This window comes from Argopecten irradians, chromosome 6, assembly GCF_041381155.1.
Source record: "Argopecten irradians isolate NY chromosome 6, Ai_NY, whole genome shotgun sequence".
NCBI lineage: Eukaryota > Metazoa > Mollusca > Bivalvia > Pectinida > Pectinidae > Argopecten > Argopecten irradians.
The window spans coordinates 46,276,845-46,407,252 of NC_091139.1; the positions used below are offsets into that span (position 1 = coordinate 46,276,845).

General features: G+C 36.5%; 4 protein-coding genes across 7 annotated transcripts; 2 read left to right on the plus strand and 2 right to left on the minus strand.

Annotated features, from left to right (window-relative positions):
• Nucleotides 1–10,694: 10,694 nt before the first annotated feature.
• LOC138326074 (kelch-like ECH-associated protein 1B) lies at nucleotides 10,695–47,631 on the minus strand. Of its 3 annotated transcripts, none has more exons than XM_069272205.1 (5): nucleotides 47,516–47,631; nucleotides 19,002–20,338; nucleotides 15,369–15,574; nucleotides 14,895–15,071; nucleotides 10,695–14,627 (listed from the first exon to the last, which is right to left on the minus strand). In XM_069272205.1, the coding sequence occupies exons 2-5, from the start codon at nucleotides 20,252–20,254 to the stop codon at nucleotides 14,488–14,490; spliced, it is 1,776 nt and encodes a 591-aa protein (XP_069128306.1). In that variant the 5' UTR covers nucleotides 20,255–20,338; nucleotides 47,516–47,631; the 3' UTR covers nucleotides 10,695–14,487. The 3 variants fall into 3 exon arrangements, with proteins under 3 accessions (XP_069128306.1, XP_069128305.1, XP_069128304.1); XM_069272204.1 differs by lacking the exon at nucleotides 47,516–47,631 and adding an exon at nucleotides 31,941–32,178; XM_069272203.1 differs by lacking the exon at nucleotides 47,516–47,631 and adding an exon at nucleotides 24,200–24,954.
• A 25-nt stretch (nucleotides 47,632–47,656) lies between these two features.
• LOC138326073 (dystrophin-like) lies at nucleotides 47,657–77,034 on the plus strand. Its single transcript, XM_069272202.1, has 17 exons — nucleotides 47,657–47,815; nucleotides 49,709–49,769; nucleotides 50,262–50,323; nucleotides 50,958–51,032; nucleotides 51,482–51,689; nucleotides 52,749–52,834; nucleotides 53,200–53,279; nucleotides 56,475–56,549; nucleotides 59,015–59,126; nucleotides 59,314–59,368; nucleotides 59,602–59,713; nucleotides 64,539–64,669; nucleotides 69,481–69,637; nucleotides 69,912–69,994; nucleotides 71,978–72,131; nucleotides 72,669–73,251; nucleotides 74,390–77,034. The coding sequence occupies exons 1-17, from the start codon at nucleotides 47,794–47,796 to the stop codon at nucleotides 74,512–74,514; spliced, it is 2,181 nt and encodes a 726-aa protein (XP_069128303.1). The 5' UTR covers nucleotides 47,657–47,793; the 3' UTR covers nucleotides 74,515–77,034.
• A 13,734-nt stretch (nucleotides 77,035–90,768) lies between these two features.
• LOC138326075 (mucin-2-like) lies at nucleotides 90,769–114,286 on the minus strand. 2 transcript variants are annotated; one of them, XM_069272207.1, is made up of 9 exons: nucleotides 114,172–114,286; nucleotides 113,169–113,249; nucleotides 112,897–112,978; nucleotides 110,478–110,613; nucleotides 110,144–110,189; nucleotides 109,611–109,677; nucleotides 108,649–108,727; nucleotides 106,979–107,098; nucleotides 90,769–99,613 (listed from the first exon to the last, which is right to left on the minus strand). In XM_069272207.1, exons 1-9 carry the CDS (start codon nucleotides 114,282–114,284, stop codon nucleotides 95,262–95,264), a joined length of 5,076 nt encoding a protein of 1,691 aa, XP_069128308.1. In that variant the 5' UTR covers nucleotides 114,285–114,286; the 3' UTR covers nucleotides 90,769–95,261. The 2 variants fall into 2 exon arrangements, with proteins under 2 accessions (XP_069128308.1, XP_069128309.1); XM_069272208.1 differs by lacking the exon at nucleotides 106,979–107,098.
• A 9,941-nt stretch (nucleotides 114,287–124,227) lies between these two features.
• On the plus strand, nucleotides 124,228–129,888 carry LOC138326562 (uncharacterized). Its single transcript, XM_069272659.1, has 5 exons — nucleotides 124,228–124,338; nucleotides 128,293–128,429; nucleotides 128,865–128,965; nucleotides 129,167–129,299; nucleotides 129,780–129,888. The coding sequence occupies exons 1-5, from the start codon at nucleotides 124,228–124,230 to the stop codon at nucleotides 129,886–129,888; spliced, it is 591 nt and encodes a 196-aa protein (XP_069128760.1).
• The last annotated feature ends 520 nt before the right edge of the window (nucleotides 129,889–130,408 follow it).

Genomic DNA, 130,408 nt, shown 5'->3' on the forward strand with positions numbered 1-130,408 from the left:
ATTTATTGACTAGGATTAAAACAAAGGATTGCCTTGCTATGTAAATCATTACAGTTTGATTGGTTGAGGACTATCTAATTATTATTTATTGACTAGGATTAAAACAAAGGATTGCCTTGCTATGTAAATCATTACAGTTTGATTTGTTGAGGACTATCTAATTATTATTTATTGACTAGGATTAAAACAAAGGATTGCCTTGCTATGTAAATCATTACAGTTTGATTTGTTGAGGACTATCTAATTATTATTTATTGACTAGGATTAAAACAAAGGATTGCCTTGCTATGTAAATCATTACAGTTTGATTGGTTGAGGACTATCTAATTATTATTTATTGACTAGGATTAAAACAAAGGATTGCCTTGCTATGTAAATCATTACAGTTTGATTGGTTGAGGACTATCTAATTATTATTTATTTATTAAAACAAAGGATTGCCTTGCTATGTAAATCATTACAGTTTGATTTGTTGAGGACTATCTAATTATTATTTATTGACTAGGATTAAAACAAAGGATTGCCTTGCTATGTAAATCATTACAGTTTGATTTGTTGAGGACTATCTAATTATTATTTATTGACTAGGATTAAAACAAAGGATTGCCTTGCTATGTAAATCATTACAGTTTGATTTGTTGAGGACTATCTAATTATTATTTATTGACTAGGATTAAAACAAAGGATTGCCTTGCTATGTAAATCATTACAGTTTGATTTGTTGAGGACTATCTAATTATTATTTATTGACTAGGATTAAAACAAAGGATTGCCTTGCTATGTAAATCATTATCTTGCTCTGTTTAATGAAACAGGAAATATTATTATCTGTATTTTAGATGCTGATTTGGACAAACTGTCAGCTCGGAATGAAAAATGGTTACTGAAATCGCACCCACAGAAATATATGATTGAGAAATATATGCGGGTCGGCAAGCAATACATTGAACATAAAATAAATACAATTAAAACTGTGAAATAATGGAAAGTAAGAAAGGAAAAAGACAAAGGTAAAGCAGTCTCTAGCTTTTGATGAAAAAGTAGTATTCAAGTCCCAAAACAAAACTATTATGTTTTGTATGATACGACAAACTTGTCATTTCCTAAATGAAACTCATTTCCCGTTACTGTACAAGACACTAGTAAGTTCATTATGGTATCCATATTAGAATGACGTATTATTTGGTATTATTATGCAGCAGTTCAGCGAAGGGTAACCAAGCAAATACCCACTAGTTTTAAGGGCTTATCTGTTACCAGCACTTGCATTCCACAAAATTATAAATGAGATATTCAATTAACGAGTAATTTATTCGACAAAGAGAGAAAGAATTTCTTCGAACTATGAAGCAACAAAGTATACAGGCCAAAAAACAAGAGGTCTCTCCAAAAAAGCAATATATGCACAATATACATGTATATAACAATGTAGACATAAAGAAAGGTGTTTTTACAGAAGTTAAGGAAAAATCTGACGTTAGGGAGCCTTCCCTAAAATCCGTAATCCTTTCCTATTTAAGTTCAGGGATACATTAAAAGGAATATTCGTGAAACTGGCACCAGAGTAGATTAATAAAAAAACAGATACAGATACGGATTACTCCATAAAATGGTGTCGATGCTTATTTTAATGTTTACTTTTATTTCAGTTTACAGATATACTAAATGCATCGATCTGGAATTCAATTGGAAATAGGAACAAGTGTGCCAGACACTTTTATAAACCTATCACCAAGTACTATATAGCACATAAAAAACTGGTAAAAACTAGTTACGTCATTGATTTCCATAGTAGCATAGTATTGTACCTATAATTTATTTACTTTACATCGATTGCGAAACAAGTTAACAGTTATACATATCACGATCGATGGCCCGGCTTTAAGCGTACGAAAGGTCTTACAGTGGGAGGAAACCTGAGTGCCTTGAGAGAACTCAGATGATCGGGTCCATGATACAAAAGTTTGAAAGGAAAATCAATGCTCGAAAAGTAACATCAATTTTATGACAATCATTTCAAACTGTTCTTGAAAATGAAAATGCCTTATGAACTAAATCGATTCCATTGATTAAAAATGGACTATTTTAATAATTCAATCACTGCCGTGCCGTCATTATTATTTATGTTACATTTTAATGTAAAAAGAACATTTGATCAATCAGAAAGCTACATTTCGAGTACATACAATGGTAAATTAGTTTGAAATACAGGGTAGACTTAATTTCTTGCAAGTCCTTCAGAATGACAAAACTTTCTCAATAAATGTAGATCTATAGATATGTACAGGTTGTTTACAAAATCTGATTGCTATTTTGTATTGGTCAGCGACCGATGTTGGTGAGTGGGCCGTACAAATATATAAAAGCTGGATTATTTCAGCATGAGTGACAGGCTATTAGAGATCAAGCATCAGTCAGTGATAGCTGCTGTCACTAAATTACTTGATACATTCCTTATTAACTTGGTTCACTAAATTACTTGATACACTCCTTATCGACTTGGTTCACTAAATTACTTGATACACTCCTTATTAACTTGGTTCACTAAATTACTTGATACACTCCTTATTAACTTGGTTCACTAAATTACTTGATACACTCCTTGTTAACTTGGTTAACTAAATTACTTGATACACTCCTTGTTAACTTGGTTCACTAAATTACTTGATACACTCCTTATTGACTTGGTTCACTAAATTACTTGATACACTCCTTATTAACTTGGTACACTAAATTACTTGATACACTCCTTATTAACTTGGTTCACTAAATTACTTGATACACTTCTTGTTAACTTGGTTCACTAAATTACTTGATACACTCCTTGTTAACTTGGTTCACTAAATTACTTGATACACTCCTTATTGACTTGGTACACTAAATTACTTGATACACTCCTTATTGACTTGGTTCACTAAATTACTTGATACACTCCTTATTAACTTGGTTCACTAAATTACTTGATACACTCCTTATTAACTTGGTTCACTAAATTACTTGATACACTCCTTATTAACTTGGTTCACTAAATTACTTGATACACTCCTTATTGACTTGGTTCACTAAATTACTTGATACACTCCTTATTAACTTGGTTCACTAAATTACTTGATACACTCCTTATTGACTTGGTTCACTAAATTACTTGATACACTCCTTGTTAACTTGGTTCACTAAATTACTTGATACACTCCTTATTGACTTGGTTCACTAAATTACTTGATACACTCCTTATTGACTTGGTACACTAAATTACTTGATACACTCCTTATTGACTTGGTACACTAAATTACTTGATACACTCCTTATTAACTTGGTTCACTAAATTACTTGATACACTCCTTATTAACTTGGTTCACTAAATTACTTGATACACTCCTTATTGACTTGGTACACTAAATTACTTGATACACTCCTTATTAACTTGGTTCACTAAATTACTTGATACACTCCTTGTTAACTTGGTTCACTAAATTACTTGATACACTCCTTATTGACTTGGTACACTAAATTACTTGATACACTCCTTGTTGACTTGGTTCACTAAATTACTTGATACACTTCTTGTTAACTTGGTTCACTAAATTACTTGATACACTCCTTGTTAACTTGGTTCACTAAATTACTTGATACACTCCTTGTTAACTTGGTTCACTAAATTACTTGATACACTCCTTATTGACTTGGTTCACTAAATTACTTGATACACTCCTTATTAACTTGGTTCACTAAATTACTTGATACACTCCTTATTAACTTGGTTCACTAAATTACTTGATACACTCCTTATTGACTTGGTACACTAAATTACTTGATACACTCCTTATTGACTTGGTACACTAAATTACTTGATACACTCCTTATTGACTTGGTTCACTAAATTACATGGTTCACTTAATTACTTAATACACTCCTTATTGACTTGGTTCACTAAATTACTTGATACACTCCTTGTTAACTTGGTTCACTAAATTACTTGATACACTCCTTATTAACTTGGTACACTAAATTACTTGATACACTCCTTGTTAACTTGGTTCACTAAATAACTTGATACACTCCTTATTAACTTGGTTCACTAAATTACTTGATACACTCCTTATTAACTTGGTTCACTAAATTACTTGATACACTCCTTATTAACTTGGTTCACTAAATTACTTGATACACTCCTTATTACTTGGTTCACTAAATTACTTGATACACTCCTTATTAACTTGGTTCACTAAATTACTTGATACACTCCTTATTAACTTGGTTCACTAAATTACTTGATACACTCCTTATTGACTTGGTTCACTAAATTACTTGATACACTCCTTATTAACTTGGTTCACTAAATTACTTGATACACTCCTTTTAACTTGGTTCACTAAATTACTTGATACACTCCTTATTGACTTGGTTCACTAAATTACTTGATACACTCCTTATTAACTTGGTTCACTAAATTACTTGATACACTCCTTATTGACTTGGTACACTAAATTACTTGATACACTCCTTGTTGACTTGGTTCACTAAATTACTTGATACACTCCTTGTTAACTTGGTTCACTAAATTACTTGATACACTCCTTGTTAACTTGGTTCACTAAATTACTTGATACACTCCTTATTAACTTGGTTCACTAAATTACTTGATACACTCCTTATTAACTTGGTTCACTAAATTACTTGATACACTCCTTATTAACTTGGTTCACTAAATTACTTGATACACTCCTTATTAACTTGGTTCACTAAATTACTTGATACACTCCTTATTACTTGGTACACTAAATTACTTGATACACTCCTTATTGACTTGGTACACTAAATTACTTGATACACTCCTTATTGACTTGGTTCACTAAATTACTTGATACACTCCTTATTGACTTGGTCACTAAATTACTTGATACACTCCTTATTGACTTGGTACACTAAATTACTTGATACACTCCTTATTGACTTGGTTCACTAAATTACTTGATACACTCCTTATTGACTTGGTACACTAAATTACTTGATACACTCCTTATTAACTTGGTTTAATTTGACTTGGTTCACTAAATTACTTGATACACTCCTTATTAACTTGGTTCACTAAATTACTTGATACACTCCTTATTGACTTGGTTCACTAAATTACTTGATACACTCCTTGTTAACTTGGTTCACTAAATTACTTGATACACTCCTTATTAACTTGGTTCACTAAATTACTTGATACACTCCTTATTAACTTGGTTCACTAAATTACTTGATACACTCCTTATTAACTTGGTTCACTAAATTACTTGATACACTCCTTATTAACTTGGTTCACTAAATTACTTGATACACTCCTTATTGACTTGGTTCACTAAATTACTTGATACACTCCTATTAACTTGGTTCACTAAATTACTTGATACACTCCTTATTAACTTGGTTCACTAAATTACTTGATACACTCCTTATTAACTTGGTTCACTAAATTACTTGATACACTCCTTGTTAACTTGGTTCACTAAATTACTTGATACACTCCTATTAACTTGGTTCACTAAATTACTTGATACACTCCTTATTAACTTGGTTCACTAAAATTACACTTAATACACTCCTTACATCCTTATTGACTTGGTTCACTAAATTACTTGATACACTCCTTGTTAACTTGGTTCACTAAATTACTTGATACACTCCTTGTTAACTTGGTTCACTAAATTACTTGATACACTCCTTGTTAACTTGGTTCACTAAATTACTTGATACACTCCTTGTTAACTTGGTTCACTAAATTACTTGATACACTCCTTGTTAACTAAATTAACTTGGTTCACTAAATTACTTGATACACTTCTTGTTAACTTGGTTCACTAAATTACTTGATACACTCCTTATTAACTTGGTTCACTAAATTACTTGATACACTCCTTATTAACTTGGTTCACTAAATTACTTGATACACTCCTTATTAACTTGGTTCACTAAATTACTTGATACACTCCTTATTAACTTGGTTCACTAAATTACTTGATACACTCCTTATTAACTTGGTTCACTAAATTACTTGATACACTCCTTGTTAACTTGGTTCACTAAATTACTTGATACACTCCTTGTTAACTTGGTTCACTAAATTACTTGATACACTCCTTGTTAACTTGGTTCACTAAATTACTTGATACACTTCTTGTTAACTTGGTTCACTAAATTACTTGATACATTCCTTGTTAACTTGGTTCACTAAATTACTTGATACACTCCTTATAAACTTGGTTCACTAAATTACTTGATACACTCCTATTAACTTGGTTCACTAAATTACTTGATACACTCCTTATTAACTTGGTTCACTAAATTACTTGATACACTCCTTATTAACTTGGTTCACTAAATTACTTGATACACACTCCTTTTTAACTTGGTTCACTAAATTACTTGATACATTCCTTATTAACTTGGTTCACTAAATTACTTGATACACTCCTATTAACTTGGTTCACTAAATTACTTGATACACTCCTTGTTTACTTGGTACACTAAATTACTTGATACACTCCTTATTGACTTGGTTCACTAAATTACTTGATACACTCCTTATTGACTTGGTACACTAAATTACTTGATACACTCCTTATTGACTTGGTACACTAAATTACTTGATACACTTCTTGTTAACTTGGTTCACTAAATTACTTGATACACTCCTTGTTAACTTGGTTCACTAAATTACTTGATACACTCCTCATTGACTTGGTTCACTAAATTACTTGATACACTTCTTGTTAACTTGGTTCACTAAATTACTTGATACACTCCTTATTGACTTGGTACACTAAATTACTTGATACACTCCTTATTGACTTGGTACACTAAATTACTTGATACACTCCTTGTTAACTTGGTTCACTAAATTACTTGATACACTCCATATTTACTTGGAAACCTCCTCTCAATGGGATGTATGAATGTCATGGCTGGACAGATGGAAACTCTAGTTGTTTTTGTTTATTCATTTTTTCCAAAATAATCACATCATCATTATCACATATAAAGTCATGTTGTAATGTATAATGTTTATATCAACCAGTATGGTATAGATATTTACCATGTTTTGGGGTGATCACATTTTACAGTGATATTAGTAATTACAACATGATTTCATTTGATAATACATAAAAAATTGTGTTGATGCAAATGCTTATAAAGCATCATATATGTCCATGCCTTTTAAATGAGTTTCACAGCTTAATTCACCAAAGGTATGGTTTTCAAAAACTTACTGAAGAAAAAACAATATGTGAACATTTTCGTCAAGATACGACACATATAACTCGAACATAAGTGCCACAGAGGAAATCGCGAGATTGTCTCCTTATAAATGGTTTATCGAGAGAGAGAGCAATCAACTGTTTAGTTTTGGATGACGTTGAACTATTGGTATACTGTTATTACTAGTATTAAAGTATTTATCGAGAGAGAAGAATCTATTGTTTAGTATGCTTGCTATACTGCTACAACTAGTATAATGCAATAATTATAGTATTTCACTTTTCAGTAATGTGGAATGTAGACCAACTTCTTTCAGCGCGGACTGAATGGAATATTGCGATATAGAATCATAACTGTATGAAACATTTCACAGGGGATTAATATTCGCGATTACTTGTCTCTCGTGAAATATGTAAAAACATTATCACGCGTGAAATATGTAAAAACATTATCAAGCGTGAAATATGTAAAAACATTATCACGCGTGATATGTACGTAAAAAACATTATCACGCGTGGAATATGTATGTAAAAACATTATCACCTGTGAAATATAAAAAAACAGCATTATCACGCGTGATATATATGTAAAAACATTATCACCCGTGAAATATATATGTAAAAAATATTATCACGAGTGGAATATGTAAAAACATTATCACCCGTAAAATATATATATATATATAATATTATCACGCGTGGAATATGTAAAAACATTATCAACCGTGAAATAAGTAAAAATATTATCACGCGTAAAATATGTCGTAAAATATGTAAAAAAAACTTTCACGCGTGAAATATGTAAAAACATCACGCGCAACAAATCAAGTTACAAATGTAGTTAAATGCAGTATGCAATCATCTTAAATATTACTACGTGTAATATATTTACTGAAACAATAATTGGATTACACCCTCGTCACAGCTATAAATTACAACAGTTACTCACGTGAATATGTCCCTTTGATGTCCTGAACAGGTTCATAGCAACTGTGTTTATTGATACAAACCTTTCTTCATTATAACGTTCCTACAGCAATAAAACGAAAATATATTTCGGAAAGTAACGTCTCGTTAAAAAACAGCAACAAAAACCCCAACAAACAAATGACTTTTAAAACTGCTAAACAACTCCTTTTAAACTTAAACAGCCTTACAAATGACATGGAAAAGTGTCACAGCGCGTGTAAAAAGAATCGAGTTTCTGTTCAAATTACAAAAATGCTTTTGGTCTTCATCGGTAACAAAGAATATGTTCCAATCCTAACTTATATTCCACGTCTACATAACATACTCCGACCAGTTGTAATTTCAATTTCAAGAATAAAACCATTATGATTCAAAAGATTATAATGATATTATGTTAGATGAAATTGCGACCATCAGGTCGTTTTTTAATTTATTAACCGCGGTCGCCATAGTGGAGTAGAAAGTCGTTTTACGAATTGTCATCTAAGTACCTACGTCCCACTATCTTGTGAGGTATAACCGCTAGTCTGAGTGTAATATCAATTTCATGCATGGGTAAAGTTGCATATAATTAGCACTTTTTTTGCAAAATTGCATAAAACTGTAGTCCTTCAGGGAATCTTATTCCATTTTGAACAATTCATGTTAATTCTTGCATCTGTTTTTTAACCTTTCCTATCTATCAAGTGACTTACCGTTCAGTCTTCTGCAGCTGGTCTATTGAGAAGGTATATTGTAACTTCTACACTGCATCCTAAGCATGCTAAACAAATGAAGTTTATATTTTATACAAATATCACTCTCGGTACTAGTTGTCTAATTTATGTAAGGCATTGTGTTTCTTGTCCCTGTTATAACATTAAATGTTGTTTATAAAGTACAACGAATGTTGTCTTCATTAGAACTGATATACAACACCACGGCGACGAGCGAGTGCGAGATGGTTTTGATAAAGTCATGACATACTGACAAATTTAAGCCGCCAAAGTAATTTTTCATAATTCATCTTGAGAGATATGGAAGTGGTCAATTCGTCTGTAGAGTGTTTAATATCTGATCATTAGGAAAGCTGTTTTCCTTGGCGTCAACACGTTCTTAGACCTTTAGCCTCTTTAGGCTCAATTATAACTTGTTCTAAATGGTACCGGTAGAGAACTTACACCTACCTTGTCTGTTGTTCGATCTCTGTTTAGTTGTATAGAAATATTGCGTTTCAGTGCCTTATTTGCCTTCTGAGATGTCGTGTTGTATGGCAAGCCAAGCTACTTTTTATTCCAATTTCCGATATCGGGAATTCTAATTTCCGATATCAGAAATTCAATTTCCGATATCAGAAACTCTAATTTCCGATATCGGGAATTCGATTTCCGATATCGAAAAATCAATTTCCGATATCGGGAATTCATATTAATTTTTGATATCGGAAATTCTAATTCCGATATCGGAAATTCTAATTCCGATATCGGAAATTCTAATTTCGATATCGGAAATTCTAATTCCCATATCGGAAATAAGAAAACAAATTCTGATATGGGTAATTCTATTTCCGATATCGGTATTTCAATTTCCGATATCGAGAATTCAATTTCCGATATCGGAAATGAAGTATAATCTGCAATGCAAATAATGAGTAGAGAGAATTTCCGATATCGGAAATTGAATTTCCCATATCGGAAATTGTTTTCTAATTCCCGATATCGGAATTAGAATTTTCGATATCGGAATTAGAATTTCCGATATCGGAATTAGAATTTCTGATATCAAGAATTTTTGTTCTAATTCCGATATCAGAATTAGAATTTCCGATATCGGAATTAGAATTTCCGATATCGGAATTGAATTTCTGATATCAAGAATTCTAATTCCGATATCGGAAATTCAATTCAGATATCGGAAATTCAATTGCCATAGTGTTGATGGTCTAGCCTTGGTAAGGTCAGTAGACATCAAATATACACGGTCAATGGCACAAAATATGGCCGGGCCGGGTATATTAATATCATCATTTCCGCTTGTCTTTGAAGACGATGATCATATGTAATGGGTTTTCGTTTCAAAATAAATTGACTTGAATTTGAACTCTATAAAGAAGATGCCATTGTGGATAAAATGTATTTTCTCTCTCATTAAAAATGGAATAAAATCACATCATGTTGATGGCTTTTGAATTTCGCTCCTATTTTTGCCGCCTCTAGCTTTGCCTGACTGAATCATCAGCTAGTTCTGTCAGATTTTTCCTTGTTCTAACACTAGCAGTTCCAGACTTATGTAGTGCAATAGTGGTTTGCCCCAAACTCCAGCGCATTCCAAAATATTGCATATCCTCAAATGATCGTAGCTTTTACTATGACCTAAAAACGACAATTCAATTGTATAAAGTTCTTTGTCCAGTAAAGTGTTTGTGGACTTCTTTAAATGTTCAAGGTAAATGAAGCAAAGTCAGCTTCTACGGATGATTTTAAATAGAAAACAAAGATGAAATTTCTTTTGATTATTTTAATTTTACATTAAATTGTACAATGTAAAAATCATAACACTTGTACCATAATGTCAATACTGAGTGGGACTTGTGGGTCCCCAATTTGTTCCGACGATAATCACCGGGACCAAGCGAGGAATCGTAAGCACCTGATTAACACCTGTACTGGGCACAGGTGAGACATACACAACCTTAACACACAGATCACCTGTACAGGTAATTATAACACACAGACCACCTGTACAGGTAATTATAACACACAGATCACCTGTACATGTAATTATAACACACAGATCACCTGTACAGGTAATTATAACACACAGATCACCTGTACATGTAATTATAACACACAGGTCACCTGTACATGTAATTATAACACACAGGTCACCTGTACATGTAATTATAACACACAGATCACCTGTACAGGTAATTATAACACACAGATCACCTGTACATGTAATTATAACACACAGATCACCTGTACATGTAATTATAACACACAGGTCACCTGTACATGTAATTATAACACACAGGTCACCTGTACAGGTAATTATAACACACAGATCACCTGTACATGTAATTATAGCACACAGGTCACCTGTACATGTAATTATAACACACAGATCACCTGTACATGTAATTATAACACACAGATCACCTGTACATGTAATTATAACACACAGATCACCTGTACAGGTAATTATAACACACAGATCACCTGTACATGTAATTATAACACACAGATCACCTGTACATGTAATTATAACACACAGATCACCTGTACATGTAATTATAACACACAGATCACCTGTACAGGTAATTATAACACACAGATCACCTGTATAGGTAATTATAACACACAGATCACCTGTACAGGTAATTATAACACACAGGTCACCTGTACATGTAATTATAACACACAGATCACCTGTACATGTAATTATAACACACAGATCACCTGTACATGTAATTATAACACACAGATCACCTGTACAGGTAATTATAACACACAGGTCACCTGTACATGTAATTATAACACACAGATCACCTGTACATGTAATTATAACACACAGGTCACCTGTACATGTAATTATAACACACAGATCACCTTTACATGTAATTATAACACACAGGTCACCTGTACATGTAATTATAACACACAGATCACCTGTACAGGTAATTATAACACACAGATCACCTGTACATGTAATTATAACACACAGGTCACCTGTACATGTAATTATAACGCACAGATCACCTGTACATGTAATTATAACACACAGATCACCTGTACAGGTAATTATAACACACAGATCACCTGTACAGGTAATTATAACACACAGATCACCTGTACATGTAATTATAACACACAGATCACCTGTACAGGTAATTATAACACACAGATCATCATTGCATGTGATTATAACACAGTAATTACACATAAGTTAGACTTAGTCTGACGAAAGACCTTACACAGTGTTTCAAAATTATTCAATGTAAACATATATAGCTTAGCATTCATTTAATTCTAGCAATAGCGAATTGTATGTACATATTTTAGCAATTATTCTATTTAGCAATTTTTAATTGTACATATTTTAGCAGCTATATCCATGTATCTGATTTTATTTTTAAATGTACACATTTTAGTTCTTATATTATATATGTTAGCTATCTTTTTAATTGTACACACATTTTAGCACTTATATTATGTAACATTGTTAGCTATCTTTTGAATTATATGCATTATAGCAGCTATCTATTTTCAACGCTGAATATGCCAAAATTATTTATTTAAATCTATTAATAATTTCAGTATAGTATATGGGTCCTTAATTAGTTATTACTTGATAATGTTCTCTAAGTCAAACTATATATGTTTACAGTGTGTTAACAACACTTTCTCTGGTGTCTCTGTTTGCCTTACTTACATACAAGAATATTTTGTGACGGCAGGCAAATTGTTTTTCCATTTTTTACTTTTTATTTCTTATATGTTACAGAAAAAAATCACTTTCATTCTTGATTAAATTTGTGCTTTAAACTAGAAAGGTGAATCAGGTACATTTAATATCTTTTACACAATTTGTTCTTCTTGTATATTAACCTTTGCTGCAGGAAAATGTTTGCCGAATGATTTGTGTAGGATTAGCCGTTACAAACAGGAGTTTACAAATCTATACAACTGGCCAGGAGTATTCACAATATTTCATCATAATTTCCCTGTAGTTTTATAATGAACACTTCCAGGAGAAGAGCTCTAATGTGTTTATAGGGGCAAATAACTTTACAATGATTCGTTTTTGGATTTCTTTATCCTTTAAAATGGTTCCATATGGAATCTATTTCAATAAGTTGTTTTTTGTAAAGTTTGAAATTATTTTTTGAAAAAATTAAGAATTCAACAATACTTTTTTCCAGAAGCCAAGATGAATAATATGAATTGAAGTAATATGCATCATACACAACATTTATGATTACTGTGGGATTCATGGGAATAATTCACAACATTCAACATGACAATAGCCACTAATAGGTTACCATGGCAACAGTCACCATGACAAGTCACCATGACAAGTCACCATGACAACTATTACTATGAAAACTGTCGCCACGCCAACAGTCATCAAAACAACTGTCAACACGACAATGGCCACAAAACAACACAATAAATAATAGAGGTATTGATTAATGGCATATTTACACTGAAACTGAAAGACTTATGTAATCAAACATTAATAATCAAATTGAACAGTTCTCAAAATCAAATTTGAGATGAGCAAAGTAATCGATGCAATAATTTTTTCACAACAAGTATTTTATATCTATATAAATTGTCAATGAGCTATATCTGGCCTTCTTCAGTTTACTTGGCTTACTGAATTGCTTAGCATTTGAGCAAAAGAAAAATAAATAGAATATCACAAGTAACATAAAAATGATCATCTTGGAGTCATTTGGCTTTGGGGTAAACACTAAAATTTATATGTAGGTTATCAGGGTTTGAAAATAATACAGAAAATCAAAATGGCAAAGATTGGTGTTATTTGTACATCATGGAAAGATAGAAATATCAAAGGAAAACCAAATGGTATACTTTTGGGGTAATTTTTCTTCATAGATTATATATCAATTTGAAAATGACCCAAGCAGATATCTTATCTGATCTACCAGATGATTATACCTTTAATATAAAAAATAAAGTTAAAGGATTACCCCAGAACAGGAAAACTCACTGACACAGGGCCTTGACAATCTACATATTACTATCAGTATTAGATATCAGAATACTTTACAAACTACAGTTTATAGCTATAAGGTTTTCGGTTTGTTTCTGTACTAGGCAAGAAATGGATAATATCTGACAAGCTAAATATGATAATATTTTAATTGGTGTATTTTAATCTGATATAGGTTGATTTAGATTTAATTTAGATTTGAATTTAACAAAGCTAATTACAGCATTTTAAGGATCTCTAAATTTCTATACTTGTTTCGTTTATAGGGTAAAGTTCATTGTGTCAGATGAACAGTATCTTGTAGGAGGTTCTCACATCGTGTCTCAACAGTTTGATTGTAGAATTGTATGTAATCCATATGGGGTTTGATTGTAAATTCCATGGGAACTAGAGAATATTGATGATGAAGTTCCTGATGTCAGAACCAATGCTCAGTCACAACTTTAAGTTATCACAGTAGACCATTCGCGCGATCGGAGATCCAAATCCTTCGAATGTTTGACAGCTCTCCATCTGTATTTAAATTGTCCAATCAGATGAGAGAATGTTAGTGATGTCAGCTGCGACAAGGCTCGGCACCGACCGCCACACCATGACCACTTCGGCCACAAGTCATGTTAGTTACTTCAGTCCATTCATTTTTATCTGGATCATAGCATTCTACTGATGATAAGAAATCATTCCCATCGTATCCACCTACAAAGAGAAAACAATGTAAAATTTAGAAAACAGGACTAAGTTGTTCATTAGGTAAATCTGCAGAAGGGAGTAGATAGAGTATGATGTCATTTCTATAAAGAGATCTTAGCACAAACCATTTTCTAAATGTTCAACATGTCACTAAATAGATTTTTTAACAGCTGGGCTACTGATGTTCTGTTAACAAAGTGTTACAATTCTAAGCAAATAAAGCATGTATATAGGATAAATTCTTTAACTAATTTTGTTTGTAAGCCACCTTACCTAAAGCATAAAGTTTTCCACCTAGAACGGCTACACTGAGAGCACTACGTGGACTTCTCATGTTGGCTACAAACTCCCACTTGTTGGACATAGTACAGTACCGCTCCACCGTCTTGAGTTGGCAGTTGCTGTCATACCCTCCAACAGCATACACATGGCAGTCCATTCCGATTATACCTGCAGAAATCAACAAACTTTTCTAAGGGAACTGTAATTTACATACATTATATCAGTGGCAATATCAATGTACTTAGCATATATATATTGTGATTTAGATATACATGTATTTAAACACATTTGAGGCATATTCAAACCTAAGAATAGACTCATGTCCAACTGCTAGCTATATATATATAGTGGTAGAATGCAAAACACTTGTACCATTGGCCCATACCAGCTCCAATGTTATATCTAATCAAAAACTCAATTCTTTTTTTGCCATGTTTTTACCATTAAATGATTAACTGAACTTACCAGCACCACTTCGTGTTGTATTCATAGAAGCCACAGACTTCCATTCGTCTTTTTCGGGGTCATAACATTCCATGCTGCGCAGCCGATTTGAACCATCATATCCTCCAACAGCATACATGAGTCTGTTAACGACGGCAACCCCAACACCTATTCGTTTAGATCCCATAGATGCCACCATGGTCCACCGATCGTGATCGGGATCATATCTGTAATATAAGAAACATATGTCTGGGTTAATTTGAGTTTGAATCTTTTGTCTGTGGGAAATCTACCATTACACAGCGTTGGTTCAACTTTGTCTAAGTTTAAGTTTTATTAGTGGATGAAAATTGAGTTCCCAGATGAAAACCATAGAAATACATTCAATAAATAGATACATTGGTTTAAAACTTACAATGCACGTGAAAGGATAAGAACTCGTGGGTTAATATTAAACACCTTGACCACTTTGTAGATACCATCGTTACAATTTTGCATGATTTGGTGCTTATTATTGCTAAATTGTGTAAAATTTAATCAATACTCGAGGATGCTTCAACCTACAAACAATTAGCAATGCTGCTGAACAATGGATATTCAATTAAAGATCATCAAGACCGATACAATAAATAATGACTGTGTTGGGTATAAATTAATTATAAATGAAGCTAAAACTGCCGATGTCATGGTGGGTATATCTACTTGTGTTATCTGACTCGGACTATTCTCTGTCGTTGTATACAGCCTTTTGTCCAGGTGGACAGGCCCAGATACAGGTATGTAATAAAACAATAGCCTGTACAGGTAAATTGTCAGAATACCTCGATAATATCTACCTAGTGTATATTCAGTCCTTTTTATGACTAATGTCTGGTAGGGACTATCAGCTATCGTTAATTCATATTAGACATGGAGATTAAGCCTTTTCAGAAGTCCAGTATGACGGTGCAGATTTTTCTACCCCTCCCTAAGTACAGGTAATATACAGGTACGTTGATCAGCGCCACCCTTGCCATTGTGATACCCTGTACTATACCTGTCATATAGGTCGATTATTTGTCATATAGACAAAAGTATTGTTTAAACATTAATGTCTACTATTTTGAATAACTTGAATGGATTTCGTCAATACAATATAGTGCATGTTATGAGTTGAGCCTCTGATTGTGAGTTTTCCAAAGCTTTAATCTTCGTTATGATTTTTATACTGTATGTCAATAATGCTTACATGGGTAGAAGTCACAAAAAAAAAAAAATGAAAAAAAAAAATGAAGTAAACTTTCGTTCCTTCAAAGTAATTCGATATGCAATGTCTGAAAATGGGTAATATTTCAGGTCATTCTTATAAAATTACCATTTCATTCATCATATATGGCCGGACTTTTCAAATTACATCAAATTTACCCCATTTGGTTGTCAAATCTACCATGGGACTCTCCACGAAGTGCTGATTTATATTCATGACCGAGATCTAGTGTGCTGTATATCCTACACCAGACTACATTGGATTAAGATTTATGGCAAGGTATAATGGTTTCTACACTAGATGTCACCAGATCCCGAATTCTGCCCGAACAGACGAATCCTTTACTCTTATTTTTTTACATTATTTATTGAAGTCATTATTTTCCCTAACATTTCTACTCCCGAAACCTTTTTAATGCCATCACTGTAACACTACCTATAGTTGAATCATTGCCCCGAAATCAAACGGGAATTGGGCAAACACCTTCAATATATTGAACATTTGTAATAAATGATTTCTGTTTGATTCTGTTCTGTCTAGATCTTTGTATGGCCATACTATTACCAGTATATTATTAGTGTATTAGGTAAGAAATCTTTGGTAGTACCTGCTAGTGCATGTTTATAAAGAGTGGAGCAGTGCCTTTGAAGTTCTTCATCCTTGATAGGAAGTTTAACTCTATCACACGTTTTCACTTAATATTTCATGTATACACTCCACACGGTCAATGTGTTAGTAATCATAAGGTTTAAAACACTTAAGAGCTCGCTATTTCTATAAGAATCGGTTTCATTTGATCGATTTAGGTCAGTCTGATTCACCTGAATGATTTTCACCTGTATTGATATGTAGCTGGTCATATCACAAAGGTACAGATTACACTTAGTAAAGGTGTTTAAGTTTGGTGTGTTTACCGACAAAGGTGTAATATCTTTCACATCTATTAATAAGAAGTGAAAAATAGAGAAAATCAGAAAAGGAAAATATGCAGAGGATACCTTGCAAGTACAAATATTTAGTGTTTATTACATACTGTATCTTTTAGTGTATTTTCAAATTCATATTAATTAATACAGTAATAAGCTGAACCAAAATAACTGATTTAGATAATGAAAATCCTTAATTATTGGGATCATGCTTTCAATGATTTCATTATCAAAAACCTTCAGATATTAACATTACACTATATATTGAACAAATTTTATATCCCTACTATCTACATTGTATGTCATACCTTACTAATTTCCATATTAAATTCATTTTAAAAAAGACATTATTTTAAAACAATCTTTTCATGATAGAAAATTTTAAAAGTGATGTCATCGGAGAATTACATCTAAAAATAACACCAATTAAATGGGGTTTTAAAATAATAACACCAATTAAACTTTCCATTTTTTGCCAGCAACTTGCTTCCTGGTGTTACAGCTTCGGTAGCCGATACAACAATGAGAGGTAGGATAACGAAAGTGAAATCAATCTTTAAAGTCTGCTACCACTAAGATTACTGGGTTTCGGTTTGAGTACTCGAGTTTCTCCTTGCTATACCCAATGTCCTTTGACAAGGACAAGCTGGATCTCATACAAGGGTATACACTCCTCACCAAATTATCAGCTCTCTCATTTAACAGGTCAAGGTTTGAATCACCAGACAGCTCAAACATTTAAACCAAACTTATTGGCTAAATGTATTTGACAAGTTACATAAGTTTTAGAAAACAACGCAGGATTGTAGTTCCTCCCTGTTTCTTTGACATTCCTGTTATACAACATCGTAACCCTATACGGCTTTCTATCCTATTCATCAAAGATAACAAACTGTTATTAATAAGTTTTTCCTAAATCTAGAATAAAATGGTATGCACTTCCATGGATACTTCCGTGTTTATGATAAAAAATTCCTGTTTAAGCTGCCTTTGAAGATAACTATAAAATATTTAACAACTTTTTTCTCAAAATAATGAAGTATTTGATTTGGAATAATCCAAGCCAGTCAATTCCACAATGATTCAAGCAATGCTTTATTAACTTATTTTGTCTGTAGATGATTCGTTCCTCAAACCCAATTACAACTTAAGATACTCTGAGTCACTTGTGGTATTAGTCAATCCAAGTTTTTTGTGGTAATATTGAAAAATGTTGCCCCCTACCCTATTCCTAGTTGTCCCACCAATACACATCTTTCCACAGTCAATGTTGCCCCCTACCCTATTCCTAGTTGTCCCACCAATACACATCTTTCCACAGTCAATGTTGCCCCGTACCCTATTCCTAGTTGTCCTATCAAGAATCACCTTTCCACAGTCAATGTTGCCCCCTACCCTATTCCTAGTTGTCCTATCAAGACCCACCTTTCCACAGTCAATGTTGCCCCCTACCCTATACCTAGTTGTCCCACGAATACCCACCTTTCCACAGTGCTGTGATGTTGTTGCCCTTGTGATCCACCGACAGCATAAATCATATTGTCAATAACACCGACACCCACACGGTTCCGAGGGACTGCCATCGGACACTTGGAAAACCACATGTTCCTTATTGGATCAAACACATCCATTGAATTGGAGTCCATGTTTCCATCTGGAGAATTGTTCCTACCTCCAACAGCGTAGAAAGAGCCCTTAACAAGACAAGCACACAAGCCACTGCGAGGTGTGGGCAGGTCTGGTAATCTCGTCCATTGTTTTGTACAAGGGTTATAACATTCAAAATTACTAAGAGACTGTCTGAGGTAGCCCCCGGCAGTGAAAACGACTAATGGAGAACATGGTTTCCGAGGTTTCTCCGGACAACTCTGATGAAGTTTCAAACCCTGGAAGATCTTTGACAAATATTCCTGACACTGTGGTATTTTCTTTAAAATGTTACAAGATGTTAATTGTTTTTCAAGAAAGTGTGGGGACAGAAAATGGCATCTCACTGCATATAAAAGCCCCTCCAATTTACACAGTCTTTTCTCTGCGTCATGTTGCACCCATCGAATCACAGCGTTAAAAATTTCTGACTCACAATTAATGTTCAGCTCATCATGTTTGATGAGGTTGATAAGCTGACATGGATTTAACATGAGAAATTCATCACATTTTATCACTTCTGAGAAATTTCTGTAAATGAATTCCCTAGCTTTAGTTTCCAGCTCGAGACAGCCATGTTCGCTGGCAAAGTCTGAGATCCCTATACAGTTACTACAGTCTAACTGGTGTTCAAGGAATACACTACAGGCTTCCACTATGTGATTCATTTGGAACATTGTCGCCGCTGGCAGTAAATAACACACATTCATTTCATTCACCCGAACCTCGGCCGTGTACGCGAAGTCGATAAGAACACTGAGAGTGCATGGTGAGATTCCATGTAACGGTATAGTGGACATCTCCTCTTCTCGCATACCTCCTGTGAACATTGCACGGAAATACGGACTTGCTGCTGCTAGTACAATTTTATGTGCGAGGAACTTTTCCTCGCCAACAAGTAACGTCACATCGCACAATTTTGTTAATCGACGTAATGTACACATGACATCCAATGCTTCCTTTGGATGTTTCATGATTGTAAAGTGCATGCTGCCATCGGTCGGCTTTTCGGTGGTGACCGGCCGCGGTCGATAACACGAAGTCATCCCCTTGTCCACCTTTTTCTCAAACACTTCCTGGGCAGACATGTTGGCTGTTAGGCGTGGCACAGGTAAAGTCTTTACCTAGGAGCGTGGCTTCTGATGTTTGAAAAGACATGTGTACTGTTGTACCTGAAAATAAAGATAAGAATTGTGTCATATATATCGATCACGACAAAAAACCTAGAATTATCATATACTTATATACTAAATACAACAGAGATAGGTAAACAACAACCTCAACACAACAACGGAACTCGCTGTCAAGAAAGGGCTCCCGGACTCGTCTAAAATTGTTGTACCAATCTGATGATCTCCCACACAGAATATTCTGATAAAGGTTTTTGCTATGATTTACAAATTAAAAAAAAAAATTCAAAGATAAATAAAAACTTAATAATAAACATGACCACATACAGAAATATTTATTACAGTAACAGTATTTTACTACAAACTTTCCCCTGAAGTTTGTATCTATGTGGTTCTAAACAAGAAATAAATTTTGAATGTTAAATTTCAAGATTTTTTTCTTTCTTTAAAATATTATATTCAGTCTTGGTAATAATCTATCAATGATGCTAACACATGATGTATATATCTACATATACTAAAGAAGATATTAAGTAAATTAATTAATCAAATTTAGTAGATGTATATTAAATACATATTATGTTAAAATTTAAACTTAAAAAAAAAAAATGTAGATTTTTTTTTTTTTTAAAGATTATCAATACTAACCCTAATGTATCAGTATTGTAATTAGAGGCTGTTCATGTAATAACCTAAATTTGTATTTATATGTATGAGTGTAGTATAATTTTCTGGTAAATCATGATCATAAACCTAGATATGTTATGGTATAAAATGCGTACAATGTTAAAATGTCAATCATGATCAATTTACAGAGAAAAGACTAACTAAAACTTTACAATTTACATCAGTAGGATATATACTGCATTTTCATTTGTAAATATTAATACAATACATGAAAAATTATAAATGTAGTTTCTTTTTTTACTAAATACAACAAATGCATTGCATTCATGTTATATCAAAATAATAATAATATTAAAATGTAATAAAAACGAGAAAAAATAAGTAAATAGATTTATGTTTTGTCCGTCCACCAGATTAAAGCAGTAAGCTAATTATATAAGATTTCATTTAGTTGTTACAGCTCCTAACCATAGTCAATTTCTTAATTCTAAATATAAATGAAAAGAGTAAAAAAAATAATTTTCACCTAACGTTTACTTGAGTATGTAATTATAAATAACATATTTAATATCTAAAATATTCAGATTTAGTTTTTTTCCTTAGCGTAGTCATTTGTAAGTTCTATTGGTTCTTATCCGATTCAACTTCACATTTAAGACATCTAAAATTTCATTTGTAAACATGCCATTTCTAGCTAGCTTGGTAGATATTCATGGTTGATGATTATAACCCAATATTTTGTAGTATTAATTCCATGATTTTCCAAGGTATGGTAAAAAGTTTTGATCATGTAAGCGCCTTTATTAGTTTAGACTTTTCATACAACAAAGACTTTAAACCTGCCCTCCTATTTTGAATAATAAGGCAACCATTTTATTATCATACACACTGTACAATGAGCTTGCAGATTTGGTTAAATTTGAAAAACAAAAATATAATGATTCAATATAAAGACTTATATGTGTATAAAATGCTTTGTTTTGATCTATCTGTAATAAACTGTGTAATATCTTCTGACAAATCAACGGTGACACTGAGGGTGCCAAATTGTTCTAACAATATTGTTGTACTAGGACCTGAATTTGAGCTTGTATCTCTCCGAGCTAATAATGACTTACTTCAGAGTTCAGTAATCTTTTTATTAGAGGAGTAACCCAGTGGTGTGATTCTGTCATAATATTGTCAAAATATCAATCTAAACAGTTCTAATCTGTACACTAACAATCGATCCCAAATTACTTTAAACGCTGCATGATTTGCTTCATCATGCTTGCCTTTATGGCGTAATTCCCAGCTTCCATATTACCGATAAAGGTCAGCGATGTGATGATATCTAATGCGTCATCTTCTGTTATAAAATCTGTTGTCGGGTATGTATCAACGTGTTATCAGTAATATCAGGCACATTGATTTATATTCATTAGAAACATTTCACAGAAAGCAAAGAACATGGCGCTCGGAATTTTGTGTTATTAAAATATGATTTTACTGTATGTTGTTATAGTCAGCAATTTTAATACATGTACAAATTCGTCATTGCACTGACCTTTCTATATTAGATTTGTGGATTTGTGTTAAAATTTGATTGCGGCGACACGTTTATAGAAAAGGCAAGAGTTTCCAGATGTCAGTAAAATGGTTATAGTATAAGAGTTTTTAGAACATGTCATTAAAATGTTCATAGTATAATATAAGGCAAGATTTTTCAGAAAACGTCAGTAAAATGTTTATAGTATAAGAGTTTTCAGATGTAAGTAAAATGTTTATAGTATAAGAGTTTTCAGATGTAAGTAAAATGTTTATAGTACAAGAGTTTTCAGATGTAAGTAAAATGTTTATAGTATAAGAGTTTTTAGATGTAAGTAAAATGTTTATAGTATAAGAGTTTTTAGATGTAAGTAAAATGTTTATAGTACAAGAGTTTTTAGATGTAAGTAAAATGTTTATAGTACAAGAGTTTTCAGATGTAAGTAAAATGTTTATAGTACAAGAGTTTTTAGATGTAAGTAAAATGTTTATAGTATAAGAGTTTTTAGATGTAAGTAAAATGTTTATAGTACAAGAGTTTTCAGATGTAAGTAAAATGTTTATAGTATAAGAGTTTTTAGATGTCAGTAAAATGTTTATAGTACAAGAGTTTTCAGATGTAAGTAAAATGTTTATAGTACAAGAGTTTTCAGAAAACGTCAGTAAAATGTTTATAGTATAAGAATTTTCAGATGTAAGTAAAATGTTTATAGTATAAGAGTTTTCAGATGTAAGTAAAATGTTTATAGTACAAGAGTTTTTAGATGTAAGTAAAATGTTTATAGTATAAGAGTTTTTAGATGTCAGTAAAATGTTTATAGTATAAGAGTTTTCAGATGTCAGTAAAATGTTTATAGTATAAGAGTTTTCAGATGTAAGTAAAATGTTTATAGTACAAGAGTTTTCAGATGTAAGTAAAATGTTTATAGTATAAGAGTTTTTAGATGTAAGTAAAATGTTTATAGTATAAGAGTTTTTAGATGTAAGTAAAATGTTTATAGTACAGGTTTTAGATGTAAGTAAAATGTTTATAGTACAAGAGTTTTCAGATGTAAGTAAAATGTTTATAGTACAAGAGTTTTTAGATGTAAGTAAAATGTTTATAGTATAAGAGTTTTTAGATGTAAGTAAAATGTTTATAGTACAAGAGTTTTCAGATGTAAGTAAAATGTTTATAGTACAAGAGTTTTCAGATGTAAGTAAAATGTTTATAGTACAAGAGTTTTCAGATGTAAGTAAAATGTTTATAGTACAAGAGTTTTCAGAAAACGTCAGTAAAATGTTTATAGTATAAGAGTTTTCAGATGTACGGTAAGTAAAATGTTTATAGTATAAGAGCTTTTAGATAATGTCAGTAAAAATTGGGGAAGTCAGTGAAAATGATTTTACTATAAATGTCTTGAGTGTATCATAATATGAAATCAGATGTCATTATATCTCATCCACATTTTGACAGGTAATAAGTTATTGATTGTACTGACCATTAAATAGACATTACTTACTGTTAGGAGTTACATTCAAACTTATCCAATCTTCCTTGTATTGTAACTGATGTGCGCTAATTAAGTTTTCACAGTAATTATTTGAATTGATAAAAATATCAAAACATTAACCCTTTTCTGACAACACATCTTACAAAAATGTATTGTCCATGATTCCCACAGACAGTGTTACACACACCAAATTATTCACCCCACCCTACATCACCCCACCGTAACAAACATTCCATCCACGCCGTATTATACTTACCGAGTACATTATCATCCAGTCGGTCATACAACCAGTTTCTACACGTGAAGTCATCTTGTTTTATGAAAGAATTAAATGTGGGCTCAGGATTCAAAACACAAAAAAATGATTTTTTAATAAACTGTTTTTTTTTTTTAGATTTCAGTCGCGTAGTTCCCTGAATCAATGGAGCTACTAATGCTTACAGATAACCTCGTGTGACATTCACCAACACAGATATGCTCATAAAACACCAGAAAAATCAATAACCAGTTGATCTTCTTCAATATGATTTCTCCGATTTAAGAATAAGCACAAGTTGGTAAAAAACGTATAATCCATAAATCTGCTGTTAACTGTGGCAAGTACGTCAATGTGACATAGACCTAACACAGTAATTATGTCAAACAACACATTACAAGTGATCCATTTTAACTTGACGACATTAAACACAGTGTCACTATTCCAGTCGTATGGACCTATTTCTCCTTGTACAATAGGTTTTAGTTCAACACTAATCTTGGTACCATTTTCTAAACGCTATGAAGAACCATCATAGGTACTGAGCGAACTGCCATGTTATGGTGTGTGCTGCTGTATAGCTCGGAGAGAGTGGGCTGGATATGTTACAATATACCTACGTCATGTACCTATGTGTATACACAAACCACTCAGGTAGAGAATGCTGAGTCACAGTGTATTACAGGTGTATATAATATACACCTGTTCATCAGCAGAGCTGCGACCTGCATCATCATCTAGCTGACAAGGAGCGGAACTACTATCTTTTTACAGTCTGGCATTCTTTTTTTGCATCTCCAACTGGAGGGTGGGATTCTGTTCCTTTGTGGGAGATCCTCAAATCTTGTTGTGTTATGATAAAATCCCTTTAACTATTGCTAACGATTTGCACCTATCTACAGGTACACTAAATCTATCCCACTAGGTAGAGGAAGGGGAAAAAATACCACATTCAGCCTAATAAAATGCCTGTCTTCAGATGCCCCTCCCCCTTCTTTCTTCTGCATCTTGATTCTATATTATAGGTTTCATTAAGATGAAAACATAAAAGCTTTAGAAGAATTCACTGACATTAATGTGTATGCTAGCAAGAGTTGGTTTTTGAATTGTATTGTGGCCCCTTGTAATACTACTTCCTGTATTGTGGCCACCTGTAATTCTAATTCCTATATTGTGGCCACCTGTAATACTACTTCCTGTATTGTGGCCACCTGTATTTCTACTTCATGTATTGTGGCCACCTGTAATACTACTTCCTGTATTGTGGCCACCTGTAATACTACATCCTGTATTCGGCCACCTGTTACATTAATTCCTGTATTGTGGCCACCTGTAATACTACTTCCTGTATTGTGACCACCTGTAATACTACTTCCCGTATTGTGGCCACCTGTAATACTACTTCCTGTATTGTGGCCACCTGTAATACTACTTCGCGCATTGTAGCCACCTGTAATACTACTTCCTGTATTGTGGCCACCTGTATTTCTACTTCATGTATTGTGGCCACCTGTAATACTACTTCCTGTATTCGGCCACCTGTTACATTAATTCCTGTATTGTGGCCACCTGTAATACTACTTCCTGTATTGTGACCACCTGTAATACTACTTCCCGTATTGTGGCCACCTGTAATACTACTTCCTGTATTGTGGCCACCTGTAATTCTACTTCCTGTATTGTGGCCACGTGTAATACTACTTCGCGCATTGTAGCCACCTGTAATACTACTTCCTGTATTGTGTCCATCTGTAAAACTACTTTGTGTTAACTTTTAATTTTACTTCCTGTAATGTGGTAAGATACAACCAGTCAACAAGTCACTAGCCTACAAGAAAAAATCCTGATAAATGTGCCTCAAATAGTCTGTTTATAGCACCCAATGTTATTTATAAGCTGTGATTATTATAAGTCTGGATAAAACTTATGGTGGGGGCACATATATAACTTTGAGTGATTTTAAGAAATAATGAAGAAAAGAAACCTTGAATATCACTTAGAATAAAAAAAAAATCCTGAATAGTTTATTTTCAAACAGTACTGAAAGTTTGCTGTTTGTAAGACTTAGTTATGTTCATTTTTTAGCTATTTTTTAACGTTTCTTCCTGTAGTGATTCTTGCTGTGTCATAAGGTGGCTGACATTTCCTGCTGAAATCAATAAACTGTGTAGGTGTTCAATAAAATTGTCTGATATAATCCAAAGTGTGCGCCTGCTTTTGTGGGCAGTTGAAAACAGTACAACCACCAGCTGCCATTCTTACTCTGAAGTCTAAACATCCTTTGTATTTGGTAAATACTGAATCTGGAATAATGAACTAAAAGTAATAAAATATTTCATTATGATTTATTTCAGATATGGTTGGAAGCACTTACATCCCCTCGTGTCAGCAGAAAGTTGTACTTTGTAATGGATTGTAATTATAAATTGTAGGGAAAAATAATAGGCCAAATATTAATCCATTTATCTGGCACTGGGTGTTTACAGTGACCCCACTGGACGTCAATGTCCACAAGTTAATCACCGATCTATATATACACACATTGGTGTGGGGAGTGACTCGGCATTTCTCACAGGTATATTGGGCCCTTCTATTTAGTCAGGCTGAGACATGCAAACTTAAGGATGAGGGATATAAACCTACTATAGATTGTCTGACACAACAATAACCAGGATATGAGGTCTGCAAAGTGATCAGGCCGGGTGGATATACCCGATACACCTTGATACTGACAAAACACTGTGACAGGGGAACTCATCTTATAACAGCATGGTCTCTATTCATGAAACATACAATGTTCTTTATGTTTAAATTCTTAATGACAGATCACCAATAAAACATTCTTATCAATGGTGCCATGGCAACCAGTTGGAACATCCAGATAATTTGATTTTATAGATCATAACGGGAATTGTTGTACAGAAGACAACTGTATTATATTTGACTGAAGGCAAGGCCTTAAAGGGCGCTGCAATATGTTTCAGTAACCATTAATTATGCAATGTTAAAAAGTTAAGAACCTGTCAGTATGTAGGAATTCGAATTAAGATTTTGAAGATTGGGTGTTTTCTTATATTTTCGTGTATGTGTTACCTTAGAAGTGCTTCGCTTCGGGCATGAAGGGCTGCGCCATTATAAGGCTTAAAATAAGATATTGTTTGTTTCCCCTTTTCAATCTACCCACCAAAAAACCCCTACCCAAAATACTTTATTGGGATTTTCCATACCAAAAATATTTTATCATTTCTAATGATTTTTTTGTTTACTTTCAAAAAACTTTGAATTGTCGATCATCTTATATTTATAATAGTATTCTCTGTTTTTAACTGTTACCTGTTACCTCTTCTTAGACACCGTAGTTAGCTGGTTCCAGCTAGTTGTGGCGCGTTTTGTTCATTTACTAAATAGTTGTCCGGTTGTGCCATATAAAAACTGGGGTAAAACTTGCATGGTACTGAATTTGTTTCTGTTCTTATAATACATATTATAACTAGTTCTAGGAAAGAATAATTTTGTGTGTTTGTTGTCTAACCAAATCTTTTTTTCCCTACCTACCTACCCTACACTGTCTGGGGAAACAAACAATTCATTAGGGCTGGCCTAAAGAATTTAGAAAGAATGATTGAATAAAACAAGAGAGTATTTTAGGAAGTAAACTAATTTAAATGTACAACTTGGAGATGTTATGAGTATGCTAATATATGAGCCTCCAGGATACACAATATTTCCATTATTTTATTCAATGAGGAAATGTCCACTGGTGTATGTATAAACAATCCTGATGTCATGAGGAATGTAACTCAGTTTATACCTCATATGTCTTGTTAATACCTAACTCATGGATAGAAATGTCCTCATTTATCAGGTATCATCAACTATCTCCAGGGTGACTTAAGTCCAAATGCTTAATTCTATCATGTAAGCAATTAATAATTTATTTTAATGAATTCTTTTTAAGGGTAAAAGGAGTGAACACGAGTCCCAATGCAAACGTGAGCAAAGGTAGGTGAACGTGAATTTGAATTAACGGTTGAGAGAATTGGGTTAAACTCACTGACTAATCACTTTTATATTAGACTGAATCCGTCTCTACATGATACAGCAGAACGGTGAGCAGTAAAGTTGTCAGTACGCCAGGGAGAACAATAGACCAAGGCACAGAGTAGTGACCTCACACAGTACACACACCAACTTTGTAAACTCCACTTACAATTAGTAAGCAGATTTTTCTGGGCATGCCCAGTGAAAGGGAAACGTGAGGCAGTGTCTACGCATGAGTAAGCACAGCCTTCATACACCTGAGAGGATTTTGATCAATGGGACTAGGTTACCTGCACACACTATAATACATACAGTACAACCAGCACAATGTCAGTATCGTAAATCAAGCATGGATGGCTACAACAACAAATTACTTTTTCTTATTTTTAATTCAGGGCAAAGAGGTGTTTTCTTTATGTGAATTATTAGCTCGGTATGTCAGACTATGATATAATTACACCTCATCAAAAGGTACACATTCCTCAGGCCTCCCTGATCACGTTCGCATTTCCCCGATCAGGCAGTAGCAGTGCCCAGGTAAATCTCAGGTAACAAGATGTCGGTAGTATATGTAAATCATACAGGTAATGACAGTTTTAGATATCGCGTAAGATACTTATTTTCAAAGCGTTTAAACTACCGAGGTCATTTTGTACTCAAATGAAATGAAACCCAATTTAGTGCCCAGACAGACCACAAACACACTAAGTAAATGTTCCAGTGTATTCATCAGTCAATGAATGTATATGAAAGTCGATGACAGCTTGAGCACTAGATTATACACCTTGATAGCTCCCATAAACGATACTAAATCTGTATGCATAATCACATTGAAAATATCCACATTCCAATGAGCGCTGAACTCACGTTCGCACAAATCATGACTTCACGCATCTTTGGTGAGGATGATAAAGGGAAATATCAAAACATGAATGAATGATTGTCCATTTGTAAGAATCAGGCAAGTGTGGATAAAAGTCACGTTCACACTTCTAGATACACGTACCAACAGTGAGGTGGACAGTGGTCAGCCAGGTGTGGACAAGGGTCACTTTCACAATTCTACACCTTACTAGTGAAGATTATTTTTAGACAGCCAGTTGATCATTTTCCTCTATCATATTATGATTTATACTACCATGATCATATATAATAATTATTAGAATTATAGCAAGACAGTCTAAATATTTGCTATTTATGAGGGTACATATATATGTATCTTCGTAAAATAAGCAATGCTCTGGTCTGTACTTTCATGACTATTTTTATACTGTTTACCTGTTTTTACTTTGAATGGCATGTGTTAATTGGGCTTCATGCAAGTCATTCAATAAAGTAGGCACCAAAAGATTGATAAGTAATACTACAATTATTTTATTTATATGTTAAATACCTAAATTTATACTGTATAGATTTAGGTATTATACATATGAATAAAATAAATGTAAACAGCTGATGATAAATGAATGTAACATCATACTGTTCAGTGTATTTTAGATATAGAGAGATTTCTAGTGATAATTTCTGCCAAATCGTGATGGGATGCAGTTTGTACGTGGACAGCCTGCCAAAGTCTCCTGACACCGAGAGAGACACATGATGGTGAAGTTGTACAATGGGGAGGTGTAGAGCTAGCTCCAACCAGTGATTACTTATAGGACAGCAAGACTCATATTTAATTTGACATGCCATTTTATATTTTTAAACATCTGGGTTTTTTTTGTGTTGTCAGATAGCTAGACATGATCAAATATCAAATAAGTTTTTATTTTGTTTAATACATAAATGTTTAATTCTTTTCTATCTCAGTGGGTTTTCTGCAAATGCATTACCGGTAAACAATCCACAATTTATGCAGAAAATATATTTACTGGGCTATGTGGTATATATGTGCCACTGTTCTCTTCTAAATTCATTGCAGAGGAAAACTGCCTTCATCATGTCTCAAATACTGTTAATATTCTCATTTCAGGGTTCTTACATTTTAGAGTACAGGTATATTAAAAAAGCTAGCAGTGAATAATAAATCAGTATTCCCAATATAACTGTTACTAAGTATATACATTTGTAATGTAAAGTGGAACCCATGAAATGATATTTCAGCAAGTTTTTATTGATGCCAAAAGATCACAATCCTTTAATATTTTTTTCCTGAAATTTCTCCATAAATATGATAGGCAGAAGCCCCAACATAACAGTATTACATAATGGCATAAGATGTGACAACTACAAATATCATACCATTTTATCTCCTACTTGTCAACAGACCATCTTTATTTGCACACCAATATCCCCAGTAACTGGTGTGACGTAACTCACCATTTTATGAAAGTCACTGTGATTCTGTATATAGAATTAGTGCTATTTCTGTAGGTATCAATGTAGACGACAGACGTCAGCTTATTGATCCAGTATAGGTAATAAACAAGTTATAGACCTATTGGGCAGCTAAATACCTCACAACTTCATTCTACTGCGGTGTCTCGGCCAAACATGTAACAAGAGTTTCATTGTCACATTCAACAAATGTTTCATTAAATCAAATTCTTAAATTTAATTTTTCAAGCAATATAATCCATTTATACAAGGGGTACATAACAAATATTAGAGACCAAGTATTATCAAAAGAATTCCTTTAAGGAAATTTGAGATAGATGTTGTAGTTGGCATCAGAATCACTGAGGCATATTTAGAAATCTGTTCAATACAGATTGCAAACAAATAGCGTTTGATATTCAAGCTACAAAAAATCAATAGGCCTACATGTAATTCAATACAAGAGAGTAGAATATTTTGAACAAAATAAACTAGGTAATATTTTGAACAAAATAAAAGCAAATTGATTATCAATTAAACATAAAAAAATATGAAATACATAGAATAAGCTATGCCAAAGCTTTCATTTTCCATACAGGATATTAAGCCCTGTGCTGTATGATATGACAGCTCTTTCACCGAGTGATTCAGCAGAATTGTATTAAAATCAATATTACTTGAGCATAAACATAGACTACAACTTCAATGTCATACAGTTTAAAGTCAAACACTTAGGCCTAATAATGTAAGTTAGGAATCCATTAAAAACATTTCTAGTAAAGCTTGTCAAATAAATTAATATCATTTGTGTCACACCAATATGAAGTTTTAGGAATTCGAACTATTTTGATATTTTGATATACGGGGGGTAGTTGATAATAGAACCATCTTCATGATAATGATATTCATCCAAACGACAAGTTTGACAGTTACCAATACAAACAACTACATGTGATTCAAATCTCTAAAGTGAAAGTAGGCTATTTAAAGATGTCCGTCAATGTCTCAGGATTTTAAGGTGATATATGAGTAAATAAAGAAGTTTTATTTATTTAAAATTACTTTTCCAAATCTGGTTTCACCATTTTAATAGTTTATTACAAATTTGAACGTATGCTTTTTCTTTTGAAGACTAGATTACTACTGTGTGTTTATAAAAATCTTCATTATGACTTATGTGTATACAGGAAATCATTTCAATGTTTAGATCTATAAAACTGTGTCTGCACATGTATATCTGGCAAAGTTCATAAATAAATAAAGCATTGATAATTTGTTCCAACAAGAAAATTTCAAATAAATATGATAAAAGAACCTAATGAGACATTAGAGCGAAAGCGTGTATAAGTGTATGTGTTAAAGCGGTCTATACTGGTATATTTACCTTGACTAGTGTGCTTGACCTCCTTTACCTACAGTTGTCTTGTCTGCAGTAGCTATAACCAAGTCTTGGAGACAGAATAGGGTTGATGCCCCAATGTAGCTGGTTATTGACTAAAACATGTTAGATGTGGCACCACCATATCACTAGGTAGCCAGATTTGGTCTGTATGCAAATATCCATTGATCTTATGAAGCACTCTAGTCAGGCTGTGTGAATGACACAGCAGTTTAGTTCCTCTATCACGTTCACATTGCCGGCTCACTACCTATGGTCTCAGGAGCCCAAAATAGAAATAACAGCCCCTATCACCTATACCTCTAACTAATTACCTTTAAGTTAAATTGTTAATGAGTCAAATTAATAAAACTTTGTTTTTGATAACAGAATTCATATAATTTATTATAGGCTATATATGGTCTTATATGGATGGCATTGTTGTAGGGTGGGGGAGGCTGAATGTGACCTAGCACTGAACGACGGCCGGAAGATTTCTGTCGGGAACCGGGAACCGGTGTGGAGGCAGGGTATGATTATTCGTTCTAGGGTGTATGTAGGTCAGTGACTGACCAGATGACCGTTTAGAGTTGGTAGACAGACATCAGAATGTTTCGACACATCTATCACACTGTCTCCATGACCTGTAGTACCATGATTTTGGCAGAAATAAAATAACATGACAGATAAGATTTGGTAAAATTGATACTGAGTTTTATTGAAAATATTTCCAGGTGAATGGACCATCACGACATATCACACGCTGGCTAGTTAAAGTGCTCTCGTTTGTTACTGTCTGACAACAGTGGATGGTGTGATGTCTACATATCTTTATCTGATAACAGTAATCACTACCACAGCGCCAGATTAACGTTACTATGACGATACACCTGGCCATGACGAAGCATATTTCTACAAAACAATGACTGCTAATGACGTTTCTATCTACAAAATAAATTATGCATAATGATGCAATCTACATACTTCCCTCATTAGTTGCCAGGAATACACAGTAAGCATGACAAACCTATACTAATCACTGTAATCTACAACTATTATTCAGCTCAGGATAATTCTACAACTATTATTCGTAATGGCCAGTAATTTGGGAAATAATTCGATAATTATTTGTAGTTTTGGCATGTTCAATAACAAAATCATACAAATATATGTCATGCCACTATTTTTAACATTTGAAATTATTTTACATAAAATTGTTAACAAGTTAAAGACTGTGCTGGTCCTAATTTGACATTTCTGAAGTTTTGGTACATTACAGAATTCTAAGGCAGAAGCAAATCGATAAATGGAAGAGTTGAGCGTAAAATTTTTCATTCCTCACTAAAAACCAATTGATTACTGTCATCTGATTCAAGTGAAAGATTATGGATTTTTAAAGGTAATAATAAATTATTATAGGAAAGATAACAAATGTACAGGACATATTTGATACGGATGCCAAACAGTTTATCAAACAAAAACTTCATCATACCATTAGGCCATATATCCCTTTGATTTTCTGAAAACTTAAGAGCCAGCAAAATGAAAACAAAGATAATAAAGAATTCAAATATTTAAGGAATCAAGTTTTGTATTGGGACATGACATCGGTACGACAGACAACTACCTGTATCAGGACATGACATCAGTTCGACAGACAGCTGTATCAGGATATGACATCAGTACGACAGACACCTGTATCAGGACATGACATCAGTTCGACAGACACCTGTATCAGGACATGACATCAGTTCGACAGACACCTGTATCAGGACATGACATCAGTTCGACAGACACCTGTATCAGGATATGACATCAGTACGACAGACACCTGTATCAGGACATGACATCAGTTCGACAGACACCTGTATCAGGATATGACATCAGTACGACAGACACCTGTATCAGGACATGACATCAGTACGACAGACACCTGTATCAGGACATGACATCAGTACGACAGACACCTGTATCAGGACATGACATCAGTACGACAGACACCTGTATCAGGACATGACATCAGTACGACAGACACCTGTATCAGGACATGACATCAGTATGACAGACAACTACTGTATCAGGACATGACATCAGTATGACAGACACCTGTATCAGGACATGACATCAGTATGACAGACACCTGTATCAGGATATGACATCAGTACGACAGACACCTGTATCAGGACATGACATCAGTACGACAGACACCTGTATCAGGACATGACATCAGTACGACAGACACCTGTATCAGGACATGACATCAGTATGACAGACACCTGTATCAGGACATGACATCAGTTCGACAGACACCTGTATCAGGATATGACATCAGTACGACAGACACCTGTATCAGGACATGACATCAGTTCGACAGACACCTGTATCAGGATATGACATCAGTTCGACAGACACCTGTATCAGGACATGACATCAGTACGACAGACACCTGTATCAGGACATGACATCAGTTCGACAGACACCTGTATCAGGACATGACATCAGTACGACAGACACCTGTATCAGGACATGACATCAGTATGACAGACACCTGTATCAGGACATGACATCAGTATGACAGACACCTGTATCAGGACATGACATCAGTATGACAGACACCTGTATCAGGACATGACATCAGTACGACAGACACCTGTATCAGGACATGACATCAATTCGACAGACACCTGTATCAGGACATGACATCAGTACGACAGACACCTGTATCAGGACATGACATCAGTACGACAGACACCTGTATCAGGACATGACATCAGTATGACAGACACCTGTATCAGGACATGACATCAGTACGACAGACACCTGTATCAGGACATGACATCAGTACGACAGACACCTGTATCAGGACATGACATCAGTATGACAGACACCTGTATCAGGACATGACATCAGTATGACAGACAACTGTATCAGGATATGACATCAGTATGACAGACAACTGTATCAGGACATGACATCAGTTTGACAGACACCTGTATCAGGACATGACATCAGTATGACAGACACCTGTATCAGGACATGACATCAGTACGACAGACACCTGTATCAGGACATGACATCAGTACGACAGACACCTGTATCAGGACATGACATCAGTTCGACAGACACCTGTATCAGGACATGACATCAGTACGACAGACACCTGTATCAGGACATGACATCAGTTCGACAGACACCTGTATCAGGACATGACATCAGTTCGACAGACACCTGTATCAGGACATGACATCAGTTCGACAGACACCTGTATCAGGACATGACATCAGTACGACAGACACCTGTATCAGGATATGACATCAGTACGACAGACACCTGTATCAGGACATGACATCAGTTCGACAGACACCTGTATCAGGACATGACATCAGTTCGACAGACACCTGTATCAGGACATGACATCAGTACGACAGACAACTGTATCAGGACATGACATCAGTATGACAGACACCTGTATCAGGACATGACATCAGTATGACAGACACCTGTATCAGGACATGACATCAGTTCGACAGACACCTGTATCAGGACATGACATCAGTTCGACAGACACCTGTATCAGGACATGACATCAGTACGACAGACACCTGTATCAGGACATGACATCAGTACGACAGACACCTGTATCAGGACATGACATCAGTATGACAGACAACTGTATCAGGACATGACATCAGTACGACAGACACCTGTATCAGGACATGACATCAGTATGACAGACACCTGTATCAGGACATGACATCAGTATGACAGACACCTGTATCAGGACATGACATCAGTTCGACAGACACCTGTATCAGGACATGACATCAGTACGACAGACACCTGTATCAGGACATGACATCAGTTCGACAGACACCTGTATCAGGACATGACATCAGTACGACAGACACCTGTATCAGGACATGACATCAGTTCGACAGACACCTGTATCAGGACATGACATCAGTATGACAGACACCTGTATCAGGACATGACATCAGTTCGACAGACACCTGTATCAGGACATGACATCAGTATGACAGACACCTGTATCAGGACATGACATCAGTATGACAGACACCTGTATCAGGACATGACATCAGTACGACAGACACCTGTATCAGGACATGACATCAGTTTGACAGACACCTGTATCAGGACATGACATCAGTATGACAGACACCTGTATCAGGACATGACATCAGTATGACAGACACCTGTATCAGGACATGACATCAGTTTGACAGACACCTGTATCAGGACATGACATCAGTATGACAGACACCTGTATCAGGACATGACATCAGTATGACAGACACCTGTATCAGGACATGACATCAGTATGACAGACACCTGTATCAGGACATGACATCAGTTCGACAGACAACTGTATCAGGACATGACATCAGTATGACAGACACCTGTATCAGGACATGACATCAGTACGACAGACACCTGTATCAGGACATGACATCAGTATGACAGACACCTGTATCAGGACATGACATCAGTTCGACAGACACCTGTATCAGGACATGACATCAGTATGACAGACACCTGTATCAGGACATGACATCAGTACGACAGACACCTGTATCAGGACATGACATCAGTACGACAGACACCTGTATCAGGACATGACATCAGTACGACAGACACCTGTATCAGGACATGACATCAGTATGACAGACACCTGTATCAGGACATGACATCAGTATGACAGACACCTGTATCAGGACATGACATCAGTATGACAGACACCTGTATCAGGACATGACATCAGTATGACAGACACCTGTATCAGGACATGACATCAGTTTGACAGACACCTGTATCAGGACATGACATCAGTATGACAGACAACTGTATCAGGACGACACACACCTGTACCTAAGTATAATCATTAACAGCTAAAGCAGATTATTTGACATGAAAATAAACCTGTTGAAGGATGAATTTTACATGATTTTAAAGAAATATTCCTCATAGACATAGACACATATATTTTTAAATATTTGTGGACTGCATCATTCTACTCTTAACTAAAATAAGTGTATGCAACCCATGCCTTCATACTATATATCTGCTCTAACAGGATATTTATAGATTTCTTGAAATACAATGTACTCAAAGCTTATGCTATGGAAATAAAGATACTTGTACCTTGTAGATAATACTTAATGCCTGTGTCCCCCATTTCTCGGGGACAAAACAACAAGTCCTGGTAAACTTTGAAGAGGTTGATACTTAAAGCTTTAAACGAATATGTAGCGATGGTATACCTATCTCAGAGATAAAAAATACAGATAATCAATACAATAAACATAAAAATACTCATTAGATAAATTACTTCTATCTAGGACAAATTTTATATTTAGTTACAGAATGTTAACCCTACCGATTCTGGCAGAAGTCTACCGCTTCTGAGACTGATATTCCGCCTACCGATTTGATATCCAAATATTCCGATTTCTGCAAAACATCGTCTTAATTTTTTTCTTCCGATTTCTGAATTTTTCCAGTCGGTTTGGGCTGCTATGACAGCTTCAAAATGCATACCAGACTGAGCAGGGGGGCTGACTTCATAATTAAGTAAACAAGGACATAGTCATTCAGATCCCCCGCCAATGAAGATATCAAAGCTGAAGTAAGTTTGATTGTGGAGACTTATGTGTATGAAAAAAAACAGGAGAAAGGAAGTTGAGCTTAAGAAAGATGGAGTATAATTCAAGTAGAGCGGGGCTGCAATTGTTAAATCAGGTATACAGACTTGACATTTATATTAGACTATATACACAAAGATGGGTGGAGTTTTGCAAAATAACGTTTACCATTTACCATGATATTTTCAGCAATGTTTCCATGGTAACGGAAAAAGTGCAAAAAATGAAAACCTAAAAATAGCAAAAGGTACTACTAGACCATAAAAAGAATGTGTCTATGAAGTTTCGTGGAAATATCTGCTGGTTTTAGAGTTATGCTCCGGAAATGAACCTGCTACAAAAATATGATATTTTCAGCAATGTTTCTATGGTTACAGAAAAAAGCACAAAAAGTGAAAACCTAAAAATAGCAAAAGGCACTACTAGACCATAAGACCAATGTGTGTATGAAGTTTCATGGAAATATCTCTGCTGGTTTTAGAGTTATGCTCCGGAAACGATTCTTACACAAAAATCTGCCATTTTCAGCAATGTTTCCATGGTTACAGAAAAAAGTACAAAAAGTGAAAACCTTAAAATAGCAAAAGGCACTACTAGACCATAAGACCAATGTGTGTATGAAATTTCGTGGAAATATCTCTACTGGTTTTAGAGTTATGCTCCAGAAACCATTCGTACGGACGGACGGACAGACGGACGGCCCATTTGTATATCCCCCGCCAACTTCGTTGGGCGGGGGATAACAAAGGAGGTGTGAACACTCCCTGACCAACACCCACTGGTGCTAATTAGCAGCCTGGGGCTAGTTCCACCTTGGCTTGGCGGTGTCACTTATTGTGTCTGAGTGTGACGATGTGTATTACGTAGGCCTACCGTAAGGAAACAATCTTCTGGCCTTTCAATAAATCTTGTGCTTAAAACTAGTTAGCATCATTTCAAAAACAAACACTACTTATAACTGAAATGATTTACTCACGTTTTTAAAGTAAAATAGGCGTATAGTGTCTGCTAAAAGTCATAAACTTTGCAATTGTAATGGCCGCCATTTTGGAATGGGGTGATTCTAATAAAGGAGCCGGATTTTGGTATATATGGTTCCATTTACAGATAGAACAGATATCTGTAGTAGAATGTCATATTCGAGACATTACTTTTTATATTTCTTATTTAGAACACCATCATGTAACAATAAAGCCAAAATTTATACAAACTCTGTTCCCCTTCCCCAGAGGATGTTTCTGGCCAAATTTGGTTACAATCCGTGCAATCCATTATGGCTATCAATACTGAGTTTTAATCAGAATGATGTCCCTGGTGAGGGTAATTACTCTCACTAATGGCATACCAGATAATTCTGGATAGATATTTCCACATCGCCCAATAATTTGTATACAGTATAAGTGATGCATAATTGTATAAACCATGAAAAGAAAATTGTTTTTAAACAACAGAATATGTAGATATTGATCATATATACACACTTTTTAAAACTCTTTTCACAGTGTGTTTGGTTAGCCTTAACTTATGATCAACAACTGATTATGAATAACTTAAGAATTTGACCCCTTTTGGCCTTGCCCCTCTGCACCTGGGGGTCGGCCAGGACCATTATGGATAAGATGTTAAAAATGCTAGCTCTGGCTAATAATTCTAATCAAGTTTGACTTGGTTCCTATGAAAATTGAACAAATAATGGCTCATAAATGTGTTTTTCCTATGTAAACAGGTAAACTTGACTCCCTCCCCAGGGGAAAATGGGAGCCCCTAGGGTCATATAAATCACATTTGTAATAAAACATCTAAAGACCTTTCAATCTATGAGGAGTATTTGGTTCTACCATTTCCAGAATTTCAGAAGAAGATTTTTGAAGTTTTAGTCTGTTTGACCCCTTTTGGCCCCGCCCCTCCACCCCCAAGGGGTCGGCCAAGACCAATATGGATATGATGTAAAATTGCTATCCCAGGCTAATAATTGTTAACAACTTTGACTCATTTCTTATGAAAATTGAGAAATAGTTCATAAATAAATGTGTTTTTCCTATATAAACTATAGGAAACTTGACCTCGTCTCCAGGGGAAACGGGAGACCCCAGGGTCATATAATTCACATTTTTTGTAAAGGCATGGTTCGTACAGAAATTAAAAAAAATTATTCAAGGACTTTTTAAGGACTTTTCTGGGCATTTTTTTGTCATTTTTAAGGCCTCATTGAAATCAAATATAGATTCTATCAATACAAAATCAAATGGTTGGTCAGTTACAACTTCTGGAAAAATTGCTGAATTGATCATTTACATGTACCATGAAGCAATAGTTCATTAAATGAAGTTCTAGGATGTATCTAAATCAGAATGTGAACAGGGTCCAGAGAACTAAATTAACAAGAGGCCCTGAGGGCCTGTATCGCTCACCTGGTTTGTAATGCCAAGTAATGTTCTGAATACAGGTTCATTGTTTCTTTTCTGAAGGAATTTTAATATTAACTTCTAAGTCCCCTATTGGGCCCCATCCTCCTGCCTCCAAGGGGGCAGAGCAAAAGTTCTGTTCTCCTTCCCCCAAGAATGTTTATGGCCAAATTTGGTCACAATCCAAGCAAAACTCTAGGACAAGTAGCGATATATAGGATTTACCTCTATTTCCCCTATTGGGCCCCCCCTCCTGTCCCCGGAGGGTCAGAGCCAAAATATATACAAGTTCTGTTCTCCTACCCACAAGGATGCTTATGGCCAAGTTTGGTTACAATCCATGCAGAACTCTAGGACAAGTACCGATTTATAGGATTTACCTATAATTCCCATATTGGGCCCCGCCCCTCCAGCCCCGGGGGGCCAGAGCCAAAATTTATACAAGTTCTGTTCCCCTTCCCCCAAGGATGTTTGTGGCCAAATTTGGTTACAATCCATGTAGAACTCTATGACTAGTAGCGATTTAAAGGATTTACCTCTATTTCCCCTATTGGGCCCCGCCCCTCCTGCCCCCGGGGGGTCAGAGCCAAAATTTATACAAGTTCTGTTCCGCTTCCAAAAAGGATGTTTGTGACCAAATTTGGTTACAATTCATGAAGAACTCTATGAAAAGTAGCAATTTAAAGGATTTACCTCTATTTCCCCTATTGGGCCCCGCCCCTCCTGCCCCCATGCTATGGGACCAGAGCCAAAATTTATACAAGTTCTGTTCCCCTTCCCCCAAGGATGTTTGTGGCTAATTTTGGTTACAATCCATGCAGAACTCTAGGACAAGTAACGATTTAAAGAATTTACCTCTATTTCCCCTATTGGGCCCCGCCCCTCCTGCCCCAGGGGGTCAGAGCCAAAATTTATACAAGTTCTGTTCCCCCTCCCACAAGGATGTTTGTGGCTAATTTTGGTTACAATCCATGCAGAACTCTAGGACAAGTAGCAATTTAAAGGATTTACCTCTTTTTCCCCTATTGGGCCCCGCCCCTCCTGCCCCCGGGGGATCAGAGCCAAAATTTATACATGTTCTGTTCCCCCTCCCCCAAGGATGTTTGTGGCTAATTTTGGTTACAATCCATGCAGAGCTCTATGACTAGTAGCGATTTAAAGAATTTACCTCTATTTCCCCTTTTGGGCCCCGCATCTCCTGCCCCCGGGGGATCAGAGCCAAAATTTATACAAGTTCTGTTCCCCCTCACCCAAGGATATTTGTGGCCAAATTTTGTTACAATCCATGCAGAACTCTAGGACAAGTAACGATTTAAAGAATTTACCTCTATTTCCCCTATTGGGCCCCGCCCCTCCTGCCCCCGGGGGATCAGAGCCAAAACTTATACATGTTCTGTTCCCCCTCCCCCAAGGATGTTTGTGGCTAATTTTGGTTACAATCCATGCAGAACTCTAGGACAAGTAGCGATTTAAAGAATTTACCTCTATTTCCCCTTTTGGGCCCCGCCTCTCCTGCCCCCGGGGGATCAGAGCCAAAATTTATACAAGTTCTGTTCCCCCTCCCCCAAGGATATTTGTGGCCAAATTTGGTTACATTCCATGCAGAACTCTAGAACAAGTAGCGATTTAAAGGATTTACCTCTATTTCCCCTATTGGGCCCGCCCTCCTGCCCCCGGGGGGTCAGAGCCAAAATTTATACAAGTTCTGTTCCCCCTCCCCCAAGAATGCTTTTGGCCAAATTTGGTTACAATTCATGCAGAACTCTATGACTAGTAGCGATTTAAAGGAAATGTTGACGAACGGACGGACGACGGACGGACGACGGACGCCGCGCCATGACATAAGCTCATTGGCCCTTCGGGCCATGTGAGCTAAAAATCTGGATTTTAGGTCGATTCTCCCACAACACTTCTGCGGCAAGTTTGTTCAAAGTTATGTTCATTTTACATATAATACAAGTTTTGAATTAGAAATCAAATCATTTTAGAACAAATGTATTTTTCAATGACTTTTCAAGGCTAATTCGTTAATTCAAGGACTTTTCAAGGCCAAACTCTTGATTTAAGGACTTTCAAGGCCAACACTTAAATTCAAGTACTTTTCAAGGCCTGTACCCACCATGAAAGGACCTTAAGACCTTTCCATCTATGAAAAGTATTTGATTCTACCATTTCCAGAATTTCAAAAGAAGATTTTTGAAGTTACAGCCTATTTGGCTCCTTTTGGCCCCACCCCTAAGACCCCTGGGGTCAGACATGGAAAGTTTGATAATATGATTCAATGGCCATCTCATACTGATAATTCTGACAACATATGACTCATTTCCTATTACAAATGATTAAATAATGTTCAAAAATGTGTTTTCCATATGTAAATAAATAATGTTCAAAAATGTGTTTTCCTTATGTAAACTATAGTAAACGTAACCCCCTCCCCAGGAGGAACATGAGACCCCAGGATCATATAATTCATAATTTTTTTGTAAAGGAATTTAAGACCTTTCTATCTATGAAGAGTATTTGATTCTACCACGTCTGTGAGTGGTGAAGAAGATTTTTGAAATTTTAGTCAATTTTGCCCCTTTTGGCCCCTTCCCCAGCCTTCTGGGGGGCTGGGACCATATAATTCACAATTTTTGTTGACCTTTGGCCATGGAAGGTTTGTGAAAAATTTCAACGAATTTGATTCAGTGGTTCTGGTGAGGAAATCAACAAGAGGCCCATGGGCCTTAACGGTCATCTGACTAATAGTACAATACAACATAGTCGTTTAAAGATTTTAGCCTATTTGACCCCTATGACCTTGAATGAAGATCAAGGTCATTCATTTGAACAAAATTGGTAGCCCTTCATCCCAGCATGCGACAGGCCTAATATCAGGTCTCTAGGCCTCTTAGTTATTCACAAGAACTTGTTTAAAGGATTTTAGCCTATTTGACCCCTGTGACCTTGAATGAAGGTCATAGGTCATTTATTTGAACAGACTTGGTAGCCCTTCATCCATGCATCCTGCAGGCCCAATATCAGTACCCTAGGCCTTCTGGTTCTTGAGAAGAAATCGTTTAAAGATTTTAGCCTATTTGACCCCTATGACCTTGAAAGAAGGTCAAGGTCATTTATTTGAACAAACTTGGTAGCCCTTCATCCCAGCATTCTACAGGCCTAATATCAGGTCTCTAGGCCTCTTAGTTATTCACAAGAAGTTGTTTAAAGGATTTTAGCCTATTTGACCCCTTTGACCTTGAATGAAGGTCAAGGTCATTCATTTGAACAAACTTGGTAGCCCTTCATCCCAGCATGTCACAGGCCCAATATCAGTACCCTGGGCCTTCTGGTTCTCGAGAAGAAGTCGTTTAAAGATTTTAGCCTATTTGACCCCTTTGACCTTGAATGAAGGTCAAGGTCATTCATTTGAACAAACTTGGTAGCCCTTCATCCCAGCATGCCACAGGCCTAATATCAGGTCTCTAGGCCTCTTAGTTATTCACAAGAAGTTGTTTAAAGGATTTTAGCCTATTTGACCCCTGTGACCTTGAATGAAGGTCAAGGTCATTTATTTGAACAAACTTGGTAGCCCTTCATCCCAGCATCCTACAGGCCCAATATCAGTACCCTAGGCCTTCTGGTTCTTGAGAAGAAATCGTTTAAAGATTTTAGCCTATTTGACCCCTATGACCTTGAAAGAAGGTCAAGGTCATTTATTTGAACAAACTTGGTAGCCCTTCATCCCAGCATTCTACAGGCCTAATATCAGGTCTCTAGGCCTCTTAGTTATTCACAAGAAGTTGTTTAAAGGATTTTAGCCTATTTGACCCCTTTGACCTTGAATGAAGGTCAAGGTCATTCATTTGAACAAACTTGGTAGCCCTTCATCCCAGCATGTCACAGGCCCAATATCAGTACCCTGGGCCTTCTGGTTCTTGAGAAGAAGTCGTTTAAAGATTTTAGCCTTTTTGACCCCTTTGACCTTGAATGAAGGTCAAGGTCATTTATTTGAACAAACTTGGTAGCCCTTCATCCATGCATCCTACAGGCCCAATATCAGTACCCTGGGCCTTCTGGTTCTTGAGAAGAAGTCGTTTAAAGATTTTAGCCTTTTTGACCCCTTTGACCTTGAATGAAGGTCAAGGTCATCCATTTGAACAAACTTGGTAGCCCTTCATCCCAGCATGTCACAGGCCCAATATCAGTACCCTGGGCCTTCTGGTTCTCGAGAAGAAGTCGTTTAAAGATTTTAGCCTATTTGACCCCTTTGACCTTGAATGAAGGTCAAGGTCATTCATTTGAACAAACTTGGTAGCCCTTCATCCCAGCATACCACAGGCCTAATATCAGGTCTCTAGGCCTCTTAGTTATTCACAAGAAGTTGTTTAAAGGATTTTAGCCTATTTGACCCCTGTGACCTTGAATGAAGGTCAAGGTCATTTATTTGAACAAACTTGGTAGCCCTTCATCCCAGCATCCTACAGGCCCAATATCAGTACCCTGGGCCTTCTGGTTCTTGAGAAGAAGTCGTTTAAAGATTTTAGCCTTTTTGACCCCTTTGACCTTGAATGAAGGTCAAGGTCATTCATTTGAACAAACTTGGTAGCCCTTCATCCCAGCATGTCACAGGCCCAATATCAGTACCCTGGGCCTTCTGGTTCTCGAGAAGAAGTCGTTTAAAGATTTTAGCCTATTTGACCCCTTTGACCTTGAATGAAGGTCAAGGTCATTCATTTGAACAAACTTGGTAGCCCTTCATCCCAGCATGCCACAGGCCTAATATCAGGTCTCTAGGCCTCTTAGTTATTCACAAGAAGTTGTTTAAAGGATTTTAGCCTATTTGACCCCTTTGACCTTGAATGAAGGTCAAGGTCATTCATTTGAACAAACTTGGTAGCCCTTCATCCCAGCATGTCACAGGCCCAATATCAGTACCCTGGGCCTTCTGGTTCTCGAGAAGAAGTCGTTTACAGATTTTAGCCTTTTTGACCCCTTTGACCTTGAATGAAGGTCAAGGTCATTCATTTGAACAAACTTGGTAGCCCTTCATCCCAGCATGCCACAGGCCTAATATCAGGTCTCTAGGCCTCTTAGTTATTCACAAGAAGTTGTTTAAAGGATTTTAGCCTATTTGACCCCTGTGACCTTTAATGAAGGTCAAGGTCATTTATTTGAACAAACTTGGTAGCCCTTCATCCCAGCATCCTACAGGCCCAAAATCAGTACCCTAGGCCTTCTGGTTCTTGAGAAGAAGTTGTTTAAAGGATTTTAGCCTATTTGACCCTGTGACCTTAAATGAAGGTCAAGGTCATTTATTTGAACAAACTTGGTAGCCCTTCATCCCAGCATCCTACAGGCCGAATATCAGTACCCTGGGCCTTCTGGTTTTTGAGAAGAAGTCATTTAAAGATTTTAGCCTATTTGACCCCTGTGACCTTGAATGAAGGTCAAGGTCATTCATTTGAACAAACTTGGTAGCCCTTCGTCCCAGCAACCTACAGGCCAAATAAGAGTACCCTGGGCCTTCCGGTTATTGAGAAGTCGTTTGAATGAAAAGTTTACGGACGGCGGACGGCGCACGACGACGGACGGTGCATGATGACAATAGGTCATCCTGTGGTTCTGGTGAGGAAATCAAAAATGTAAATTTTTATTGTCGTAAGATGGCGACGACGTACAAAGGTAGGTAGAATAGGTCACTTGACGACTTACAAAAGGTGGGTAGAACAGGGCTGGGGAAAAGTACTCGTCCGCTCGTCTAGACGAGTGGATTTGGCCATCGGACGAGTGAATGTTGACATCACGCTTGTCCGTCGGACGAGTGAAAAATTCTGACAATGACTATATGACCTACACCTTATTAATTATATCGTTTCTCGATAAATTTATATAGGGTCTGACATTCGTAACGGTTTCTTAAATACGACGAAGCAATGATAAGCTTTCGCTTTCTGCATCATTCTAGGAATTCCCGACTTTCGTTTTCAATGCGCATGCGCATGTACAGCATTGTAACATGAATAAATCCGAGGTCTATTGATATCGTAATCAAGAGTCTAGAGGTGTATCGAAAAACAAGATGTCACAGCGAAATTTGCTTCAGTTTTTAGCGACATTCGCCTAACAAAAATCTTACCAGAAGCTAGTGGAGTTAAAAATAATATATACCTACTACATTGGAAAGTAAGTTAAAATATCGACCCTTTAAAAAGATATCTTTTTTAACACTTCCATACAAAATTGTTTGGAAATTAAATGTTTTGTCGGTCTTCTTGTAAAACTGTCTGTTAGTCACGTTATCCCGAATCGGCATCAATACAGTTCTAACAATCAAATGGATATATCTAAAACCGCTGTAGGCTAATATATACAGTCACATCTACTTATTTATCTGACAAATATTACGGACAAGTAAAAATGTCATTCGGACGAGTAGATTGTGATGAAGCACTTGTCCGACGGACGAGTACATTTCAAAGTTTTTCCGCAGCCCTGTAGAATAGGTCACTTGAGACATCATGCAGCATTTAATATGTCTTTAGACAATCCCTTTAAATCAAAGGCATTTTCAAAAAGGACATCATAATCACCAGAAGACGGGACTAATCAACAGTTCATTGTATTTATTCTGCTTTTGGTGCATCTGTACTTCTGTAGCATGATTGGATAGGGTCAATCATCTGTGACCAAGTAGCTCAGCAGTAGAGCATTCGGCTAGTGGTTGGATGTTCCGGATTCGAATACCGGTCTGGCCAATACATTTTCTCCTCTCCTGTTACAAAATAGGCGGCTAACTAAAATACCCACTTTGGTGGAATAAGGGTCTCTTATGTCTTTGAGCGCGAAGACTGTGGAAGAGGAGGGAGCTTGAGGAGGGTAGCGGGATTTGACTGGGTCTATCATCAATGAGTGGGTAGCTCAGCTGTAGAGCATTTAGCTATGTTCAGAGGTCGAATCCCAATCTTGTCGCTACATTTCTCCTCTCTTACGCTTTATTCCATATTGGAAATTAAGGATAGTGCCATGGATTTTTTCGGGACGCAATTAAATAATTTTAGTAATTTAGTAATATATCATTGACAGGGTTGAACTATCTTAACTTCCTTGTGAATTCCTTCAATGGAACAGTTATTCAGGGAATAGTATAACAAAGTTGATGATTGTCCAATCTGAGCACAGGGCCATGTATAGTTTCTATATGAAAACTATACATGGCCCTGTGATCCGAGAGAAAATCATATTTTGTCACATAAAACGGGGATGTTTGAATACAAACTGATGGTATCAATAGAGTTCAAAGACTAATGGTATAAACAATGTATAATGAGACCACACGATGACATGGCGAAATGATAAGCAATATTTGGTCATGGTAGTCGGTGCCGTTTCAGATGACCGGACACAGTAGAGTAATTTGACATAAGCGGTTACTGACATTCTCGGTTAAATTTATCTTCTTTGAATGTGCACATTTTCAAACATTACAGGATAACATCACTACCCTGTTGGAATCATTTGTATATTAACTTACTGTTTTCTTATCCATATCGATTCTTTTCTTCCTAGATCCATCGCGAACAGTAGAAATGTTATCGTCAGTATACACGATCTGGTCCAGTACAATACCGGAAGTAATTAGTTTGCGCACAATCAGTTACACGCACGACTCTCACAGAAGCTTGATGACAACCACCAAAGACACTATTCACTCAAACGTGTCAACCACCCTCAAAACACAAAGCGGAAGCGGCAATGTTTAAAAAGGAATGAGTAAGACTGGAAAGTCAACCTTCCCCAACATTGCAGGCCATGGATATCACCGAAACTTATGGTATACGTAGACAGCATGCTTTCTCTAATTTATTTGATCACGAAACATTGATTGTACATTTGCGACATTTAGTTTAAGACACCGATTATGATCAAAGGACTCCGGTAGGCCATTCGCCCCCACCCAATAAAAAGCCCAAACATGTTTAGATGGTTTGATAAATCGGGATCAGCTGGTAGACAGCTACAGAAATACAGAAAAGCTGTGTTTTTCTATGTTTGCATAATTCAGAATATTTTTACCTTCAGCAACTCCATTTCAGAATCTTTTGGCGTAATTGTCTGTTTTGATATGGAGTACACAAATAAATAATAAGAAAATGGTTGCTAGATCTACTTAAAATTTAAAGTTTATGTGCAGACATGACATGATAAAACATGACAAAACGATTGTATGCAAGAAATAATGAAATAACAGCTTTTCGCTATTCACAGATGTAAAATTCCAAATTAAAAGGCCTGAACCTTGTTTTAAGATCTTCTAGTACAAAGGTAAGCTGATGCCATACCATAGTGCCCGGTATGTGTCTGTACACCTACAGTTAACTTCTTCATAACCACCAGTCTGGTAGCATTCCTATATATATATATATTTAGCTATGAGTGGGGGCTAAAAATTTGTAAAAGGAGTGGGTCGATGTGGTTTGTAAAAGTGTTAAATAGGGTCTCTGTCACTCAGCTTACAGAGCATGCTTCTCTGGCTCAGTCGGTAGAACCGTAGATTTCCACGTCGGAAACCGGGTTCGATTCCTGGTTGGGACACTCGACAGGAATGTGTATTTTTTTTCTGTTCTTCTATGTTGGCGCCCAACTATATAACCCATGGAAGGTGGTTAAAGAGTCTCGGTTTGAGATTTAGGAAATATCAAGAAAAACGGGGAGTAGTGTTAAAGGAGGGGGTCGGTGTGGATTATACATAGTGTTAAATACGGTCTCTGTCACTTAGCTGACGGAGCATGCTTCTTTGGCTCAGTCGGTAGAGCCGTAGATTTCCATGCCGGAGACCCGGGTTCGACTCCTGGTCAGGGCAGGAATGTGTATTTTCTCTGTTCTTCTACAAATTGTAAAAGATCAGGCTAACCCCCAGAGGGTGGGACCAGTTGGCATCAAGTTGGCTATTTCCATATAAACAACGTTAACTACCTGCAATTTTTCGAAAGAAACATAAGCATAGGATACTAAGGATAGCACTCCTATTGTATCTGTAGCATCTCTATTGGTGAGGATTTAAATTGTACAAATGGTAATTATAATGTCTCTTTAAACTAAACAATGGATACAAAAGTTACTTATTTACACCATTTCCACCATTGAAAAGTTTGAGCTTCTCATTTGACTTCAAGATGAAAATACCAAAAATAATTTTTTGCATCCCGAAAAAATCCAGTGGCACTATATCCTATATTGAATGAAGTACTGATTGCGCATGCACCAAAAGCAAAATAAATCATTTCATATTATTTTTTGTGTTAATTAGACATTCATTTACAGGATTAAACACCAATTATTGTTCAAATGATGAGTATCGTTTATGGTCTGTCGGCGGTTGAGCATCTTTAATGTCTCTATAAACTAAACAATGGATATCACTCCTAACTATTGTATCTGAAGCATCTCTATTGGTGAGGATTTAAATTGTACAAATGGTAATTAACGTCTCTATAAACTAAACAATGGATATCACTCATATTTCACTAGTATCCAAATATGCTTATAAGGGGTAGATAATTTGAATTATAAGTTGGGATTTTGATACTCAATTAACCAGGTGAGTGATACATGCCCTTTTGGTCTCTTGTTTAAATCTAGAGAATAGGCCATGGCATATAGCAGTAATGTATGATATATATATATATATACATGTTCTGTTCTAATATTTCACTTTATCTTTCAGACAGGATTGTTGATGGCTGGGAGAGGACGGAGACCAACAATGGAGTTCCATACTATATATGGTAAAATTGAAATTAGTGTGCCTGCTAACATGGCTGCCAGTGGTTTTTACGACCTAGGTTACACTTAGTAAAAGGTTACAGAATGGACAAGTGCCAGTCCTGGTGAATGAAGTTAGATAGAACTTTTTATAGCTATCCAGGGGAAAATGTCTTTGCCTTTCACTTTTACAGCACTATATATACATTATATGAACAAGGTCCTATGAAGGATCTATGGTGCATATAAATAGGACAAGAAGTGTCTTAATAAGTCTGTAGTTTTTTTAAGCCTCCATTCAAGGAATTATATATCATTAGAGTATATTGCACATTTATGCTTCAATGAAATTACTGGTTACATTTGTAAACTCATGGACTTACAAATGCAGCTTTCACCAAACTCATATTCATAAGTTCAAAAGTACCTGGTACCACGTTTAGTTTTGTTGTTGTACAGTAGGCATCCAAGATTTTAGATCATGGGAATGATTATTTATTTGTTTTATGTTTTAGTCACACCCTACAAAGGACAACCTGGGACCATCCATACCTGCTAAAAATCATGGAAGAACTAGGTAAACACAGCACCAGATTATCAAGTATTTTTGTATCAGACATTTCCTAGTCATAATTTAAAATTTCAGTCATATTACAGGGTTTTTTTCACTAGGAAATGAGGCCGGTGGCTTTGAATTTGGAAAAATGTGCAATACAACCAAGATTTGGGAAAAATAATGAGACATGTTTATTTCCAGTATAGTATATGTATTTTTCTGAACAAATACACAAATGACTTTACTTTAACCAACTCAGTACCTCCAAAAATTTTGAATGTTTTTTAATTAACTTTAATTTGGGGGAAATTTAAGATTTGCATTGGAGAAAAAATTAAAGGTTTTGCCATTGAGAATGGGGCTGAATTTTAGGCTGAAGTCAAGCTTTGTAAAGAAAATGATACCGTGGCCAATGTGACATAATTGACAACATTCTTTTCTCTAACATGCAACAAGGGGAGGTAATTATGTAAAATGTACATTACTATTACTTGGCAGTTTTCTTATATATTGTATAAAGTTGGTTCGTTGTTGTAAATCGTGTTTTGATTTTATTTGTGCTTGTTAATTATTATTGAGAAAATACCAAGAATGAAGATTTAGATTATGTAGATTTGATTTTGACCTAAATAATATTGATCTTTTCTTATAACAGGGGAATACAGTGCCATTAAATATGCAGCTTACCGAACAGCCTTCAAGATCCGACATCTTCAGAAGAGACTTAGATGTCAGTATTTCATGTTATATAGCACTTAGATGTCAGTATCTTATGTTATATAGCACATTTTGTGGGTTCTCTGGTACAGACATTGGAATAAATGTAGTATTCTTAAATATTTTTGTCCTGTAAATTTGTATCACTGATTTGAATACCAGTACTTATTTAAAAACATGCAGTGATATACATAGTGAGGTTGATCAGGTGATTATGAAGGTCTTTCAGATTTGTTATGTAAAAGTAAATTTGATAAAATATTGATATGTACGTATATTCTTTTCTATTATCTGTATATTTCGAAATTGTCAGAAGAATTTTTTCATAAAAATTATTAAAAATGTCATCATTTCCCTAAACAGATATGAAAAAAAGAGATTAGCCTGAATGGTATTGTGCTGTGAAAGAAATATCTTCATCCAAGTTTCCTTTACATGCAGTTGATTTGGTTTTCTTTTCAGTGCACCAAATTAGCATATCGACAGTGAAGGATGTGTTTGAGCAGTATGGGTATGCCGAGGGGTGTATGAATGTGATTGGCTGTCACGAAGTTCATGACCTTTTCACCGAGCTCTACAGCCGAGCTGACCATGGTGCTGTTATTGAAGTGGAGGATGCTGAGATCCACGCTGAACTGCTGCAGAATCTCATGCTGAATCTGTTTGATGTGTAAGTCTGAATCTGTTTTTAGGGCTGTTAAGAGTACCTGAGTACCCAATTTTGGTACGGGTTTGGGATGTACCTGGGTCCAAAAATGTGTACCAAGGTACCCGTCAAAATTGGAAAAAATATTCTGACATATGTCTGTGTGTACATAAAATTCAGTTTAAAGTAGTACAAAATCTCACTCATTTGTTCTGTTTTTTCACAAAGGATGACACTTCATCTGCTTACGAATTGTTCACAAGAAACATTGTTGCAATTTTTATTTCCCATGACTGTTATTCTTTCGGAGAACTGATCATGAATGGTGCACTTTTACTTTCACTATCGGTAAGCTGTATATAGGATAACACCAGAGGCAGTCCAAATGAAGACTATGTCACTCTTTTGTACTTCCTGTTGTGCATGTGTGGGAAAACAACATCTGCCACGGACATGCTGGGCTGTCAGCTTGTTACATTAGGATTGGCAAATGTTAGTTACCAAATTACAAATCAATATTAAAAAATGAATACAACAATATCGTTTATGACATTGAAGAATACTTCTTTAGAATACTTCTCTATCATATCTTATAATTACATTGGGTTTTGCTCCATCTGAAGATTGCCCCAAACAACATTGGTAAATGTACCACAAACTCATGGAGTTGATACGTTCATATATGAATAGGCCTATTTGTCGAGTACCCGGGTATGGGTCGGGTACTAAAATTTGGGTACCCAGGGACACAAGTATCATCTGAATCTGTTTGATGTGAAAGTATCGTCGTCCCTTTGTGGTATTTTTATTCTTTGATACAGTGTAAGTAAATTGTATAATAATACAGAAAAATATGTGGTCGTGGCTTTAAAATTTTGGAGACAGTGATAGTATTTCTCATTAAAAATATAGTTATATATAATCAAATAATATGTGAGCTAAGGGATGCCAACAATGTTACAAATCTAATCATCTTTTAAACAACGTTTGATTCAGCATTAGATCAATGTCAAATACAGTAAAATGTATGTGGTAGGTGTATTCTGACTTTGGTGGTTGTTGGATAAAATATTTATTTTACAGAAACAGGAAAGGTCGAGTGAAGGTGTCATCCCTGAAATTGATGCTTGTCACTCTGTGTGCTGCCAAGTTAGCAGAAAAATATAAAGGTAAACATGCCCCTCTTTGTCAATTTTTTTGCTCCTGATGATAAAATATATATTCATTCTTTGCAAATTACAGTGTTAGCTCCCTTGTTTGTAGGTATCCATTTTGACGTCATTTTTTGTGGGCGCAATTCACATTGTTTTCTCTGTTCCGCTCACAAACACATAAAGTCACAATCAATACCTACCCGCAAGGGCAGCAACTCTGTAATATACAAATATAGAATAAGTGATCTTTGTTACATTATTTTGTTTTCTGTTACAGCCTTCTATCATGATCTCCACGACCCTAGCACCTACATCAGCTGTACGATGATATTATATATATATAAGTGATCTTTGTTTCATTATTTTGTTTTCTGTGACAGCCTACTATCATGAGCTCCATGACCCTAGCACCTACATCAGCAGTAAGAGTTTCACAAGTTTTCTGGAGGATATGATCCAGGTAAAATTAATGGTCAGACAAAAAAAAAAGGATTAATAAATGTAATTTTTGGATTCTAATTTTGCAATTTTAATTTTTAGCCCACCATCATCAGACAGTGGGCTATTCAAATTGCCTTTCATCCATTATTCATGGCCTGTCCATCCTTCGGTTCGTTAACAATTCTTGTTACCACTATTTCTCAGAAAGTACTGCAGAGATCTGTCTCAAATTTCATATGTAGATTCCCCTAGAGCCCTACTTGTGCAGATTGCATTTTGGGACCAAAAGGCCGCCACCTTGGTTTTTGATAATTAAAGTTTGTTACCACTATTTCTCAGAAAGTGCTGAAGGGATCTGTTTCAAAAGTCATATGCAGGTTCCATTAGGGGTCCAGTTGTGCATTTTGCATTTTGAAACTGATCAGTCAACAAAATGGCTGACAGTCTGTAATCTTGAATTTTGATGACTGAAATTTGTTACTGCTATTTCTCAGAAAGTGCTAAAAGGATATGTTTCAAATTTCATATGTAGATTCCCCAAGGGCTCTAGTTGTGCATATTGCATTTTCGGACAGATCGGTCAGCAAGATGACTGACAAGATGCCATCTTGGATTTTCATAGTTGAAGATTGTTACTGCTATTTTCAGAAAGTAATGAATGGATCTTTCTCAAATTTCATAAGTAGTGTGTAGTCAAAGTTTGAAAAGCAAAGGAAGTGGGTACCAAGCTCCCTCTGGGATCTCTTGTTTATATAAAATGTAGCATCCTGTGTATAAAGAGTATATTAAACATTTGACAATACTGATATGTCAGTTTTAAGATAGTAAAATGATGATTGAGAACAATTTGTCTTCCGGTGATTGTAACATCTTATTTTGATTTACTTTTTGTAACATCAAAATCATCAGAAGTTTGGACGTATCGATGGTAATCAAACTTTACCTGTCTTTTTAATCGATGGTAATCAAACTTTACCTGTCTCTTTAATTGATGGTAATCAAACTTTACCTGTCTCTTTAATCGATGGTAATCAAACTTTACCTGTCTCTTTAATTGATGGTAATCAAACTTTACCTGTCTCTTTAATCGATGGTAATCAAACTTTACCTGTCTCTTTAATTGATGGTAATCAAACTTTACCTGTCTCTTTAATCGATGGTAATCAAACTTTACCTGTCTCTTTAATTGATGGTAATCAAACTTTACCTGTCTCTTTAATTGATGGTAATCAAACTTTACCTGTCTCTTTAATTGATGGTAATCAAACTTTACCTGTCTCTTTAATTGATGGTAATCAAACTTTACCTGTCTCTTTTATTGATGGTAATCAAACTTTACCTGTCTCTTTAATCGATGGTAATCAAACTTTACTGTCTCTTTAATGATGGTAATCAAACTTTACCTGTCTCTTTAATCGATGGTAATCAAACTTTACCTGTCTCTTTAATGATGGTAATCAATTATGTCCTTAAACTTTACTGTCTCTTTAATGATGGTAATCAAACTTTACCTGTCTCTTTAATTGATGGTAATCAAACTTTACTGTCTCTTTAATCGATGGTAATCAAACTTTATCTGTCTCTTTAATCGATGGTAATCAAACTTTATCTGTCTCTTTAATTGATGGTAATCAAACTTTACCTGTCTCTTTAATTGATGGTAATCAAACTTTACCTGTCTCTGGTAATAACTTTATCTGTCTCTTTAATCGATGGTAATCAAACTTTACTGTCTCTTTAATCGATGGTAATCAAACTTTACCTGTCTCTTTAATTGATGGTAATCAAACTTTACCTGTCTCTTTAATCGATGGTAATCATACTTTACCTGTCTCTTTAATCATGGTAATCAAACTTTATCTGTCTCTTTAATTGATGGTAATCAAACTTTACCTGTCTCTTTAATTGACTTTACTGTCTCTTTAATCGATGGTAATCAAACTTTACCTGTCTCTTTAATCGATGGTAATCAAACTTTACCTGTCTCTTTAATCGATGGTAATCAAACTTTACCTGTCTCTTTAATTGATGGTAATCAAACTTTACCTGTCTCTCTTTAATCGATGGTAATCAAACTTTACCTGTCTCTTTAATCGATGGTAATCAACTTTACTGTCTCTTTAATCGATGGTAATCAAACTTTACCTGTCTCTTTAATTGATGGTAATCAAACTTTACCTGTCTCTTTAATTGATGGTAATCAAACTTTACCTGTCTCTTTAATCGATGGTAATCAAACTTTACCTGTCTCTTTAATTGATGGTAATCAAACTTTACCTGTCTCTTTAATCGATGGTAATCAAACTTTACCTGTCTCTTTAATCGATGGTAATCAAACTTTACTTTAATTGATGGTAATCAAACTTTACCTGTCCTTAATGATGTAATCAACTTTATCTGTCTCTTTAATCGATGGTAATCAAACTTTACCTGTCTCTTTAATCGATGGTAATCAAACTTTACCTGTCTCTTTAATCGATGGTAATCAAACTTTACCTGTCTCTTTAATTGATGGTAATCAAACTTTACCTGTCTCTTTAATTGATGGTAATCAAACTTTACCTGTCTCTTTAATCGATGGTAATCAAACTTTACCTGTCTCTTTAATTGATGGTAATCAAACTTTACCTGTCTCTTTAATCGATGGTAATCAAACTTTACCTGTCTCTTTAATTGATGGTAATCAAACTTTACCTGTCTCTTTAATTGATGGTAATCAAACTTTACCTGTCTCTTTAATCGATGGTAATCAAACTTTACCTGTCTCTTTAATTGATGGTAATCAAACTTTACCTGTCTCTTTAATTGATGGTAATCAAACTTTACCTGTCTCTTTAATTGATGGTAATCAAACTTTACCTGTCTCTTTAATTGATGGTAATCAAACTTTACCTGTCTCTTTAATTGATGGTAATCAAACTTTTTAACGATGGTAATCAAACTTTACCTGTCTCTTTAATTGATGGTAATCAAACTTTACCTGTCTCTTTAATCGATGGTAATCAAACTTTACCTGTCTCTTTAATTGATGGTAATCAAACTTTACCTGTCTCTTTAATTGATGGTAATCAAACTTTACCTGTTCTCTATAATCTATCCCCCCATCCATTACTATAAGGTGGGAATTATCATTCTCAAACCACACCATTTCATTGATTTGACAACCCATGTTGACAGTAATATATTTTATATAATTATGTGGAGGTTCCTTTAGTTGCCAGATCTTCTCCAGGAGAGTGGATTGTTTGGGCAGGACGTGGCACCAGCAGTGGCCAGCTGTATGCAGATGGTGAGGAGTTTCTTACTTGTATCATCAAAAAATCATAATAATTTACAGGAAATTAACTGAATTTTGCAACATAAGATTAATGTTTTTTCAGTGTATATCAGAGATTGGTATAGAAATTAATCACTCAGGGCAATCGGCAATAATCTCCTACTGGAAGGAAAGGTATTACATTGCCGGGCTGATTATAAGGTGGCGCTCATTATAAGGAGGGGCTCATTATAAGGAGGGACTCATTATAATGTGTGGCCTGTTATAAGGAGGAACTCATTATAATATGTGGCCCGTTATAAGGAGGGACTCATTATAATGTGTGGCCCGTTATAAGGAGGGACTCATTATAATGTGTGGCCCGTTATAAGGAGGGACTCATTATAATGTGTGGCCCGTTATAAGGAGGGACTCATTATAATGTGTGGCCCGTTATAAGGAGGGACTCATTATAATGTGTGGCCTGTTATAAGGAGGGGCTCATTATAATGTGTGGCCTGCTATAAGGAGGGACTCATTATAATGTTTGGCCTGTTATAAGGAGGGACTCATTATAATGTATGGCCTGTTATAAGGAGGGACTCATTATAATGTGTGGCCTGTTATAAGGAGGGACTCATTATGATGTGTGGCCTGTTATAAGGAGGGACTCATTATAATGCTGGGCATGTTAACAGGAGGGGCTTGTTATAATGTGTGATGCATTAAATTGAAGGGCTGATTATAAGGAGGGACTTGTTATAATGCAGGGGACTTGATAAGGAAGACATTGTTATAAGTAGGGACTTGTTATAATGCAGGGGACTTGATAAGGAAGAATTTGTTATAAGGAGGGACTTGTTATAATGCAGGGGACTTGAAAAGGAAGGATTTGTTATATGGAGGGACTTGTTATAATAAAGGGGACTTGATAAGGAAGACATTGTTATAAGGAGGGACTTGTTATAATGCAGGGGACTTGATAAGGAAGACATTGTTATAAGGAGGGACTTGTTATAATGCAGGGGACTTGATAAGGAAGAATCTGTTATAAGGAGGGACTTGTTATAACGCAGGGGAAGTCTATAAGGAAGGATTTGTTATAAGGAGGGACTTGTTATAATAAAGGGGACGTCATAAGGAAGAATTTGTTATAAGGAGGGACTTGTTATAATAAAGGGGACGTCATAAGGAAGAATTTGTTATAAGGAGGGACTTGTTATAATAAAGGGGATGTCATAAGGAAGGATTTGTTATAAGGAGGGGCTTGTTATAATAAGGGGGACATCATAAGGAAGGATTTGTTATAAGGAGGGGCTTGTTATAATAAAGGGGACGTCATAAGGAAGGATTTGTTATAAGGAGGGGCTTGTTATAATAAAGGGGACGTCATAAGGAAGAATTTGTTATAAGGAGGGACTTGTTATAATAAAGGGGACGTCATAAGGAAGGATTTGTTATAAGGAGGGACTTGTTATAATAAAGGGGACGTCATAAGGAAGAATTTGTTATAAGGAGGGGCTTGTTATAATAAAGGGGACGTCATAAGGAAGGAATTTGTTATAAGGGAGGGACTTGTTATAAGGAGGACTTGTTAAATAAAGGGGACGTCATAAGGAAGGATTTGTTATAAGGAGGGCTTGTTATAATAAAGGGGACGTCATAAGGAAGAATTTGTTATAAGGAGGGACTTGTTATAATAAAGGGGACGTCATAAGGAAGGATTTGTTATAAGGAGGGACTTGTTATAATAAAGGGGACGTCATAAGGAAGAATTTGTTATAGGGGCGTATATATTGAAGGAGGGGGGCTTGTATAAGAGGGACTTGTTATAATAAAGGGGACGTCATAAGGAAGAATTTGTTATAAGGAGGGACTTGTTATAAATAAAGGGGACGTCATAAGGAAGAATTTGTTATAAGGAGGGACTTGTTATAATAAAGGGGGACGTCATAAGGAAGAATTTGTTATAAGGAGGGACTTGTTATAATAAAGGGGACGTCATAAGGAAGAATTTGTTATAAGGAGGGGACTTGTTATAATAAAGGGGACGTCATAAGGAAGAATTTGTTATAAGGAGGGACTTGTTATAATAAAGGGGACGTCATAAGGAAGAATTTGTTATAAGGAGGGACTTGTTATAATAAAGGGGACGTCATAAGGAAGAATTTGTTATAAGGAGGGACTTGTTATAATAAAGGGGACGTCATAAGGAAGGATTTGTTATAAGGAGGGACTTGTTTTAATAAAGGGGACGTCATAAGGAAGGATTTGTTATAAGGACCCTTATAATGAGGGACTTGTTATGAGGAGCGGCTCATTATATTATGGGGCTTGTTATAATGCTGGGCTCTTAAAAGGCAGGGCTCGTTATAAGCAAGGGCTAGTTTTAATAAGGGTCTCTATTTTTCATGCATTACATTATTCTCTAGGAGTACTAAATAAGTGGGGAAAAGAATATAGATCTGATTAATGATGTGTATTTTGTTACTGTACAGAACAGTGGAGGAGTGGGAATATCAGACGATATGTTCTACAGCTGGCTACTTCGTGAACCACAGACGTTGGTTTGGCTTCCAACATTTCACAGGACAGCAGCATCAGAATCTGGTAAAAACTCGGTCACAACGCTGATTTATCTTAACTTATCAATTCTGTTTCTTAATAATTTAAAAGTAAAGTCTGAAGATGGAAATGTGTAAAAAGGATAATTCAAAATCCAGTAATAATGCATGAAAATATTTAACTAAAGTAGTTTGACCTAAAATTGACAATGATTTATTTTTTTGTTTTTCAGTGAAACATGAATCAAAGTGCAATATTTGTAAAAGTTGTCCAATAGTAGGCTTCAGGTAAGTTGTACAGGGATTATAAATCTATGTATTATTCCTCTGGACTCAGAAAGATTTGGCTTACCCTACAGTTATTGCCAAATTGGTGAATTTTGGTTCATTAAAATTTGATATCCTTCTTTCAGGCAAATTTGTGATTTGTTTAGGTACCCTTGATGTTAACTGCCTATATCAAAAGGTTCTAATAATGGAATTGATGGTCAATATTTTGATTTGGCTTTGTTCCCATCCAGATACAAGTGTCTGCTGTGTTTTAACTTTGACATGTGTCAGAACTGCTTCTTCACCGGGAGGACAAGGAAGAACCACAAACTGAAACACCCAATACAGGAATATTGTATCAAGGTAAGAAAAACTAACCCAATACAGGAATATTGTATCAAGGTAAGACAAACTAACCCAATACAGGAATATTGTATCAAGGTAAGTCAAACTAACCCAATACAGGAATATTGTATCAAGGTAAGAAAAACTAACCCAATACAGGAATATTGTATCAAGGTAAGACAAACTAACCCAATACAGGAATATTGTATCAAGGTAAGAAAAACTAACCCAATACAGGAATATTGTATCAAGGTAAGTCAAACTAACCCAATACAGGAATATTGTATCAAGGTAAGTCAAACTAACCCAATACAGGAATATTGTATCAAGGTAAGACAAACTAACCCAATACAGGAATATTGTATCAAGGTAAGAAAAACAAACTAACCCAATACAGGAATATTGTATCAAGGTAAGTCAAACTAACCCAATACAGGAATATTGTATCAAGGTAAGAAAAACTAACCCAATACAGGAATATTGTATCAAGGTAAGAAAAACTAACCCAATACAGGAATATTGTATCAAGGTAAGACAAACTAACCCAATACAGGAATATTGTATCAAGGTAAGTCAAACTAACCCAATACAGGAATATTGTATCAAGGTAAGAAAAACTAACCCAATACAGGAATATTGTATCAAGGTAAGTCAATAACCCAATACAGGAATATTGTATCAAGGTAAGTCACACTAACCCAATACAGGAATATTGTATAAAGGTAAGAAAAACTAACCCAATACAGGAATATTGTATCAAGGTAAGTCAATAACCCAATACAGGAATATTGAATCAAGGTAAGACAAACTAACCCAATACAGGAATATTGTATCAAGGTAAGTCAAACTAACCCAATACAGGAATATTGTATCAAGGTAAGTCAAACTAACCCAATACAGGAATATTGTATCAAGGCAAGTCAATAACCCAATACAGGAATATTGTATAAAGGTAAGAAAAACTAACCCAATACAGGAATATTGTATCAAGGTAAGTCAAACTAACCCAATACAGGAATATTGTATCAAGGTAAGTCAAACTAACCCAATACAGGAATATTGTATCAAGGTAAGTCACACTAACCCAATACAGGAATATTGTATAAAGGTAAGTCAATAACCCAATACAGGAATATTGTATCAAGGTAAGTCAAACTAACCCAATACAGGAATATTGTATCAAGGTAAGACAAACTAACCCAATACAGGAATATTGTATCAAGGTAAGTCACACTAACCCAATACAGGAATATTGTATCAAGGTAAGTCACAACCCAATACAGGAATATTGTATCAAGGTAAGTCACACTAACCCAATACAGGAATATTGTATAAAGGTAAGAAAAACTAACCCAATACAGGAATATTGTATCAAGGTAAGTCAATAACCCAATACAGGAATATTGAATCAAGGTAAGACAAACTAACCCAATACAGGAATATTGTATCAAGGTAAGTCAAACTAACCCAATACAGGAATATTGTATCAAGGTAAGTCAAACTAACCCAATACAGGAATATTGTATCCAGGTAAGTCAAACTAACCCAATACACGAATATTGTATCAAGGTAAGTCAAACTAACCCAATACAGGAATATTGTATCACGGTAAGAAAAACTAACCCAATACAGGAAATTGTATCGAGGTAAGTATAACCCAATACAGGAATATTGTATCAAGAAGAAAAACTAACCCAATACAGGAATATTGTATCAAGGTAAGTCACACTAACCCAATAAGGAATATTGTATCAAAAGTCACACTAACCCAATACAGGAATATTGTATCAAGGTAAGAAAAAACTAACCCAATACAGGAATATTGTATCAAGGTAAGTCACACTAACCCAATACAGGAATATTGTATCAAGGTAAGACAAACTAACCCAATACAGGAATATTGTATCAAGGTAAGTCAAACTAACCAATACAGGAATATTGTATCAAGGTGTCAATACCAATACAGGAATATTGTAAGGTAAGCAACTAACCCAATACAGGAATATTGAATCAAGGTAAGACAAACTAACCCAATACAGGAATATTGAATCAAGGTAAGACAAACTAACCCAATACAGGAATATTGTATCAAGGTAAGTCAAACTAACCCAATACAGGAATATTGTATCAAGGTAAGTCAATAACCCAATACAGGAATATTGTATGGAGGTAAGACAAACTAACCCAATACAGGAATATTGTATCGAGGTAAGACAAACTAACCCAATACAGGAATATTGTATCAAGGTAAGTCAAACACTTTGTTCATTATTTGCGTTTTCACTGTAATTCCACTATAATATTATGTAATCTCACCAGATGGAAAATTTTATTAGCTCACCTGGCCCGAAGGGCCGGCGAGCTTATGTCATGGTGCGGCGTCCGTCGTCTGTCGTCCGTCCGTCCGTCAACATTTCCTTTAAATCGCTACTAGTCATAGAGTTCTGCATGGATTGTAACCAAATTTGGCCACAAACATCCTTGGGGGAAGGGGGAAAGAACTTGTATAAATTTTGGCTCTGACCCCCCGGGGGCAGGAGGGGCGCGGCCCAATAGGGAAAATAAAGGTAAATTCTATAAAACGCTTCTTGTCCTAGAGTTCTGCATGGATTGTAACCAAATTTGGCCAGAAACATCCTTGAGGGAAGGGGAACAGAACTTGTATAAATTTTGGCTCTGACCCCCCGGGGGCAGGAGGGGCGGGGCCCAATAGGGGAAATAAAGGTAAATTCTATAAAACGCTACTTGTCCTAGAGTTCTGCATGGATTGTAACCAAATTTGGCCACAAACAGCCTTGAGGGAAGGGGAACAGAACTTGTATAAATTTTGGCTCTGACCCCCGGGGGCAGGAGGGGCGGGGCCCAATAGGGGAAATAGAGGTAAATCCTAAAAAACGCTACTTGTCCCAGAGTTCTGCATGGATTGTAACCAAATTTGGCCACAAACATCCTTGGGGGAAGGGGGAACAGAACTTGTATAAATTTTGGCTCTGACCCCCTGGGGGCAGGAGGGGCGGGGCCCAATAGGGGAAATAGAGGTAAATCCTATAAAACGCTACTTGTCCTAGAGTTCTGCATGGATTGTAACCAAATTTGGCCACAAACATCCTTGGGGGAAGGGGGAAAGAACTTGTATAAATTTTGGCTCTGACCCCCTGGGGGCAGGAGGGGCGGGGCCCAATAGGGGAAATAGAGGTAAATCCTATAAAACGCTACTTGTCCTAGAGTTCTGCATGGATTGTAACCAAATTTGGCCACAAACATCCTTGGGGGAAGGGGGAAAGAACTTGTATAAATTTTGGCTCTGACCCCCCGGGGGCAGGAGGGGTGCGGCCCAATAGGGAAAATAAAGATAAATTCTATAAAACGCTACTTGTCCTAGAGTTCTGCATGGATTGTAACCAAATTTGGCCACAAACAGCCTTGAGGGAAGGGGAACAGAACTTGTATAAATTTTGGCTCTGACCCCCCGGGGGCAGGAGAGGCGGGGCCCAATAGGGGAAATAGAGGTAAATCCTATAAATCGCTACTTGTCCTAGAGTTCTGCATGGATTGTAACCAAATTTGGCCACAAACATCCTTTGGGGAAGGGGGAAAGAACTTGTATAAATTTTGGCTCTGACCCCCCGGGGGCAGGAGGGTGGGGCCCAATAGTGGAAATAGAGGTAAATCCTATAAATCGCTACTTGTCCTAGAGTTCTGCATGGATTGTAACCAAATTTGGCCACAAACATCCTTGGGGGAAGGGGGAAAGAACTTGTATAAATTTTGGCTCTGACCCCCGGGGGGCAGGAGGGGCGGGGCCCAATAGTGGAAATAGAGGTAAATCCTATAAATCGCTACTTGTCCTAGAGTTCTGCATGGATTGTAACCAAATTTGGCCACAAACATCCTTGGGGGAAGGGGGAACAGAACTTGTATAAATTTTGGCTCTGACCCCCTGGGGGCAGGAGGGGCGGGGCCCAATAGGGGAAATAGAGGTAAATCCTATAAATCGCTACTTGTCCTAGAGTTCTGCATGGATTGTAACCAAATTTGGCCACAAACATCCTTGGGGGAAGAGGGAAAGAACTTGTATAAATTTTGGCTCTGACTCTTGGGGCAGGAGGGGCGGGGCCCAATTAGGGGAAATAGAGGTAAATCCTATAAATCGCTACTTGTCCTAGAGTTCTGCATGGATTGTAACCAAATTTGGCCACAAACATCCTTGGGGGAAGAGGGAAAGAACTTGTATAAATTTTGGCTCTGACTCTTGGGGCAGGAGGGGCGGGGCCCAATAGGGGAAATAGAGGTAAATCCTATAAATCGCTACTTGTCCTAGAGTTCTGCATGGATTGTAACCAAATTTGGCCACAAATATCCTTGGGGGAAGGGGAACAGAACTTGTATAAATTTTGGCTCTGACCCCCCCGGGGGCAGGAGGGGTGGGGCCCAATAGGGAAATAAGAGGTAAATATTCAAATTCCTTCAGAAAAGAAACAATGAACCTGTATTCAGAACATGACTTGACATTACAAACCAGGTGAGCGATACAGGCCCTCTGGGCCTCTTGTATTTTATTTAGACAGGAATGGTCAAATTCAGAAGTAATTCAGTTGTATTTGGCTTGCACTTTCAAAAGTCTAATGCAACTTATGGTCTGATGCCAGATCTCAGATTTAACCGAGATTGTTAAAAAGTTGGTGTTTTGCTCTGTAGAAAATACATGTGGTTGTACTGTTTGGAACATTATGTGTTAATTTAAAGACACTATACTGGAGATAACAATAGGTCTACCTTGTTTGTGTATTAACATCTTCAATTGATATTTAAGTCGAAATTTCTCTGCCCATTGTTTTGACAGACATCCTCCAAGGAAGACACAAAGGCTTTCTTTAAGACGATGAGAAACAAAGTTAGTAAGAAGCACAGACAGAAGGCTAAACAAAAGTACCTACCACTGATGTCAGAGAACCAGTACTGTCAGAATAACTGGTGAGTGTCCTGATAACTATACAAAGTAGGATAGAGTCCCGACAGTCTACCACTGATGTCAGAGAACCAGTACTGTCAGAATAACTGGTGAGTGTCCTGCTAACGATAAAAAGTAGTGTAGAGTCCCAACAGTCTACCACTGATGTCAGAGAACCAGTACTGTCAGAATAACTGGTGAGTGTCCTGATAACTATACAAAGTAGGATAGAGTCCCGACAGTCTACCACTGATGTCAGAGAACGAGTACTGTCAGAATAACTGGTGAGTGTCCTGATAACTATACAAAGTATTGTAGAGTCCCGACAGTCTACCAATGATGTCAGAGAACCAGTACTGTCAGAATAACTGGTGAGTGTCCTGATAACTATACAAAGTAGGATAGAGTCCCGACAGTCTACCACTGATGTCAGAGAACCAGTACTGTCAGAATAACTGGTGAGTGTCCTGATAACTATACAAAGTAGTGTAGAGTCCCGACAGTCTACCACTGATGTCAGAGAACCAGTACTGTCAGAATAACTGGTGAGTGTCCTGATAACTATACAAAGTAGGATAGAGTCCCGACAGTCTACCACTGATGTCAGAGAACCAGTACTGTCAGAATAACTGGTGAATGTCCTGATAACTATACAAAGTAGGATAGAGTCCCGCAGTCTACCACTGATGTCAGAGAACCAGTACTGTCAGAATAACTGGTGAGTGTCCTGATAACTATACAAAGTAGTGTAGAGTCCCGACAGTCTACCACTGATGTCAGAGAACCAGTACTGTCAGAATAACTGGTGAGTGTCCTGATAACTATACAAAGTAGGATAGAGTCCCGACAGTCTACCACTGATGTCAGAGAACCAGTACTGTCAGAATAACTGGTGAGTGTCCTGATAACTATACAAAGTAGGATAGAGTCCCGACAGTCTACCACTGATGTCAGAGAACCAGTACTGTCAGAATAACTGGTGAGTGTCCTGATAACTATACAAAGTAGGATAGAGTCCCGACAGTCTACCACTGATGTCAGAGAACCAGTACTGTCAGAATAACTGGTGAGTGTCCTGATAACTATACAAAGTAGGATAGAGTCCCGACAGTCTACCACTGATGTCAGAGAACCAGTACTGTCAGAATAACTGGTGAGTGTCCTGATAACTATACAAAGTAGGATAGAGTCCCGACAGTCTACCACTGATGTCAGAGAACCAGTACTGTCAGAATAACTGGTGAGTGTCCTGATAACTATACAAAGTAGGATAGAGTCCCGACAGTCTACCACTGATGTCAGAGAACCAGTACTGTCAGAATAACTGGTGAGTGTCCTGATAACTATACAAAGTAGGATAGAGTCCCGACAGTCTACCACTGATGTCAGAGAACCAGTACTGTCAGAATAACTGGTGAGTGTCCTGATAACTATTACAAAGTAGGATAGAGAGTCCCGACAGTCTACCACTGATGTCAGAGAACCAGTACTGTCAGAATAACTGGTGAGTGTCCTGATAACTATACAAAGTAGGATAGAGTCCCGACAGTCTACCACTGATGTCAGAGAACCAGTACTGTCAGAATAACTGGTGAGTGTCCTGATAACTATACAAAGTAGGATAGAGTCCCGACAGTCTACCACTGATGTCAGAGAACCAGTACTGTCAGAATAACTGGTGAGTGTCCTGATAACGATAAAAAGTAGGTAGAGTCCCGACAGTCTACCACTGATGTCAGAGAACCAGTACTGTCAGTAATAACTGGTGAGTGTCCTGATAACTATAAAAAGTAGTATAGAGTCCCGACAGTCTACCACTGATGTCAGAGAACCAGTACTGTCAGAATAACTGGTGAGTGTCCTGATAACTATACAAAGTAGGATAGAGTCCCGACAGTCTACCACTGATGTCAGAGAACCAGTACTGTCAGAATAACTGGTGAGTGTCCTGATAACTATACAAAGTAGATAGAGTCCCGACAGTCTACCACTGATGTCAGAGAACCAGTACTGTCAGAATAACTGGTGAGTGTCCTGATAACTATACAAAGTAGGATAGAGTCCCGACAGTCTACCACTGATGTCAGAGAACCAGTACTGTCAGAATAACTGGTGAGTGTCCTGATAACTATACAAAGTAGGATAGAGTCCCGACAGTCTACCACTGATGTCAGAGAACCAGTACTGTCAGAATAAGTGGTGAGTGTCTTGATAACTATACAAAGTAGGATAGAGTCCCGACAGTCTACCACTGATGTCAGAGAACCAGTACTGTCAGAATAACTGGTGAGTGTCTTGATAACTATATCAAAGTAGGATAGAGTCCCGACAGTCTACCACTGATGTCAGAGAACCAGTACTGTCAGAATAACTGGTGAGTGTCCTGATAACTATACAAAGTAGGATAGAGTCCCGACAGTCTACCAATGATGTCAGAGAACCAGTACTGTCAGAATAACTGGTGAGTGTCCTGATAACTATACAAAGTAGGATAGAGTCCCGACAGTCTACCACTGATGTCAGAGAACCAGTACTGTCAGAATAACTGGTGAGTGTCCTGATAACTATACAAAGTAGGATAGAGTCCCGACAGTCTACCAATGATGTCAGAGAACCAGTACTGTCAGAATAACTGGTGAGTGTCCTGATAACTATACAAAGTAGGATAGAGTCCCGACAGTCTACCACTGATGTCAGAGAACCAGTACTGTCAGAATAACTGGTGAGTGTCCTGATAACTATACAAAGTAGGATAGAGTCCCGACAGTCTACCACTGATGTCAGAGAACCAGTACTGTCAGAATAACTGGTGAGTGTCCTGATAACTATACAAAGTAGGATAGAGTCCCGACAGTCTACCACTGATGTCAGAGAACCAGTACTGTCAGAATAACTGGTGAGTGTCCTGATAACTATACAAAGTAGGATAGAGTCCCGACAGTCTACCACTGATGTCAGAGAACCAGTACTGTCAGAATAACTGGTGAGTGTCTTGATAACTATACAAAGTAGGATAGAGTCCCGACAGTCTACCAATGATGTCAGAGAACCAGTACTGTCAGAATAACTGGTGAGTGTCCTGATAACTATACAAAGTAGGATAGAGTCCCGACAGTCTACCACTGATGTCAGAGAACCAGTACTGTCAGAATAACTGGTGAGTGTCCTGATAACTATACAAAGTAGGATAGAGTCCCGACAGTCTACCACTGATGTCAGAGAACCAGTACTGTCAGAATAACTGGTGAGTGTCCTGATAACTATACAAAGTAGGATAGAGTCCCGACAGTCTACCACTGATGTCAGAGAACCAGTACTGTCAGAATAACTGGTGAGTGTCCTGATAACTATACAAAGTAGGATAGAGTCCCGACAGTCTACCACTGATGTCAGAGAACCAGTACTGTCAGAATAACTGGTGAGTGTCCTGATAACTATACAAAGTAGGATAGAGTCCCGACAGTCTACCACTGATGTCAGAGAACCAGTACTGTCAGAATAACTGGTGAGTGTCCTGATAACTATACAAAGTAGGATAGAGTCCCGACAGTCTACCACTGATGTCAGAGAACCAGTACTGTCAGAATAACTGGTGAGTGTCCTGATAACTATACAAAGTAGGATAGAGTCCCGACAGTCTACCACTGATGTCAGAGAACCAGTACTGTCAGAATAACTGGGTGAGTGTCCTGATAACTATACAAAGTAGGATAGAGTCCCGACAGTCTACCACTGATGTCAGAGAACCAGTACTGTCAGAATAACTGGTGAGTGTCCTGATAACTATACAAAGTAGGATAGAGTCCCGACAGTCTACCACTGATGTCAGAGAACCAGTACTGTCAGAATAACTGGTGAGTGTCCTGATAACTATACAAAGTAGGATAGAGTCCCGACAGTCTACCACTGATGTCAGAGAACCAAGTACTGTCAGAATAACTGGTGAGTGTCCTGATAACTATACAAAGTAGGATAGAGTCCCGACAGTCTACCACTGATGTCAGAGAACCAGTACTGTCAGAATAACTGGTGAGTGTCCTGATAACTATACAAAGTAGGATAGAGTCCCGACAGTCTACCACTGATGTCAGAGAACCAGTACTGTCAGAATAACTGGTGAGTGTCCTGATAACTATACAAAGTAGGATAGAGTCCCGACAGTCTACCACTGATGTCAGAGAACCAGTACTGTCAGAATAACTGGTGAGTGTCCTGATAACTATACAAAGTAGGATAGAGTCCCGACAGTCTACCACTGATGTCAGAGAACCAGTACTGTCAGAATAACTGGTGAGTGTCCTGATAACTATACAAAGTAGGATAGATCACAGTCAGAATAACTGGTGAGTGTCCTGATAACTATACAAAGTAGGATAGAGTCCCGACAGTCTACCACTGATGTCAGAGAACCAGTACTGTCAGAATAACTGGTGAGTGTCCTGATAACTATACAAAGTAGGATAGAGTCCCGACAGTCTACCACTGATGTCATAGAACCAGTACTGTCAGAATAACTGGTGAGTGTCCTGATAACTATACAAAGTAGTGTAGAGTGAGTGTCCTCACAAAGTTTAGTCCCTACTAATCCTCTATCTTTTAATAGCATATTCATGGAACAGTTAACAGATTTTAGGTTGATGATTTTTGTTCAAGTACTTAGGACTACCTAAACTTTTATAACCTAGCACACCATGATTTTTTTTCTCATAGGATGTAATGTAAAGTTTATAGACTTTAACGCTATAAAGAAATAATTGATTTATTCCTTGGTTAGATAGCACATAAATATTAAGTAACCTACAGCGTATAAAGTTGATTAATTTGGTTTATAAAGGAGTGTCCGAGCTGAGCCACCGATTCCAGACGTACACAGAAATCTGACAGAAAATGCACAGCGACTGGCAGACCTAGAAATACGAAACTCGGACCAGTCTCGGTCTCCGATGGGAACAGTTCCACAAATTAACATCAGTAACTCATCTGACAACAAGGTAGGGGCCAGCATAGAGCCTTAATATCACCTTTATAAGGACCATCCCTTTTCTGTCAAGTTAGAGGTTACTGTTTGTTTGATGTCCATACATGTTAGGGTCGCTGCTGAAATTAGAAATTTGTTCGACAAGTTAGAGACTTATTGTCATATATGTATGTAAGGGCTTTCACAAATATCAGTAAAGTATGTAAATATCACACGAACATATGACTTAATTCATACATGAAGTACAGTGAATGCAAATTATTTAAATTAATTTTTTTTCATTTCAGGAAAACGTGGTTGAGGTGGATGAATTGAAAAGACAAAGAGATGAATTGGAGCGAGTGATAAAAGAATTGGAGGAAGAAAACAGGTATGTAAAATAGATTAAAAGGTTTTGCTCATGTTTTAATAGAGGTATAAGGACAGGTACATTGGAAATTATAGGTATTGTTTCATGTTTGAAAAAACTAAAGGCATAGTCTTTTAGAAACTAAGGACATAGTCTATTAGAAAAAACCTTAAGGTATAGTTTATTAGAAAAAAATAACAGCATAGTCTATAAGAAAAACCAAGGGCATAGTCTTTTAGAAAAAACTAAGGGCATAGTCTATTAGAAAAAATAAGGGCATGGTCTATTAGAAAAACTAAGGGTATAGTCTATTAGAAAAACTAAGGACATAGTCTATTAGAAAACTAAGGACGTAGTCTATTAGAAAAAAAAAAAACGTGTATTAGGCATAGTAAAAACTAAAAGTCTATTAGAAAAAACTAAGGGCATAGTCTATTAGTAAAAACTAAGGGCATAGTCTATTAGAAAAAACCAAGGGCATAGTCTATTAGAAAAACTAAGCATAAAAAAACTAAGGGCATAGTCTATTAGAAAAAACCAAGGGCATGGTCTTATTAGAAAAAACTAAGGGCAATAGTAAAACCTAAAAGGCATAGTCTATTAGAAAAACCAAGGGCATGGTCTTATTAGAAAAAACTAAGGGCATAGTAAAAACTAAGGGCATAGTCTATTAGAAAAACAAGGGCATGGTCTTATTAGAAAAAACTAAGGGCATAGTCTATTAAAAACTAAGGGCATAGTCTATTAGAAAAACTAAGGGCATAAAAAACTAAGGGCATAGTCTATTAGAAAAACTAAGGGCATAGTCTATTAGAAAAACCAAGGGCATGGTCTTATTAGAAAAAACTAAGGGCATAGTTAAAACTAAAGGCATAGTAAAAACTAAGGGCATAGTCTATTAGAAAAAACTAAGGGCATAGTCTATTAGAAAAAAAACTAAGGGCATAGTCTATTAGAAAAAACTAAGGGCATGTTTTTTAAAAAAAATAAGGGCATCTTATTAGAAAAAAAACTAAGGGCATAGTCTATTAGAAAAACTAAAGGCATAGTCTATTAGAAAAACTAAGGGCATAGTCTATTAGAAAAACTAAGGGCTCATAGTCTATTAGAAAAAACTAAAGGGCATAGTCTATTAGAAAAACCAAGGGCATGGTCTTTTTAGAAAAAACTAAGGGCATAGTCTATTAGAAAAACTAAGGGCATAGTCTATTAGAAAAACTAAGGGCATAGTCTATTAGAAAAAAAACTAAGGGCATAGTCTATTAGAAAAAACTAAGGGCATAGTCTTTTTAGAAAAAACTAAGGGCATTGTCTTATTAGAAAAAACTAAGGGCATAGTCTATTAGAAAAACTAAGGGCATAGTCTATTAGAAAAAACTAAGGGCATAGTCTATTAGAAAAAACTAAGGGCATAGTCTATTAGAAAAAAACTAAGGGCATAGTCTATTAGAAAAAACTAAGGGCATAGTCTATTAGAAAAAACTAAGGGCATAGTCTATTAGAAATAAACTAAGGGCATAGTCTATTAGAAAAACCAAGGGCATAGTCTTATTAGAAAAAACTAAGGGCATAGTCTTAAAAAAACTAAGGGCATAGTCTATTAGAAAAAACTAAGGGCATAGTCTATTAGAAAAAAATGAGGACAAAGTCAATTAGATAAAACAATAAGGGCAAAGTCTATTAGAAAAAAACTAAGGGCAAAGTCTATTAGAAAAAAACTCTAAGGGCAAAGTCTATTAGAAAAAAACTAAGGGCATAGTCTGTTAGAAAAAACTAAGGGCATACTCTATTAGAAAAAACTTAAGGCATGAACTAAGGGCATAGTCTATTAGAAAAAATTAAGGGCAAAGTCTATTAGAAAAAAATTAAGGGCATGGTCTATTAGAAAAAAACTAAGGGCATAGTCTAGTAGAAAAAAACTAAGGGCATAGTCTATAAGAAAAACTAAGGGCGTAGTCTATTAGAAAAAGATGTTTTAGGAATTGTATACATTATCTTTTGTAGACAACTTCATCGTGAATTAAAAGATGTCCGTGAATCGTCAGACACAGAGAGTAACATGTCAGGGGGAGAGAACCCAGCTAAGAAGATAAAGTTCAAGGTTAAATCTGCACAAGACAAGAACCGCAGACACAGTAGCGGTCTTACTATTGTCAAGGTAGGTCTGCATGTGTGGTGTGTGAGATTGGTTTGTAAAATATGTCCTTCAACCTCATACCGTATATAAATTGATCATAGATTGATCTATTCAGCCATGTGATACAAGTATGTTATAGACATTGTATGGTACATGGGTAATGACACAGTTATGACATCATAATCCAATGTGTGAATATGTACCATTGTCTCAGTTCCGGAACTAAAGGAAAACTGTGGTTAAGTTACTTATAATTGGTTTTTAAGGAACTCATTGGGCAGGTCTAGACTAGAGGATGTAGCCTTAACTCAACTACTGCCTAGTAATCCAAAGGTTTAGGAAAGTTTAGGTTTTAGAAAGTTATGATATAATGTGAACTGTAAAAGTACTTGAGTGTAACCCACAGGACATTTTTTATCTGCAACATCAGTTATGTTTCTAAATTTGTAACCATGAAATAAAACTTACTTGACAACAAATGAGAGGTTGCACCAGAAAATTCATCTTTCCCCATTGTAACTGTGATTGTTAAGCTGTATTCCTTTGATTTATTTACAGGAAAAGCCACTGTCGTCCCTTGAGAATACTTATGGGCTGCAGACAACTAACGTACCAAGCCCTAGCTATGATACCAGCAGGATTTCTCGTCCCCTTGCAGACAGTCGTAACATGACGCGCGAGGACGTCAGCCGCAACATGACACGTGAGGAAGTAAGCGTTCTGTATTCGTCCCATCGTTACAGCTCGCCACCTGAGAGTAACATGTATGAGCCTTCCCCTCACAGTCACAGCTATAACTCCCACAGTAATAGTTTGCCCTCCAGACATGACAGCACATCTCCCTCACTCAGCCCCCAGATCACAAGTGTTACCTCCCCTTACACTTATGAATATTCGTCACGTTTCCGTCAGGACCTGTCTCCTGGTGAGAGTCATTTTACACCACGAGCATCTGAGGGAGCCCCCAGCTATATTGACAGGCGAGAGAGGACCGACTTTGACAGTCTGGATAACTTGGATGTCAGTCCCTCTCACTTCACTCTTCCCTCCTTCGCCAACAGCAGAGCGTATCTAGAGGATGAGGATGCCGATCAAATGCAGATGGTGGACAAAATATTCCCGAGCAACCTGTCTTATTCAGGTTAGTAGTTATCTCCCAGGTTTCATACAAGATCAGTATGTTTTGACACATTCTTATTTATATCACTTGTAGTATTGTGTTGTTTAAAAAATATATAGGTAGACATAGTAACTCAAAATTGTACGCCTTGAACAGTTAGACATAGTAACTCAAAATTGTACGCCTTGAACAGTTAGACATCGTAACTCAAAATTGTACGCCTTGAACAGTTAGACATAGTAACTCAAAATTGTACGCCTTGAACAGTTAGACATAGTAACTCAAAATTGTACGCCTTGAACAGTTAGACATTGTAACTTGAAATTGTACACCTTGAACAGTTAGACATAGTAACTCAAAATTGTACGCCTTGAACAGTTAGACATAGTAACTCAAAATTGTACGCCTTGAACAGTTAGACATCATTACTCAAAATTGTACGCCTTGAACAGTTAGACATCGTAACTCAAAATTGTACACCTTGAACAGTTAGACATCGTAACTTGAAATTGTATACCTTGAACAGTTAGACATCGTAACTTGAAATTGTACGCCTTGAACAGTTAGACATCATTACTCAAAATTATACGCCTTGAACAGTTAGACATCGTAACTCAAAATTGTACGCCTTGAACAGTTAGACATCGTAACTCAAAATTGTACGCCTTGAACAGTTAGACATCGTAACTTGAAATTGTATACCTTGAACAGTTAGACATCGTAACTTGAAATTGTACGCCTTGAACAGTTAGACATCGTAACTTGAAATTGTACGCCTTGAACAGTTAGACATTATAACTTGAAATTGTATACTTTGAACAGTTAGACATCATAACTTGAAATTTTATACTTTGAACAGTTAGACATCGTAACTTGAAATTGTACGCCTTGAACAGTTAGACATCGTAACTTGAAATTTTATACTTTGAACAGTTAGACATCATAACTTGAAATTTTATACTTTGAACAGTTAGACATCGTATGATATGTCAACTTTTCACTATATACAAACAGTTTTTGATTTAGTATCTGGACTGCAGCACTTGACTTTGCGTTAAGAAGGTTTGACTGTAGATATGTTTTTATAGAAGTTACTACATATATTCTATACAATCAAGTGGTAGGATATTTTAATACGGTTTGTATCATTGTTTTGTAGCCTACTCCATGTCAAATGCTGGGACAATGAACGACCATGAAGAAATGCTGCAAGCAGCCTCAACAATGGGCACTGCCACGTCTGACCTGTTCAGTGAGGCCATCATCCCATTCTATCAGTACTAGTTCCCCATCACCAGGCTATCATCCCATTCTATCAGTACTAGTTCCCCATCACCAGGCCATCATCCCATTCTATAAGTACTAATTATCAATAGATAAACCCAGAGTCCAAATGCTTTTTCTGGTTGTCTGGCATTTTTCTCAGAAATCATACAAGGTGGCGCTACATGTACTGAATAGAATATATATATAATATATAAGTCTAGAGAGGTTTCAAATGTTCAGTGATTTTCTTCAAAAATGAAATGTCATAAGAACTATAACAGCTATTTAAACTGTGAACAGATTAATTTGTCAAGCTTTCCTATCATTGCTTCCTAGTAAATAATTCTGTATGGTAGCCGCCTTAGTTTTTTGGGAAGCTAATACTTGTGATAATAATGTATTATGATCATGTGCCATATTTACATCAATCAAAAACTTCAGATTGCTGACCTGGAAATACTTTAATATACTTCCCTAAGAACCCCAAATACCCAGTCAATGTGAATATGTATTTGCTATGTTAACCATTAATACACTTTTTGAAGTCATTCACACTTAACGCTTTTGTATATACCGGTATATGTGCAAGTAATTTTTTTTCAAAGTCCCTTTGAGAGAGATATGATGATTCAGTGTGCTGCTAGTCTGTTACAAGGTCCCAAAAACTATAGGGCCATCAGCTCAAATGGTGCAATGTCTTTGCAGTAATTTGTATGATACTTTTGAAATCAATTTTGGCCATATTATTGTGAATCATTTTTTCAGGTTGAGAGTGTTTCAACAGTATTAGATTTGTATATGATATACATTTGTATATTTTGATGAGTACTAATTTTGAGTTTTGAAAGGACACATTGCAAAACTAGGATTTGGGTCTGTTCTAGAGTCTCTTATGTGTGTTAACAGTTTGTTGATACTGTAGATGTAGATATTGAAATGTGCAATTTACAAATTAAGAGGATACATACTAAAACCTAACTTGTGCAAAATGTCCTTTTACTTGGTAAACTTTGTAGTATTTTGGTATAAATACAGGAATATGTTTGTATCTTAGTTATGTAAAAACCAATAATGTGTTCAATTGTGTCAGTGCCCTGATGCAATTACTGCCATATGCAATTTAGCAGAAACTTGTATATGTATGTTATATAATTATCCAATATATACATCTTTGTATACTTATTTTATGAAAAAATATATACATATTTAGTTCAGAATTGAAAGCAGTATAATTTTGGATTACTGATTCTTTTTTACATTATCTTTAATACATATTCCTTGAATAGTATTGCTGTGAGCTTGTAAGTTGCAAGAATGTAATTCTACTACTAGATTTGTGTTGAAAAGAAATCACCATAATCATGTACTTTATTCTTGTCACATGAAACGATAAATGCATTCATTGAATATGATGTTGGGCCAAAAGCAAATTTTATTTTTGACTTTTTTTTTATGATAAACAGCGATATTGATATAGACAAAGTCAGATTTTCTAAGTGCCTATTCATCAAGGATATCATATTTAAACTGATTTTTACTATTTTTCGGGAGGAACTGTTCTTGTTATAATACTGAAATAGAATATAATTGTTGATATACTATTATATATTACAAAGTGATTGTATAGAAATGATCTAAATTATTTTATATGGATTGTATAAATATATGTAATATCTGTACTCTCAGGCTGGGTCTTTTCCAGGTATCAATGTACAAGGAATAGAGAAAATAACCTTGTATTAAAGTATTCAAAGGTTTTGTGTATATCACACGATGTAAGGTGTGTTTAGGTGTAGAGTCTGAACTACATACATTTTGATCTGGTGCTGAACAAAAGCTATTTGTATTTAAGATATTGGTTTTTTTTCACAATATCTCACCTTTGTTGTTGTATAGTATAAAATTCTAGTGTTTCAATTAGCAGTGGTGCAAAACATTTTCATCTCAGTATAGTTTCCAGATATAACACTCAAACAGGGATTATTCTTAAAAATGATCTCATTGAAGTCAGGTCTCTAGGGTTGTGCAAGGCTTCAAGGTTAACTGATCAATAAAATTTTGGGATATACAGTTTAATGAAGTCATAAGTTTGAAATTCAAATTAGTGATTCATAACATGTGTCTCTTGCCATTTTCACATTGTTTTACAAATATGTTTACTATAGAGCAGACAGACATGGGTTTACACCCTGGACCTACAGGCAGTAGTTGTAGTTATTGATGACTAGGTATTGTATTGGGCGCTCTATTGTTTGGCTGCTTCGTACTTGAAGGATAAAATTCAGTCTTGCCTTTGCTTTATACAAGAAATGAAATAATTTTGTCTGGTGCATGTTTATAGATGTATAGTGTCCAGCCTGATCAGAGATTTTGGTTTCTGTTTTTGTTGTGGTCTCTGTAAATTCTGTTGTTGTTTATTGTCAATGTTGTGGCTGATCTAATTATACATACAGAAATCATTTAGTAATCGTCAATCTATAATTTTGCTGTTTTTTTCTTTTTTGGACCATTAAAATTTTGGTGCAATAAGTTATTGTTTTTTTTGTTTTGTTTTTAATTATTTCCTTTGTCATTTTTAATCACAAATGCATTGTGACGTATTTAACATCACTTAAATACAAGACCTAGCTGGACACATTATTCTCCAATACTATACAAGGAGATCCTGTGTAAGCTGGTCGACTGACCCATGTCATGTCTAAGGTCAGGGAGATCCTGTGTAAGCTGGTTGACTGACCCATGTTCATGTCTAAAGGTCAGGTGATCCTGTATAAGCTGGTTGACTGACCCATGTCATGACTAGGTCAAGATCTGTTAAGTTGGTGATGCCCATGTCATGACTAAGGTCAGGGAGATCCTGTGTAAGCTGGTTGACTGACCCATGTCATGTCTAAGGTCAGGGTGATCCTGTGTAAGCTAGTTGACTGCCCCATGTCATGACTAAGGTCAGGGAGATCCTGTGTAAGGTGGTTAGGTTGACTGCCCCATGTCATGACTAAGGTCAGGGTGATCCTGTATAAGCTGGTTGACTGACCCATGTCATGACTAAAGTCAGGTGATCCATGTCATGACTAAGGTCAGGGAGATCCTGTGTAAGCTGGTTGACTGACCCATGTCATGTCTAAGGTCAGGGTGATCCTGTGTAAGCTGGTTGACTGACCCATGTTATGTGCCCTATTCAGGGTCAGGGAGATCCTGTGTAAGCTAGTTGACTGCCCCATGTCATGACTAAGGTCAGGGAGATCCTGTGTAAGCTGGTTGACTTCCCCATGTCATGTCTAAGGTCAGGGAGATCCTGTATAAGCTGGTTGACTGCCCCATATCATGTCTAAGGTCAGGGTGATCCTGTGTAAGCTGGTTGACTGCCCCATGTCATGTCTAAGGTCAGGGAGATCCTGTATAAGCTGGTTGACTGACCCATGTCATGTCTAAGGTCAGGGTGATCCTGTGTAAGCTGGTTGACTGACCCATGTCATGTCTAAGGTCAGGGTGATCCTGTATAAGCTGGTTGACTGACCCATGTTATGTCTAAGGTCAGGGAGATCCTGTATAAGCTGGTTGACTGCCCCATGTCATGACTAAGGTCAGGGAGATCCTGTATAAGCTGGTTGACTGCCCCATGTCATGTCTAAGGTCAGGGAGATCCTGTATAAGCTGGTTGACTGACCCATGTTATGTCTAAGGTCAGGGAGATCCTGTATAAGCTGGTTGACTGACCCATGTCATGACTAAGGTCAGGGAGATCCTGTATAAGCTGGTTGACTGACCCATGTCACGACTAAAGTCAGGGTGATCCTGTGTAAGCTGGTTGACTGACCCATGTCATGACTAAGGTCAGGGAGATCCTGTGTAAGCTGGTTGCCTGACCCATGTCAACCCATGTTATAATTAAGGTCAGGGTGATAGAAAAAGTTGAGCCCAAACTGTAAAGAAACTGTCAAGGTATTTGATTATGAAATGTTTGACAGTAAAGTATTCGTCACAAGCAAAACAAAACAAGGGCCCAATGGGCCCCAATCGCTCACCTGCAATCTGGTAATCATGCAAGGTTCATACTTAACAAATAGAGTAAATAAGAATTTATATCATCCCTAAGCATATTAGAGGCCCCTTTGCCTCTTGGTTATTAAAAAGAGGTCGTTTAAAGATATTAATCTATTTGACCCCTGTGACATTGAATGAAGGTCAAGGTCATTCATTTGAACAAACTTGGTAGCCCTCTATCCCAGTATGTCACAGACCCATTATCAGGTCTCTAGGCTTTTTGGGTATTAAGAAGAAGTCTTTTAACAATTTTAGCCTATTTGACCCCTGTGACCTTGAATGATGGTCAAGGTCATTCATTTGAACAAGCTTTGTAGCCCTTCATTCCATCATGTTACAGGCCCAATATCAGGTCTCTAGGCCTCTTGGTTATCAAGAAGAAGTCGTTTAAAGATTTAAGCCTATTTGACCTCTGTGACCTTGAGTCAAGGTCAAGGTCATTCATTTGAACAAAGTTGGTAGCACTTTGTCCCAGCATGTCACATGCCATATATCAAGTCTCTAGGCTTCTTGGTTATATAGAAGAAGTCTGTTAAAGATTTTCACCTATTTGACCCCTGTGACCTTGAATGAAGGTGAAGGTCATTTATTTGAACAAACTTGGTAGCCCTTCATCCCAGCATGCTATAAGTCAAATTTCAGGACTCTAGGTCTCCAAGTTTTGGAGAAGAAGTTGTTAAAATGGAAAAGTTGACGCCGGACAGACGGACGGACGACGGATGCTGCACCATAGCACAAGCTCACTTGCCCTTCGGGCAGGTGAGCTAATGAAGGATCCGCACAATGGTTTGTAACTGCACTGTCCAAGTCATGTGTGCTACCATGCAGTGGAATGTATGTGGTAGTGTGTCATACCACAGGCTTTTGACGTTTTAGGTATATGTATATAGACACGTTTATATGTATTACACATACATATTTGAACATAGAGATGTCCATATATCTATAGAGCCAAAAGCCTGTGGTCATACCTTTACTGACTATCAACAACAACAAAGTAGTTTATCATAAAATGTATTTATAAATGAGTGTTAGATGGTTAAACACCTACATTGTAACAATGGATGACTGGTTCTATACAGTGACTGATTAACCAGCTACTTAACTGGTTCTATACAGTGACTGAGTCACCAGCTACTTAACTGGTTCTATACAGTGACTGACTAACCAGCTACTTAACTGGTTCTATACAGTGACTGAGTCACCAGCTACTTAACTGGTTCTATACAGTGACTGACTAACCAGCTACTTAACTGGTTCTATACAGTGACTGATTCACCAGCTACTTAACTGGTTCTATACAGTGACTGATTCACCAGCTACTTAACTGGTTCTATACAGTGACTGATTAACCAGCTACTTAACTGGTTCTATACAGTGACTGATTAACCAGCTACTTAACTGGTTCTATACAGTGACTGATAACCAGCTACTTAACTGGTTCTATACAGTGACTGATTCACCAGCTACTTAACTGGTTCTATACAGTGACTGATTACCAGCTACTTAACTGGTTCTATACAGTGACTGATTACCAGCTACTTAACTGGTTCTATACAGTGACTGATTAACCAGCTACTTAACTGGTTCTATACAGTGACTGATTAACCAGCTACTTAACTGGTTCTATACAGTGACTGATTAACCAGCTACTTAACTGGTTCTATACAGTGACTGACTAACCAGCTACTTAACTGGTTCTATACAGTGACTGATTAACCAGCTACTTAACTGGTTCTATACAGTGACTGATTAACCAGCTACTTAACTGGTTCTATACAGTGACTGACTAACCAGCTACTTAACTGGTTCTATACAGTGACTGATTAACCAGCTACTTAACTGGTTCTATACAGTGACTGACTAACCAGCTACTTAACTGGTTCTATACAGTGACTGATTAACCAGCTACTTAACTGGTTCTATACAGTGACTGACTAACCAGCTACTTAACTGGTTCTATACAGTGACTGATTAACCAGCTACTTAACTGGTTCTATACAGTGACTGATTAACCAGCTACTTAACTGGTTCTATACAGTGACTGATTAACCAGCTACTTAACTGGTTCTATACAGTGACTGATTAACCAGCTACTTAACTGGTTCTATACAGTGACTGATTAACCAGCTACTTAACTGGTTCTATACAGTGACTGACTAACCAGCTACTTAACTGGTTCTATACAGTGACTGACTAACCAGCTACTTAACTGGTTCTATACAGTGACTGACTAACCAGCTACTTAACTGGTTCTATACAGTGACTGATTAACCAGCTACTTAACTGGTTCTATACAGTGACTGATTAACCAGCTACTTAACTGGTTCTATACAGTGACTGATTAACCAGCTACTTAACTGGTTCTATACAGTGACTGATTAACCAGCTACTTAACTGGTCTATCTATACAGTGACTGACTAACCAGCTACTTAACTGGTTCTATACAGTGACTGATTAACCAGCTACTTAACTGGTTCTATACAGTGACTGATTCACCAGCTACTTAACTGGTTCTATACAGTGACTGATTAACCAGCTACTTAACTGGTTCTATACAGTGACTGATTAACCAGCTACTTAACTGGTTCTATACAGTGACTGATTCACCAGCTACTTAACTGGTTCTATAAGTTACAGTGACTGATTACACCAGCTACTTAACTGGTTCTATACAGTGACTGATTAACCAGCTACTTAACTGGTTCTATACAGTGACTGACTATAACCAGCTACTTAACTGGTTCTATACAGTGACTGATTAACCAGCTACTTAACTGGTTCTATACAGTGACTGATTAACCAGCTACTTAACTGGTTCTATACAGTGACTGACTAACCAGCTACTTAACTGGTTCTATACAGTGACTGACTAACCAGCTACTTAACTGGTTCTATACAGTGACTGATTAACCAGCTACTTAACTGGTTCTATACAGTGACTGATTAACCAGCTACTTAACTGGTTCTATACAGTGACTGATTAACCAGCTACTTAACTGGTTCTATACAGTGACTGATTAACCTTACTCAGAGCTGTCATGTCTAAGGTCAGGGTGATCCTGTGTAAGCTGGTTGACTGACCCATGTCATGACTAAAGTCAGGGTGATCCTGTATAAGCTGGTTGACTGACCCATGTCATGACTAAAGTCAGGTGATCCATGTCATGACTAAGGTCAGGGTGATCCTGTATAAGCTGGTTGACTGACCCATGTCATGTCTAAGGTCAGGGTGATCCTGTGTAAGCTGGTTGACTGCCCCATGTCATGACTAAGGTCAGGGAGATCCTGTGTAAGTTGGTTGACTGCCCCATGTCATGACTAAGGTCAGGGTGATCCTGTATAAGCTGGTTGACTGACCCATGTCATGACTAAAGTCAGGTGATCCATGTCATGACTAAGGTCAGGGAGATCCTGTGTAAGCTGGTTGACTGACCCATGTCATGTCTAAGGTCAGGGTGATCCTGTGTAAGCTGGTTGACTGACCCATGTTATGTCTAAGGTCAGGGAGATCCTGTATAAGCTGGTTGACTGCCCCATGTCATGACTAAGGTCAGGGAGATCCTGTGTAAGTTGGTTGACTGCCCAATGTCATGTCTAAGGTCAGGGAGATCCTGTATAAGCTGGTTGACTGCCCCATATCATGTCTAAGGTCAGGGTGATCCTGTGTAAGCTGGTTGACTGCCCCATGTCATGTCTAAGGTCAGGGAGATCCTGTATAAGCTGGTTGACTGACCCATGTTATGTCTAAGGTCAGGGTGATCCTGTGTAAGCTGGTCGACTGCCCCATGTCATGTCTAAGGTCAGGTCAGGGATATCCTGTATAAGCTGGTTGACTGACCCATGTTATGTCTAAGGTCAGGGAGATCCTGTATAAGCTGGTTGACTGCCCCATGTCATGACTAAGGTCAGGGAGATCCTGTATAAGCTGGTTGACTGCCCCATGTCATGTCTAAGGTCAGGGAGATCCTGTATAAGCTGGTTGACTGACCCATGTTATGTCTAAGGTCAGGGAGATCCTGTATAAGCTGGTTGACTGACCCATGTCATGACTAAGGTCAGGGAGATCCTGTATAAGCTGGTTGACTGACCCATGTCACGACTAAAGTCAGGGTGATCCTGTGTAAGCTGGTTGACTGACCCATGTCATGACTAAGGTCAGGGAGATCCTGTGTAAGCTGGTTGCCTGACCCATGTCAACCCATGTTATAATTAAGGTCAGGGTGATAGAAAAAGTTGAGCCCAAACTGTAAAGAAACTGTCAAGGTATTTGATTATGAAATGTTTGACAGTAAAGTATTCGTCACAAGCAAAACAAAACAAGGGCCCAATGGGCCCCAATCGCTCACCTGCAATCTGGTAATCATGCAAGGTTCATACTTAACAAATAGAGTAAATAAGAATTTATATCATCCCTAAGCATATTAGAGGCCCCTTTGCCTCTTGGTTATTAAAAAGAGGTCGTTTAAAGATATTAATCTATTTGACCCCTGTGACATTGAATGAAGGTCAAGGTCATTCATTTGAACAAACTTGGTAGCCCTCTATCCCAGTATGTCACAGACCCATTATCAGGTCTCTAGGCTTTTTGGGTATTAAGAAGAAGTCTTTTAACAATTTTAGCCTATTTGACCCCTGTGACCTTGAATGAAGGTCAAGGTCATTCATTTGAACAAGCTTTGTAGCCCTTCATTCCATCATGTTACAGGCCCAATATCAGGTCTCTAGGCCTCTTGGTTATCAAGAAGAAGTCGTTTAAAGATTTAAGCCTATTTGACCCCTGTGACCTTGAGTCAAGGTCAAGGTCATTCATTTGAACAAAGTTGGTAGCACTTTGTCCCAGCATGTCACATGCCATATATCAAGTCTCTAGGCCTCTTGGTTATATAGAAGAAGTCTGTTAAAGATTTTCACCTATTTGACCCCTGTGACCTTGAATGAAGGTGAAGGTCATTTATTTGAACAAACTTGGTAGCCCTTCATCCCAGCATGCTATAAGTCAAATTTCAGGACTCTAGGTCTCCAAGTTTTGGAGAAGAAGTTGTTTAAATGGAAAAGTTGACGCCGGACGGCCGGACAGACGGACGGCCGGACGACGGATGCTGCACCATAGCACAAGCTCACTTGCCCTTCGGGCAGGTGAGCTAATGAAGGATCCGCACAATGGTTTGTAACTGCACTGTCCAAGTCATGTGTGCTACCATGCAGTGGAATGTATGTGGTAGTGTGTCATACCACAGGCTTTTGACGTTTTAGGTATATGTATATAGACACGTTTATATGTATTACACATACATATTTGAACATAGAGATGTCCATATATCTATAGAGCCAAAAGCCTGTGGTCATACCTTTACTGACTATCAACAACAACAAAGTAGTTTATCATAAAATGTATTTATAAATGAGTGTTAGATGGTTAAACACCTACATTGTAACAATGGATGACTGGTTCTATACAGTGACTGATTCACCAGCTACTTAACTGGTTCTATACAGTGACTGACTAACCAGCTACTTAACTGGTTCTATACAGTGACTGATTAACCAGCTACTTAACTGGTTCTATACAGTGACTGATTCACCAGCTACTTAACTGGTTCTATACAGTGACTGATAACAGCTACTTAACTGGTTCTATACAGTGACTGATCACCAGCTACTTAACTGGTTCTATACAGTGACTGATTCACCAGCTACTTAACTGGTTCTATACAGTGACTGATTCACCAGCTACTTAACTGGTTCTATACAGTGACTGATTACCAGCTACTTAACTGGTTCTATACAGTGACTGATTAACCAGCTACTTAACTGGTTCTATACAGTGACTGACTAACCAGCTACTTAACTGGTTCTATACAGTGACTGATTAACCAGCTACTTAACTGGTTCTATACAGTGACTGATTCACCAGCTACTTAACTGGTTCTATACAGTGACTGATAACCAGCTACTTAACTGGTTCTATACAGTGACTGATTAACCAGCTACTTAACTGGTTCTATACAGTGACTGATTACCAGCTACTTAACTGGTTCTATACAGTGACTGATTCACCAGCTACTTAACTGGTTCTATACAGTGACTGATTCACCAGCTACTTAACTGGTTCTATACAGTGACTGACTAACCAGCTACTTAACTGGTTCTATACAGTGACTGATTCACCAGCTACTTAACTGGTTCTATACAGTGACTGATTCACCAGCTACTTAACTGGTTCTATACAGTGACTGACTAACCAGCTACTTAACTGGTTCTATACAGTGACTGACTAACCAGCTACTTAACTGGTTCTATACAGTGACTGATTCACCAGCTACTTAACTGGTTCTATACAGTGACTGATAACCAGCTACTTAACTGGTTCTATACAGTGACTGATTCACCAGCTACTTAACTGGTTCTATACAGTGACTGATTAACCAGCTACTTAACTGGTTCTATACAGTGACTGACTAACCAGCTACTTAACTGGTTCTATACAGTGACTGACTAACCAGCTACTTAACTGGTTCTATACAGTGACTGATTAACCAGCTACTTAACTGGTTCTATACAGTGACTGATTAACCAGCTACTTAACTGGTTCTATACAGTGACTGATTAACCAGCTACTTAACTGGTTCTATACAGTGACTGATTAACCAGCTACTTAACTGGTTCTATACAGTGACTGACTAACCAGCTACTTAACTGGTTCTATACAGTGACTGATTCACCAGCTACTTAACTGGTTCTATACAGTGACTGATTAACCAGCTACTTAACTGGTTCTATACAGTGACTGATTCACCAGCTACTTAACTGGTTCTATACAGTGACTGATTCACCAGCTACTTAACTGGTTCTATACAGTGACTGACTAACCAGCTACTTAACTGGTTCTATACAGTGACTGATTAACCAGCTACTTAACTGGTTCTATACAGTGACTGATTCACCAGCTACTTAACTGGTTCTATACAGTGACTGATTAACCAGCTACTTAACTGGTTCTATACAGTGACTGATTAACCAGCTACTTAACTGGTTCTATACAGTGACTGATTCACCAGCTACTTAACTGGTTCTATACAGTGACTGATTAACCAGCTACTTAACTGGTTCTATACAGTGACTGATTAACCAGCTACTTAACTGGTTCTATACAGTGACTGATTAACCAGCTACTTAACTGGTTCTATACAGTGACTGATTAACCAGCTACTTAACTGGTTCTATACAGTGACTGATTAACCAGCTACTTAACTGGTTCTATACAGTGACTGATTCACCAGCTACTTAACTGGTTCTATACAGTGACTGATTAACCAGCTACTTAACTGGTTCTATACAGTGACTGACTAACCAGCTACTTAACTGGTTCTATACAGTGACTGATTCACCAGCTACTTAACTGGTTCTATACAGTGACTGACTAACCAGCTACTTAACTGGTTCTATACAGTGACTGATTAACCAGCTACTTAACTGGTTCTATACAGTGACTGATTAACCTTACTCAGAGCTGTCATGTCTAAGGTCAGGGTGATCCTGTGTAAGCTGGTTGACTGACCCATGTCATGACTAAAGTCAGGTGATCCTGTATAAGCTGGTTGACTGACCCATGTCATGACTAAAGTCAGGTGATCCATGTCATGACTAAGGTCAGGGTGATCCTGTATAAGCTGGTTGACTGACCCATGTCATGTCTAAGGTCAGGGTGATCCTGTGTAAGCTGGTTGACTGCCCCATGTCATGACTAAGGTCAGGGAGATCCTGTGTAAGTTGGTTGACTGCCCCATGTCATGACTAAGGTCAGGGTGATCCTGTATAAGCTGGTTGACTGACCCATGTCATGACTAAAGTCAGGTGATCCATGTCATGACTAAGGTCAGGGAGATCCTGTGTAAGCTGGTTGACTGACCCATGTCATGTCTAAGGTCAGGGTGATCCTGTGTAAGCTGGTTGACTGACCCATGTTATGTCTAAGGTCAGGGAGATCCTGTATAAGCTGGTTGACTGCCCCATGTCATGACTAAGGTCAGGGAGATCCTGTGTAAGTTGGTTGACTGCCCAATGTCATGTCTAAGGTCAGGGAGATCCTGTATAAGCTGGTTGACTGCCCCATATCATGTCTAAGGTCAGGGTGATCCTGTGTAAGCTGGTTGACTGCCCCATGTCATGTCTAAGGTCAGGGAGATCCTGTATAAGCTGGTTGACTGACCCATGTTATGTCTAAGGTCAGGGTGATCCTGTGTAAGCTGGTCGACTGCCCCATGTCATGTCTAAGGTCAGGGATATCCTGTATAAGCTGGTTGACTGACCCATGTTATGTCTAAGGTCAGGGAGATCCTGTATAAGCTGGTTGACTGCCCCATGTCATGACTAAGGTCAGGGAGATCCTGTATAAGCTGGTTGACTGCCCCATGTCATGTCTAAGGTCAGGGAGATCCTGTATAAGCTGGTTGACTGACCCATGTTATGTCTAAGGTCAGGGAGATCCTGTATAAGCTGGTTGACTGACCCATGTCATGACTAAGGTCAGGGAGATCCTGTATAAGCTGGTTGACTGACCCATGTCACGACTAAAGTCAGGGTGATCCTGTGTAAGCTGGTTGACTGACCCATGTCATGACTAAGGTCAGGGAGATCCTGTGTAAGCTGGTTGCCTGACCCATGTCAACCCATGTTATAATTAAGGTCAGGGTGATAGAAAAAGTTGAGCCCAAACTGTAAAGAAACTGTCAAGGTATTTGATTATGAAATGTTTGACAGTAAAGTATTCGTCACAAGCAAAACAAAACAAGGGCCCAATGGGCCCCAATCGCTCACCTGCAATCTGGTAATCATGCAAGGTTCATACTTAACAAATAGAGTAAATAAGAATTTATATCATCCCTAAGCATATTAGAGGCCCCTTTGCCTCTTGGTTATTAAAAAGAGGTCGTTTAAAGATATTAATCTATTTGACCCCTGTGACATTGAATGAAGGTCAAGGTCATTCATTTGAACAAACTTGGTAGCCCTCTATCCCAGTATGTCACAGACCCATTATCAGGTCTCTAGGCTTTTTGGGTATTAAGAAGAAGTCTTTTAACAATTTTAGCCTATTTGACCCCTGTGACCTTGAATGATGGTCAAGGTCATTCATTTGAACAAGCTTTGTAGCCCTTCATTCCATCATGTTACAGGCCCAATATCAGGTCTCTAGGCCTCTTGGTTATCAAGAAGAAGTCGTTTAAAGATTTAAGCCTATTTGACCTCTGTGACCTTGAGTCAAGGTCAAGGTCATTCATTTGAACAAAGTTGGTAGCACTTTGTCCCAGCATGTCACATGCCATATATCAAGTCTCTAGGCTTCTTGGTTATATAGAAGAAGTCTGTTAAAGATTTTCACCTATTTGACCCCTGTGACCTTGAATGAAGGTGAAGGTCATTTATTTGAACAAACTTGGTAGCCCTTCATCCCAGCATGCTATAAGTCAAATTTCAGGACTCTAGGTCTCCAAGTTTTGGAGAAGAAGTTGTTAAAATGGAAAAGTTGACGCCGGACAGACGGACGGAGACGGACGGACGACGGATGCTGCACCATAGCACAAGCTCACTTGCCCTTCGGGCAGGTGAGCTAATGAAGGATCCGCACAATGGTTTGTAACTGCACTGTCCAAGTCATGTGTGCTACCATGCAGTGGAATGTATGTGGTAGTGTGTCATACCACAGGCTTTTGACGTTTTAGGTATATGTATATAGACACGTTTATATGTATTACACATACATATTTGAACATAGAGATGTCCATATATCTATAGAGCCAAAAGCCTGTGGTCATACCTTTACTGACTATCAACAACAACAAAGTAGTTTATCATAAAATGTATTTATAAATGAGTGTTAGATGGTTAAACACCTACATTGTAACAATGGATGACTGGTTCTATACAGTGACTGATTAACCAGCTACTTAACTGGTTCTATACAGTGACTGATTCACCAGCTACTTAACTGGTTCTATACAGTGACTGATTAACCAGCTACTTAACTGGTTCTATACAGTGACTGATTAACCAGCTACTTAACTGGTTCTATACAGTGACTGACTAACCAGCTACTTAACTGGTTCTATACAGTGACTGATTAACCAGCTACTTAACTGGTTCTATACAGTGACTGATTCACCAGCTACTTAACTGGTTCTATACAGTGACTGATTCACCAGCTACTTAACTGGTTCTATACAGTGACTGATTCACCAGCTACTTAACTGGTTCTATACAGTGACTGATTAACCAGCTACTTAACTGGTTCTATACAGTGACTGATTCACCAGCTACTTAACTGGTTCTATACAGTGACTGATTCACCAGCTACTTAACTGGTTCTATACAGTGACTGATTAACCAGCTACTTAACTGGTTCTATACAGTGACTGACTAACCAGCTACTTAACTGGTTCTATACAGTGACTGATTCACCAGCTACTTAACTGGTTCTATACAGTGACTGATTCACCAGCTACTTAACTGGTTCTATACAGTGACTGATTAACCAGCTACTTAACTGGTTCTATACAGTGACTGACTAACCAGCTACTTAACTGGTTCTATACAGTGACTGATTCACCAGCTACTTAACTGGTTCTATACAGTGACTGACTAACCAGCTACTTAACTGGTTCTATACAGTGACTGAGTCACCAGCTACTTAACTGGTTCTATACAGTGACTGATTCACCAGCTACTTAACTGGTTCTATACAGTGGCTGATTAACCAGCTACTTAACTGGTTCTATACAGTGACTGACTAACCAGCTACTTAACTGGTTCTATACAGTGACTGATTAACCAGCTACTTAACTGGTTCTATACAGTGACTGATTAACCAGCTACTTAACTGGTTCTATACAGTGACTGATTCACCAGCTACTTAACTGGTTCTATACAGTGACTGACTAACCAGCTACTTAACTGGTTCTATACAGTGACTGACTAACCAGCTACTTAACTGGTTCTATACAGTGACTGATTAACCAGCTACTTAACTGGTTCTATACAGTGACTGATTACCAGCTACTTAACTGTAGTCTGATACAGTGACTGATTACCAGCTACTTAACTGGTTCTATACAGTGACTGATAACCAGCTACTTAACTGGTTCTATACAGTGACTGATTCACCAGCTACTTAACTGGTTCTATACAGTGACTGATTAACCAGCTACTTAACTGGTTCTATACAGTGACTGATTCACCAGCTACTTAACTGGTTCTATACAGTGACTGATTAACCAGCTACTTAACTGGTTCTATACAGTGACTGATTCACCAGCTACTTAACTGGTTCTATACAGTGACTGATTAACCAGCTACTTAACTGGTTCTATACAGTGACTGATTAACCAGCTACTTAACTGGTTCTATACAGTGACTGACTAACCAGCTACTTAACTGGTTCTATACAGTGACTGATTAACCAGCTACTTAACTGGTTCTATACAGTGACTGATTAACCAGCTACTTAACTGGTTCTATACAGTGACTGATTAACCAGCTACTTAACTGGTTCTATACAGTGACTGATTAACCAGCTACTTAACTGGTTCTATACAGTGACTGATTAACCAGCTACTTAACTGGTTCTATACAGTGACTGACTAACCAGCTACTTAACTGGTTCTATACAGTGACTGATTAACCAGCTACTTAACTGGTTCTATACAGTGACTGATTAACCAGCTACTTAACTGGTTCTATACAGTGACTGATTAACCTTACTCAGAGCTACAAACATGGCGATTCAATCCCCAAAATATCTACACCTACTGACGATAAATGTGACTATGGTATATCTGACACGTACATACATGATAGTTTACACAAACATTTCCAACGCTTAATTAACAAGTCTGACATTGATTGGTAATACTAATTAAGTCAGACTGGTCTTATTTACCTGACATGCATCTAACATTTTAAATGTAAATCTGATAAAATACCTGGGACAGCAGTTCACTGAACTTAAATCATCAAAAGGTTCAATGGACCTGTGTCATGCCTTACCATTATGATATACCAGTCATGCAGTTCTTAACAAACTTGTACTGTACAGACTTGGAGAATCAACTATTGTATAGCATACAAAGAAAAATTAACCAATTCAAACTTATAGAGAATCATGATGGTGATTCCAGCTTCATCATCTTGGTCCAAGAATTAGCTAATAAGGGAGATACTGGCCAGTATTCAAAATCAACAAAAAGTGATTTTATTACATGTAAGCAGTTATAAATTATTATTATATTCAAGCAGTTGATTTCTTTTCTATTGTATTTTCCTCAGAATTGTTGAAGTAAACATCAAGTGAAATTTCTCCTTTTTACTTTGCATTCATCTCCACAGGTGAATAAGGATGAAGTATAAATATAATATGTTAACGAGAGAAAAATAGTTTTAACACCATTTTACGTTTATTTATAACCTGATAAAACAATTACTGTATATTTCAGGGAGTGTCAGATTTCGTGATTTGTGGGGGTTTATTTTCGTGAATCACCCTGTAGCCTTTGAAAGTGTTATTTTCAAAAATTACGTGAAATTAAACCTCAGAATATTAGTAATTAAAAGTACCTTCTGATAAAGCAGATAAGGTTGAAATACAAAGACAATTTTTCAATAGTTTATCCTTTACATAGAGAAGCTTATCTTTAGACAGGAAAATCACACATCTATTTCCTGTAACTACGAAAGAGTGTGTGTACCCACAGGGACTTGGCAAGAGTTTCCTTCCAAAGGTCCATAGGTAATACACCTAGAATTGATCATTGCATGCCAAGCCCCTGTGTGAACCAAGACGCTGTCTGATCAGATATGATCCAATAAAACCTACCAATAGATATCACAGCATTAACCCTAGCAGAGTGTACAAACAGTAAGGGAGGTAACTCAAACATATCGTTAATGGTTCAAATTACAACAAAATTATTGTAAACATACTTAGGCACAATCCAGTGTGTCCGTACAACCCAATTATCAGTATCGAAATAAAAGTGAAATGATACAATCACATGGCTTCCAGTGTGAACAGCACTAGAATAACCACTAAATAAGTATATACAATTTTTCAGTCACTAATAGTACCATTTCTGTGTACTAGGGTGTTAAAAGTATATAGCACTAAAACAGAGCTGGTTATCACAAAGATCAATTTCCTGTGTCCTAGCTTCTAATATCCATACTTATACATGTGAGAAAGGCAAAGCAAGGCCTCACATGGTAAATTTTAGAATGAAAAATTAAAATATCTGTAATCGGTCAAGAATTTCTAAAGTACAAGAACAAAACAGACACATAAAATGGATTACATAGATTAACTGACCAGGATATGACTAGAAAGATTAGATTTTTACTTTGTAACTGACACAAAGCAAAGTCACTAGAGAGATTTTGATTGGCTGATTATTTTTATGCTATCTAATTTTTTTACATTGACACTGGATTTTTTCCCCCATTTCATTTCTGCTACTTTACCAATCATATACACAGACAAATCTGTCCCTCCATACAAAGTTGTCATCAGTAGCAGGTACCCATCTTAATATCTAATTTACAGGTGAGTAGTTACCTTAGGAAAGTCAGACTGTCTGAGCAGAGCCAATCAAATACTTCAAATTTAACAAGATAAATCAAGTTGGAGATTATTTAGGTTAACTCCATTGTATTATGCAAACTTGATGTTTTTCTAAGAATTAGAAAAATATGTTTGTATCATTGAAAATTTCTAAATCAAAACAATAATTTCACACCAAACTTTTTGAGCAGTTTAAATTGAGCATAAAATAATGACAGTTATTTAGTAAAAATTTTAATACAAAATTAAGTTCATTTTCTAGAAGATACAAGATTTTCTAGAAGATACATGATTTTAAATCCATGTGATAAAAATACATTTTAGCCAATATCAAAAGTTTTTCATATTAGCTGTTTCTATCATAAATAAATGCAGCCAAATATGAAAGCAAAGAGAATTTTACCCAAATGAGCAAAAATACTCATTCAAATTCAAACAATACGTAGTTGAAATTTCAAGGACTCTAATCATTACTTGAACTTTCAACATTTTGAAAATAAAAAAATAGCATTTCTATTATCTCCAATTCTTCTGATAAACCAAAACTATGTCAAATCTTTATCAATGTAACATTCAGAAAATATTTCCGTATAAAGATAAAATATAGTTTAGTTTTTGAAGAAATCAATAAGTCCAGGGCAGATAATCAAATTGAAATGGTTGAGTTAAGATAAGCAGTACAACCAAACATTATTGTTCTGTTGATTAAGGTAAGAGAATATGTCGCTGGTCATGTTTACAAAATGCAAGATATAAATATTTTACACGGAAAGACGATAAATAAAATCATTCAAACACCATTCAGACTTGATAAAAAGATTGAAATTAAAAAATAATGATGATAAAACAGTATAATAACTTACAAAATCAGATCCTACTTTATAGATCTAGCTATCAGATAAATACACTTTATACACAGATATATAACAGTGATAAATCTATAATATTGCACCCATGGCATTGCGACACACTTGATATAAATAATATCCCAGGCGTAGCTACCATATTCTCAATAGCATACATTATGGCATAATGACATCAACTATATACTTTGTTATGACAAGTTTGCATTGACTTCAGTACATAATGTCTACAAACTCTAGTGTTCAGACTCACTACAAATATCTAACTACAATCAAATCGATAAAGGATACTTATGGCAAGAGTTACTTTTACACAGTAACAATATACATGGATGTAGCTGATGATAGATATATACACAAATGCATTATTCCTAGTTGCCATCAAACTTTGAAGTTTGACTATATGTGCACAAACCCAGTTCTGTCCCTGAAACCTAAGGACGCGAGTATGTCTGTCAGGTTAAAGTTTCAAACATTGGACCAAAATCTGCTACAAATAATGCTAACAGCAGTCCATAGTGGCCTAGCAGCAATATCATTGTCAGAAATATACGGTATAGCAAATATCTTAACACTAAATTTGTACTAAAATAACATGATATATATTGTATAACGTTAACAATCGACATTAAAATCACCACGATCATTATAACATTCTCTTCATTACAGTCAGCAGCACATTCACTCTCTCACACATACTCAGATTGTTATTCAAAGGCACACTTAGGAGAGGATTAGCCTTTACTCCTATGACAGGATGACCTTTCTGACCTTTACTCCTATGACAGAATGACCTTCTGACTTTTACTCCTATGACAGCAGGACCTTCTCACATTTACTCCTATTATAGGAGGACCTTCTGACCTTTACTCCTATGACAGGATGACCTTCTGACCTTTACTTCTATTACAGGACCTTCTGACCTTTACTCCTATGACAGGATGACCTTCTGACCCTTACTTCTATTACAGGAGGACCTTCTGACCTTTACTCCTATGACAGCAGGACCTTCTGACCTTTACTCCTATTACAGGAGGACCTTCTGACCTTTACTCCTATGACAGCAGGACCTTCTGACCTTTACTCCTATTACAGGAGGACCTTCTGAACTTTACTTCTATAACAGCATGACCTTCTGACCTTTAATCCTGTAGCAGGATGACCTTCTGACCTTTAATCCTGTGGCACCTTCTGACCTTTACTACCCCTTTGGAAGTACAACCTTCCTTACATTCACAGGTAAATGATCAGACTACAAACTATTGTCAGTAACCAGGCACTCAATACTTTCTCACATCTGATGATAGTCTAGTACAAGAATCCCGTAGATCAGCCCCAGTTTCACACCCCTTTGTCAGTACATGACTGTAGATACAACTTACACACCCTCTACTATAAGGCACTTACTGACTGATCTCTGTAGTGACATCTGCTATGGTATGTAAATTAACACTTGATTATAACAAAATATTGCTCAATTATCTTTAAATGCCAGTTAAAAGTACTTTAAAATGTTTAAAAAAACGAACTAATAAAAGGTCACTAAAAACCAAAGATCTCATCAGTAAAAACAACAACCAATCAGAGCCATCACAAAATTAAACCTTGAGTGGTAAGTTAAAAGCAGAGCACATTTTACCAAAACCTTTTCATCCATTCGTGTACATTAATGTTTAAATTCCTAAATCTGATTTTTTAAAAATGGAATGAATGGAAAACGTCTGTTGCAGATAAGATTTTATATCTAAGACATAAAAAAAGCTTTACTTCTAAGCATCTGTATGGAGAGAGCCAGTATTATGCACAACATGCCCAAAGCAACACATGAAATTATGCACCAGTGACCTACATATTGACAAGAAATGAGGTCGATGATATAGGTCAATATTCACCTTCACTTGGGCTTGATCTTTCACATTTTAATGTCAAAATAAAAAGAAAATGAAGAAAAGAAGAAGAAAAAACAAAAAACAACCAAGAATACGGAATGAAATATAGTAATATATACTCACACTAGATTAAAAAAAAAAAGAAAAAAATCATAAAAAAATCAACAGTTGTAACAAAAACAGCAGTGATCTTGTGTCCTGTACACAACATAATACAATGGAAGTGGCAGTAACAGGCTAGTTTTCCTTCATTCATCCCTGAAAACACGTATGAATCCTCCCAGTTCTAAGTCTGGAACAGTTCATTATGAAATATCAGGGGTGAATGAGACAGCTTGATGATAAATATACACGTATCACACAACATGCGGCATTCTTTCTTTTTTTGTACTAGACACTGTGGTTTTCCCCACCACCTTATGCCCTGTACTTTTACCCTCCTTTTTCGACCCCTCCCTTGGTTCTGGCGATTTACATGTTGGGGGGGATCCCTGTGTGGCCGGTTGACCTATAGATATAAGCCCACTAGTGCCAGTAGAGGCTCGTCTGTAGGCCGTCAGGGTCACTGGCTGAGAGGCATCAGACACTGACTTTGCTGTGGAATTCTTCCTCCTACCACAGGTAGAGCAGGACACCTTTTCTGATTTTGTACCACTGGCAGCTGTACTAGTAGTGACAGGGGTCTTGCGTCCTGAGCTTGAGCCAGAAGATGTTGACCCTGTGGGTGTCTTCCTACCAGACGTTGCCACAACACTAGTCGGGGTTTTCCTTCCTGTCACACCAGGTGACAGAGGTTTCTTGTCAGTTGTAGCCGCTGTAGGTGTCCTCCTGCCGGAGACTTGTGGTGTGGGACTAACACACCCCGACTCTCCAGCCTTTACTGGGTGTTTAGCTGTGGGCGGTACTGGGGAACGCTTCCCGTTAGTTGTACCAGGCACTCCCCCGGACCCACCACCAGCTGATATGGACCTGTGCATAGCGCCCCTGCCTCCTGGCATGATGGCTGCCTTGCCCATTACAATACCACTTGGACCCTTGACAACTTTGGCAGGCTCCCTGGAGGCTGACTTGGAAGTCTTTACTGTGGTTCTAGCAGTCCTTACCTTAACGTCCTTGACTGCTGGAACCAGGGGAAGACTAGGCACACTGGCAGCTGGAGGGGTGTCGGGCAGTACCGCTTTGGTGGGAGGGGCAGCGGGGAGCGTCTGAGGAGGTCTGGGGGGCGGCGTTTGTGTGACACCCACAGACTGGTCAGGCTTAAGGGATTTCTCAGAAACTAGATCTGGTGAACTACCTGAATCTTTATTAGAAGGATATGTTTTCGGAGAAACAGGTGGGGGAGTTCTAGAAAACGGAATAGCCTTTGGAGATGTAGGAGTTTTCAAAGATGGAGGTGACTTTTGCATAGAAGGGCTCTTACAGGGTGGAGGTGTCTTTGGGGGTGGGGGTGTTTTTGGGAGTGGTGTCTTTGAGGGTGGGGGTGTTTTTGGGGGTGGTGTCTTTGAGGGTGGGGGTGTTTTTGGGGGTGGTGTCTTTGAGGGTGGGGGTGTTTTTGAGGGTGGTGTCTTTGAGGGTGGGGGTGTTTTTGGAGGTGGGGGAGTCGGAGTAATTCTACCAGGGGTTGGTGGGGTTTTAGGTACTGGTATTCGTGGTGATGGGGGAGTTTTAGGAGGTGTTTTTGGCGTAGGGATATGAGACAATTTAGGAGAAGACCTATCAGTATCTACTGCCTGACACGGTTCAGTATCAATAACCAGGGACTGTTTTCCTTCAGGCTCTTGGCTGCAGTTAGAAGATGAAGAACACTTAGGTGAAGACTGATCTTCACCTCTTGATCCTGAAAGTTTCTGTGCCACAGCGGGGGAATTAGGAGGTGCAGGTGTTGGTGAAACTAAAGGTGGCGAGTCAGGAGATGAAGAGTCAGATGGAGACATTGGTGATGTAGAAAGAACTTTGGCTTTCACTGGTGAGGAAAGAAGAGAAGGCATGGAGCATACCTTCATGGCAGTGCTTGCTTGTATCACAGTTATATCAGCAGGAGGAAGCAGTCCCTCCTTTCGCGGAGGCATTGCCTTGGCCTGCAAGGCTGGGGTGTCAGACAGCACACCATGACTAGGAGATGTACAGGGAAGAGGTGAGGACTGACATGAGGATGTATCCAGATTGTCTGGTGTATTCAAAGCTCTTGGCCCAGGTGGCATTACTGACGGCCCTGTGTGTGTCGGCCGTGTAGCTTGATTTAGCTGTGGATTGGAAACACCAGATGAAAGCCCAGGCTCTGTTTCTTTACTGGAGGCACATAAAGAATCAGTGATAGACTGGAACTCAAATGACTTCGATTTTCTTGGAACAGAGTTATACCTAGTATCAGCCTGGGTAGTATTGCCAGGACAGGTTCCCCTTGGATTGTTCAGCATTGCTGACAGATTCCCACTCAGAGGATAGGCAGCACTAGGTATACTGGGCGTGGAGTCAGCCTTCTTGATGTTATAGTCTTTCTGACGAGGAAGAATCGGGGAGAAATCGGGAAATCCTGTTCCAGACATCAAATGGACTCGCTGAGGTCTGGGAAGTGATATTAGTTTCTTCCTAAATTCTGGTGACATGTCTGAATTAGCAGCAGAAGAGATATCGGAATCAGACGCCGAGGAGTGGCTGGAGAAAGATAAAGAAGACTGGTCACTTTTGGAGGACTCCATAGACCTGTTGGAAACCTCTGGTTTCTCCATAGAAACATTTCCACTGGTATTGTCTGCTTCAAAGGAAAGGGTTGTCTGACAGTTTTCATAATCACAAGGTGTATTGGATATATACTCCTCAGACAGCAACGCTCTCCCAAGACTAGGATCTGACACAGCTCGTTTATCAGGGCTTAGGTTCATCCTAGATTTCTGATCACACTCTTTGAAGCTATTCCCCTGTGACACAGAACCCACACAATGGTTGTTAGGTTCTGGTTTCTCCTTGATGGTGAGATTCTTTAAGTGATCAGATCGACTACTGAACAGTTTGTCACCAACAATAGCAGTGTCCCTAAGACTTTGAAAGGAAGCTAGTGGAGGGGTGATGGCTGTCTGTCGTAACAGCAGTGGAGAAGACAGTGGACGTGGCGATATTCTACCGGTCTTACCGGTTGTGTGATCAGATAGGGAGAGAGACTTTCTGGATAAAGTTGGGGAAGGACTGGTCTTACGTAGTCCATAGGAGGTGGGCAGGGAAGACTGAACTGACATAGAGTGTCGCAGTAAAGCTGGAGAGAAACGAGGTGGGGTGGGAGATACGGGAAGTTTGAGGTCACCTTCATCTGCCTGTATGGCCTGTTGTCTGGACAATGTGGGCGAAACACGAGACCTTAACGCTGGGCCAGACACTGATAAAGTTTCGGCCTCTGTTTGTCTGGGATCTGAGGGTCTATCAGAACTGTGCGACCGATCAGACAGACTGCCCTTTGGCTGGGAAGACTCGGATGTCCAAGTCCGAGCAGACCAGGAGGAAGACAAAGATGACGCAGGTTTATTTCCTGCAGATTGTTTGGATAAACTTGAGGATCCTGGTTTGATAGCTGATTCAGACACAGCATGGCGAGGCAAGGTGGGGGAGGGCATAGACCTCATTGAGGCTACACCTCGGGCTAAAGAAGGTGAGGCTGGCATCAGTTTTTCTGATATCATATTTCTTGCAATGGTAGGAGATGGAGGAGTTTGTTTGGCAGGTGATTCAGATTTGTTAGAGAGAGTTGGGGATGGCGGTGTTTGTTTTGTAGATGATGATTTGTTGGTCAGTTTAGGGGAAGACGGTGTCTGACTTGTAGATGAAGATTTGTTAGTGAGGGTCGGGGATGGAGGGGTTTGTTTCATTGATGGTGATTTGTTTGACAGTTTAGGGGAAGGCGGTGTTTGTTTTGTAGATGATTTGTTAGCGAGGGTTGGGGATGGAGGAGTAGGTGGTTTTGATGATGTTGTGCTGGGAATAGATGTTGTGTGCCGAGAAAAGATAGGTGATGGAGGTGTGGGCTTTGTTACTGGTGCTGTTGTGCGCCTGATAAAAACTGGTGGAGAGGGAGGGGTCTTTTCCTGTGGTCTGGAGAAGGTTGATGAAGGGGGTGGGGGCTTATTTGTGGGTGGGGACAAGGGCTGACTAACAACAGGGGAGGGTGGTAAGGGTGAGGACTTTTCAGATCGAGGCAGAGGTGGTGACTGGGGCGCAGGACTCATTGAAGACGATGAGTTCTGTCTCGATATATTTGGAGAGCTAGAAGGGGAACTTGAGCTTTGTCTAGACAAAGCCCCAGAGGAGTCACCGGGCCTGGAATCTTGACTAGAACTATCTGTTTTACTAGACTTACTGCCACTTCCATTACTACCAAAACTCTTAGCTGTAGCTAACATGAACGACTGTATGGAGGACTGGATAGAAGGACCCACAGACTTCAGCAAACTTTGAGCATTAGTACTTGAACTCTTTGGTTGTAGTGTTCCGGATTTTTTAGCCTTGTCTGAATCTGCTGGGAATTTGGATTGAATGTTGATTTCACCGACAGGGCTGCTGTCGATGATGTTAATGGTGGGGACAGCCATCTTCCTTGAGCTACCAGGAGAGAGTAGCTGGGATGCCAACTTCAGCAGCTGAGGAGGGGAAGGTTTCCCGCTCTTTGTAGATGGTCGGGATGCACCTAGCTCTGCTGAACCGCCTGATGCTTTTCCTTTATCTGGAAATGAATGACAACTACTTTAGTACCGCTTCCTTAATAATTTCAGTTTTGTTAAACAGAATTCCATTGATATCATTAAAAATTAGGTCTGCATGATTCTAATCACTTAACTGTTTGGAAATGATAAAGAAACACATTATTTTCAAATTAAGCATAAAAAGTCAAGAAAAAATGCAGAATGCAGATAAATAGTTGAATGAAACAGAGAAGTTTAAACAAAAGTATGTATCAGCAAAAAAAAAAAAAATCTTTTTAAGTACAATAAGAACACAAAGGGAAACTGAAGCTTCCTGACGTTTGTTATTTGAACGTTGGGATAGTGCCATTGTACTAGGAGGTGCATGGTCAACCAGACAAAGCAGCACACAGGTCACAAAAAGTTCAAGGTCACAAACAATTCACTCACACGCCCTAAAATATCATCTTACAGCAGCAACGAGAGGTACACACACACGTATCCCCAAGAGTTCTGCTCTTACAGCAACAATATCAATCTTATCCTGTTACTAACACCTCTCTGTTTGATGACTTGTGATTAGTAACATCTATATTGACAATATCAATATTATAGCCAATCAATACATGTAATTATAACATCTTTGTCTGGCATTACACATGGTGTTGTACGTACGTACTGTGATTCACAGTTATATAGAGTTTATATGTATCGGATATGATAAAATCCTAGAATTTTCATTTTTTCCGAGTCTTGTTAAGGCTACATGGTGATTTCAGTCCCCCTTCATAAGGTGGAGTAGATAAGAGACAAAAGTTTTTTTCTTTGAGGTAGGACAAAGGTTAAAATATAGGTCTCAATGACCTTTTATTGGTGAATGACCCATCACCTTGGTTAACCTACGAACCATGTAGGAAGTGAGTAGTGAAGGAAATATTCTGGACAAGATCATGTTCTAAACGACTCATGGACAAGTCAACTAGAGTTTGTATTAAGTGTACTTTAAAATTTTACATAGACCAATGAAATACTTGAATCAAAATATGCCTTTATGGTTTTTGTGTTTACACGGTTTTAATATATCAATAGCTCCTATCTTCCTGGGTACAGGTGTCTAAACACCTAGTTAAAGCTACCATGAATAGTGAAGTGACAACAAGTAGTAGAAATTAAAGCAATGTTAACAGACATTAGATGGCATGCCATCTAGTTAAGCAAACATAAATTACTTCATAAATCAATCAATTCATTTCACTCAAGACTTTATCTACCTTCATTTGTAATAAGCTCTTGACAGGATTAGTTCAGTAATTTACCAAGTTTTTTATTGAAGGCGATGGTATTCCAACTATCATATTTTTTTTGTATGGATATTAATATTTCACAAAATAGCACAAAAATATCTTTAACCGCCTGTTGTTTTAATCTTGTCTATTGTAGGAAATGTAGTACAATTCTGGCCGTACAATGTAGTACAATTCTGGCCGTACAATGAAGTACAATTCTGGCCGTATAATGTAAGTACAATTCTGGCCGTATAATGTAGTACGATTCTGGCCATATAATGTAGTACAATTCTTGCCATCTAATGTAGTACAAATCTGGCTGTATTTAACAATTAAAGGATTGTTAGATTGCATTTATTGGAAATATAAATGCAATCTGGGTGGCAGATAAATAGAATAGCGCCCGGTAGGGCGCTATGAATATTTATCTGCCAACCAGATTGCATTTATATCTCAAATAAATGCAATCTAACAATCCGTTAATTGTTATATTTACATTTTACTTTCTAGTTCAAAGTAAAACTTAATTGAGATGCGAGTTAACATCTGAATTTCCCGCTTCAGCCATTTAACCACAACAGCTAAGTTCAATGTGATAAAAAATAGTCCCTATAAAAAATTGAAAAGATTACAAAATTTCAATGTTTTCAATAGCTTTTCAGTTTACTTTCAATTATCAAGACATTTAAAAGATTTTTTCATAAGTTTCATAACCAAAATGGTTCATTCAACTATAATGTCAATTTTCCCGCGCGGACTAACATGGTGTCAGTAAACAAGACTCGCATTCATTTATGTAGATATTACTACACCAAGTCTAGGCTGCATTTATTGTCTCATAATGCAGATCACGGTTATCATTAGAGTAATGGGAGTCACAGTGGCAAAATGTAAATATAATGTAGTACAATTCTGGCCGTATAATGTAGTACCATTCTGGCCATATAATGTAGTACAATTCTGGCCATATAATGTAGTACACTTCTGGCCGTATAATGTAGTACAATTATCTAGCTGGCATGCAGGACAGCTCACAAAATCAGTCATTCCACATGCTGGCCAGCAGTTATGGTCAGTCAGCGGTCAATGTGGCTTACCAGAACTGGTCTAAGATGACCGATGGATAATGGTGTGCACTTTTTTACCTACAACGACCATGTGGATACACAACGTTACATTGCTGACACATTCTCTATCCATGATACATACATCTATTTAATCAAGAGGTGACTGTATACAGCTAATATTTGTCATTCTTATATAAAGCATTCTAGTAGATTCATTCACTAGAATCAAGACAGAATTTTATATAAAAGTGATTTTGACAGGCATGAAATGAACAGGCTTACAGTAATTGTTGCAAGCAACACACGTCCCCTGCCGTTAATTACATTTTTTTTAATCGATGGCAGAAATCTGTTGATTTTTTCTCAAGTCTGGAAACGAAATCCAGACAGACAGACGGGAACAAACACTGGCAGGGGACTAATAAATGACATGTGATATGATGATGTGCATTGTACATATATTTTATATCATGAGAAATATAAATGCTGATGCAGAGTCCACAGAGTACATTGACACAGTGTATACTGATAAAACTAGTATAACATTTATGTTGATGTTAGAAGTTGACATGGTAGTAGCACATCACCAGACTACTGATACATGCCCACACCATATATCCCAGTATTATGTCGTTGTTCTGTGAACAAAATATTCATGAATACAACTATATCACAAAGTATATATACATAATACTACATACAAACAATTGGTATAGGAACAGTTACAGTTAAACATGCATGATGTGTTTGAGAGTTATACAGGGACTACAGTACATATAGTAAACTCCACTTACATCGAAGATCTTACACGAGTAGCTATGTAATATGAAATTTATTTAACAAGTTTACCTAAAATCATTTCATATGACATGAGCCTTTAGCAAGTGACAGATCAAATTATATAACAAGTTTAATAAATTTCATATTACACAACTAAGAGATAGATTCTATTCATCAAATAACAAATGTTTATGGAAACAGAGACAAAACTTTCAATTTTGATTCTATATAAGAGTGGTGAAATCAGATTTAACATTTCCGTCTACCAAGACAATCATGCGATGTCATAGTTTGATGATGATGTCGTTCTCACAGTATTCATGACATAGCCGAACAGGCCAGTGACAAAACAAGATGGTGTCTCCTATAAGATGCCTGTTAAACAAACCTACAACTTTTGATATGTAAGGTCCATCATTTCAAAGAACAATCAACTGGGACTTGAAAAAGTTAATAATGCATGCAATATCATTATATATGTGGAGTTCACGCTACATAAACCTCTTCTTTAAATCAGTATACACATGGTACAAATGTATATTAATTGTGCAATAATATATATTTCTCTCATATCTGCCTAGGTACTAAAAATAATACATGCTTATTGCTCAAGATTAAGCGCCTAGGTAAGAAAGTCTAATTATGATGTCACAATGGTCTCCTACATCCTTCATTTGCTGGAGTCGCTATCAGGTAAATCAGCAGGCTGCTCAAGGTTTACCCAATAACCCTTGATACAAATATTTCTATCCATCCTCATGTAAAAGAGTCTTATAACAGTTATTTATACCTAAACATAATCCAAGTATGGACCTTTATGACATTCCTGCTACAACAGGGAAATTGTGTTATTGTGATCCCGATTCTAACAGTTCTTAATAGCACTTGGTAACATAACTGTTGTTGATTATTATGATAATATTTTGCCAAGAAACTTTGTAATTATCTAGTAATAATTTTGCTGATTACAAATGATGGAAATTGAAGTTATTTTGCTATCCTATATAAAGATAATTGTACGCCCGTCACCTGCCAGTGTTAGTATACCCCACAAAACTAAAACACACACATGTTGTATTTACAAATATCAGCTTTTTTAGAGCCACCGTTTACATATAAAAGATTAGAGATATACTTTAAGGTACATATATTATTTGATACATAAATCTTACCAGCATGCATTTGGTCAGGAGGACAAACCATTCTAATACAACCAATTATATGTCCAATCTGATGGAAATACAGATCCTTATAACCACTCCATTCAGGATAGGATATGACAATATCTCATATGGGGTCACGTTCGGATGACCTTTTACCATGTGTATTCCAGATCATATACATGTTCTATACATTTCTACGACAATTGTTAAAGCTATTTCGTCCAAGTAAGCATACACATTGAGCATTGTTGTGCACTTAGGGCGAGATGATTATGTACACAAAAATAATTCAGACAGCCTTTTCAAACTAGTTCGTCCCCAGTCAAGATTCTGGCAGTGCCAATTTGATTGGCCATTTCCAAAGGTCATCCTGACGTGACCCCTAATGGGATGTTGTCAGATCCTCATATCAAACGTAGTGATAATAAGGATCTGTATTTTATTCAGATTGTTATATGTCCATCTACAACCATCATCAATAAATCTATCAGACGAGTGTTGTAATGGTTTGTCCTGTTTGATTGACATCAGTGGGGATTAGGATTGGGAAGTAATGTGTTATATACAATAACTTACTCTCTACTACAAGAGACCATAGCACTCAAACTGGACTGAAAATAAAACACGACATGCTCATTAATACATTACAACAATCAATCAGTGCGTGGGTATATCAATATCAAATATAGGATCACTACAGGAAGCTCCAAACGGACCGTGTGAAATGTTGACTCTGTGAAATGTTAACAGACAAGGCTAAACAAGTATTCATGTCATACAGGTCACATGATCAGTAGAATAATACACATGCAGGTCACATGATCAGTAGAATAATACACATACAGGTCACATGATCGATGGAATAATATAGTTACATGTCACATGATCTGTGGAATACATATAATGGTCATGTGATCAATGGAATACATAATTATGCTGATCACGTGATCAGTGGAATACACATATGATCACAACAAAATATGTAGAACTATATTCACATCAAGGTACAAACTATTTACAGACAACACAGAGGTAAAACAAACTTTGTTGTCATGATTATTGACAAACACTGCTAGCTAATACAGTGAAACCTGACTTTACTGACCACTGGCTTTACTGACCACTGGCTTTAGTGACCACTGGCTTTACTGACCACTGGCTTTACTAACCACAGACTTTAACAACAGATATATATACACTTTATTTATTTTACATCATTTGCGAAACAAGTTATACAACTTATGCAAATCTCTTTCGATGTAAGCGTGCGAAGGGTCTTAGTGTTGGAGAAAACCGGAGTGCCCGGAGAAAATCCACATGACCGGGCAGGTGATCCCTAATCTTTTCACATCCATGCCGGGGATTGAACCCTGCCAGCTAGGTGAAAGGCGAGCGGCTTAACCACTACACCACCCAATCACAACAGATCATATACTGATTTGCCAGAATAGCACATTACCACCACTGACATATTAACCACATAGCTCACACATTTCCATTAAGTGTCAGTAGACTCAGGTTTCACTGTATGTAGATATAACTTGCAGCAGACAAATATAACATATAAATATATATAATAATAGTCAAGCATAACAGGTGTTATTTTTCATTAAGTGGGAATACATGTGGAATCAAAAACAACAATTTTACATCTCACCATTATCCATACCATGTATTTTAAATTGGAGAAAAAAGGCAAGTATATTAAATGTTTTAAGACTTCACAATATGATGGAACCAGGATGCCAAACTATGCAAATAACATATGAAATGTCTTGTTGGTCTAAACAGCTTAATTGATATAAAAACTCTTATGTTACACAATCATAATTCTCTATTATTACAACACCATCGCTAATTTTTTAGTGCTAAGTTTTGTAAGATTTAACTGCTGAAAGAAGACTTTAAAATATAAAAAAAAAGCTAGTTTGTTGCTAAAATGGGCCATATTTTGATACTTTTCATACATTTTTTAACAACAATATGACATATTACATAATACAATGGTAAAGAAAATGCAGAGTAATGACCAACATAAAGCTTGTGAAATTGTATAGCACAGATACAGTGATATACAGGAAATCCTGTAGTGTAAATATACAGTGATACCACCACCTCGTTTAAATATGCCATCACCTCGTTTAGATATTGACATGATTATACAGACATACCACCACCTCACTAGTATACAAATGGACAACGTGTTATGCCAGAACCTGTTTATTCAAACCTACAGACTTCCAAAAATTCAAATTTACAGAAAAACCAAAATAATGCTGTGAATTATTGATACAAAGCAGACTAACAGTGGAAAGATTGATGAAGATGAAGAGTTAGAAATGAGAAATTGTCCCCAAATCGTGAAACAGAAATCCACACAAGTCCAAACCAGCATCAGTCACAACCATAGTAAGTATACCTGGTACAAACTGTAACCATGGTGATTAGGAGTAACGGTGCAGTGCTTACAGCTAGCAACTAAAGGTGAACATGTTACATCACAAAACACAGGTGAAAACCACAAGTCTCAACCACACGGGTTACCCTAGCAACACTAGAGTGGTTATTAATAGCCTCGCAGCAAACAGGTGAAGGTAATTTGAAAGGTGAAGGTCAAACTGTACACAATGATGGTTGACTACCTTTTCTATATACTGGAGATTATTGTACAAACAATGGGAGCATGCGCGTCCAGGTCCTCAGCTACGACAGGTTCACCTACAGAACAGGCCAAAACAAGAGTATAATATCACACACACACACACACACACACACACAGGGACGGCTGACTGCCACCATGCATTGGGTACCCTAGCTGATCAACACAAGGTGGATTTATTGTACGAGAAGATTTTTTTTTTATATATAACAAATTGTCAATGAAGTAAATATGTGAATTCTGATCTACATTATTTTAATTTCATATTCGCTGGACAGTTTATAAGTGATAAAAGGTCAGAACTATATTGTATACTGAGAGGATTTTTGTCCATAAGTTTATATAATTCTGTTACATCCCACACCCAGACTATAGATACACAGACCCGGACCCAGACATATACAGGATATATACACACTAACATGCCCTACCCCTCGTCCGCCGACCCTACCTTGCTGACAGGACACTGTGGGTATGGCCTGTTTTGTATTTGGGGGATGGGAATCATCAGGTAGCAGTGTGTCGGGTAATTCATCATCAGTTTGTATATCTACATCTCCTTCATCGTCGTCTGAAATGTGGGCCACATCCGTACAACAAGTTACTAACAAGCATCATGCATTCCTATCTCACAGTGGTGTCAATAACAATGCCCTCAAATATTTATCATATTAACTTCATAACCCACAGACATTTCATTCAATATTATCATCACTATTTAGGTACGTGTGTAAGAGTAATGTGCTGCCACACGGGCTCAAACCCGCAACCCCGGACTTCCTGACTGAGCTAAAGGAAAAGTCCCTCTCGGGCATGCTAGAAGGCGGCCATATCATTATGTATCTACAATTAAAAACTGCTACAAAGGTATAACAGCTGATGATTTTTACGATCAGAAATGCCTTGACTAAGTGGTTAACAAGCCATTCTGAGTCAAAAGTTTGAGACACATACAGCTGTCCAGTACTAACTGCAGGTTGGTGGATTTTCTCAAGGTACTCTGACTTTCATTCATTATCAAAGGTCTGACAGATCCTTAAATGACCTTTAATAGCTTCTAACAGGGTGTTTACCCAAACAAACAAACAAAACATAAAATAACACAGTGACCCTACCATTTGACTTGACTGCAGGGGTATTTCCATCACATCCCCCCCCCCCCCCCCCCAAAAAAAAAAAAAAAAAAAATAAAAAACAAAGACAAAAATGTTGGTTTTCACTGAGCAGAAAGTTAGCATTATCATGACACCACTGACAACAGGATGTACTATATATCAGATTTACTAGTATGATATCAGCCAGTTATAAGTTGCCACAATGCAGTTAACACCTCACAAGGTGCTTCATTACATAATTAAATCTACTAGAGATAAAACATATCAAGTTAAATATTAGCATTAAGTTACAAAATCACATACATGACATGTCGTTATTGGTCGACCAAGCAGTACCCTAATACAATCATTTAAAATATTTTCTAAAGCAGTGAAATTGATGTTTTTTATGAGAGCATTAGGGTACAGTTCGATGAACACACTGATAATATTGTGATTTACACATGGGTCTCTATTCATGCAGCTTTTTTTCATCCTTTATTTTTCCATCAAATATATGTTAGTCTTTTTATAAAATTTATCAATTAAATAGAAATGAGATTTAACCAAAAACAGTGTTAGCCATAAGGTATTAGTTTTATATAATTATCAAATTCAATCTTTGTTCAGGTTTAATGGTTAAAAAAATATGAATGCACACTATTATAAGGATATTGTAATGATTATGTAAATTATTCATATCTAGAAGGAGTTTTTTTTTTTCAAATCTTCTAAAATAAAATTACTCAGTAATAAGTATTGCACATGGTTTAGTTAATATATAAAGTTTTAATTTTCTTGTTTCTTGGTTGATAAGTTTGAAGTTACATTAATTTGACACTTATTATGCAAGTATTAAATTTCAATATTGAAATATTCTTAATGTTATGTCTGTTAGCATCAATTTCATTCCAAATACACTAGGAGTCTACACGATCCGAAATGTGCATGAATGTGACAAGATTCCACGCCTATAATATCACACTGGGGTTGTATACTTAGTGTGGACAGGCAAAGGATGTATTACCGTCAGATATAGTGACAGAAGGAGAAGCCTTTTTGTCACAGTGGGCAGTCCCTGGCAGTACAAAGTCTGCATCTGAACTCTGAAACAGAGAAACTAGGTCATACAGTCCATGTGGGGCCCAGTAACCATAGCAACACACAATACTCAACTCTGAAACGGAGAAACGTTGTTCATGGATCCCAATTACCTTGGCAACACAGTATATCAAAGTCTAAAATGGGGAAACTATTACCATGGCAACACAGCATATCAATTTCTAAAATGGGGAAACTGAGTCAACAGTTCACAGATCCCAATTATTATGGCAACACAACATAATGAATTCTAAAATGGAGAAACTGGGTTAACAGTTTATGGGTCCTTGTTTCTATGGTAACACATTCAACCTTCATCTAATTCCAATCTAGCTAATGAGGCATCAGATGTGGAAAATCCAAAACTTTACTAAAATGTTATTACATACGTTGATATGGTTCATGGATAGTTGCTGTTTAGCATGTTAAAATTATACAGCCCTAACACATGTTCATCACACGACAAGTTAGTTACCAGTTTGTATACAGCTCTACTATTAATTAACATGTAACACTAATTTACAAATTTAAGTTTCACATGTTTTATTATTTATTACCTAAGCATTACTGTCCAACACCCCTTTAACATGTAAGGCATCATTGTTTTAATTACACATAATCAATGTTACAGATGCAGAATCTCTAGGGTTTTATGTTACAATAATGTACAGAACTCGGTACAACAGTCCAGACAGGAATGTCGGTTAGATGTCGTCTGTAAACTCATGCTTAACAATCACAACAGTATTACAATAAACACTAATTCACCTGGAATCAAAGTGGGATGGGTTCGCCTAATATACTGTAAGCAGTTGTGAAGTGGCATTGAAATGAATGATGAAGAATGATAAAGAGAAATGACTGACAAGACAAAGATATATATACAACCTTATTGTCTGGTTCGCCATCTTCAGGTAGGGCTTGGATCAGATGTTCCACAGGCTTCTCAGGGATGCTGAATAACACACAAATGGTCAAAACTAGACAAGTATAATGACTATCACTCATTCTAAACTAGCATGAAAGTTGTTATTTCATAATTATTTCTAGAACAATCAGAACAAGGGCAGATAAAAGTTTCTGATGACATGAATTCCTCCATTTTCTCAAGTATTCTGTATGGAGTCTTAATATGAACTTTTATCATAGACTGTAAACAGATGGACATGGTATCACATTGCAATGTAATTCTAAAGACATGGTGTTGATATGTATGGGACAAGGCAGAACATAATTATCACTATATACTAGTTTGGTTTTATTAGTTTAACAGCCAGGCCATTTAATAAACAAACTTATTTTCATGTGTGATCAAATTTTGTGTACAATAAAATTTTGTGTACAATAACATTTTGTATACAATAAATTTACCACTTTTCTGATTTAGACTTAGTGCATATCTTATAAAAACTAACACCAACCTTTCTGATTTGACCTGCTGCTTCTCTGTGCCTTTATCTTTCTTTTCTGAAAGGATTAGAAAATATATTCAGTGTTGTATCATAATTGGATATCAACAATTTTTTCTACATAGTTTGAGATTTTTTTTTCATTTCCTTTAATCATATTAATTTACCGCTAAAATCCATGAGTCGTGTAGGCAATAAACCAGTCACTAAGCAACCCCTAAAATCTACTTATTTACCAGTAAAACCTCGTTAACTTACCTGTAGAATCTCGGTAACTTACCTTTAGAATCTTGTTGACTTACCTGTAGAATCTCTTTAACTTACCAATAGATTCCCGTTAACTTACCTGTAGAATCTGTCTGAGTTGACGGCATACTCTGAGGACTAGGGGCTGACTTCTTTGGAGATTTCCCATCACCTATCTTTTCTACAGGCGTCTCCCCAGGTATTAACTCGTATTCAGTTTCTGGTCCAAATATCTCCTACACACAAACAGGTAAATCACAGCAATGTTAAACATTTACTCAAAGTTAATCAGTGTTAACAGTTTCTATACATTTACTCAAAGTTAATCAGTGTTAACAGTTTCTATACATTTACTCAAAGTTAATCAATGTTAACAGTTTCTATACATTTACTCAAAGTTAATCAGTGTTAACAGTTTCTATACATTTACTCAAAGTTAATCAGTGTTTACAGTTTCTATACATTTACTCAAAGTTAATCAGTGTTAACAGTTTCTATACATTTACTCAAAGTTAATCAGTGTTAACAGTTTCTATACATTTACTCAAAGTTAATCAGTGTTAACAGTTTCTATACATTTACTCAAAGTTAATCAGTGTTAACAGTTTCTATACATTTACTCAAAGTTAATCAGTGTTAACAGTTTCTATACATTTACTCAAAGTTAATCAGTGTTAACAGTTTCTATACATTTACTCAAAGTTAATCAGTGTTAACAGTTTCTATACATTTACTCAAAGTTAATTAGTGTTTACAGTTTCTATACATTTACTCAAAGTTAATTAGTGTTAACAGTTTCTATACATTTACTCAAAGTTAATCAGTGTTAACAGTTTCTATACATTTACTCAAAGTTAATCAGTGTTAACAGTTTCTATACATTTACTCAAAGTTAATCAGTGTTTATAGTTTCTATACATTTACTCAAAGTTAATCAGTGTTAACAGTTTCTATACATTTACTCAAAGTTAATCAGTGTTAACAGTTTCTATACATTTACTCAAAGTTAATCAGTGTTTATAGTTTCTATACATTTACTCAAAGTTAATCAATGTTAACAGTTTCTATACATTTACTCAAAGTTAATCAGTGTTAACAGTTTCTATACATTTACTCAAAGTTAATCAGTGTTAACAGTTTCTATACATTTACTCAAAGTTAATTAGTGTTAACAGTTTCTATACATTTACTCAAAGTTAATTAGTGTTTACAGTTTCTATACATTTACTCAAAGTTAATCAGTGTAAACAGTTTCTATACATTTACTCAAAGTTAATCAGTGTTAACAGTTTCTATACATTTACTCAAAGTTAATTAGTGTTAACAGTTTCTATACATTTACTCAAAGTTAATTAGTGTTTACAGTTTCTATACATTTACTCAAAGTTAATCAGTGTTAACAGTTTCTATACATTTACTCAAAGTTAATCAGTGTTAACAGTTTCTATACATTTACTCAAAGTTAATTAGTGTTTACAGTTTCTATACATTTACTCAAAGTTAATCATGTTTACAGTTTCTATACATTTACTCAAAGTTAATCATTGTTTACAGTTTCTATACATTTACTCAAAGTTAATTAGTGTTTACAGTTTCTATACATTTACTCAAAGTTAATCAGTGTTAACAGTTTCTATACATTTACTCAAAGTTAATCAGTGTTAACAGTTTCTATACATTTACTCACAGTTAATCAGTGTTTAGAGTTTCTATACATTTACTCAAAGTTAATCAGTGTTTACAGTTTCTATACATTTACTCAAAGTTAATCAGTGTTAACAGTTTCTATACATTTACTCAAAGTTAATTAGTGTTAACAGTTTCTATACATTTACTCAAAGTTAATCAGTGTTAACAGTTTCTATACATTTACTCAAAGTTAATCGATGTTAACAGTTTCTATACATTTACTCAAAGTTAATCAGTGTTAACAGTTTCTATACATTTACTCAAAGTTAATCAGTGTTAACAGTTTCTATACATTTACTCAAAGTTAATCAGTGTTAACAGTTTCTATCCATTTACTCAAAGTTAATCAGTGTTAACAGTTTCTATACATTTACTCAAAGTTAATTAGTGTTAACAGTTTCTATACATTTACTCAAAGTTAATCAGTGTTTACAGTTTCTGTACTTTTACTCAAAGTTAATCAGTGTTTACAGTTTCTATACATTTACTCAAAGTTAATCAATGTTAACAGTTTCTATACATTTACTCAAAGTTAATCAGTGTTAACAGTTTCTCTATCATATATTTTTCAAACATTTTTGCTTTCCTCTAGTCAATGTGTAGGTTTATTACGCTAGATAATGTCAATTTCATCTCAAAATTATATTTGTTTCCAAACAATATAACCAAATTTTAGAAGTTTCAATATATGGGAATCCACACTGTACTTGATTTTGGAATTTCTATTTGCTTTTTTCTTTTGTTAGTTTTACATTTCATTACTCTATGTTGATACCTTAACAGCTCATGTTTTAATTGTCTTATCTATTGTGATTTCTGTGGTTACTGACCTTGACATTAGCGATGAGAAGTTCCACAGCCCTGGTCTGATGAGGCATGTCAACAAGGTAGGCTAGGGAGGACGCTCCTTCTCTGTAACAGATACAGGTCAATTAACAGTTCTCTGTCAGGTTATACAAACTCTGTAACAGATACAGGTCGGAGAATTGGGCCACAAAGTTTGTGTGACAACTTACAGAGGTCGGAGAAATGGGTCACAAAGTTTGTGTGACAACTTACAGAGGTCGGAGAAATGGGTCACAAAGTTTGTGTGACAACTTACAGAGGTCGGAGAAGAGTTGGACCAAACACAATGCCCAGGTTACTTGCTGTCATTTGGTTACTACTGTAGTTATCGGCAATTCTGAAAATAAAGAGCAGCACAAAATTAGGACTGTTCTATTAAGATATCTACTCACCCCTAGGACTGTTCTATTAAGATATCTACCCACCCCTTGGACTGTTCTATTAAGATATCTACCCACCTCTGGAACTCAAAATTAGGACGGTTCTATTAAGATATCTACCCACCTCTAGGACTGTTCTATTAACATATCTACCCACCCCTAGGACTGTTCTATTAAGATATCTACCCACCCCTAAAACTCAAAATTAGGACTGTTCTATTACGATATCTACCCACCTCTAGAACTCAAAATTAGGACTGTTCTATTAAGATATCTAAGCACCTCTAGAACTCAAAATTAGGACTGTTCTATTAAGATGTCTACCCACCTCTAGAACTCAAAATTAGGACTGTTCTATTAAGATATCTACCCACCCTTAGGACTGTTCTATTAAGATATCTACCCACCCCTAGGACTGTTCTATTAAGATATCTACCCACCCCTAGAACTCAAAAATAAATCCCTCCTATGCATATCTCAACGTGCTTTGTAATTTTTTCAATAAATTCTATGGGAGATAGTCATACAAAATCCTCAAACAGAAGAGTGAATTAATGTTTTACGGTCTTTGGTATGAATATTTCATCTGATACAAGTGGTTGTTTTCTCAATGAACATCACACCTATAATTTTCATATAAGAAACACTACTCAGATAAACAAAATCAAATTTCCTGCCAAGTGTAAGATTATTTTTCAACACAAACACAAATAAAAGCTCACATACACATAAACTCCTCAACCTTTGACCTTCTGAGAGCAATAAATCTAAATGTAACTGACGATTATGAAATGGGTTGGTGTGAGGTATTCATATCATTTACTTTGATATTGGTGAAAACAAAGCAACTGATCTGTATCTGTATTTATTCTTACTTACCTGTGTAAATGGTGCATAATAATTGCTGAAGTTTTGAAATTTGAGTATGGCAATTTAGATACGACGTCTGCGAGCTGATTAACGGTCTCCTCCAGGTCAAATAACCCGGCCATGTGATCCTGGAACAAAATCACAATAAGTCAGATCATACTAAGCTGAAGAATATCCAACAATTACCCTATATTGCCTTATTAGGGCAACAATTACCCTATATTACCTTATTAGGGCACCAATTACCCTACATTACCTTACTAGGGCAACAATTACCCTATATTACCTTACTAGGGCCTCTATCCAAATAAATGGCATGATTTTGCTATGATAGCTGAACTTTTGACAAAAAAGTCAAATCCTCATCAACACAGTATTATCGTGACATCATGGTATTATTGTCGTGACGTCATATAATTGTTCTGTGCGTGCAGGTTGTTTTATCCACCAGAAGTGTTGATATCTCTCCAGATGTAATGATTCGTATAAATGCTATGTTGGGGCTATTGCTTTTTTTCGGTAATTTTTCATTTAAACTGGCTGACAAATTGTTCATTGCAGAACACAGTAAGCATCTATACCATTTTTAGGTCATTGATGATACAATATTCTACAATCTATGCATGTGTAAACTTGGAGGAGTTGACAGGACAGCTTTTCCTTACTGCTCTTAAATACTTTGTGGATAACAAAACAACATGAGAACAATTTCAGCAGACAAACGGTAAACATTAGTGTAACAAGTCAAAGATCTGAGAAAACCTATGGAGACTTCCTTAAATCAATCAACTTACCTTTGCGATTTTCCTAAATCAATCAACTTAACTTTGCGATTTTCCTAAATCAATCAACTTACGTTTGCGATTTTCCTAAATCAATCAACTTACCTTTGCGATTTTCCTAAATCAATCAACTTACCTTTGCGATTTTCCCAAATCAATCATCTTACCTTTGCGATTTTCCTAAATCAATCAACTTACCTTTGCGATTTTCCTAAATCCAATCAACTTACCTTTGCGATTTTCTAAAAGTATAATTCTTTACTATTAACACATGAGTAATTCAATGTTTATATCACATACTGTGAACACATGTAAGCATGCTTAACATGTATGAGACAGCCTAAATTCAATGTTTTTATTCACATACGAGGTTCACATGTAAGCAATGACTAATCATATGTTAGACACAGCCCTAATTCAATGTTTTTATCTCATACTAGGAACATCAGGTAAGCATGGCTAACTTGTTAGTGACAGACTAATTCATGTTTATATCACATACAGGAACACATGTATGCATTGGCTAACATGTAAGAGACAGCCATATGTTCAAGTTTATATCACATACTGGACCACATGTTAAGCTATGACTAACATGTTAGAGACAGCCCTATTTCAATGTTTATCTCACATACAGGATACCATGTAAGAATGACTAAACTAAGTTAGAACAGCCTAATTCAAATGTTTATATCACATACAGGAACACAATGTAAGAATGGACAACTTAAGTAAGACACAGGCCTAATTCAATTGTTTATAATCACATAACAGGAAACACATGTAAGCATGACTAACATGTTAGACACAAGCCTAATTCAATGTGTTTATATCACATACAGGAACACATGTAAGCATAGACTAACATGTTAGAGACAGCCTAAAATCTCAATGTTTATATCACATACAGGAACACATGTAAGCATGACAAACATGTTAAGAGACAGCATAATTTCACAATTTTTATACACAATACAGGAACACATGTAAGCATGACTAACATGTTAGACGTCACAGCCTAATTCAAATGTTTATATCACATACAGGAACACATGTAAGTCATGACTCACAATGTAAGAGACAGCCTAATTCAATTGTTTATATCACATACAGGAACACATGTAAGCATGACTAACAATGTTATAGACACAGCCTAATTCAATGTTTATAATCACATACAGGAACACATGTAAGCATGACTAAACATGTTAAGCAGACAGCCTAATTCAATGTTTATATCACATACAGGAACACATGTAAGCATGACTAACATGGTAAGAGAACAGCCTAATTCAATGTTTATATCACATACAGGAACACATGTAAGCATGACTAACATGTTAGACACAGCCTAATTCAATGGTTTATATCACATACAGGAACACATGTTAAGCATGACTAACATGTAAGAGACAGCCTAATTCAATGTTTATATCACATACAGGAAAACACATGTAAAGCATGGCTAACATGTTAGACACAGCCTAATTCAATGTTTATATCACATACAGGAACACATGTAAGCATTGCTAACAAGAGACAGCCTAATTCAATGTTTATATCACATACAGGAACACATGTAAGCATGACTAACATGTAAGAGACAGACTAATTCAATGTTTATATCACATACAGGAACACATGTAAGCATGACTAACATGTTAGAGACAGCCTAATTCAATGTTTATATCACATACAGGAACACATGTAAGCATGACTAACATGTTAGAGACTAACATGTTAGAGACAGCCTAATTCAATGTTTATATCACATACAGGAACACATGTAAGCATGACTAACATGTTAGAGACAGCCTAATTCAATGTTTATATCACATACAGGAACACATGTAAGCATGACTAACATGTTAGAGACAGCCTAATTCAATGTTTATATCACATACAGGAACACATGTAAGCATGACTAACATGTAAGAGACAGACTAATTCAATGTTTATATCACATACAGGAACACATGTAAGCATGACTAACATGTTAGACACAGCCTAATTCACAGGACATGTTTGTTATTTCACATGTAGGGGGTTTTGGAATTACAATGTATCACATACTGAACACATGTCAGCATGACAACATGTAAGAAGACAATAATTCAATGTTTATAACACATACAGTGAACACATAGGCTTGACTACAATGTAAGTGCCTAATTCAATGTTAATATCACATACAGGACACATGTAAGCAGAGACAGACCTAATTCAATGTTTATATCACATGTACGAGACAACACATGTAAGCATGCACTAACATTGTTTAAAGGACAGCCATAATTCAATGTTAAAATAATCACATGTATGTGACTAACATGTTAGCCTAAATCAATGGCACACGGTACATGTAAGGATGACTAAACAAGTAAGAGACAGAACAATTCAATGTTTAATCACATACAGGAACACATGTAAAGCATGGCTAACAAGTAAGAGGACAGACTAATTCAATGTTTCAGCATATAGGAACACATGTAAATGGACTAACATACATGTATAAATCAATACAGAAACACATGTAACATGTAAACATGATAGACAGCCTAATTGTGTTATATCACATACAGGATCACATGTTAGCATGACTAACATGTAAGAGACGAGACTAATTCAATGATTTATATCAATACATGTAAGATACAGCCTAATTCCATGTTTATAACACAAACGGGAACACATGTAAAACATGAACACCTGTAAGAGACAGACTAATTCCAATGTTTTTATATCAAATACATGGAACACATGTAAGCATGACTAACATTTAAGAGAACAGCCTATAATGTTTATATCCCACATACAGAAAGAACACATGTAAGCATGGCTTAACATGTCACATAGAGACAGCCATGTAATTCAATGTTTATATCACATAGCAGGAACACATGTAAGCATGACTAACATGTTAAGACAGCATAATTCAATGTTTTATATCACATACAGGAACACATGTAAGCATGTACTAACATGTAAGAGACAGAACTAATTCATGTTTAATAATCAACATACAGGAACACATGTTAGCATGGACTAACATGTAAGAGACAACAGACTAATTCAATGTTTATATCACATACACTTTGTAAGGGAACACATGTAAGCATGACTAACATTTGTTAGATACAGCCTAATCTCATTGTTTAAATCACATACAGGAACACATGTAAGCTTGCATGACTAACATGTTTTTATAACATTAGACAGATGGCCTAATTCAATGTTTATACTATATTCACCGCATGCATACAGGAACACATGTATAGGCATGCATGGCTAACATGTTAGACACATGCCTAATTCAATGTTTAATATCACATACAGGAACCCATGTCAGCCAAGACGTACACATGTAAGAGACAGCCAAATATCAATGTTTATATCACATACAGGGAACACATGTAAACACATGTAAGCATAATTCATGTTTATAACGCCACATTATTTAAGATGACAGCAGTCTAATTCAATGTTTAATATGTCACATACAGGAACACATGGTACAGCACGTGAGGCTCAAGTTAGAGACTAACAAGCACATAATAAGAATGGACAATGTTTATATCACATACAGGAACACATGTAAAGCATGATTCAGATGTTAACATACCGGAACAAATGTAAGACACTTGTAAAGAGCCTAATACAATGTTTATATCACATGGATACAGAGAACACATGTTTATATCAATTACAAGGAAACACAAAGCATGACTAACATGTTAGAGACAGCTAATTCCTAATTCAATGTTTAAATCACATACAGGAACACATGTAAGCATGACTAACATGTAAGAGACAGCCTAATTCAATGTTTATATCACATACAGGAACACAAGTAAGCATGACTAAAATGTTAGAAGACCTAGCCTAATTCAATGTTTATATCACATACAGGAACACATGTAAGCATGGACTAACATGTTTAGATGACAGCCTATAATTCAATGTGTTTATATCACATACAGGAACACATGTAAGCATGACTAACATGTTAAGAGACAGACTAATTCAATGTTTATATCACATACAGGAACACATGTAAGCATGACTAACATGTAAGAGACAGCCTAATTCAATGTTTATATCACATACAGGAACACATGTAAGCATGACTAACATGTAAGAGACAGACTAATTCAATGTTTATATCACATACAGGAACACATGTAAGCATGACTAACATGTAAGAGACAGCCTAATTCAATGTTTATATCACATACAGGAACACATGTAAGCATGGCTAACATGTTAGAGGGACAGGGCCTAATTCAATGTTATATCACATACAGGAACACATTTAAGCATGGCAAACATGATTCACAGCCTAAATCAATTGTTTTTATATTCAGGCACACATTGTAATACATGGAACAGCCAATTCAATGTTTATATCAACATAGCAGGAACACATGAAGATCAGCTAACATGTTGACGAGTCAGCCTAATTTCAATGTTTATATCACATACAGGAAACACTCATGTTAATGCATGACTAACATGTAGAGACAGCACCTATTTCAATGTTTATGATCACATACAGGAACACATGTAAGTGGCTAACACGTTTAGACCACAGCCTATATCAATGTTTATAATCACAAACAGGAAACATGTAAGCATGGCAAACTTTTAGAGAGGACAGACTAATCAATGTTTATATCACATACAGGAACACTTGTAAGCATGAACTGCACATGTTACAGCCATCAATGTTTAAAGACACACTAAAGGAACACAGGGAAGCATCGAACTAACATAGAGTACAAATTCAATGTTTTAATAATCACATACAGGAACACATGTAAGCATGTACTAACATGTCAAGAGACAGCCTAATTCAATTTTTATATCACATACAGGGAACACATGTAAGCATTGACTAACATGTAAGTGACAGCCTAATTCAATGTATAAAATCACAAACAGGAACACAAATGTAAGCCTAACAGTTTCACAGCCTAATTTCTATGGTTTATATCACATACAGGAACACATGTAAGCATAGACTTAACATGACACTGCCGACATGCAAGGTTATAATATCACATACAGACACAAGTAAGCTAAACATGTAAGAGGACAGCCTAATTCAATGTTTATATCACATACAGGAACACTATGTAAGCATGACTAACATGTTAGAACAGCCTAATTCAAATGTGATCACATAACAGGTAAACACATGTAAGCATTGCTAACATATTCACACAATTCAATGTTTATATCACATACAGGAACACATGTAAGCAATGGCTAACATGTTAGAGACAGCCCTAATTCATATGTTTATATCACATACAGGAACACATGTAAGCATGACTAAACATGTTAGAGACAGGACTAATTCAATGTTTATATCAGGGATACCAGGAGAACACAAGTAAGCATGGATAACATTTTAGACCCAGCCTTTGTTCAATATTATCATCACATACAGGGAACATGACACATGTACAGCTAACATGTTTATAACTTACCATGTAAAGAGTAACAGCCTACATTCAATCACTTTATATTATTCACATACAGGAAAAACATGTAAGCATGACTAACATGTAAGAGACAGCCTAATTCAATGTTTATATCACATACAGGAACACATGCTGTAAGCATGGCTAACATGTTAGAGACAGCCTAATTCAATGTTTATAATAACACAATACAGGAACACACATGTAAGCAATGTTTATACTAACATGTAAGCAGGCTAACATGTTAGACAAGGCCTACATTCAATGTTTATATCCCATCACATACAGGATCACATGTAAGTAAGCATGACTAACATGTAAGATGACTTACATGTTAAGAGTACAGCCTAATTCAATCAAATACGGAACACATGTTATATCACATACAGGAACTAACATGTAAGCATGGCTAACATGTTAGAGACAGCCCCTAATTCAATGTTTATATCACATACAGGAACACATGTAAGCATATGACTAACATGTAAGAGACAGCCTAATTCAATGTTTATTATCACATACAGGAAAACATGAACACACACTTCATGTAAGCATGACTAACATGTTAAGTTGACAGCCTAATTCAATGTTTATAATCACATACAGGTAACACATGTAAGCATGACTAACATGTTAGAGACAGCCTAATTCAATGTTTATATCACATACAGGAACACATGTAAGCATGACTAACATGTTAGAGACAGCCTAATTCAATGTTTATTATCACATACCAGGAACACATGTAAGCAGCATGGCCTAACATGGTCACATACAGTAACAGCAGCCTAATAACATCGTAAGAACCGCCTACATTCAATGTTTATATCACATACAGGACAACACATGTAAGCATGACTAACATGTTAGAGACAGATCCTAATTCAATGTTTATATCACATACAGGAACACATGTAGCTAAGCATGTTTTAATAACACATACAGGAACACATGTAAGCATGTAACACTGTTAGACAGCCTAATTCAATGTTTATAATCACATACAGGAAACACATGTAAGCATGACTTAACATGTTTGTAACAGGAACACATGTAAGAGACTTGTCAGAGACAGCCTAATTCAATGTTTATATCACATACAGGAACACATGTAAAGCATGACTAACATGTTAGATGACATGTTAGCCTAATTCAATGTTTATATCACATACAGGAACTCAACATGTAAGCATGACTAACATGTTAAGAGACAGCCTAATTCAATGTTTATATCACATACAGGAACACATGTAAGCATGAACTAACATGTTTAGACACAGCCTAATCTCAATGTTTATTATCACATACAGGAACACATGTAAGCATGACTAACATGTTAGAGACAGCCTAATTCAATGTTTATATCACATACAGGAACACATGTAAGCATGACTAACATGTTAGAGACAGCCTAATTCAATGTTTATATCACATACAGGAACACATGTAAGCATGACTAACATGTTAGAGACAGCCTAATTCAATGTTTATATCACATACAGGAACACATGTAAGCATGACTAACATGTTAGAGACAGCCTAATTCAATGTTTATATCACATACAGGAACACTTGTAAGCATGTGGCTAACATGTTAAATGTTTATATCACATAAGGAGACAGCCTAATTCAATGTTTATATCACATGTACAGGAACACATGTAAGCATGACTAACATGTAATGTAAGAGACAGCCTAATTTCAATGTTTATATCACATACAGGAACACATGTAAGCATGGACTAACATGTATGTGACGAAAGAGACAGCCTAATTCAATGTTTATATCACTACATCACAGGAACACATGGTAAGCATGACTAACATGTTAGAGACAGCCTAATTCAATGTTTATATCACATACAGGAACACATGTAAGCATGACTAACATGTTAGACACAGCCTAATTCAATGTTTATATCACATACAGGAACACATGTAAGCATGACTAACATGTAAGAGACAGCCTAATTCAATGTTTATATCACATACAGGAACACATGTAAGCATGACTAACATGTTAGAGACAGCCTAATTCAATGTTTATATCACATACAGGAACACATGTAAGCATGACTAACATGTTAGAGACAGCCTAATTCAATGTTTATATCACATACAGGAACACATGTAAGCATGACTAACATGTTAGAGACAGCCTAATTCAATGTTTATATCACATACAGGAACACATGTAAGCATGACTAACATGTTAGACACAGTACTAAATTCAATAGTTTATATCACATACAGGGAACACATGTAAGCATGACTAACATGTAAGAGGACAGACTAATTCAATGTTTATATCACATACAGGAACACATGTAATAGACACAGCCTGACTGTTTATACATACAGGTTAGCAAGACAGCACTAATTCAATGTTTATATCACATACAGGAACACATGTAAGCATGACTAACATGTAAGAGACAGCCTAATTCAATGTTTATATCACATACAGGAACACATGTAAGCATGGCTAACATGTTAGAGACAGCCTAATTCAATGTTTATATCACATACAGGAACACATGTAAGCATGACTAACATGTTAGAGACAGACTAATTCAATGTTTATATCACATACAGGAAACACCATTGTAAGCATGGCTAACATGTTAAGAGACAGCCTAATTCAATGTTTATATCCACATACAATGAACACATGGTTAAGCATGACTAACATGTTCAGAGACAGCCTAATTCAATGTTTATATCACATACAGGAACACATGTAAAGCCATGAACTAAACATGTAAGGGGGAAGACAGCCTAATTCAATGTTTATATCACATACAGGAACACATGTAAGCATGACTAACATGTATAGAGGACAGCCTAATTAATGTTTTATCAATGTTTTATAATCATGACTACATGTAAGGAACTATTCCATGTATATCAATAAGCATGCATGGCTTACATGTTAGACACAGCCTAATTCAATGTTTATATCCACATACAGGAACACATGTAAGCATGACTAACATGTAAGAGACAGCCTAATTCAATGTTTATATCACATACAGGAACACATGTAAGCATGACTAACATGTAAGAGACAGCCTAATTCAATGTTTCGACAGACCGATTGTCCGTCATGGATTTTTGAAATTTAAATGGAATTTGATGTTAGATGCAATAAATATTGCAGTGTTTAATGTTTTCTCTTTGTTTACAGTTTTCCTTAACTATCATTCTTCCATTTTTAAAAAATGAAGATCTCGCGGGATGCGAGATTCTAAAGTCTCGTTGAGACATTTCCAAGTACCTCGTTTGGGCGAGACTTTCGCTTTGCAGGCTTGATGTTTAGCATGATGCCGTAAATGCATCAATTATATTCTTATTTCTCGGTTTGCTCATGAAATTCTAATTTCATTGTTGTGCATTTACATGCACTGATGAAATTCTCAATTAAACTGGTTCTTCTTAATTGCGGAATCTTAATGTTTTGATTTTATAGTCTTTGTCATTCCGACAAAAAATATCAGTGGCCAAGGCTATAAATACTCCCTCACACAATCCTTATAGTATCATACATTTCATGAATACCTTTCAAGAAGCAACCTACCGATTCCTGTCCAACTACACTAAGAAGACCTAGCATCCTCGTGTCACCAGCAAGCTTTATCAGACGCCTCATCGCCCTGATTTAGAAAAGAAAAATACCACTCACCCAATTGGTCATTCCATGCCTTCGGACGAGGTGGTTTGAAGCTTCGACAGCTGAGAGACATCGTACTATTAAGATTTTTCCCATCTATCACTCCGTCTTTTGTACAGATAGAAAAATGGACATCGCCTTACCAGTCAACGGCCCGTACAATTGGACTTCTTCAAGAAATCTCCATTCAACTGTTTATCGCCCAGGTGTAGAAGTGGTGATGTTCGGCGAGCTAAATGTATAAAATTTAAATTAATCCGAGACACGATCGCAAATTCAACAAGACCTGTCATCACTTATCAACAGAATTATGAAGAAAACAACACCCTGACATCATTTGCCTAACACGACAGAGACTTGTTGAAGACAACCTCAATCCGAGCTAAAGATGGTACAACACCTGAAACCGGATCGGCGGACAGTTTTCGACAGAGCTTTCCAACAGCTCTTGACCGGGCAATCATCAGACACATGAGGGCTTGATCTTATAATCAGCCAATCCTTTATAAAAAAAAATCAGCCATTTTCATGGCTACCCAAATATCACAAAATGACCCATGAACACTCGAAAATACGCATTTATATATTACGAACATTATATATCTTTAGCATGAATAAAAACACTGAAAATTGACACGTGTATACTATTTATAATTTTATGATATTAAATAATTGACGAAATACTTCTTAAAACTAAACATGTATTTAATCAGAAACATATTATGTATAATTGTTTCTGACAATATGAATTAAATTTTATCGTATTAGTTCACCAGTTTAAGTTTTGGGCCTCTATACTGGCATTACGTGCAACAAAGTACATCAAATAATTACCAGGAAAATGATAATCGGTCGTTTAAATGTAATTATCAAATCAATTCAGCAAACCTGAAAAGCAGATCATTATGTATAACACTTAATCAGCATTTTACAATTAAAGGCAACAGCAAATTACGTCTGTAAATAACAAATATTTATTCATTTTATGGAAAACGATCTTATTTTAATATCGTCAACAATTCAAATTTGTGAGAAGAATATACATACATGTAATTGCACATAAAACACATAATTTGTTTGTCATAGTTAATCTCCGTGTACATTTGTTACCGCTCATATCGGAACTCTTCCGAAAAAAAGATGCAAAATGCATAGCTCAAATGACGAGACGCGGGAAAGAAAACAACAAAATATACATGTAGGAGAATAGGATAATTAGGGTATATGTATTTTTAAAGGGGAAAAGAGAATTGTAAACATAATTATTTTACAGGTACAATCGGCTGGCGGCTGTACGTACTTGTAAGTCTCGTTTCACAAGGTAAAGTTTACCCGTGTAAGCCGTGTGCTCGGCCGTCACGTGTCACGGCGTGCCCCCAGCCGCTCGATGTAAGCTACGAAATGTGTTTAATATTAGCGCAGAAACATTGAATATAAACGCAGAAACATTGAATATAAACGCAGAAATAAATAAATACTGGAATTACGTGCCACAAAGTACATCAAATATTACCAGAATATGATATCGGTCGTTTAATGTATATCAAATCAATTCAGCAAACCTGAAAAGCAGATCATTATGTATAACACTTAATCAGCATTTTACAATTAAAGGCAACAGCAAAATATCTTTCAAAACGTCTGTAAATAACAAATATTTATTTATTTTATGGAAAACGATCTTATTTAAATATCGTCAACAATTCAAATTTGTGAGAAGAATATACATACATGTAATTGCACATAATCAAACACATAATTCATGTTTGTATATACACATATTTTCATAGTAGACAGTAATCCCCCGTGTATATACACATAGCTCAAATTTAGGAGAAATGGGACACATAACATAATTATGTTACGATACAATCGGCTGGACAGTACTGTAATCAGTCTCGTTTCACAAGTAAAGTTTACATCTGTTGACCCCCCGAACCTTCGATGTCGCTATTGACAGCGGACTTTGCTAGTTAATATTAGCGCACAAACTTTGAATATAAACGCAGAAAGTACTGAATATAAACGCAGAAACTCTTAATTCTATCGCCCGAATCAGTTAATTTCACCGTCGACATCGGAAAAGTTTGTCGATTCCCACGACCTACAATGTAGCAATAAATAGCATGTGTAATCGAAAATTAGGGTAATTGTGACTGATACCCTCCTGTTATTCGGCGTCAGCCGTCACGATCACGTAATTTTACGGCAGTGAAATACTTAATTTTATTGATCGAATTGGATTCCTGAGGTAAAGTCTTAATATAAAGGGTTAATACTGAATAAAAAAGCAACATATTTAATCCTGCCGAAACTTGTACAAAAATTAAGTATTCTGCCGTTATTCTAACAATCGTTTCGGCAAAGATTAACACATTTTGGGCAGTTACCAGTGTTATATTCACCTACAAATAGGTTTAACAAAACCCTCACCTGTTTGTCTGAACTATATGGGACTTTTTTTTTTTAGCAAAAAAACATGTCAACTCCTCTAAGTTGTCATTTAGATGTTTTCTCAAAATAAAATTCCAACGCAAGTGAATATAAATCCAAAAATAATCCGCCCACATAAGTATCTCCACGTATATCATCGTACCCGACCGCACTCAACTGACCATATACACGTGACTACGTACCTTGACCCGAACGAGGGACAACAATATCAAGGACACACACGTGTCGTTGAACATGTACATGTAAAAAGTGTAAGTTGTATTGAAGTGTTTTTATTAGTTCGTATTGGACATATGTTGGGATATAGCTGACAACACATTCATCTATTACTTCAATGAAATATTGTCAGGTGAGTGCAGTGTTTATTTTTTGCAATTTGACATTGTTATTTGCAATAATGGGGCAAATGTATCTGAGACAAGATATGTTTAGAATGATACACGTGTGTCAATGTTTACCCGTGCTTTATATAGGGGTTGGCCAGTGAAGGTTACTAAGCAGATCAAAAGAAAAATGGCTGCCACTTCTCCTTAGATACCACACTGTCATAACTAGGGGAGGTGTCTCAGAAACAATTTTTGAAAAAAAAAAAAAATTTCGTTAATATTTTTTTTTAATTTCAACTGCATTTTTTAACTTCATTGTCAGCTTTAAGACTTGGATAATGAGAATTCCTATAACCTTAAAACTTGGATCATGAGAATTTTCTTTAACCTTAAGACTTGGATAATGAGAATTCCTTTAGGAAACCTTAAGAATTGGATAATGAGAATTCCCTATAACCTTAAGACTTGGATAATGAGAATTCCTTTAACCTTAAGAAGACTTGGATAATGAGGGAATTCCTATAACCTTAAGGCTTGGATCATGAGAATTCCTTTAACATCTTAAGACTTGGATCATGAGAATTCCTAAAACCTTAAGACTTGGATCATGAGAATTTCCTTTAACCTTAAGGCTTGAAATAATGAGAATGCCTTTAACCTTAAGACTTGAATAATGAGAATTTCCTTTAACCTTAAGACTTGGATCAATGAGAATGCCTTTAACCTTAAGACTTGGATAATGAGAATTCCTTTAACCTTAAGACTTGAATAATGAGAATGCCTTTAACCTTAAGACTTGGATAATGAGAATTCCTATAACCTTAAAACTTGGATCATGAGAAATTCCTTTAACCTTAAGACTTGAATAATGAGAATTCCTTTAACCTTAAGACTTGGATCATAGAAATTCCTATAACCTTAAGAACTTGGATCATGAGAATTCCTATAACCATAAGACTTGGATCATGAGAATTCCTATAACCTTAAGACTTGGATTATGAGAATTCCTTTAACCTTAAGACTTGAATAATGAGAATTCCTTTAACCTTAAGACTTGTGGATAGTGAGAATTCCTTTAACCTTAAGACTTGGATAATGAGAATTCCTTTAACCTTAAAAATCTTGGATCTATGAGAATTCCTATAACCTTAAGACTTGGATCATGATGAAATTCCTATAACCTTAAGACTTGGATTATGAGAATTCCTTTAACCTTAAGACTTGAATAATGAGAATTCCTTTAACCTTAAGACTTGTGGATAGTGAGAATTCCTTTAACCTTAAGACTTGGATAATGAGAATTCCTTTAACCATAAGACTTGGATCATGAGAATTCCTTTAACCATAAGACTTGGATAATGAGAATTCCTATAACCTTAAGGCCAGCTAATGCGAGATTGTGTTATTTGTAGTATCACACTTTATCTGAGACAACAAAACAGTATGATTGTGGGGTCCAGCTTCAGGAGTTTGTCAAACGTTTACCTGTCAACTCCAGTAATACTACCAACACAGAACCGTTCACATTTGAACCTTTCCACACTACAAGGTCAGTTGTTTTAAATATAGCCATTGTGCTATCAATATAGTTTAATCCTGTCATTCCACCCTTCATTCCTTGGGTTATATATTCAACTGAGTGAAGCAGTGGTTCTAGTACCAAAAAATAAATCATGATGACTGCCATTTTGATCAACAACAAGAAAAGAGATTATTTCAGTATTATCTTGTGCCCTACTTGGTTTCATGTTACGGTAATGAGTTCAAGTGAATTTGTGTTAAGTGCAAAAAAAGGTCAAATATATTGAGTTTTCACTTACATTAAAAATAATCAGAGAGTTTATTTTGATGATTTGTCTTGTTCAATATATGTGTATCTCAGGATAAATGATTTTCTGATTTATACTCAAATTTATCGTCTTCATGTAAAACATTTATCGTCTTCATGTAAATACATGTATAAAAAATCTTTGATATATTACAGGGAAAATGAAAGTAGGAAAACAAGTACACAATCAATAGGGTCTGCATCCTCAGGACCTCATTCACAAGAAGGCTCACCTCAGCTAGCTTCCCCTCGCAAAGGTAAGTAAACTGGCCAGGGCTTTATTACATTGATTGTTCCTTCACTAAGGTATGTAGACCCTGTTAGGGGCCTAAATCACAAGAGGGCTCATTCCTGTAACCAGTGATCATATTTCAGACTGAACTTTTACCCTGTAGTAACCTGTGTTTATATTACAGACTAGTACCGTGCCCCTTTGATAGCTACTGTTTTTATTACAGACCGGTACCGTGCCCCTGTGAAGGCGTGGAGTCCAGGCCTGGTGATGGGTAGTGACACAGATAGTGCCAGTGGTAGCAGTAAATCTGTTGACTCGTATCTCCTAGTAGCAGTCCCCACCCCCAATAGTCAGATGTGAGATCCGCGTAACTACAGGAAACTTGTGACCTATCGGGGTCCAAGAGTATGTGGACGGCCTAGACGAGAGGGACGACACGTGATCAACACTAGTAAGAGTTTCTCTCTCCTGTTACATTTGATCAAAATCGATGTAATCTGATGGAAACGAAGGTTGAAAGTTTAGCAATAATTGTGTAATGAGATGAGTACAATAATTAAGAAAAGAATAATGGAAATGTAATTAACAAAGGTTTAAAAATCCAGTAGGCTTGAATTTGATTATAACTTTAAGTTTAAGTAAACATTGAATTAGGCTTCTCTAATGTTCCATATTAAAATGCAGTTTTAGAACATTGTTTCCTCGATCGTGATATAATGTGCTCAGTTTATTGAAGACATTTCGTTTCAAGGCTTCACATTAACAGTTCACTCCTTTAACCTGAATGTATGGAAGTTTGTCTAACAATTAATAGTATTGCCTGTTTGTGATTGTAGATTTACTGTCACTGTTGAAGCCATGGATTACAAGCTTGATTCCTGGAGAAATAAACAGAAGTTAGGCTATACTAAATGTACGCCATCATCAAATGTTCCATGTATGTGAAAAACATAATGGACTTTATGTTAGTCATGCTTTACATTTCTCAACATGTATGTTATTTTGTTAATATGTCTATCAGAAGTTAGTCATGCTTACATGTGTTTACTGTATGTGATAAAAACATTCAGAAAAGAGGCATGTTAGTCATGCTTACATGTGTTATTCTGTAGTGATATATCACAATGAATAGTTGTGTTAGTCATTACATTGTTCTAAAACATTATGTCCATGCTTAGTCATTCAAAGTCTTTAAAGTTATCAATGCATACATGTGTTCCTGTATGTGAATAGGAATTTAGGCTGTAGATATTTAAATTAGTCATGCTTACCAATGTAATGCCACATTGAAATTAGGCTGTGTCTAACATGTTAGTCAATTACAATGTGAATAAACATTGATTGTAGGCTGTTTTCTAATTGGCACTGATTGTGATTATAAACATTTGTTAGGCGAATGCTTACATGTGTAGCCATGTTACATGCTGGTTCCTGTGATATAAACATTGAATTAGGCTGTGTCTTT

Bases quoted from the DNA above. Each gene is read 5' to 3' on its own strand.
- LOC138326073 (XM_069272202.1), top strand. From the start codon at position 47,794: ATGGATATCACCGAAACTTATG. The intron at 52,835-53,199 runs GTAAACATGCCC...TTTCTGTGACAG, and splicing joins GTTAGCAGAAAAATATAAAG to CCTACTATCATGAGCTCCAT. The intron at 59,369-59,601 runs GTAAGTTGTACA...GTTCCCATCCAG, and splicing joins TGTCCAATAGTAGGCTTCAG to ATACAAGTGTCTGCTGTGTT.
- LOC138326074 (XM_069272205.1), bottom strand. From the start codon at position 20,254: ATGTCTGCCCAGGAAGTGTTTGAGAAAAAGGTGGACAAGGGGATGACT. The intron at 15,575-19,001 runs GTGGGTATTCGT...CTTATATTACAG, and splicing joins CATCACAGCACTGTGGAAAG to ATATGATCCCGATCACGATC. The intron at 14,628-14,894 runs GTAAGGTGGCTT...TTCTCTTTGTAG, and splicing joins TGGAAAACTTTATGCTTTAG to GTGGATACGATGGGAATGAT.
- LOC138326562 (XM_069272659.1), top strand. From the start codon at position 124,228: ATGGACATCGCCTTACCAGTCAACGGCCCGTACAATTGGACTTCTTCA. The intron at 124,339-128,292 runs GTATAAAATTTA...TGTTATTTGTAG, and splicing joins TGATGTTCGGCGAGCTAAAT to TATCACACTTTATCTGAGAC. The intron at 129,300-129,779 runs GTGAGATCCGCG...TTGTGATTGTAG, and splicing joins CCCACCCCCAATAGTCAGAT to ATTTACTGTCACTGTTGAAG.
- LOC138326075 (XM_069272207.1), bottom strand. From the start codon at position 114,284: ATGGCCGGGTTATTTGACCTGGAGGAGACCGTTAATCAGCTCGCAGAC. The intron at 110,614-112,896 runs GTCAGTAACCAC...GTTTGTGTGTAG, and splicing joins TTCTCATCGCTAATGTCAAG to GAGATATTTGGACCAGAAAC. The intron at 108,728-109,610 runs GTTGTATATATA...TCTCTGTTTCAG, and splicing joins ATGGCGAACCAGACAATAAG to AGTTCAGATGCAGACTTTGT.